This window comes from Scleropages formosus, chromosome 1 (genome assembly GCF_900964775.1).
Source record: "Scleropages formosus chromosome 1, fSclFor1.1, whole genome shotgun sequence".
NCBI classification, from domain to species: Eukaryota; Metazoa; Chordata; class Actinopteri; order Osteoglossiformes; family Osteoglossidae; genus Scleropages; species Scleropages formosus.
In genome coordinates this window covers 37,806,475-37,927,136 of record NC_041806.1, presented here as the reverse complement: position 1 = coordinate 37,927,136, position 120,662 = coordinate 37,806,475, and the positions used below count along the sequence as shown (strand labels likewise).

The window sequence follows — 120,662 nt, the reverse complement described above, 5'->3', positions numbered from 1 at the left end:
CTTTCCCCACAGTGGGAATCTGAGATGGTGCAGCTTAGTGGAGTCCCAGGGGACCTCATAAGTCACTGACACAACAGTAACTGAGATTTACAACCCCACCATCACCAGCCCTCACCCCATGCCCTGCCTCCCAACCAAGACCTAAACAGTTAAGATTTATGACCTCTCCCATCCAACAAAACACCCTTATCCCCTGCCTTTGACGTCCTAGAAAGTGATAATGAAAGTGACTCCCTCTGAATTTAGCACGGACACACATTTGATGGTGAGGACAATCTGTTTTTGCAATGTTTCCACTGAACAAAACGCACAGAATAAATAACCTCCGGTGTGGGTGTTACTCAGGGTAGTCATGTAAACCATCTTGCAAGATTGAAAAAAAGAAAAAGGAAAAACAACATGGGAAATCAAAAATGATTCCACAGACTGTGTTCTAGCCCCTAACCGATGATAAAACTTTGCTATGAAATGTTAACGGCTTGAATTTTTTTATTTTCCCAGTTTTATTCAGTCGAACTGGTTGTTTTGTCTGGATCTGTTCACTCCGGAGTTCCCCATGTGGAGGTGCTGGCCTGCATAACGCTCAGGTTAAATCAACAGGCCTGCAAAGCTCTGTTACTGTTCGATCTGAGGCCCCAACACGCTCCCAAAAAACCCCGTTGAGCGAAGGACAAAGAAACAAACTCAAAGACAGTTCAAATGAATTTTCCTTCTCCCGCCACAGGAACATAGCCTGATTGTGAAAGAAGCAGCATGTGAAGCAATTTCATCACGATGGAGTTTGATTTCAAAGATGCAGGGCAAGAGCAAGTGGCTGGACCCCAGGGAGAACCTGTCATTGCCTGATGAAATGTGAGAGGAATGCATAGATGGGACAGAAAGGGGGTTTTGCTCTAGGACTGCTGTCCGCTAGGCCCCAGGGGGACTAGAGAGACCAACAGATGAGTGCAGGAGGCGGCAGAGAGGAAAAGAGGAAGGGGGTGAGAACTCGTGGCCTTGCCCTCCTGGAGACGGTCACATTTCACATCTCATAAACCTCCTGCATCTCTCTTCATTTGCCACATGAAACGAGCCACTGGAATGATAGAGGCAAAAGGAATGGTTCATGATGATGGGAACTGTATGTTTTTAAGTGTTAACAGGTTCCTTTGTTTTTCCTTCTGTAAAGGTGCCTTAAAGAAGGCAAAGTTGTTTTTCAAGGTCAAATGCAAGATGGTCTTGGGGAGCTAATATTACTGCTCACCCTTCTTGACTCATTTGCTCCGCACATCCTGTTGATCTGCTCACTTATCACTTCTGTCCATGTGTCGCTCTGTGTCTGTCCTTCGGCTCATGAGCACCTTGGTTTGCCTGTCCTGATAGTATCAGCAAGAAACAGTATTCGCCTTCATGGCCGTCCAGTATCGTTTCTATTTTGTTTTGGATTTTTCCTTGGCTTATGTATTTGTCTAAGACATTTTACACTGCTAGATAATCAATGGTTTCAAGTAATCAAGATCACAATGAGGCAGGGTGCTCTTACTGTAGAAATTCAGGGGAAGCACCTTGACCATGAGCACGGTAACAGGAGAAGGGATCTTAATTGGAGATTTCAGACTGCAAGGTGATTGCTTTACTTTACTGTATTCTTTCCTACTGCCAAACTGTCACGAAACACCTTCATTTCTGTTACTGGGTGAATCTGCCAGTGTGCTCTTCTTGATTGGAGAGATGCAACTTAATATACAGTTGTGTGGTAAGTGATGCACCTCATATACTGAAATAAACATGAAAGACTGGAGTGAGCAGAAGAAAGTGAAAATGTGAGAATTTATATTTATATGACCTTTCAGTGTTAACAGAAACAAATATGTGAGTGGTAATATATCTAATTTCTGTTTACCATTTATACAGATTTTTTAAGTGTTACCATTGATTTATGAGTATTGCTTTGGAAAGACAGCTTTCCTCTGTCATACAGTGTGGTCAGGCAATTGAAAGTGTGTATAAACTGTATGTGTTTGTAATACTTTTTGGTAGTACTTTTTTCTGTTGACTACAATCTCACCAATTTATAGACTTAATCATAATCATAATAACTTATCATTATAAAGTTCCAAAGGAATGCTAGCAGTGATGGTTAATTCCTATCCCTTGTAAAATCATGCCAAAAGGATCTGTTTATATTGTGTTTGTTGATACATTTTAGCTCTTTCCAACATCCTTCCTCCTTTCACTATCTTTTTTTTGAAAAATGGTTCATCTCTTTGTTTTGTAAACTATATCAACTCAGAGCCTTGCTTTGTCAAGTGAAAAACTATAGCTTACTTTTCCTTAATCGCAAATATTGGGGATGTGTTTAGTATTCCCACTCAATCCTGAAAATGCTCCTCACGCGTTCCCATAGTGCCCTTGTCGCCACATGCTGGAATCCCTGCTAAATGCATTACAGCCGTGTGTTATTTTTGTATTAGAGGCGCAGTGAACCCCGACCGCCGTTCCACCCAGCGAGAGAACAGAGGCAGAATAGGTTGCATTGTACTCAGATGCCAGTTACTGTGTCTTTGTTACTTTGTGTATGAAACTGCTTCTCCCTCTCTAAAATTAAGTTAATAATTTAGTGTTTCCACACATCCATGCATCCATGTGTATTTAAGATAATGTAATAAAATTATCTTAAAAATGTTTAAGTATCCTTTGTCTGCTGCACTTCTGATTATGTAATTTTTCAACGTATTAGCAGAAAGACTGGGGTTAATATACAGCTGAGAATGAAACCGCTCTCATCTTCCTCCCATTCTCAGCGAAACTGGGAGACAGTCCAAACTTCTTTCTGGCATTCTGTCCAACTTCATGCTGTCTTCAGAACTCTTTCTTCACATCTTTGTGTGTTCACCTTTGCTCCCTCTAGATCCCAGTACCTCCAGCAGTATGCTATAAAGATCAGTGGCGATCACATCCCTGTATTTACTGTGTTCACGAAAACCTAGAGCTCTCTCAGAAAAGAGCCAAAATTGCTGACACTAAGACAACATTTCTACTGAAGATGGTAACGCCACTGAGACCAGGTCTTGTGCCCGTACAGCACTAAGAGCAAGACCTTTTCTGTATTTCAAAGAGTTTTGTCAGCATCTCTACTGAAACCAAGGCTTCTTCACCCATTCCAGAGACTAAGACCAAAATGACACAATGACCTCCTTCTCCATCCTCTTCATTCTCAGTCTATGGTGGGATTGTAGGGGTACCCCTTCTGCCACATTAAGACAAGGGACTGCATCTCCATTGTTGTCTAGAGCCTGCATCAAGGCTCTTTGCTGTGTTATCCCAGTTGTGTAGATCCAGTCCAGATCCCTCGGGATGTATGTGGAGTGCACAGTAGCAGTGAGATGGCCCGGAGCCAGCGGCCTATTCGAGATCCAGAGTTCTGAACAGAGTAGTAACGCCGGGCCTAAAAGGCTCTTTTATCAGAGTGGAGCCATGGACGCTGACTGGAGCACAGCAAAAGTTCCCCTGGGGCCTGCCGGTGAGCTCATAGAGTGAAAAATCAGTCCACTCAGAGCTCCCTCTTTCTGCAGTCAGACTTTCCAATATGATAAAACCAGAGGCAGGAATTAACAGAGGCAGGGTTTGTCATCCATGCCTTAATGTCTCTCATTTTTCTTTCAATTTCATACACAAAAGTCAGAGCAGACATCTGCTGGCTCTTAGTGTATGAGGATAGATTGTCTCTGTGTTGCCCAAGCCAGATATCCACACGCGCACAAATGCTTGTGTGTGGTGGGTGCTTGTGTGAACGTGATCATGAGAGAAGAGCGTGGAGGGGGTTATCGGCACAGGCGTCGCTAGCGGGGCGAAAGCTGGTTATGATTCTAGGGCCTGCTCTTGGAGAGAGACCACAAAAATTCCAGCATTAATTAACTTATTTTATTTAAAGAGGGTGGCTATCAATTCTCTTCCCAGGGACTTAAAATTCCTAGCTGTGCCCCTTTTTATCAATGGGGGGGTTAACCAGCATTAACATGTTGCGGGTTTCATTTAATGTACAAATGTGGGCTGAGGACCTGTCGATAGAACACTGAAGTCAGCAAGTCATCTGAGCAGTCACTCAGGCGTGAAGTCATACAGCAAGTATTTCAGTGATCCCGTCTGAGTCACACAGGAACCGCTCGCATGGCCAGAACCTGCGTATTAGTCTTTTCCACAACAGTACTCCAAGCCTAGATGGCCTTCAGGAAGTACTGTTCCTATTTGGAATGTATAAGATCCTAAAACCTCAACTTGACTTTCCTTCAAAGTTTTTGACATACTTACACTTGAACACTTATGGTTACCTACACTTTCAGTTTATTACTCCCTATATAGTTCACACGCACATTGTCCGAAGCCGATTGACCCGAGCAAGGTCACAGCCAGCCGGAGCCTAACCCAGCAGCACAGGGCACAAGGACGGAGGGGACACACCCAGGGACAGGACGCCAGTCCATCGCAAGGCACCCCAACCGGGACTTGAACCACAGACCCACGCAAGAGCAGGCCCTGGCCAAACCTGCTGCACCACTGCACCCCCGTCCAAGAGTTCAATTCAATTCAATTTATTTTTGTAAAGCATTCTTCTCACACAGTGACACAGAGCACTGAACAATGGCATAAGACAAATAAACAGATAAGACAATTAATTATATAATTGAGTATTTCTTTCAGCATAGGCAGTGTGAACTGCAAGTTACATATGTTGGAGTGTGGAAGACTCAGTCTCAGGTCATGATGTTGATCAAGTTCACATATTCTGCCAAAACTCAGATTAAGATGTGCAGCAAAAGCCTTTCTACTTTAAAAAGAAGTGGTATTGCTCTTCTGGCAGTCTTCGGAAGTTTAATATGTACACTTAACCTGTTATTAAAGCATTTAATATCTTTTTAATACATAAAATAATGTATTTTATTTCTGCTTGCTTAACTTAATTCCTGTATTTATTTAAATGGGTCTGTCTATACTAGCAGATAGATAATGGTTTTGTGTGTTCAATCTCACCATCGAGCAGGACTCTGCAGGTCTTAGTCCGCAGCTGGCCTGGACTTTTTTAAGCAAGAAATAGGAAGTACTTTAAGTGTTTCCAGAGCCGGACACTCACACCGATGACCTGGAAGGGTAATTATCCTCACTGACTCATTATTTTTCTTCCAAATGTGGATTCCTGTGAGAATTAGTACTTGATGAATTAGTAAATGATTTATTGAGAACACTAAAGCTTCATCGATGCGTTCGACTGCAGCGCTCCGACATCTCACGCAACTTTGAGCATTCACACAAAGCTTGTGATGCTAGAGGTCTTGACTTGGGTATAAAAAAAAATTATGAATTTGCTGTGGTCGGTATTATTCGTGTTGTTTTTTCGCTTAATAAAGAGGACAGTTTAGGTTGTCAATGTTGCATGTAAGCCTGGGTGTTTTTTTAGTCCATATAAAGACAGAGACACATTATACCTGCTCCCTCCTCCCGTGGGTTCTCTGACATAAAAATAACAAACTAAGCAAATCAAGCCAAAATTACAAGCTAAACAAAGGGCCCCGACATTAGCAGAAACACAACTGCCCTTTCACAATGGTGCCCTGTGGGAACAGACGGAGGCTTGTTACGGAGGCCATGCCGTGTCACCTGAGCCTCACTGGGGCGAGACCTCCTCCCTGCAGCTGCCCCTTACGTGCGGCTCCAACACCCCCGCAGTCCACCCAAGCTATCTGGATATTTCGTTCGACGTCTTGGGCAAAGAGCGGTTTTGCACGCAAGCAGCAACCTTTGCAGTTTTGCAGGGTCTTATTACCTCCGTCGCAGTATTGACACTGCGTTCACACACTACCCTGCCATAAAACTCCAGCGTGGGCAAACAGTAAGCTCTGGGAAATGTTGCGACCTGGTCTGCGTGAAGGATCCTCGGCCTGCCAAGGCTCGGAAAACATTGCGATCCTGGTCTGTTACACGGGGCAAAACGCAAAGGAATGTGCGGGTCAAACGGCGGGCAGTCAACATCAGCAAGCAACATCTGCCACCCTCCGGCATGCTTTCACAGCCTCTATCCCTCATCGTGCTCTCAGAAAGGGAATGCAAGTGCACCTAAGTGCACATTGTGGCACCCAGCAGAGCACGAGTCACGACCACATCACATATCTGTTTGGGAGCTGCGGTCAAAGTGCTGCTGCGATCAGAGAACAGGACTACCTTCAGATGCCTACTTTTTATTACCCCACAACTATATGACCACTCGGCGCCAGCTTGTCAGCCACTTTCTCCATATACTAAAAAATATTAAATTAAACATTCTTCTTTCAAACATATCAGCTTACTCACAGGCAACAAAGTAAAACATGCTCATTAAAAAAGTAATTATACCATTTCAGTGAGCTTACCTCTGAACCCTATAAGACCCATAACTTCTGCGTCCTGATAGATCATTAAAGAAATAACAGCCAAGTTCGCTAACAGTGTTAGAATTTAGAATGATCTAATTTAGCTAGCTGTATTGCCACCAACTGGCCCCCATCACTAAGAACAGCTGCAGGCGCCATAACAAACCACTCGGAGTTGACAACTCGGATTGCGAAAGCTCCTCTGACGTTGCAAATCATATTTTATGATCAAAATGAAACTGACCCCAAGTACAAATGGCTCAGCATGTGGTCCTCCGGTCCTTACGGTAACATTTCTGTTCTGACGAGAGCGGCTGATGAGGAACACCTGCTTCACCCCTGACTTCCACAGTGTGTTTCGTGTGGTACCCACTATGAAGCAGCTGAACTCTGACAGAATAAGACCCAAAACATAAGATTGTTTATAAAATGTAGACCCTAAAGTCTGTCAATCACCCTCATAAAACAAGCACTGTCTACAAAGTACCTTGCGGAGGACAAAGACAACTTGCTGGCGGTTACTGGGGTACGACTGTCATTTTGGACATTTGTTACTTTTAACCAGCTGCCTGGCTAGTCTTCAGCTAAGTTCACAACGTTCTGGTAAACATGAATGAAACAGCATTACACACACACACACACACACACACATTTTCAGAACCGCTTGTCCCATACGGGGTCACGGGGAACCGGAGCCTACCCGGGAACACAGGGGCGTAAGGCCAGAGGGGGAGGGAACACACCCAGGACGGGACGCCAGTCCGTCGCAAGGCACCCCAAGCGGGACTAGAACCCCAGACCCACCAGACAGCAGGACTGTGGTCCAACCCACTGCGCCACCGCACCCCCCTGTGAAACAGCATTAATTTGTTTTAAACTTGGGAAGTTACTTAAAGTGACTGGCTCTGGAAAAGTTTATATGCATTAATTCTGATAAATGAACTGATGCTTTCCTCCAAAGCAACTTACAATATTAAGATACCTACCATTATGTACCCATTTAAACAGGTGGACAAGCAATGGAGCAATACAGGATGAATACCTTTTCAAGAATACTATAGCTAGAGGCTGGATTTGAACCTACAACTTCTGGGTCCAAAAAGAAGCAGGAGCACTAAGCACTATCCTACCTGCTACTATAGAAGTAGTGGGCTTGGAGGTGGAAGAACTGATCCTTCAGTTAACCTTAAGGCTGGGCTCTTGGACACCTTTTTATGCTTAGAATCCAGTTTCCCTAATATTAAGTGCATTTAAAATTGGCTTTATCTGTTACTGTGATTTAGGTCTTAGTATTTAGAGAAGCTAGAAGTGCGACAAATTTTAATTTTCTGTGCAGCACAGTTAAGCTTACACCAATCAGCCAAAACATTAAAACCACTGACAGGTGAAGTAACACTGATCATTCCTTCAAGTTCAAATTCAAGTTGTTTTTATTGTCATACCTCTATACAGCTTGAGTACAGTGGTACCCACTAGACAATCATCTCGGTACAATGGCACCTGTCAAAGGGTGGGATGTATTTGGTAGCAAGTGAACAGTCAGTTCTTGAATTTGGTGTGTTGCAAGCAGGAAAAATGGGTAAGCGTAAGGATCTGAGCAACTTTGACAAGGGCTAAACGGCTGGGTCCGAGCATCTACAAAAATGGCTGGTCTTGTGGGGTGTTCCCGGTATGCGGTGGTTAGTACGTACTAAAAGTCGTCCAAGGAAGGACAACCAGTGAGCTGGCAACAGGGTCATGGGTGCCCAAGGCTCGTTGATGCGTGTGGGGAGCAAAGGCTACCCTGTCTGATCTGATCCCACAGAAGAGCTACTGTAGCACAAATTACTGAAAACCTTAATGCTGGCCGATGCTGGGGCTGCGTAGCTGCAGACTGATCAGAGTTCCCATGCTGACCCCTGTCCACTGCTGAAAGCGCTTACAATGGGCATGCAAGCCTCAGAACTGGACCATCAAGCACTGCAAGAAGGTGTCCTGGTCTGATGAATCATGTTTTTAGCAGATCCTTTATGTCCTATAAGTTGCAAGGTGAGGCCTCCATAGATTAGACTTTTTTTCCAGCACATCCCACAGATGCTTGATCAGATTGAGATCTGGGGAATTTATAGGCCAAGTAAACACCTTGAACTCTCTGTCATGTTCTTCAAACCATTCCTGAGGAATTTTTGCAGTGTGGTAGGGCCACTGCCATAAGGGAATACCGTTGCCACGAAGGGGTGTACATGGTCTGCAACAATCTTTAGGTTGGTTGTATGTGTCAAAGTAACACCCACATGAATACTAGGACCCAAGGTTTTCCAGCAGAACATTGCCCAGAGCATCACGCTGGCTCTGCCAGTTTGCCTTCTTCCCACAGTGCATCCTTCTACCATGTCTTCCCCAGGTGAACAATGTCCACATGATCTAAAAGAAAACACGATTCCTCATACCAGGCCACCTTGTTCCATTGCTCCATGGTCCAGTTCTGATGCTCATGTGCCCATTGTAAGCTCTTTCGGCAGTGGACAGGAGTCAGCATGGGCACTCTGACTGGTCTCTGGTCACGCAGCAAGCTGCGATGCACTGTGTCTTTTGACACCTTTCTATCATGGCCAGCATTAAGGTTTTCAGTAATTTGTGCTACAGTAGTTCTTCCGTGGGATCAGACCAGACGGGCTAGCTTTCGCTCCCCACATGCATCAACGAGCTTTGGGTGCCCATGACCCTGTCCTTCCTTGAATCACTTTTGGTACGTACTAACCACTGCATACCAGGAACACCGCACAAAACCTGTCATTTTGGAGGTGTTCTGACCCAATCGTGTAGCCATCACAATTTGGCTCTTGTTAAAGTTGCTCAGATCCTTACACTTGCCCATTTTTCCTGCTTCAAACACATCAAATTCAAGAACTGACTGTTCACTTGTTGCCTAATATATCCCACCCCTTGACAGGTGTCATTGTAATGAGATAATCAGTGTTATTCACTTCACCTGTCAGTGGTTTTAATGTTTTGGCTGATCGGTGTATATATAAAGTATCTGATGTCTAGCATATCTCGTGTCTAATGCGTACCTTTCCGTGGAACATGTACCTTTCCGCAGAATGCAGATAAAAACTATGTTTGCATTCTCGTTCCTTAAGAACGGTAGATGGCAAGTAAGCGAACAGTGCCACGAAGGAAACAGGAGGAAAATGGTCTACGGCGAGGCAGAAAGAAAAATAAAAAAAATTTCAAGCTCTTTTGTGTGAAAAGCTTAGCAGAGGACAGAAAAGCCCCAGAACTCGGGTCCAGGGAAACTGATTCAGAAAACACATGTTCCTTTGAGACTGCTGAAATATTATCTTCCTAAATCATAACATTTTGTCATTAACTATAAATACTCATTGAAGTCACTCGGCGTAGCCCTCACCCCGAGACTGCTTCGGGGCCAGCTGACAGACAAGCAGCAGAATTTTCCATGAAAAAGGGTCTGGGAAGGCTAGTGTGGCCTACACCTACAAACACATACACAGGGAATGAGGGCGAGGGGCGGGGGTGTCAGACTCACAGGCCAACGCGCCAGCGCCGGGAGGGGGGGTAAATTCAGGAGCAAATCCTACTAAAACGTTTTATGGCTTCGAGCGTGGGCAGGCATGTGAAGTCATATTGTTCCTGGAAATACCCTCTGATTATTTTTCTTCAATTAGAGAGTGAAACAGGGGAACTTCTCTCGCAGTGAAATATACTGTAGGACTGCTACGTAGCAGCTCCCTTGTACCACGCCTGAGAGCGGGTGGTGTGATTGCAGGCGAACTTTTAATCCAGGCGCGGGCGTGCGGCTTTCTCTGTTTGGGCCTGGGGTGGGGGTGTAGGCAAAGCAGGCTGCTCCTTGGCCCGTGATGCTCATAATGTTTATTTTCTTTCTAATTTTAAGCAAAATTAGCACTTCTTCATTTTTGTAAGTGCAGGCATGGGCCCAGCGGTGGGGGATTTTTCTGGGGGTGGAGATTTCTCTGGGGAGGAGTCCACTCCTTTTTGCCAGAAGACACACATATACATACATACACTCACGCGCGCACAAACACACCTGCGGAGGGGTGGAGAGGACAGCACCGCCTGTGTCATTATCCTCCCGGCAGCCACAGCCTCCAACTTTTGGATTTTTTTAGGCGGAGCAGCAGGAGAATAGACAGCTCATGTGCGCCTCTGTCTCTCCCTTCCAGGCTCCTCCTTGTTTTCTGTCCAGTCCGGGTTCCCGCTCTCACCTTTTTCACTTTAATGGTTTCAGCATGAGGGGGGCGCGGGGGCGCGGTGGCGCGGTGGTGCAGTGGGTTGGACCGCAGTCCTGCTCTCTAGTGGGTCTGGGGTTTGAGTCCTGCTTGGGGTGCCTTGCAATGGACTGGCGTCCCGTCCTGGGTGTGTCCCCTCCCCTTCTGGCCCTATGCCCTGTGTTACCGGGTAGGCTCTGGTTCCCCGCAACCCCGTATGGGACAAGCAGTTCTGGAAATGTGTGTGTGTGTGTGTGTGTGTGTGTGGTTTCAGCATTCGGTTGTTTTTTTTTTTCTGCTCTATAGAACAGGTGACTCTGTTGATGGGGATATCATTTTCCATTGCTTCTGTTTTCTGGGCCTTGTGGCTGCTCTGCTCTGCTTTCAGTGCAGGCATCGAGGTGAGGCTTGCACTTTGTTGACCTGGGGGGGGACAAGGCAGGATGACCAGGTAGGAATAAGCATTGCCTATAACACCTACATTGGCATATTTACAAATTTACCAAAAAACCCATACACACCCACACCACGGAACAGTTCCGACATGATGGCTCTTGGTTCTTCGACTGAGCTTCTCCCTAAACAATAGATGCTATAACAGCTTTGTCATGGGTTGTTTACACTCTGTTTACATGGAAAACTGTCCTTCGGTCCAAAGATAGGGAGTAAAATATATAGTACAGTACTATTCTCACTGTGTGGAGCTGTATTTTGTGTGTGTGGATTTGTGTGTGAGCGTTTAGTGGTACGGGCTGGTGGTCTGGGAGCGAGCAGCTGTACACCAAACATTTGAAATCATAAAGCTGCAAAGTTTTTTGTAGCGTGACTAGTTACATGTTAATTCTTTGTCTGAGGTCAGAGAATGTCAGAATCTCCGAAAACCGTATTTATTATTTTATTTTTACAATCATAACAAACCGAAAAAAAAATTATTTGGTCTAATGTCTAAAGTTAAGGTTGCCTTCAGACTGAGTTATGGGCTACTATGAATGACTTCTTGTGGTGAGAATCATGTCGCCATGTAGGCGGGAGCATGGGAGTTTGTCACTGGGGGGTCCAACCTAAACCGCAGACATCTAACATACAGGGACTTTGGCGCCTGTGGAGGGAATACACAAAGAGCCCTCGAGAGGGAGAGACTTACATTCACACCCCTCTCTACTCATACTTTACGTTTGCACAGCGATCAAGAGCACAACCGGTGCACACCTGTCCTCAGGTAAGCGTGCCAGGTAAGAAGTAGTGCCAGGCCGCCAGAGGGCAGCAAACCCCCCTTGGCAAACCAAGGCTTGACTGAGTCAGCCCTCACATTTGTTTGGTTTTCTCTAAATTCCTGTCTGCTACTGTACAGTCAGTTCCTGAATTACACACACCGAGTCTGGAAGAGGTCCAACTGGGCACCAGACAGGGCTAATCAGCAGAGCTGGAGCTTAAGCAGAAGATGATGATTATAAATAGGGGTTAGTCATTAAGCAGTTTCTCTCTTCAGTCTGGGCTGCCTACTGTAAATACTAGCTGGCTACATTAAACCTCCTCAGCAATTTATTCTAATCCATATTTCTAATGTGTCAGTGCAGCAGAAGTTGACAGTTAAGGGTATCTCATTAATCCTGTCAACTGGTCATAAATCAGTCAGGAAAACAAGATGTTGTACATGACAGCTACATTTCTCTTGCGGCAAACAATGTGTATGTGTGGAATGTGATGGGGGAAAAAAAGGTTCGCTCGAGATACACTTCCTGTAATCCCTGAGGCGTGAGAACGAAGGGCTACGTCAATTCACCCGCCGAATATGAGCGCTAAGGGTTTATCTGATACATGAAAAGAGAGCAATCACAACGGCTGGCGGCCATGAATTTGCTATCTGTAACCGCTGGATTGCAAAAAAACCAAAGCAACAACCTGTGCAAGTAATTACATCATTTCTCTGTCACACCCGTAGACCTGCAGGACTATCGTGACATTCCTCTGCTCGTATCGTCAGGCTCGGGCATCTCAAGGCTCCTTCCCCTTTACTAAATCTACGGCTACACTTGTTACCCATTGCTCTTCTCCTCCACGCAACATCGGCGTGGGGCCCCATCTCGCTATTACGCCGCTTCTACATTTTGTACCGCCTGCCTTTCCCATCCCTTCACCCTGTAATGTTAAGGTACCCCCCTTTTTACCCAGATAATGATCTGCTTTACAGTGCAGGTCTCAGATGGAAGGAATGTTTAACTGGAAGAGCATTAGAGCTGGTTCAAGCTGGGTTTGGCTGCCAGTTTCCACTGCTCGCTAGTTTCCGTGCGGAATTCCTGCAGATCGTCTGGACAGGAGGGCTTGTGAAGAAACTTGACTTTTAAAAGATGTTGAGAAATTCCAGGAGCTTTTTGCACAAGCGTTTCTGAACTGCGCACAAAAGGGACACGTCCAGCTCTTGTTTTCGTTTGATAACGTTACGTGTTTGTCTCGCATCTTTTTTTATTTATTTTTTTTCCCTTTTTGATATTCCAAAAACCAGCAGCGCTTGAGCAAAGCACGTCTGCACAGTGACGTGACGTACAGTCCATCGTGGAACAAGTTAGCGTTTCCCTCTCGAAAACTTAGCTCTGATCCACTCTGCCAACCTCATTTTTGATCCAAGCACAGTGAAGTACACTAACAAGTGCACAAAAAAGGCAAATGTTTATTCTATTATCCCGGGACAAATGCGACTACTTCTAAATATTTCTCGAATATGAAGCGGTAATAAAAATGTAATTTGTCAAAGGACAAATTAAATGAGCTTTAAAAATAGTTTTTTTCACTTGTGTGTGTTTGTGGAGTGTTAAGGACAGCAGGCTTTAACTGAAACTGTGTGTGTGTGTGTGTGTGTGTGTGTGTGTGTTAGCATGTGCATGTTTGTGTGTATGTCCATGAAGGAGTGAGAGGGTCTATGTGAGGGAGTAGAAGAGGGGGAATAAGACATCCTCCCATTGCTGGTGATTCGCTTCCCTGTGACTGGAAAAGCAGCTGCTGGGACCGGCCAGCGGAAGGGGGCTTTGTTGACTCAGCCCCCCCCTCCGCCCCCCTGGGGACCCCCTTGTTTTCCTTTGGAGCTTCAGCGTTGGACAGCTGAAGTGTTCGGGGTGACCCAGGCCCACTCGGCCCTCCCCCCACCCCCCGGGCCCGCACTCCCACTTGTGCTGCTTGCTGGCATCCCCGCTGTAGGAAATGATTCTGTGCTGCAAGTGCTGTCAGGCAGAAGTGTAAGCACTCTCCACTCCAAGCACAACATCATGGCTCTTTGGGAAAAGAAAAATGAATCGTGTAAAAAAATTCAAAATCTAGTAGGCCTCATTTGTCGAAAGTTTGTAAATATTTGCATGTATTTATACAGAAAAAAAATTGATGCCGGAGTCACGAAAGTAGCATGTATATAAATTTGACAGGACCTCCGGGTGTTGATCGATTCAGATAAATTTTGTTTCTGAGGAACACCCACATATTAAACATCTACTTGACATAAACATTCAACACTGCATCCCAAATATGTTGGTAAACACCTTGTTGCAAAAATTCTCTTTCAGTTTCATTGTATAAATAGATTTTTTTTGCCTGTTTTTTTATTCCCTTTATCCATTGGCAGTGTGGCAACATGGGCAACTGAACAATAAATGTCTCATTGTTGTGACTTCAGAGGGCAACACCTGTCTCCATGTGTGGGAAGGATTAGTCTGAAAGGAAATGCAACAAAATAGTCCTCAGAAATAATAAATAAAGCACAGTGCGATAAGAGAATTGATAAGTGTAAATTTCTTTTTTATTTTACCGTATAGCAAGTATCAGGAGAGTCCTTTTCATTAAGGAATCTGGTTTGAAACAATTAGTGTGGTAAATTGGTGGGAGGGTATCGGGATCTGTCTATCCTGCGTTTTATGCACCTACTCGAAGGATGAATCTCGGTGCAGCAAGTGGTGGGGAACAAACTAGGTTTACTTGACTTTCACGTCTGCAGCTATGCCTCCTTCTCTAACGTAACGCATAAATTGTGCTTTTGCTGAGATTTACGTCGCTTTGGACAAAAGCGTCTGCTAAATGAATAAACGTAAATGCGAACGTGAATGTAAATGTAAACCGATGGATGTCGTGGAGTCAGTTCAGTTCTGTTATCCAGCCTCTGTCATTTGATGTTCTACATCTTTGGATGGTTGAAACCTTTCTCAAAGGGAGCCTCTATGCTCTGGCTTGCTGACCAAGGGCACTTCAGACCACAGCTCACTCACAATGGATCGATTATTGTTCTGTCGTAGTACGCCATCTCTCCTATTGTGCACTGTCAACAAAAGTGATGAGGGCAAACAGCAGGCCAAAGTGGAAATTGAGTAAGCTTGTGAAGCCATGGGCTTATGTTCACCAGCCTGTCAGACGGACCATCGCTACGGTACCCGGTGCTGACAGACGTATCGTGTCAGATGCAGCGTAATCTAATGGGGGTTAATGGGGTTGTCTGTGCTAAATTCCATGGCGCTAGATATCGATCAGACAAACGTCTACTCACACCTGTGCAGCCCTGTAGTCTACTGCCCTCTTGTTTAATTTGTGACGGTTACAGCAAAAACCTAAGCAACCAATTAAAAAAATCAATGTGAGTAGTGTTTACTAAGATTTAAACAAAAATTATGAACGGAAGGTTCACACAATGTAATGTAGTTGCGCATTTTACGAAGCATAAAAAAAAATCCTTCTTGCTCTTATTTTCTCATGTCAGTTCTCCCTTTTATCTCAGTTATATTATTGTTTTCTGTTGAGTCTCTCACACAGCAGAAACAGCAATATTTCATATAAGCAAAGTATTACCGGTCCAGAACACTCACAACAAAAGATGTCTGTAACAATGTTCGCATTCAGGATTCTACAACTACAATGAAAATGGGAGAGTGCTAAAAATGTATTAACATTGTCTGGAAGTATACACAGCATTTGATGGACTCTAACCTAGTTAGTACAGTTCTAAGATGGTAAATACATTGAGCCTGAAAGACATTTAAATTTTATTTATTGATCTGGCTATTGTTTAATGGGCATTTACTGTATGGTCATGTATTTTTACATATTTCTACGTTTTCCTCCCATTTTGTCCATGATATAATTCATAATTAGAGCAGAAAGCTCAGATTATGGAATCTGCCATGAGATGATGCAGCTGGGGAATTACAGAATTACTGACTGACGGCAGACGGTGCCCAGACCTCTGCAGTAAGACATTTTGGCTATGTCTAGTTCACAAACAGGTGAGCATCCAAGTAAAACATTTCACAAATGTCACTTCCTGTCGCTTTCCATGCGCCGTTCCCCTGCCTCCTATCCCAGACACAGCTTTCGCCCGCGCGCCACCGCTGCCCGGCCAGAGGTGATACACTATAATCTGCGCTGGGCTGAGTCACCCACTGTTTGAAAAGGGGGTCACGGCGGTCCAGCACCAGACATACCGCCACATTGTTCCACTCATGCGAGGAACCGGCTGGTGTGGCCGGAGCCCCACCCGTGGGGGCAGACGGCTTCTGTGCCCTCCTGTGTGACGCAGCTGGACCGACAGCTGGCTGCAGGCTGCCGCTGTGGCGTTCCATTTATACCTTTTGTCTCATACCATGGTGTCGGTAGCTCTCGGAAGCCACGCCACTGTTTTCTTTCTGATGTTTGTGTCCGAGTTATTTTCGTTAAGCCAAATATTGCCTGGGCGTGCGTTCCCTCTGACGCTGGCTGTTGTGTACTTTTATACTGTAACATTCACATATGATGCGGTCCGTGGTGACATTAAAGGCTTGTAATTCTGCCCTATTCCAGAAAGGAGGCCGAAAGAAATTGCGGGGTTTCTGCCACAAGTGCACCCCCCCACCCCCACATCAGTGCCACCAGAGCACGAGGAGTTGTGGGATGCGGCTGGACGGTCAGACAACCAGAGAGGGACAGTCGGACTGAAGTCTCATTTGAGGCTGACCAGAAAGCCATTTCTCAGAGCAACATTGCTTGCTGTGGTCCGGGAGCTTATGTTATGGGAACAATATTGCGAGCAAAACAAATTTGACGAGGTTTAGCCTCCGCCCGTTTTGAGCTCTTCTGCGTCAGTCTCTATGAAAGCTTCTGTCTTTATGTGAACAGCTACGACTGGGTGCCATCTTTGGCCTCCTCTGACTGTTGCGTCACACGTCAGGCCGACAGGCTTACAGCAACACGCAGTAAGAAATAAAGTATATAACAATCTAAATAAATGTTTAGGCCTTCTTGCGATATTTATAAGCACATGAAAAACAACTAACTGAAAAAAATCAATCCAGTTCAAGTTATGTTTACGAAGTTCAAAACAAGTTATTGTAAATGATGTAATATTACAGTTATAACAGTAGTTAACTGTAGAGCAAGTCTACCGGCAGCTGAGGCGAGGAAAATAAAACAACTCTTGAATTGCAAAGAACCAGAGAAAAATACCTGGGGGTCCAGGTACCACTCTACTGTGGTGGCAGGGGACCAATAGAGAAAAGATCTGTACAAATGTGAAGAGTCTGCTATAGTCAATGAAAGTTAAATTTGTTGTCAAGGTGTAAAGATGCTGATCCCTTTGGTCATGATACAAAGTAATCGGCTCCCAGCAGCAAAATACCCCTTTCCCCACAGCTCTCCATGTAAAAGTATTCTAAACAACATTTTTCTTTCTGTGGTTGCCTCTGAGTTTAGTATTAAAAGACCTTTCTGTAAACAAGATCAGGTCGAAAACCCAGAATTAAAGTCAGGTTACCTGGCTGATGAACCCTGTCGTCTTTCCTTGCTAGTTTTGCTTTTAATTATGAATATGTCTACAACAGGTTCTAGGTAAATATGAAAGACAGGGGTATTTTGAGCTATCTCGGTTGCATTTCAGATACACTTTAGTTTGTTTTCAGGAAGCTTTGTAGCTGACTGATCCAGAAAGTTACTCTTGCTCATTCGGAGACAAAAACAAATGTTTGTCCGACGGAACGCCCACACCCTCTTCTTCTTTAGTCATGGAAGGTCAGCCACTTAACCAGTATTGTTTATTGCATTTATTTTGTTTGCGCCATTTATATTTTCACCCATTTTGGTTTGCTTAACTCAGGAGAAACCATACCATTGATGTGGTTTCCTGCTGTCTGCTGGCTTTCATTAACGTTCATCAACACCCAAGGAGCCTCTTTATAGCAGGAGCTCACTAGCAGTTATCCACACACTCGAGCAATGTGAAAAAGGTCTGCTGCGGCTGCCTGCAGGGAAGCGAGGGCCTGCAGTGGTAAGCGGAAGGATGACTACAAAGGACAGGCACAAGTCAATGGTAGTTAGCAATTAAACATGTTTGTGTGCACAGCAGGTAGGAATTAAGGTTAAGGCTTTAATGGTGAGACAAGGGTTTCGGTTTGAATCTGGGTTGGCAGAGGAAACAACCTGGGTTGAGGTTAGCAAAAAACAGCATGGCTTGGGTCAGTAAAAAGCTGAGGTTTGCTGAGGTGCATCATACACACACACTGACTGACTGACCGACCGAAACTGCTTGTCCCAAGTAGGGTCGCGGGGAACCGGAGCCTAACCCGGCAACACGGGGCGTAAGGCTGGAGGGAGCGGGGACACACCCAGGACGGAACGCCGGTCCGTTGCAGGGCACCCCAAGGGGAACTCGAACCCCAGACCCACCAGAGAGCAGGCACGTGCTAAACCCACCGCGACTCCACACCCCCCTTGGCGCATCATAGGGAAATGCTTTTTGCTTCTCCTAAGACGGCATGTATACCAGGCTTGCTGATCAACAAACAAGGTTTGCTAATCTTGCTATGTGACACCCCACTGATTAGCCCACAGAGTATCCCTTCTTCATGCTGCCATGTGCCATAACCATCTCAGAGTGGTGTAGTTGAGACCATTCATTAAAGCCATTAAAGGAAGCAAAGTCACTTTACTACAGAGGAATACGAAATACCATTCGTACAATGCAATACATTTTGTGCCTTGTTTTTTCAACGCTAACGGTCAGTGCTGCATAAAGCACATTCTTCCTGTAGCTCTTGGTTTTACTGGGTTGATAGTTTTTAAAGGAATGCGTCATTAAACGGTGGACCTCTGGTCACACCGTCAGGGGAAACGATTGAGGAAAGTGTTCCATGTTATGACTGTACGTTTTTCTTGGTCAAAGTCTGCGAGGCCTGCTTCCCTCCACGCGTTTGGGTGTATGTGTGCATGTGTGAGTGCGTGCAGCTCCTCTGACGTCAGCGCTAGGGGCCACGCAGACGGCTGTGGTCTGCGGAACGGGATCGTCCCCGGAGCAGCCAGCCAGCTCACGCTGACTCAGCCCGCGGGGCCTGCTTGCGGCATCACCCGCTCCCGCTCACCAGCAGCCCCATCGCCAGGGGCTCGAGAGCTGGGGGGGCTCGAGTCCCAGGCGTCCTCCAAAACAGAACCCGGTCAGTTCCTTTTCCCATTTTCAGCACTTTGTTTTGAATTATTGTCGTGGAATCCTCTGCACTGCTCTAGTTCCTTGTGTGTGCATGACAGGCTGCAGAAGAGAAGACAAGGACTCAGTTGTTCCAGTGAGTCTGATACCTTGTAAACAGCCTCATTCTGCTCCGGTCACTCTCCACTGATCCCTGACCTGTGTCTCTCCAGTCAATTTCCTTTGGGCTATATTCTGTGTCACCCCAGTCACTCCACTCTGAGCTATAGTCTGTGTCACTTTAGTCACTCTCCATTGATTCACAACCTATGGCTCCCTAGTCAATTTCCTCTGTGCCAATGAGGAGCTGAAGGACAGAAATTCATTTAACATAACACATCCTGTATGTAACTCTTCTTCCTGTGTACCCACACACACACACACACACACACACACACACACACACACACACACACACACACAGTCTGAAACCACTTGTCCCATACAGGGTCACGGGGAGCCAGAGCCTAACCCAGTAACCCAGCAACACAGGGCAAAGGGCTGGTGGGGGAGGGGAAACACCCAGGACAGGACACCAGTCCATCACAAGGCACCCCAGCGGGACTCAAACCCCAGACCCACCACAGAGCAGGACCCAGTCCAACCCACTGCGCCACCGCACCCCCACTACTACCAAATATGTGGCATTTAATTCAGTTACTGGGAGGAGGGTATCCATTTACATTTATTCATTTAGCTGATGCTTTTCTCCAAAGCAACTTACAATGTTAAGCTATTTACAATTATTTACTCATTTATACGTCTGGGCAATTCTTTACTGGAGCAATGTTATGGTAAGTACTTTGCTCAAGGGTACTACAGCTGAAGGTGAGTCTTGAACCTGTAACCTTTGGGTTCAGATGAAACTCTACATTTAGCATGTTGGCAGGTAGGTGTCTTGATAGTTGGAGTTATTTCTGTGTGGTCCACTAAGTAGCCCTCTTCAGTGACTGCAAGTGTTATAACATGATATAACAACTTCCTGTTACAAATGCTACAGCCAAATTTAAAAGTACACACATCATTCATTTAGAGAGTGGTTCTCTGTAATCCTTCTTGGGAGTTGGTGTCATAAAAATTACTTTATACCTTACGTCAATGACCAAAATATTAAGTCTGGAGCATCTATCTGATAATGGTGTTTCGTATTACACACACACACACACACACACACACACACACACACACACTTTTGGAACCGCTTGTCCCATATGGGGTCGCGGGGAACCGGAGCCTACCCGGCAACACAGGGCGTAAGGCCGGAGGGGACACACCCAGGACGGGATGCCAGTCCACCGCAAGGCACCCCAAGCGGGACTCGAACCCCAGACCCACCGGAGAGCAGGACCCGGTCCAACCCACTGCGCCACTGCGCTCCCCCGTGTTTTGTATTACACACACACACACACACATCTTCAGAGCCGCTTGTCCCATATGGGGTCACGGGGAACCGGAGCCTACCCGGCAACACAGGGCGTAAGGCCGGAGGGGGAGGGGACACACCCAGGACGGGACGCCAGTCCGTCGCAAGGTACCCCAAGCGGGACTCGAACCCCAGACCCACCGGACAGCAAGACTGTGGTCCAACCCACTGCGCCACTGCGCTCCCCCGTGTTTTGTATTAGTTCTAATTAATTTACGTAGCAGGTTTACAGTAGTTCTCTCTGTGTGTGTGAGCAGTCAGAGGATATCCGAGAGCAAGCAGAGAACTTGATACTAACCAGCATGATTCAGGCAAGAAGACAACAAACTCATACAAAGACCAAAAACATCTAATGCCATTGAAATTACTTGAAATTAAATTTAACTCTTGAATGGATTACTAAAGTGCCTGATTTAAACAAATACAGGCACCCTGATCCATACACATCACAAAATTGTTTTTAAGGTTTTCTGTACCTTACCCGTACTCTATAGTTTAAGAATCAGAATTCAAACACACACTATGTCTACAACTTCTTATCCTGAGCAGGTCACAGTGAACCAGAGCCTAACCAGGCAACACAGGGAGCAAGGCTTTGGGGGTAGAGGACACACCCAGGACGGGACACCAGTCCGCTGCAAGGCACCCTAAGCAGGACTCGAACCCCAGACCTACCACAGAGTAAGCCCGGGCCAAACCTGCTGCACCACCACAATACGTTTTGTTGTTATTTTTATACAAAATTAAAATACAAAAATAAGCTCCTAAAGTTGAACTTGTAGCTATCTAAAAGTGAGCCATGAGATGGTAAATGAGAGTTACCCTACAGTTTGCTCTAGAGTGAGCTCATTTTCTTTGCTGTAAAAGCTGAAGGTGGAAATTAAAGAGCATGATTTACGTGGTCAGCAGGTGTTGTTTATAACATATGCACCAAAATGCAAACGACAAGGAGAAATGAAGATGCAGAAGGAAGAACGATGTCCACTGTTTGAAAATGTAGAAATTTAAAATTAAAAATTTAAAACCTAGTCAATGACAGTGAACCACATATTAACACTAGAGAAACATGGAAAAACATTACATACATTAAATACATGTTCCAATGTGCTTCGAAGCCAGAGTAAATATAGTCCAAGATGACAGAATGATCAGGGTCCATAGGGTGAGAACGAAGTGATCAGTAGCACAAGCGAAGAGGATCAAGTTGTAAGAATTACTTCGGGATAGTCCGACACCCATTTCTACAGCTTAGCCATAAGATTTTTACATGAATGTGACTCACCGGCTCTTAAAAAAAATTACAGTGTACTTTTCCCGGAAATAATGTATGTCATTGTTCTTCCCTCTCTGTCTTAAAATATGTTTCACAATACCACAAGTAATGGTATGCAAAATTTTTACAACATAAAACTGGAAGCCATACATATTGCCAGGCTCAATATATACGTGTGCTGTAGTTCTTTTATCCCATTGTCTTTATGGATCCAGGCACACTGGTAGACTGTATAAACATTGCATCACCAAATTCCAGTCTTATTGACAGCAATATGATTTAAAGGCATCGGAAATGAAACAGGACAGGAAAAAGTTAGCGGAATCACTGGGGAAAGCTCATGAGTAAGGATGTGTAGACGGGGAGGATGCTGTTCTACTCTGTAGCGGAGAATATAGTTAAAGTGACACAGGTGGTACAGCTCTCTCACAAAACCTGGGCTGTTCAGGTGTTGATTCAAGTCCGGCTCAGTCTGTGTGGGTTTCCTTTGTGGGCTCAGGTGTCTTCCCGCAGTTCAGGTAGATTGGTGATGCTAGGTTGTCTGTAGAGTGTGTGTGTGTGTGTGTGTGTGTGTGTGTGTGTGTGGCTGCCCTGCAATGGACTGGTGTCCCGTACATGGTGTACCCTCACGACTCTGTGCCCAGTGACTTGGGGACAGGCCCTGGACCGCTGCAACCCAGATGAGAACAAGTGGTTGGCGGGAGTGAGAGTAACACGCAGTAGGTGTGTGTCTGAGACGCAGCAACGCAGGATTGCTAGGCCTGCAGTACCACCTGTTGGACAGAGGTGATACAAATGTTCATTGTTTTGATTTTTGAGGATGGAACCAAGACATAGGTGCCATGCTGCCTAATGAGCACACCTTAGAAGGACTCTAAGAAAAATTTACTCTGGAAATTTCTCTCATTGATTTAAGTTTTGACATTTGTCACGCCCACAACCTCACGCCTGATGCTTGCACCTGCCACTAAACAGAGAGGCAGGGTATAAAGAGGCCGTGCCTGCGTACCTGGTCACGGAACCTCTTAGAGCGAAACCGCACCTCCTGCGAGTCAGTGACAAATCGTGTTCATCTACTTGTCCTCCCTGATTCCCTTCGATCCTTTCCCTTGTTCATGCTTCCTTGTCCTGACTTCTGACCCTTGGCTCTTCTCTTTTGACTATGCCTCCCGTCTGATCCTAAAAATGTCTGCTCCTCGGTCGACCCACGCCTGTCCCCAGCAACGTCTCTTGCCTGTTCCTTATTAGTACTTCCAATAAATGAACCCGCAGTTGGGTCCTCACCAATTCCTCAGCCTCACGTCTTCAACAACGAAAACATTAATATGGGCATGCAAAAGAGTAGGATTCTAAACAATTTTTCCTGTGGCTGGTGATGACTGCCATGACGGTTGTGATGATTGCAGCACGCGTTAGTACGTTCTCCTACGGCAGTGTGGTGGTCCAGCAGGTAAAGTCATTGCCTCGCAGGGTCCGAGTTGCTTTTTTGGGTGTAGATCTGAATGTAGTGCGGTACGTGCACATTCTCCAACTGTTTGCAAACCCAAAGACACACGTGGAGGGCTATGGTGAACCGCTTCCAAGTGGGGTTCCACATATCAGCATTCGCCATGTTCCAGTAACGTCGTTCTTTATGTGGTGTGCGCTGACCGCCCGTAATATCATCTCCCGTATGAGTGACAAACTGATATGAATTTGTCATAGTCTCCGTTATGCTCAATCTTAATCTAAGCGGAGAGCGCTAGGCTTTCGTGCTTCTAACTGACCCACTGATCTGGCTGCAGCTCTCGAAACCTGTCGGATCAAGTTGCTCTCCCACGCGTTATGTTCTTGCAACACCTTGACCAAAAAGGTGCTGTCACCTAGCCCAGGTCTGAACTTATAATAATGGCACGGTGAGAAAACCGAGCACATTCTATATTCTGCAATGCATAAACAGAAGAATTATTATTGTCATCGTTGTTGTTACCATTCTAGCCTGTATGTGTCGCATCGCAGTGGCTGGAAGAGGCACTTTGTGCACATTGTGTGCTCAGTGTACGCAGACTGCTCTGCCTTCCCATCATGCAGGTGTTGTGACTGAAGCTTTCATTTTGGCCAGCAAAATGTCCTAAGAACAGTCCAACACTCCGGAAATAAGGTCCTTCTGTGCCGCTTGGTTGCCTGTGTTCCAGAGTGGACGGGATTGAATACGTTCCTCTCCCTCCTCGAAGCGAGTCCCCCCGTCATTTAAATTAAGATTTATTCAAGCGGGGCTTTTTCTGTGTTTACGTGTGCTGCAGTTATAACCGCAAACATTCAGTTACACACGCAGGTTAGAATTTTGCACCCTGTTTTTTTTTTTTTTTTTTCCCACAGGCCCTCTCTTAGCCCCTGGGCCCTGCATTCCCACCCACACAGGAAATGGTAACATTCTACGAGCGATCGTGCCAATGTTCCACTCAGGTCTGGTTACGTTCTCCCTTTCAGTCTTATTTCATTTCAAACTCGTTTTCCAGAGCGCTATAGGATTACATTGCAGCGTACACACCTTTGGCAAGAGGGAACTTTCTCAAGAAAAATAACCCCGCCTGCCTACAACAGCAACGCAGCAGAGGGGCGTTTTATTCTCCCAGCACGACCACGTTCCCTGGTGCCGCTGACAGTAACACGGCTCTGTGCTGAGCGCTGAAACAAGACCGAAGGCCCTCAGGACAATTCGGGAAGCTCGTAGTCGCACGTACGTTCACTTAACATTTGTGCAGTGCCAGTGGTTTTGCCAGTATGCTCATTCAGGGAGGAGGTCAATGGGGGGGGGCAGCTCCCGCAGCAATCGGTCACGGCTGTAGGCCTGTGAGGGGAACCGCTGGGTTTTACCAGCGCCTGCAGGTCCCTGACGTGAGCAAAGCATTACGTGCTGATGAGAGGCTGCATCCTTACATGTACCGTATGTATTACAGAGAGGTTCATTCAATTTTGTGAGTAATACAGAAACTCAAATTCAAATTTTATTTGTCACATACACAACCATACTTAGTACGACGTGCGGTGAGATGCTTTTCCGACTGTCCGCAATACATGCTAATAGTAGAGATGATAAAAATAAGGCAATACAAATAACTCTAGTGGCTGTTGTGTGCAGCTCAATAATAAACCATTGTGTGCGGTTTTTTTTCTGGAATCTCAAATTTGTCATTTTGGAAACCGCCAAGAAAAAAGGGAACGCACCTTTGGGGAGATTTTCATGCCATGAGTTCAAATCACCATCAAACCAACAATCCATTATTGTTAACAAAACATAAATGAACAAAAACTACAAATCAAGCAAGATAAAGTATAGTTAAAGCACAAGTTTGGCCGACCCTGGAAATAATCAGACTTTTGCTTTTTAATCATGCATAGCTTCATGAAATTATCAGAAACTCATTCACAGCATATGTTCAATAAAATAACTCTTTGTGTATATTTAAATAAAAATAAAAAATTTAAAAAAATCTTTATGTACATTTAAAATAAACAAAACTACATTTTAACATAAGTAATAAAAAAATATCCTTCGTAGCAGCTGCGAAGCAAATAACTGAAAATACAAAGTTAAAGTGTTCAAACGTACAAATTTTTTACAAATACTTGCAGTTTCAAGTTTTAAACAGTAAGGTTTATGATAGATAGATAGATAGATAGATAGATAGATAGATAGATTTGGTACTCTATGAGTTGCGTTTTTTATTTCTTGCATAATTCAATCTCTGGAACAGGTGTCTATCATGAAAGGCAGGGCCAACAATAATGTGTGTTCCATTGACAGCAAACTTAGTGATAAAATCGACAAACACTTCTCATGTATTTTTCTGATATGCCAGAAAAATAACTTTTTCACCGACACTGACTGTTCAAACAGTTCAGTACTTGACTGTTGGCGGGCGAACCTTCCTTCTTCTGTGAATGTTACCTCCACCAGCTCGTTTCTCGACAGAAATGTGTGTATGTCGCCCCCTAGTGGACACGGTGGAACTTTCGCGAACACGCAGTACCCTCTGTGCGTATGACAGCTGTCTCCCGCATGAAAGCATGACAAACGGCTTGAATATTTCCACGGGAGCTGGAGCTTTGCTATTTTCTTGACTGTGAGACTGTCCGTGCCTTACAAAGTTTGACCAGACGTGCGGCTGCCCTGCTGATCGCTCTCGGGAGGGCAGACGCTCCACGCGCACCATGCGTGTCGAAGGCCGCCGGGCCCGTTCAAGTTTGCGTCAAGAGACCTTTGCCTCTTGCTAAACTTGCCTATCTTTTTTTGTTCCAAACCAAAACTATTTCAAAAGCCACATTTCTAAGCATTACGTTTGAACCCCCGCTTCGTTCCCCACAGAACGATGTGTTCGTAGCGTCACATTATTCACCTTTGTGCTGATCTCTCCCTGCATTCCAGTGACACGTCAGTAAGAAGAAGGGGCTCTGAAGAAGAAACTCTGGAGTGTCTGAATCCTACAACCATCACACTGGTGTGTGTGTGTGTATACAGTATAATATATATATATATCATATATACACACACACACATACATGTCACATGCACGTGGTGAAGCACCTACTGTTTAATGTCTTGATATGCAGCCAGCAGTAAGGCAGTGTAGCAAGCGAACGCCATTTGCCAGAAGTTCACTTGTTTAAGGTGTAGACGGGTGTCCTGTATGTCTAAGCAAGGTACAACCGTACTCCGTTATTACACGGACACTTGCATTGTGTGGGGATTTTCACTTCCTGTACCTGTACCACTAGCCCAGTAAAAAGGGTTCCACACCCAGGCTCTTGGCTCCTTTAAGTGGGCTAAATCCTGGGTGCAACATCTCTCATATATACATGACAAGGAATTCATGTATTCATTGACCTGATGCTTTTCTTAAAAAGACTGACAATTACTTGCCAGTTAACACAGCAAGGTAATTGTATTGGAGCCGTTTAATGAAGAGAGTTATGGAACTGCTGTGTTTTCTGCTTTACGGAGACGCGGCTCACCGCCAGCACGCCGGACCACACGGTCCAGCCCGAGGGCTTCTCAATTTACTGCGCAGATCGGACTGGTTCATCGGGGAAAAAGATAGGAGGGGGCGTATGCTTTCTTATTAACGACGCTTGGTGTACGAATGTGGAAGTGATTGCACAGAACTGCACTCCGGACCTTGAATACCTTCCGATCAAATGCCGACCGTTCTACCTGCCCAGGGAGATCTCGGCTGTGCTCATGCCCGCAGTTTACATCCCACCCCAAGGGAACACACACAGCGCGCTGAACAAACTGTACCACGTCGTCACTAAGTATAAGAACAAGCACCTAGATGGACTGTTCATTATCTCTAGGGACTTTAACCAAGCCGATTTCAGGAATGTGTACCCAAAGCACCATCGGCACATCTCCTGCCCCACCAGAGGCTCAAACACCCTCGACCACTGTTACACTTCACACAAAGGTGCGCACCGCTCCCTGCTGCATCCACACCTCGGGCAGTCAGCTCACACGTCGATTCTGCTGCTCCCGGTCTACAAGCAGAAACTGAAGCAAGAGGAGCCTGTGACATGTACTGTGCAGCGCTGGACACCAGAAGCAGAGGAAAGGCTCCAGGACTGCTTCGACCCCGTGGACTGGGACATGTTCAGAAACTCATCCTCCAGTCTGGATGAGTATGCCGCAGTGGTCGCAGACTTCATCGGGTACTGTATAAATGTCTGCGTACCACATAAAACAGTCCGCTCATTCCCCAACCAAAAACCGTGGATAACTGCCGAAATCCGAAATAAGATTCGCGCGAACTTGCACGTTTCAGTCCGGAGACACGGACCCGTACAAAAAGAGCAAGTACAAGCTTTGCAAAGTCATCGCCAGCGTGAAACGGGAATACAGCAGGAAGGTGGAATCAGAGTTCAACTGCACTCAAGATGCACGTAGGCTGTGGCAGGGAATCCAAAATTAACAGATTATAAACCACAGACGCAGACATTGACAGGTGCCGCTCCGTCTCTCCCTGACAAACTGAACGTGTTTCATGGCCGCTTCGAGTTTGAGAACAGAGACCCCCTGGTGCGAATCCCCACAGCGCTGCATTATAACACCAGTCTCACCATCTCTGTAGCACAAGTGAGAAAAACCTTTAGCCGTGTCAACATCCACAAAGCTGCTGGTCCGGACGGAATTTCAGGGCGAGTTTTAAAAACATGCAGTGAGCAACTGGCTGCTGTCTTCATGGACATATTTAACACCTCCTTAAAAAGCTCAACTGTACCCACCTGTTTCAAAAACACCACCATTATCCTCGTTCCTAAGAGAAACAAATGCCTTAATGACTATCACCCAGTGGCACTGACCCCCATTGCAATGAAATGCTTTGAGTGTCACGGTGAAACGGGACGGAATGACCCAAGTGCAGGGTCGTTCGTCTAGATTCAGAGGATCAGGCAAGTTGTTCTCGGTATCGGGGACAGGCGGAGGGTCGGTCGAACGGCAGTCGGGGTCAGAGCAGGAATCCATGGGCGAGGTCAGGAGACGAAGCGAAGAGTCGGTCGAACGGCGATCGGAGTTGAAACGAAGATCCGTGGACGTGGTCGAGAAACAAAGCGAAGGGTCAACAACCGGAGAATGTGAACTGAGAAGTGGAGATGAGCGAGGAGTCACAAGGAAGGGCAGTTGCCTCTGATGAGATTCCACAAAGGTACGGGATCTGAGGAGGGTCTTTTAAAGGGTGAGTGGTTAATCTGGTGCTGGAGCAGAGTCAGGTGTTGTCGTTTGAGATGTGGGCGTGGACGTGACATTGAGAGGGTGGTGCTGGGACACATTAAGGACACTATCCCAGACACTTTGGACCCACTACAGTTTGTCTACCACCACAACAGATCCACTGAAGACGCAATATCACACACCCTTCACACCACTCTGGCTCACCTGGACAATAAAAACTGCTATGCAAGGCTATTATTTGTGGACTATAGCTTGGCATTTAACACTGTCATCCCGACCAAGCTGATCCACAAGCTACTAGGGCTGGGACTGAGTGCCACATTGTCCAGCTGGATCCTAGATTTCCTCACCAACAGACCCCAGCGTGTGCGGATTAACAGTAATACCTCCTTCCCACTGATCCTCAACACTGGCACTCCACAGGGAAGTGTCCTGAGCCCAGTGCTGTACTCCTTGTTCACATATGACTGTGTGGCCAGTCACAGCTCCAACACCATCACAAAGTTTGCTGACAATATCACCAGTGTGGGTCTGATCACCAACAATGATAAGACGGCCTACAGAGAGGAGGTGAGGCTCCTGGGAGAGTGGTGCCAGGACAACAACCTGTATCTCAATGTGAGTAAAACTAAGGAGTTGGTGATTGACTTTAGGAAACAGGATACGGTTCATGCACCCATCTACATAGGAGGAGACGTTGTAGAGAGGGTCAACAGCTTCAGATTCCTAGGGGGTCACCCTCACTGCCAAACTCACATGGTCTAAGCACACAGCATCAACCATCCCAAAGGCCCATCAGCATCTCCACTTCCTGACACCTGAGTCTGAAAAAAGTCTGGATGTCCACTACAGTCCTCACCACTTTCTACAGGTGTGCTGTGGAGTCCGTCCTCACAGGGTGTATTACATCCTGGGGTGGCAGCTGTTCCATGCAGGACAAGAAAGCCCTACAGAGGGTGGTCAAAACAGCTGAGGAAATCATCGGCATACAACTACCAGCAGTCCAGGACACCTACACCACGTGCTGCCTCAGAAAGACGATGTGCATCATGAAAGATCATAGTCACCCCACACGGGTGCAAAGCGGCTCAGGTCTATTCGAACCCGCACTGCTAAGTACAGGAACAACTTTTACCCCCCCTGCTGTAAGAGTATACAACACTAACCAATGTGCCATCTTTAGTAACTAGAGTTGGACTGCTCCTCCCAAACACATTGGTAAATTACACTGCCACTTTAAGCATTCTTATTCTCCCGTTCTGAGTTCACTGACTGTCAACTGGTATTATTGTTATTACTGTTACCATTATTTATTGCTATTGCTGTTGCACTACTCGCTGTCATTGTCACTGTTTTGTTTGTGTAGTATTTCTATTGTCTCTGTCTTTGTCCATAGTCTGTGGAGAAGCATTCAGGAAGAATTCCATGATACTTGTACCTATGACAAAAAAACTTGAACTTGAACTAATGCAAACACCTTGCTCATGGGTACTACAGGTGAGAAGTGATCCTGCAATCTTTGGATTCAAAGACACGAGCTGTAACCGCTACAGCATCAGAAAGCCTTTCAGAAACCAGAAAGATGCCTACAGGGAGTTTACAGGGAGAGCATGCAAACTGCACACACAGGCCGAGGAGGAATGGAACTCATGACGTATCGCAAAGCCCAGGTGCCATGAGAAACCATGTAACCTTGTTTTGTGGTGTGAATTTCCATTGTTTTCAATTATTTCTTCTGTCTTCATTGTTTTTTTTTTTTTTTTTTTGCATGAAAAGCTTAGTTAATAAATAAACATGAAGCATGTGTCTGTGTGTTTTTTGTTTGTTAACAGTCTACAATAGCTACAAAAGGACTGAACGGGTGCAGGCAGACAACCATAAATTATTGGAGTAATTAATTAAGGAAAAATGCCTTAAGTTGGGGGTGTGGTGGCGCAGTGGGTTGGACCACAGTCCTGCTCTCTGGTGGGTCTGGGGTTCGAGTCCTGCTTGGGGTGCCTTGTGGCGGACTGGTGTCCTGTCCTGGGTGTGTCCCCTCCGGCCTTACGCCCTGTGTTACCGGGTTGGCTCTGTGACCCTGTATGGGACAAGTGTGTGTGTGTGTGTGTGTGTGTGTGTGTGTGCCTTAAGTTTTTTTCATAACTAATTATTGTAATTATATAGGGGGCATGGTGGCACAGTGGGTTTGACCAGGTCCTGCTCTCCGGTGGGTCTGGGGTTCAAGTCCCGCTTGGGGTGCCTTGTGACAGACTGGTGTCCTGTCCTGGGTGTGTTCCCCCCCCTTCCAGCCTTACGCTTTGCATTGCCGGGTTAGGCTCTGGCTCCCCGTAACCCAGCATGGGACAAGCGGTTTCAGAAAATGTGTGTATGTATTGTAATTATTGTGTCTATTTTAATGGGATTCGGTGGGGTGTCAATTTGGGGCTCAAGAGACCATCTCACGTTTTGCCATTGAAATTGATGGTAATATGTTCCAGTTATAAAAATTCACCTTATGAAGAGTTTTTCAGGGACTTGTTGCCTTTGTTAGATGGAAGACTGTATATTTGTTAGTTCCACAAAAATGATGAGGAGAATAAATCAGTACATCATGATTATTAGCAGTGATTGTGTTGGTCAGGTTTTCACTCACTTTACCGGTAAGTAAACTAATTAACATACTGTATGCACACAAATAAAAACAATTCTAGCATCTGTCAGGAACAAGTACAGGAGACCGAGGTGTAGGTGAGGACTCAGTTGCAGGTTCATTTATGTTGGGAGGATTGGACAAGGGAACAGGCAAGAATTGTAGTTGGGGACAGGCAAAGGTCGTTCGAGGCGTAGACGTTGTTCTTCGGGCAAGGCAGGAATCGAGGTTGATCAGACGAAGCAGGAGATCAGGAACCGAGAAGACAGGGACCAGGAAACGAAGGGCTAAGGACAGGGAGGGACTGTAAGGCCGAGGAGGTAAGTGGGTTTTGCTGGTTGTCACAGGAGAAGCGATGGCCCAATGAGATTCCACAACTTTGTTTGTGCATTGGCATGGCTTCCTTTATCCCTGGTCACTCTGGTGCACAGCAAGGGCAGTCGTTTGGCTTGATGGTGTGGGTGTGACAGCATTTATGTTGTCCTTATTATCCTCTCATTGTCCATATCTCTTTGTTAATATGAAAAAGCCCTAAAAAAATTTCTGAAAATATTGCATGACATGAAACCAAACGGAATTAATCGTAGGCAGATGCATGAAAAAACCCCTACAGTGTTCAGAGCATAGGTTCTCAACCTTTTCCAGGTCACCGAGCTCTTTAATGATCTTACGAAAGCTAAAAACCCCTGAGAAAAATATCCAAAAATAAAGAGAAAATATTGCACTCAATGTACCGTACTGAAAAGTACCTTCACATAAGATCATGCCATGGATAGTTCTAAAAAGTAATTTTATCTAATATAAAAAATTGTAAAAGTTGATAAACTGATATTTTAAAAGTAATAAAAAGAAGAGTTAATGTTGATTACAAAAGAAGCCTGCTCCTCACCGAGCCCATGAACTTCCCATCCAAGGGATTCCAGGAGGGCCCATGGACCCATAGGTAGGAAGCCCTGGTCCGCAGGAACACTTCAGTGCTGAAGGCGTTCTGGTGACGTAATGGCGCTAGAGCGGATGCGCTCAGAGCTGCCAGCAGGGGGCGCGACAGCTTTGTGTTTCACGAAGAGCAGCGTGTTGACGGGAAGCTGCTTCCCAGCTGTAAACACCAACCCTCCCCCCCCCCACCACTTTTTCCAAGCTGTAAACACAGCCCACTGGCTTCTCTTCTAACCAGCGCGACTGAGACCGGAAGTTCGTGACTCGTTCTGCTCGTAACTTCTCCGTCTCCGTGTTCTGTACTGTTCGGAAGTGCGAACGGCCACAGTACATACAATATACAACTTTGCCTCACCATTCGGTAACAACTTGAATTAAACTGAACGGATTGCAGTGTGAAAGTGCTCAGTTTCCAGGGGACACTAATGAGTCAAAGAATCATAAATCCCCTTGAAATGTATCAATCCTGACATGTTTTGTTTTTTTTTTTTAAGTTATGTTTTTAATTGTCGTTCTGCGTGTACTTGCATAGATACACATAATTTATTAGTAAGCTATGTAACACATTGCATATTGTAACGATCTGGCTAATGAGTTAGCCCAGATCCTCACGTGGATTCCAAAGAAAGGTGCATAAACCCAGACGGACACGGGAAAAAATGGAAGCTCTTCATTTAATATCTTGTAGGCAACCATGGATGACTTATATTTCACACAGCTGTCTTCACGATAAAATAAACAACATTAAAGTAAACTCCAAAACGTGCGAGGCACAAAATGTGTACACGGCCAAGTATATCAGCCTGCGCGCGCGCGGGAGCACCATAATACGTCATCATTACAATACGTAACTATACACTGAGAACTTATTCACCCAACTTGTCATGAAAAAGCAGATGTATTTACTGTGCTTTGGTCATCTGACACCAATACTGTACCGTGTACGTCCCTTACGACGAGACACCACGTTTCTCGGCGCTCTACTCGCTAATAGACACGTGTGTCACAAATACAAGTGTGTGCGGTCATTTGTAGTTGATGCGCAAGTCGAAAAGAAAGGTCACTTTTTTCCAGTATTGATTTCAAACTCAGTGCAGCGTTTCTGTCAATATGGTCATTCGGTGGATGAGTCCCATCATACAGCTGTGTCACAGCCATTGTCAACCCTCTGCTTGTAGAATTCACTGGAAACAGTGAATTTAGTATAAACTTTTGAAAAATGCGCTGTAGACAAGCATGTATGCGCACGCACGCACGCACACACACACACACACACACACATACACACACACACTTCTACTGTTTTTCCAGTGTGCAAGACGCTCGGTGAGATTATAATAATCATTATTGCGACGTAGCTCTTGTTGCCACAAATTATGACTCTTCTCACATCACATTGTTTCATTATGTACACATTGTTAGCAAGTGTACAGAGTGTTTTGGATCTGAAAACATCAGTGCCATTTCTTAACGCCTGCGATTTTTCTGCAAGATTTTATATCCATTAAATCCACAAGCAAGCTATCAATATACCGTGAAATCCACTTGAAGTACAAAATACTCTGGTAGGCCTCACGGACATGTCATATTTTTATTCTCATATGCCCAGTGACTCCAGTTTCATTTTCTTCTTTCCGTTTTCAATTCACACAATTGGCAGGAATTCCAAAAACAGTTTAAAAAAAAAAAAAAAAAAAACATAGGCGCGTACTGTACTCTGTATTGCTTCCAGTAGTGTCCATTTTCGGATTGAAATGGAGAAAAATAAGCACATAAATGTTTTTGCTCAGAGTCGGTGTTAAAAGTATTTGCATACGCTGTGCCCACGGCAATATCTGTTTGTATTAAGATCTGTTTGTTCACGGAAACCCGTGTTTCAGTAACACTTTCAGTAACGCACTGGTGCCCCTGTCGCCTCGGGCAAAAATGAAAGGCTCGGGAGGGACAGACAGACAGACGAGGAGGGAGAGAAAGAGACAGCGAGGGGGAGGGAGACAGAGAGAGAGCGAGATCAGTGATTTCTGCGGCTAGAGCAGAGCAGCGGTTCGAAGCCCTCGGAGAGACGCCGGAACACACCCTCTCTTGTGTTTGTACTGGAGATATTTAAAGCACAGCGCGCATCTGGCCACGTCTCACAAATACGACGATAAACCATGAGCTCCAGCAGCTGTGTGTGAGTGGACCGAGCGGCACCGCAGACCCGGAGCGCCTTATTCCTCCGTGCGGCGGTAGCCGAAGCCCAAGCGGACTCGCGTTTTCCCGATTCCATTCCGCCCTGCGTGCCTCCCCCCCCCCGCCGAGGAGCGGGGGTCCTTTCCGGGGGGGTCCGGCAACGAGCCACAGCCCGAGCGGAATCACAGCCGTGAGTCGGGCCGCATCCGCGACTCACCCGTGAGCTCCTCATGACTCGGGAGCGCGCCGCTCCAAGACGCGCACGGACGGAGAACGCGGAGCGCTTCTTCTGTCGGTGACCACGTCCATGGATGGAAGTGCAGCACGGCTGGTAAAACCAACGTGACAGCCGTGTCCACCAGTCCAGAGAGAGAGGACCGCTCAACAACTGAACTGGGCTCCGGCGCGGGAGCGTAGACCGAATTCCAGCCATGATTGTGAAAATGATCGCATACATTTTAAAACTACGAGGCAGTTCTCACTGTTGTCAGCCCGTTTAGTCCTTTTTTCATGGCGAAATAACGCAACATGTTCTCCGATGGCCTCAGCATGATATTACGTGGGGAGAACAGCGTGCAGCCTTTTCAACACCTGAACTCTTTTCATCCCACGAGGGAAACTATCGTGCCGAAGACGAACGATAACAGTATCGGGTGTTTCGCTCAGCTGCATTAATATCTTCTTCGTGTTCATTTCGCGAGACTTTCAAAGCACAGTCAGTGTATCCCCATACCACAAATACACAGGGTTAGGATCGCGTGTAACTGGGCCAGCTTCCGCCACTGCGGATGTGACTCTCTTTATTTGTCTTAAATACAGACGGGCGAGGAACAATTATTAATTATTATGGCACCGCTTCCTGCGCTGCGCGTGCCGCGGCCACCGCCGCCGCGGCGAGCGCGAGCCTTCGCCATGGAAACAGGGAAGCGGAGCTCGTGGCAGATCTGGTGAGTGAGTTGACTTCCGCGGGTGTCTCCCGCGCGGGCACGGAGTTGTGTCAATAAATGACTACGGGGGTCGTCGGGAGGTTTTGAATGTAAGGTTAACGTTATAACCTTGGTTGTGCAATAATGGACTTTTCTAGACGATGACGACTGCGAAGTCATGATTTGTGCTGCTGTCCAATTTCACCTTTCAAGGAACACCGTGTTTCCGTACCTGTTAGGAATTTCCTTATAGAGGGGCTTGCTTGACACGGGATCCAGGTGTTCTGCCTTGATTTGGAAGCACCTTCTTTACTGCTCATTTACATATCTTTCTCTCTTTTTCCTGTCCCTCTTCTTGTTGCTATTTTTGGGAAATTGTGTGGTGGGTTAGATGAGCCATCAGCTCGGAGTCATCGGCAAACGCGGACACGCAGCGCCATTTGAATCCGTTTCACGTAGACGGGTTGACAGTCGGGACATTGCTGGAAATTTCCGAGGAGAAATGTGAAGTTGCTCGCCGGAGAATGATGGAGGGCGCGAGGCAGGGCTGTGCCGGCCGTGCGGACGGCAAAGGCGCAATGCTCGTCTAGGAAACCCAGTTTTGCCTGTTAGGACTTCCGTCTGCAAATCTGATAACTTCACCGGAGCCTTGAACGGTTTCACTCTCCGCAAAAAGCAAAAACAGCTGGATCCAAAATGCCTCGGAACCGGGCCTTCTCGGAGCCCGAATGCTCAGCGGAGTATTCGGCGGACTGCTCGGTGACTCTGCCGTCTGACCCTGGCCAGGCCGTGGGTCGTACCCAGGAGGTGACGGTTCGCAGCGCTGGCTGCTGCATGTGCCTGCCGCGGTTCATGCGGCTCACCTTCACCCCTGAGTCGCTGGAGACGCTGTACCAGACCTACTTCCGGCGGCAGCGACGTGACACCCTCCTGGTTCTGGTGGTGTTCGCGGTGCTGTTTGACTGCTACGTCATCGTCATGTGTGCGGTGCTCTACACTGGGGACAAGCTGGCCACCGTGGTTGTGGCATCCGTGGGCCTTGCCGCTCACGTCCTGCTGTACCTACTTTGTTTCTTCGGCCTCCTTCCCGACCGTGTGTCCCGTCGGGTGGTGCCCTATGCGCTCTGGGTGCTAATTGCAGCCCAGATCTTCTCCTACCTGGGTCTCAACTACTCCCGCTTCCACCAGGCCAGTGACACCGTGGGCTGGCAGGCCTTCTTCACCTTCTCCTTCTTCCTGACACTACCACTGCGCCTCACGCCCATCGTCCTCATCTCCACCGTGTCCTGCGGCATCCACACCCTGGTGCTGGGGGTGACCATTGCACAGCAGCAGCAGGAGAACCTCCATGGGGCAGCGCTGGCCAGACAGGTGTGTTCCAGCATCTCCAGGAGCACCGTCATTGTCTTTATTCTTCTTCTTGCCTGAATAACTGACCACATGATGGATGTGTATAGGTTTGTCTTTCCCAATGTGCTACAGTTGGCCTTGTTTGTTTTTTGTATCTGTAAAGACATTACTGCCGGTGGTTTGAATGGCTGGGTTGATAAATGCTGGTCTCCCAGTGGTCCATGGTTAAGCTTTAGGTCTTCTAAGTTATATTCCGTTGGGGTGCTGAGCTAGTGTGATGGGAATCCAGCAGGTTTTTGACATGGAAAGTAGTGGGACAGTGACAGAGGTGGCTCAAGATATCAATGCGCACCTTGGACGCCCACGCACATGCCCCCCCCCCCCCCCCACACCCCCTGCTCCCCTGATGCCACTGGATGCCACTGGATGCCACCGATGCATAGCAGAAAGGACCAGCCCCACACACACGTGCACACACACATTTGAAGTTTTACTTTGTGGTAAGGGATGGTGCACAGCTACTCTGCATGCATCTCTCAGTTGCTGGACAGTAGTTTCTTTTATAAGTGGAGTTTGCTGTAAAGCTCAAATTACAGCAGCAAAGGTCTGACTTAAAGGAAATTCACAGTCCTACGCAATCGTGTATTTTCTTCAGTATCAGCCAGTGTTTAACAAGCTGATTTGCTTTTGAATTTCTCCAAAAATGTCTCAGTATGAGAAATAATTTTCTTTACATTCCAGGATTGCCGTCATCAAATCTCTCGTCTCATTAAGGTGTGCACTGCGCACTATCAACCACTCACGCCCTTTACGTGGCTGCTAACTGTTAAGTTCATGGCTCAGTAAAATTAAAATTTTTATTTTCATCTGGTACACATTGATTTTCAGTGTTTAAACAACTGACATGGCTCAAATTTTTGGCAGTATTTTCTCAAAATGAATGCAGAATTATCATAACATGTATATTAGATTGTCATTAAGTTTAAACATGGTGGAGAAAAGTGATTATACAGCAGGAGTTCATGTAGACGGTGTTGGACAGTGTTTCACAGTGTGTCTGTGGTTTTTTTTTTTTTTTTTTTTTTTTGAAAGGAGTAGAGAGACTGGACTTGTGCCCCAATAACGTAGACCAAAGTAGCACTTTGTGAAACAACAGTTGAGTACAACTTTGTCATTCTGAAATGCCACAGATCAGACCTATTTGTAACAGTGAAGTGGGTATAGAGGTATAGCACGTTATAGGACGAAGACTCACCCACAATCTGTGCCTGTCTGTTTTTCTATGAATTGGACACAAATGTGTTCCAGCTCTTGGCCAACGTAGTGATTTACCTGTGTGCCATCTCGGTGGGCATCATGTCATACTACATGGCTGACCGAAAACACCGCAAGGCCTTCCTGGAGGCAAGGCAGTCCCTGGAAGTGAAGCTCAACCTGGAAGAACAGAGTCAGCAGCAGGTGGGCACCCCAACATTCAAATGCCATATTTTTGTTTATGCTTAGCCAATGCTTTTTGTCTAAAGTGATGTACAATTTTTACTGCTGTGTGCTTTAATGGAGCTATTCCGGTCACGTATCTTCTCCAAGGTTACAACAGAATCCTATTGGTAACCGTACTAGTACTACAACCCTCCTGACTAGTAGTTGAACCAGCATCCTTAAAGATATAAGTTCATGTCCTTAAAGCACAATGCTGCCTGAGCGCACCGAAAACCACAGACCTATTTTCGGCACCTTAATAAAAACAAGGCAGTTTTATGGGTGCAGTGCTAATGACGTTCATGATCAGTTGGTTGAATTTGCTTAATAGCTATAGAGCAGTAATTAAACCAATGTTCTGAAAAATGAGGCCTGGGTGTGAAAATTGAGATTGCACAGTGCTCTTTCCACAGGGACATGGTGCAAGGCAGGGTCATAGCCTAGAACCACAATTAATCAATGTGTGATCAGTGAGTTTGTCAATATTTAATAGAGTGAGCACTGATGGCTTCTTTCAGCACCACATACTAGTCCTTCGGGTGCTCCCGTAAAGCAAAGGGTAAAAGCTAGAACTAATCTCCATTAGTACTTTCAAACTGTCATTGTGAACAACACTGAACTAGCATCAGCTGATGTTCAGAAAAATGGGATCAGATGTTAGCAGAAAAGATACAGCTTTTACGCCACAAAGCTATAAACTGTTATAACTTTAAATAAACTGTTGAGCCTGGTAACAGCAAATTGCAACATACAAGAAAAGGGCAGCATCAGTGTGGTTGTTAAATTGTAAGTTTCTGGCATGGCGCAAAAAGGAAACTGCTCTCTGGTCTATTTCGTCCTGGAGACAGTGTTGTATTTCAAAAGGTGCAATGAATCTGGCTGACCTGAAACCCTGATCCAGACAGAAGCCTGGACTTTCCAAAGGACACTATGGTCATGCTGTCCATCCACAAAACAATTACCTTTGAACAGCCTCAGGATAAACACACAAAGTAAAACTGACCTATTAAAGGAACATATAGCCCTGACATGGCAAAAATGTAGGGCAGAAGGAAGATGCAAAGAAACAGACTACAGTCTATAGTCACTGTGAGAGAGCTGATATAGAGGTAGAAGTACTGTATATTCCCTTTTAAATAACGTGTAAAATCATTTTTATTGTGATGGTGAGAACGTTGCAGTGGAAATAATTAAACATTTGTGATACTGGTTTGGGTGTGCTGATCTTTTACGTTTCTTTCTGGTGAAGATTTGATTGGAAGAGGAAGGACAGTGAGAAAGCCTGTTCAGGGGAATTAATTAGGAACAAGTTGCTCATAGCCCAGGCGTCCTATTACCTGTGCTGGAGAAGAGTAGAAACACCCAGCGATGCTGTAATTAGACTTGTTTTGACCTGTCCTGGCTAATGTTGTTGTCATTTGGGTCTTTTATTATAGAAAACATTAAGCTGTCACAGAAACATTACCGTCAAACAATGTTCACGTTTGGATTAAATTGTTAAATAAGGTCAAAAATGGAAAAGAAACTGTGCGGTAATGTAATTTCCAGGAAAACAGGCTCACAGCATTAGAATTTCACACTGGGATTATTTAAACTGTAGTGGAGACCAACCTGGGTCAAGTCCCATTCGTTGCCTCTGGTTAAGGTCATATGTTTGTGCGTGGGGCCTGATTCCTGTGTGTGTGTGTGTGTGTGTGTGTGCGTGTGTGTGGTTCTGTATGTGCTCTGCTTCAGACCCCTGCCTTTGCTTCTGGATCAGATCCCTGCATCCGCTCTGCTTCTGGTTCTGATTCTGGTTTCTGCCTCTAGTTTTCTCAGGGTATCTGACTCTGATTCCTGTGTCAGCATCTGGCCTCCGTCTCCTCCTGGTTTGTCTAGGGTTGCTCTGTAGCGCTGGTTATCCGGTGCCTTCCCAGTTTTTTAATATTTTCTATTCTGACTCTCTCCTGTCTCTCCACTGGACTTTTATTTTAATAGAAAACAAGGCAATGCCCAGTTGTGAGTGCAGACTTGCTAAGGGTGTAGGAAGTGCACTGAAGAGTGGAGGAATGTTCAGATGGTGTGCCTGTCTCCCTCAGCAAATTTTCGTAGGTTCAGTGGCAACGTAGAACGGTCAGAAAACCTCTGCTACCGATTGCCAACGGTAGTAGGTTCCGCTCTTCTTGCATGGTATGGGTCCGCTCATTGAGGTAAACCAAGTAAACCAAGCGATGAAGCTAGGCAAGAAGCCACCTACACGGCCGAGGTGACAAAGCAATAGTTATGGCTCTGGGGTTGGGAGTTTGCAGCTAGCGTGATTCCTGTCAGTCAATAACGATCATCTCGCTTCATCCCCCTCCTCCGTCTCCCTCTGTGATCTGTCAGTGTAAACCATGCTCCTCTCCACCTCTCCAAGATAATCTCCTCGCCTGCCTTTCCCGCGTGCCTCTCGCCGGGGGCCACGAGACATCCCTGATTGGAGCTATTTATGAAACAGTTTCTGCCATGGAGAGACGGAGAAAGTCCCAGAATGCTAATGGAGAAGCAAGGGCCGCTGTTAAGACAGGCACACGCAGCCAATCAAAGTGTTTCCAACCGCTACACATTACCATGGCGACCAGCCTCCTGAGACGATGCTGGCTGTAATCATACTCCAGACTCTCTCTCTCCTTTTGTTTCACTGACTTCTTTTCTGTGATCAGAACTGAGGGGCTGTCTCCGTCGGGTGATCCGTTTCTGTGCTGTGCAATACCGTGAGGGGCCGCAAAAATGCAAACCTGTTCAAAAACAATACGATTATAGCCTAATCATGAGGTACTGCAATACTAGTTATGTTTCACACATTTCCTGCTCTTTAATTTGAATTAGTTGGGCTTCTGGGCATTTTTTTCTTGTCTTTTGCATCTGTTTTTTCGCCTTTTATTTCCTAATTTTTGCTGCTGTCGTATTACTTATGTTAACAGTTCCGAGCAAGGACAGAGCTGCCCTTGAATCAGTGTGTGACTCTGGTTGTCTGACTCTTGGTGAGCTTGAGAAGTTACATGAAGAAACACTTCTTCTGAAAGTGATCTCAGAATCCTTGATTTTGCTTGTGTTGGAAATTATGCTTTTTGCTACATAAATAATGATTATTAGTTTTCCTTTTCAAAATGATTACTGAAGTGCCAGACCCATAATACCATACTCTTGTGGCAGATAGTACCCCTACTTGCCTTTCTCCCATTTTTAAGTTGAGGCATCATATATATCAACTAATGAATGACAAAAATATGAAAATCACAACTCTTAATTCTCCCTTGTTACGTACACACACCAACACATACCCTCCACTATCGCTTTTCACAGGAGGGCCTGTTGCTGTCTATCCTGCCTAAGCACATTGCTGATGAGATGTTGCAAGGCATGAAGAAGCAAGCAAGCCAAAAGGAGATGCAACAGTTCAACACTATGTACATGTACCGCCATGAGAATGTCAGGTAAGTGCGGTGAGGAAATGTGGTAGCGCTGCCAAGCGCCTGAGAGAACTGGGGAATACCACCACACAAAGTCATGTGGGAACCCTGAGGAAGCTGGGTGGCACTACCACAGAAGTATCAGGTAAATGCCTTGAGGAAGTCTGGAACTGAGCTGTGAGAACATGAGGTTAGTGCCTTGAGGAAGCTGAGTGCTGCAATGAGAGCGTCACATAATCGCCTCAAATTGGGGGCGTTGGGGAGTACCAGCATGGAAATATCCAGTAAGTGCCCTGAGGAAGTCAGGGAGCGCACGGGGAGAATTTCTGGTTACTGTCTCAAAGAAGCTGGGTTGTATCACCATGAGTAGACTGTAGAGACGGTGGATGAATGGGTGATCTGACTGTATTATTACAACATGTGTGATCCACAACTTTTAGTACTTCGGTGAAAAGGAACATGCATGCATTTCAACAGTTTTATACATTTTGTTCAACTACCTGCCCAATAATAAGGACACCCACTTTCCCCCTTTCCTTTCTCTACCCACCTGTCTCATGTCTACCCCACTGCATTTTCCCATCCTGTTTGGTCTCCTGCAGCATCCTGTTTGCAGATATTGTGGGTTTTACGCAGCTGTCTTCGTCGTGCAGTGCACAGGAACTGGTCAAACTGCTGAACGAGCTGTTTGCTCGTTTTGACAAGTTAGCCGCCGTGAGTCTCTCTCTCTGATTTCTTCCGTCTAATAGTCACACACAAACACGCACATAGCCTGAAACCGCTTGTTCCAAGCGGGGGTTGTGGCGAACCGGAGCCTAACCCGGCGACGCAGGGCGCAAGGCTGGAGAGGGAGGGGACGCACCCAGGACGGGACGCCAGTCCATCACAAGGCACCCCAAGCAGGTCTCAAACCCCAGACCCACCAGAGAGCAGACCCCAGCCAAACCCCCGAAAAGTCACATGTACACACACATATACATACAGACACTCCCATAAAGATTGATGCAGATAACTTGAATGCACACTTTTCAGAATCTGATCATATACTATATTTGTACTTGCGTTCATATCAGCATCTTACTACGGAACGTCAAGTGTAGAATGTATGGACTCCCTTTTACAGTAAAATTTCGTCTGCAGTGCTTTTATTCACACTTTTCTGGGATCTCTCCCTACAGAAATATCATCAGCTGAGAATTAAGATTCTAGGAGACTGTTATTACTGCATCTGTGGGTTGCCCGATTACCGAGAGGACCATGCTGCCTGCTCTATCATGATGGGCCTGGCCATGGTGGAAGCCATCTCGTAAGTACAGAGCACTTTGGAAGGGGGTGGTTGTAGGAGTTTCGGTGCCTTGTTTGAGGCTACGTGGGGCAGGAAAAACAACGAGTCGAAAGGTGCTGCTCAAATCAGCAGACTGAGTCAAATAAAAAATAACTAGAGTAACTGAATGTAGTTTTGAACAACTGTCGAAAGGGTTTAGTTAAGAGTTGACTGGAAATAGATTGGAGTCGCAGTGCCAACGTGACAAAGGACACACAGAGCCTTTCCAGTGGGTTTGAATTTGGCAAATACACGTGCATATGCTAGATTTGCATCGACAGCCCCTAGGCCTGGCAGCCCCTAGTCGGTCTGACTCATTGATCCACTCACCCTCTGGTCAGGATAGCCTCATCATGAGTTAAGCAGCTGACTGGGACGTCACAGGGATTTTTCTAGGTCTCTGTCAGTCCTGTGTGCTGTTACCTAACTATTTCTGGAACTATATCCACTGTGAATATTCCTAGAACAGGGTTTGGTCTGTATTGTTTGATACAGATGCTACTTTACAACCCACAAAGTGCTCAGATCTCTCAGCAAATCCATTTTATTAGAAACACTCAGACTAACCGAACTGTGGCGTCAGTATATTTTTTGCCAGTTTATCCCATGCTGAAAAGCACTTTAAAAAGAATTATTCTTTCGGTTCACGCAGGCAGTTTTTTTCAGAAGGGTTCCTTTCTTTTCCTGAATTTTGCGTTCACACTGCATCCACAGAAGTTCTTCGTGAAAGTCAGACCTTCAAAATTTGCCCGTTGTTCTTGTTAAGTAGCGTGACAAAACGCACACGTGCATTCGCACTGGTGACTTCATTTGATGTATTTTCCAGAAGCGTTCGGACTGGTTTTATTGGCAGGTGTGAGAGGACGTGCCTTCTGGGTAATCTCCTGTTGCTCAAAATTTTTGAACATGCAATGCAAACATGCAACCGCAATAACTCCTAGTACTTTTCCTTACTGATACGTAACCTTTCCTGCCTTGTCTCTTGGCTCATCAGATTCCACATGGCTGTTCAGTGTTAACGCACAGGTCGAAAAGATCCTTTGCTTTTCATACTCAGCTCTGTAACATGGCAACAGATGTCGATGTAATGCACTCTTTGTATTGTTCTCTCAGTCTCTCTCGAAGAAAAGTGTCTGCTATATAAGGAAATGTAAATTTAAATCTATAATCATTCCTAATCATACAATTATTGGTAATTTATTGCTTAGCTGATGTTTTTATCTAAAGCAAAACGCATGTACAAGTTTCACAGCAGATTATTTTCCACTGGCACAATTCAGGGCGAGTACCTTGCTCAAGGGTACCGCAGCAGTAGTGGGGAGTGGAATTTGAACCAGCAGCCTTCAGGTTATAAACTCATGTCTTCAACTGCTTTCCTACTGCTGTTGTTTGAAAGCCTGAATAGATCATTGTTAAGACTACAAAGATTAGTATTGTCTTGAGTCAGTAAAGCACTATGCTGCATGACACATAAACCGTGTAGTTACAAGAACAGTAAAACACGCTTAAATTTCTCAACGTTTCCACGGATCCGTAACTTGCTGGTAACTACCGACTGGTTGTTTTCGTTATTATTAGGATGTGTGCATTTACATAACAGCTGAAGCGACAAATTATCGAATGTTTCTTAGCGTGTGCGATGTAGGTCGCGGTCCTTCTCTGTCGCTGTGGTGCTGTATCTGCAGTGCCAGAAGGTCATGCATGCGCATGTGTGTTGCTCTGTTATATTTGATTCCTCCAAAACCAGCTGCTCTGCCCCCATTTCCCCGTGGCCCTCCCGTCTGCTTCTCCGTGATACCAGCTCTTTCTTCCCAGGTACGTCCGCGAGAAGACCCAAACAAACGTGGACATGCGAGTGGGGGTGCACACAGGCACAGTGCTGGGGGGCGTGCTGGGACAGAAGCGCTGGCAGTATGACGTCTGGTCCACGGATGTGACCGTGGCCAACAAAATGGAGGCTGGAGGCATCCCTGGGTGAGAGGCAGTGAGAGAAGACAGCTGACTAATGTCGTTCAAAAGTCCAGTCGCTGTCGCTCCAGATCAAAGGCCACAAATTAGCTCACGATGTCATAAAATTTCGAAACGTTTTCATACCAAAATATCGAGCTGCAGCTTTAAATGCATCCACGTTCCCTTGTAGGTCCCCGTGTAAATCGTTTGCTTTCTTACTTACTTACTTACTGTGATCAGTTTCTTCTGTGAACACCCGGAAAATAAATGAGACTTAATTTACATTTGTATTTATTCATTTAGCCGGCACTTTTCTCTAAAGCAACGTACAGCTCAGAGTAAACGATTTGTGTAATAATGTGTAATCAATTTCTGGATTTTTTTTTTTTTTTCCATAGCAATACACTTTTATGCAAACAGCCCCTGCGCTAAGGCAATAAGCTGCATGGTGAGACGATACAGCTGAAGATCTGACTGTGTTTTTTGTGACATATGATCACCAGACATGCTGTGATCTTGAATACTGTATAGCAGTACGAACAGCTAAACATTCAGTATATTTACATTATTTCCCTGGAAGGTGCTGAAACAAGGCAAAGAGTAGAACATCAGCTTTAATATTTAAATATATCAACAGGATTTGGAGCAAGTCAGTGTATTTGACAGGGTAATGGTTTTATTGAAACGGTAGGCCCTGGACATCTGACTATAGGCAACGACAGCACTGCCTTGTGGGGAGATGCTGTTCTGATTCCTGAACTCTGACCCCAGACCTCCCCCACATGCTGCAGGCGCGTTCATATCTCCCAGAGCACCATGGAATGCCTACATGGTGAGTTTGAGGTGGAGCCAGGCAATGGAGGAGAGCGCTGTGAGTACCTGAAAGAGAAGGGCATCGAGACCTACCTGGTTGTGGTACCCAAGGGCCCGACAGCCAAGAATGGCATCAACGGGGTGGTAAGAATCACCTCAATACACATCACCTATCACATTTATGAAGGCAGTTTACTTCTTTCATCCCTTGCGTTCTCGAATATGGCAATCGTCACTCATTGACTGGTTGGTTGGCTGGTCGGTTGGTGTTTGTCCAATCACAATCAGTAAAATCGTTCTAAATTGCTGCTCGTACATCAGGTTGATGGAGATAGTTACACACTCAGACGGCGGCTGTCCGTTGCTCTGTCTGATCTCATTTTCCTTCCTGCTCTTTCTCTAAATTTGGTCTCTCTTTTTCCATTTGGATTCTGTCCTTTCTACTCCGCTCCTTCTCCCTTTCTCTCTGTCTCTTTCACTTCAGAAGCTTTCCGTGACATCATCCAACGGGAACTCTCCGGTGCTGATCAACACTACAGAATGCAATGGGAGCATCCACACAGCGTGTACCACCCCAGAGGAACCGGAGGAGCTGGACACGCGGGTAGGACAGGAGTTCGTGCATGCAAAAATACGAAAGCAAGTCCCTGCCATCTGTCGCGCTGTACCCAGACTGTCATCTCCAGAACATTTGTCTCGAAACAAAAAAGCCTTGTGTGTCTGTAGGCTGATTCTACGCTGTTTCTTTTAAGATGGTTTAAAACAAAAGAGTGTGTAGACTGATGTGCCCCATGTCACCTTTGTATGTCCTCAGGTCGTGAACCCATCTTTTCCGAACCCACGGCGTCGCCTGAGGCTGCGTGACCTGGCTGAGAGAGTGGTTGATGCACAGGAGAATGAGCAGGAGCTGAACAAACTGCTGAATGAAGCGCTGCTGGAAAGAGAGACTGTGCAGGCGTAAGCAGAGTAATAGGTGGAGACCATATGGCTGTCAAAAGAAAGCGAAGCAGAGATCGCTTAGCCGTCAACAGGGAAAGAGAGAGAAACCATACACCATGTCATAGTGTGAGGGTGAGAACCTGCAGCCAGTGCCAGGCTGTGAGCAGACTTTAAACATGGTAAGAGAAAGAGGATTCTGTTTAACAAAAGAATCTTTTTGAGCTTTTATGGATTTTTGAAATGCTATTTTAAACAAAGAGTGCTAGATAATGTACAAAAGCAGCACATACTTTGACACTATGAGAGAGAACGTGTTTGCGGGGTGCAAGGAGAGATGCTCCCTCCTCCCCTGTCTTTCCTTCTCTTATCCGCTGTCCCACGTCTGACCCCTTTGCTCACAGTCTGAAGGGGAAGCACACCAACCGCCTCTCCCTGCGCTTTGTGGACCCGGAGTTGGAGACGCGCTACTCCGTGGAGAAGGAAAAGCAGAGCGGTGCCGCCTTCAGCTGCTCCTGTGTGGTACTGCTGTTCACGGCAGCCATGGAAGCACTCATAGACCCCCAGTGAGTGTAGGCAGCCAAGGGAAATTCAGCGCGCCACACGTCACACTGCCATTTCACACCCACGATGATCATACCGAGGATAACAAGCAGCGTACGATACCCCCTCCCTCGGTTTACCATTTTCCTGTGCTTCCTTCTTGCTGCTCAGGTTGGTGGTGAACTACGTGACTCTAGTGGTGGGAGAAGTCTTGCTATTTATTCTTACACTTTGCTCAGTCGCAGCCATCTTCCCTCGAGTGAGTATCCACGCCACATTTCTCTTCACAGTTAAGCCTCGTAGTCATCTTTCTCAAGGTCGAAAGTGATGTTGGCATGTCAGAGACGTTAACATATCAGTTTACTCATTTAGCTGACGCTTTTCTCCAAAGCGACTTACAATGTTAAACTACCTACAATTATTTGCCCGTTAACACAGCTGGGTAACTTTACAGCATCAGTTTAGGGTAAGAACGTTGCTCAAGGGTGCTACATCAGTAGGCAGCATTCAAACCAGCAATCTTCATGTCCATGTGTCAACAGGAGCTCCGTCTACCTTGCTATTAGTTGCCCCAAACTGCTACTTCAAATCCGCTGACAAAATTGTGATGGAAGGGATACAAACTTGGATGGACAAGGGTTTCATATGTCTTTTTGTGTGTGTGTGAGACAGATGTTTCCCAAGAAGCTGGTGTCTTTCTCAACGTGGATCGACCGCACACGCTGGGCCCGTAACACATGGGCCATGGCAGCCATCTTCATCCTTACCATGGCAGACATTGTTGACATGGTGAGCAACCTCTGGAATCGTCACCTCACCTTCCTCCTCTTTCATCTCCATTTTTCCCCTCTACTTTTCCCAGAATCACTCTTCTACATCTTCCCGTCTCCTTTTTCTTCCACATATTAATGTTTTTGTCATTTTTTATTACTAAATAATCCCTGTATTTAAACTTTTTTCATCAGAAAATTTGAATTTACAGATACAATTGAAAGTTTCTGCTACATTAGCACTGAAACTTTGAAGGGATCAAATTAAAGCAGTATTGGTAAATACCAAGGAACATACACTGGCTCCTCTGCTTATGAACGGTCGGGACCGGAAGTCTGTTTGTAAGTCAATTTGTTTATAAATTCAAAGTCACTTTTACCACTAAGTCACAATCAGTGAAACCTTAATAATACAGGCATACCGTGATTTATTTATGGGTTAGGTTTGGAAAAATTCTGATTTAGATATAATCAATAAAAATATTTTGTAATACTTTTATTCACTTTGAGCTCTAATAAAATGAAAACTAAAATGAGTGAAAGTAAAAATAAGTGGCCTCTACAAACCCTTGGGGGTGCGGTGGCACAGTGGGTTTTACTGGGTCCTGCTCTCCAGTGGGTTTGGGGTGCCCTGTGATGGACCGGTGTCCTGTCCTGCGTGTGTTCCCTAGCCTTACATCCTGTGTTGTTGGGTTAGGCTCTGGCTCCCTACAACCCTCCGTGGGACAAGTGGTTTCAGACAGTATATGTACAAACCCCTGTACAATTTTGTTAATTGTGCCATTGATAACCAACCCTCACAAACACCGGACATGAGCTGGAAACACTGTGCATGTAGTTGAATTAGGTGGATCTACTATTCTGTTTGGGTGCATTTGACTGCCATTTGATAGCTGGATGTATAAATTCAGGATATAATTGCTCCAGAAACAAAAAGAAATTTTAGAAAGCTGATGTGAAGAAAATACTATTTAAAATAAGTAAAAAAAAAAACTATGAAATGCTCTGTCCTCAAAAATGTGTAGCTCGATCACTCAGAATACAAAGAGCGAGTGTGCAAAGAAAAGCAATGAATGCCAATAAAATGGTGGTATTAGAACAAATCCTTTTCGTAGCTACAACCCACATGGGGCATTCATCAGCTGGAAGTGTTGGGCAAAGCTGCTATGGTTTCCCTCCACCTAGAGGAGAAGCCTGGTCAATGAGGGGGAAGACACTCACAGGCATATACCCTTGGGGGGCAATTTGGAAGCTTAGTATCTAAGAATGAGCAGCATCACCACTAATATCGTAAGCAGTCGATTAGAAATGAAATGAAATGAAGTCCAATTTGCAGCTCCACACAGCTGGGTCATGCTTCAGGATTTCTTTATTAGGTCATTAACCCCGAATGTTTCTTAAGTGGTTACTCATCTTTTCAGGTCTTGAATGATTCTAAGGAAAAGAGCAGCAAAACATATGTACATAAAATAACGATCCAAATTAACACTGAGAAACACACGCGTTTGACTCACGCAAATAAACTTGACTCGGGTCGTGTTGTTTGACTGCGTTTAGTTTGCGACGGTGGAATTTTTCAAAGTTGGCTCCGCTCGGGACCGTCGACATTGCCGAACCTTCCTGTTGATGTTGTGACGCTGTGCTGTTGATGCTGTCCAACTCCTCTGAGCTTCTGCGTGTTTCACAATGAGTGCGATGCGTCCTATTCTCTGAGGGGTCTATTAGCACGGCTTTACTGTCTGTTACACTGCCTACCGGCTCATTTGCAGAGCCCCTGAGGAAAGCCTGTTCCGCACATTACTGCTGGGGTGGAAGGTGTCTCCAAGTGTGGAAAAGTTGGCACGTCACACCATGACATTGATGAAGAAAAAGGGTGCAGTGCTGCCGTTTGATTCCTTTTTTTATGGCACGTTTACCTTTTGTACCTGAGCACACGGGTCCTGAACTTACGAGCGTATTTTGATCCGAAAGTTGGATTGCAAGTAAGCCCAACCACTCGTCACAATCAAAAAGGCTTAATAATACAGATGTTCCTTGATTTATTAACAAATTGGGTTTTGTAAAAATAAAAAAAACATACACACACATAATGATATCCAGACAAGGTGTAATGAATTAAAAAATAGCCATAATACTTATATTTACAGTTGCAAAAAAGTTTGTGAACCCTTGGGAATCACCTGCATTTCTCTATTAATTATTAAAAAAAATGTTTACTGGTCTTCAACAAAGTTAAAAGACAAAAAATCTGATTAAACTAGCATACAAACAACCTCCTTGTACATCTCTTTTTACAGCAAATGACAGCAGGCAGAATCACAGGTAAATTCAGCTTTGTAACAATTTTAGCGATGAAGATGCAACTAAAAATAAATAACCTGGAAAAAATTTGCATCCTCAAAAATTCGGGCCTCTAATGCTTGTAAAGCAAAGTACAAGTGCTGAGGACCGCACCCTTGCAGTGTTTTTTTGTGTCAAAAACGAGAATCCATATTTCAAAACTCTATGAAAAATAATTTTTAAAAAATGTTTCATTCATACGGGGGGTGTGGTGGTGCAGTGGGTTGAACCACAGTCCTGCTCTCCGGTGGGTCTGGGGTTCAAGTCCCACTTGGGGTGCCTTGCAACGGACTGGCGTCCCGTCCTGGGTGTGTCCCCTCCCCCTCAGGCCTTACGCCCTGTGTTACCGGGTAGGCTCCGGTTCCCCGCGACCCCGTATGGGACAAGCAGTTCTGAAAATGTGTGTGTGTGTGTGTGTGTGTGTGTGTGTGTGTGTGTTTCATTCATTGAAATGTTGGCGGGAGAGTTTTTATAGTGCGGTGTTGAGGTCATCACTGTAGCTGCAAGCAATGTTTTGGGGTTTTTCAGTGGTGTCTGGTACAAAGTCTGGGACAGTTAAAACTGTAAAAGGAGCAATTGCATTAATTTTCAGGCTTGAAACTGAATGCAGAATTTTGCTCTGATAAATGCTTTTATTCTAATAATGCTGCAATGCACTAATGATGTTGTAACATTGTTTTGATGTTGCAGCTCAGCTGCCTGCAGCCCCCACTGCGACCCTATAATGCCAGCTTTGGACAGGCATTTGATTCCTCTTGGGATGGGGGCTGCGCGGAGAACCCCAAGTACTACAGCTATACTGCTGTTCTGGCCCTTGTGGCAACCACCATGCTGGTCCAGGTCAGTCACATGGTCAAGCTCACGCTCATGCTGCTCATCACCATGGCAACTGGAGTGGTCAACGTCTACAGCTGGAGGGACATCTATGATCAGTATGACCTTGTCCGCTTCAAAGACTACAGGTTACTATCAATCTTTGTTGTTATTATAATCCTTTCCAGCATTAGTAACATTATTTTAAGTGTCATAAAGTTGATTAAGGTGTAGTGCCATTCCTACACCTGAGCTGCTGCAGTGACAGAAAATTGGCATTAACGGTAAACGTCACTATTAGCGGTAGAAGTCCTTCTAGCAATATTGGTGTCATTTACAGCAGTTTTTGATGCTACACTGGCCAGTATGTAATCTGCATTATTAATAACTTGTACTTCCTGTGTTTAGCCTCTCTCAGGTTCCTTCCAAGTACCAGATGACAGTGATGATCTTCATCATGATGCTCAGCTTTTACTACTTCTCCCGCCATGTAGGTGGCTTGTTGTACTGTGTCGTTCCTCTCAGATGCCCCAAGGGTTTGTGAGAAGGAGTCGTACGGAGCCGAATCCAGCCCCTGCGCACTCATGTTGCTGACCAGTGTGTCGTGTGTGTGATAAACAGTACCAGGCTGATGTTAAGTCCTCGGTAGTCCAGCAGAGGGTGGTAAAGGTGTGCAATTTTGACTAAATGGAAAAACTCATGAAGAAGAGTCTTGTCCCACCTTACCAAGGTCACGTATTGCTGAAAAACCCTTCGAAAGGTCAATTGTTATAATGCATAATATGCATCCCGAGCCCCAAAATTGACACCCATTAATGTTAAAATATCTTCAGATGCCATCGAAAAGGACACCATTACTTCAATAGTCAGCAGTGCAGTTTCCGTTCATGCAGCTCTTTTCTAGCTATTACATACCAACGCTCAGAAACAAAACATACGGACATATAACACTCAGTGTTTATTTGACCTTTAATGAACAAAACAGAACAGTAAAGACCAAAGGAAACAATGCAAATGAACTGACGCCCACCGAACAAGCTGATACCTTTGGAGAGTCCGAAAAAGGTGCTCAGATTGTGTGGGTTTTGCATGTTGTCCCCCCCTTTGCATGGGTTTCCTCCAGGTGCCCCAGTTTCCTGCAACAGTCTAAAGACGTGTTTCAGATGAACTGGTGAATAAATGGCCTGTAGTGTGTGTGTGTGTGTGTGTGTGTGTGTGTGTGTGTGTGTGTGTGTGTGTGTGTGTGTGTGTGTGTGTGTGTGTTACGTTGCTCTCGTGTATAGATGGCCAATGGACTGTGCAGTTCAGTGTGGTATATACAGCATTGGAAGTCACCTTGGATAAAGGTGTCAGGGAAATAAATAAATGTAAACATAAATAATGAATAGAAACACAGGGAACAGCTGGTAGAATAGTGGATAGTGCTGCTGTCTTTGGACCTAAAGGTTGTAGGTTCAAGTGTGGCCTCCAGCTGTAATATTCTTGAGCAAGGTACTTTCCCTGAATTCCTCCAGTAAAATTACCCAGTTGCCTAAATGGGTGGGTAGATCATTGTAACCCTAATGTTGTAAGTTGCTTTTGGAGAAAAGTGTGAGCTAAATGAAGAACTGTAAATGTCTCACACCTCTCATCTGTGTGGAGGTAGGTGAAATCCAAACTTTGTCCTTGCAATGCAAAGAAATACCTCATAAGCCAAAATAAGGGTATTCAATGAAACTCATCTTAAAGTAAAATTCTTGTAAGGTGATGGGGTGTTTCTTGGGGGATGATTGTGTGTATCTGATGAAAGCTGGTTTGTCATATTTAAACTGAACAGGAAGCGGAAAGAGATGTGAAAATGACAGCAATGACTGAAGAAATAAAAAGAAAGTGACGTTTGAAATATCGAGCAGTGGATGAACGAAAAAATATGCGAATGCTACTGTAGCTCTACTGCTATTTCCTGTGCTGCCTAGCAACTATTCAGCAGTTATACTGTCATTTGAAACCTCGTTTAAAATCAAGCCTATATTCAATTTTCAGGCCTTCTGTGAAACTAATTTACTAGTGACCTCACACGATCCCCGTCTCACTCTGCTTACCCTCCAGGTGGAGAAACTGGCGCGGACGCTGTTTCTCTGGAAAATCGAAGTCCACAATCAGAAGGAGAAAGTCTATGAGATGCGGCGCTGGAACGAGGCATTGGTCACTAACATGCTGCCTGAGCACGTGGCCAGGCATTTCCTGGGCTCCAAGAAGAGGGATGAGGTGAGAGAGCTGGACGTGAAGGGACAGGAGAAGTGAACTCCTCCGTATCACTGTCTTTCGGATAGAGAAAGTGCATGGTGTTTTAGAACAATGGTCAGAGCTACAAGGCACAATAATGGCCAAGACAGCACTGCAGAGTACCTTGAATGTTCTGTGCTTTGTTATGTTCTAGAATGTTCAGTGGCGATCACATTTGCCACTGTTCTGGGAGACTAAGTGCACATTATGTACAATTTAGCACTAAAGAGACTGACCTAAGGAGATATAACTATAATAATACATACATATATAAATACATGTAATTTTCTTTATATATATAAAAATATATATAAAATTACTAGGAAGGTGATTTGGACTCATGGATACTTGGATAAAGTTTTATGCAACTACTCATGTGATGTACATTGGTTCACATGGAGGAAAGAAACAAACAAACTGCACTTAAGAACCACTCGTCTGCATCTATGTCTGTCTTTCTCCTAATGTAATACACAAGTTGTATTTTCTATGAGATGTACGTCACTTTGGAGAAAACCATGTGCCAGATGAATAAATGTAAATGTAATATATATTATATAATACAATGGTGGTCATGAATATGATGTCGGTTACCCTGCAGGAGCTGTATAGCCAGTCATATGATGAGATTGGGGTCATGTTTGCCTCCATCCCAAACTTTTCTGACTTCTACACAGAAGAGAGCATCAACAATGGAGGAATCGAGTGCCTGAGATTCCTGAATGAAATCATTTCAGACTTTGACAGTGTAAGAGGCTTTCAAACTACCGAACCATATAGTTGTGATCCTTTTTTGCAATTTAGTCAGTAAGTCCTTCAGCTAATATCCTGGCTGGTTAGTGCATGCACAGCCCCTAACAGGTAAGGAAGTATCAAATGTTGAATATATATCACTTTATCAGAAAAAGATTTGAGGAGCCCCGCTCTTGGAACTATAGAGGCTGGCCAAACTGCATGAATATCACTTCTTCGAAGACTTGAATGTACTCTTTTAAAAAGAGATTTGTGCTCCTCCTGGACCTGTTTCTCTTCAAACCCTATAGCTGCTGGATAATCCGCAGTTTCGCTGCATCACCAAGATCAAGACCATTGGCAGTACCTACATGGCAGCGTCTGGTGTTACACCTGATACTAATACCAATGGCTACAACGGCATGAAGGTACTGAAAGGAAGTCTCTGCATATGGATTATACCATTATCAACATTCTTTAGAGGAGCTTCTGTATTTTTCATTGATTAGATCCACATTAACATGGCTGCAGCTGCATTCTGGATAGCATAGTGATTTGAGCTGTTGCCTTTTAATTTGAAAATCCCTGGTTCAGATCCAGCTCGTGTTGAAGAACCCTTGATCAAGGTATTTACCAAGAATGACTCCAGTAAGAATTCTCAGCTGTTAAATAATTTAAAGTTGCTTTGCATAAAGGCATCAGTTAAAAAATCAATAATAATGTTGTTGTGGACCATTATAATCATGAAGGATGCGTGGTCCTACAGAAAACAGAATGGTTAAACGGAAGCATTTTGCTGGTTGCGGCGGTGATTGTGACGATAGATGACGAAGGCTCTGTTGTGACCTGCAGAAGGACGAGCAGTCAGACAGGGAGCGCTGGCAGCACTTAGCTGACTTGGCAGACTTCGCTCTGGCTATGAAGGTCACCCTCATGAACATCAACTACCAGTCCTTCAACAACTTCATGCTCCGCATTGGTCAGTGTCTGTACCCTGTACAGTTTAACACAGATTATCAGCTTTGCACAACGTTCATGTTTGTGAACGTGTACTTGCTCTTGTCTGGGCTTAATGACATGTGTTTTCGTGTATGTATGTTTGTATGCGGTTGTGCTTTGCAGGTCTCAACAAGGGCGGCGTGTTAGCGGGAGTCATCGGGGCACGGAAGCCCCACTACGACATCTGGGGGAACACTGTCAACGTGGCTAGTCGCATGGAGTCCACGGGAGTCATGGGAAACATCCAGGTAAAGCATCTCCGCACTGGGTGGAACATGGGAAAAACACAGCCGTGGTACGGATTTATGTGGTTCCAGTACATCATTTTGTGAGTGTACGTACGGAGCAGATGCCTGCAGGTTTTCAGCTCGTACACTGTGGTATGCGGTATGGTATAGTGTAGTACCATTAAAGCAACTCTGCAGAGCCCAAGAAAGGCACCTTCGTTGTAACGGGATAGATTTGTTGACATTGTTTTCGATAGATAAAAATTGTATGTTTACCAGAGATAACAATAGATTTTGCTCAAATCATTATCTTTTTTTACCCCAATTGTGAGAAATGTGTTGAGGTATCGGTGTCGGTTGCAGAGTCCAACTGTAACTTTGCTGCCCCCAGGTGGTGGAGGACTGCTACGTCGTGCTGAAGGAGTACGGATTTCGGTTTGTGCGGCGAGGGCCTATCTTTGTGAAGGGGAAGGGAGAGCTACTGACCTTCTTCCTGAAAGGGCGGGACAAACAGGGTTCTTTCGTCAATAGCTCTTCTGTCACCCTACCCCACCAAGTGGTGGACAGCTCTTGACCTCCGCCCAAAACAAATGAAACATATATGGCATCTCTCTCGCAGCTGAACACACAAGTACACAGGGACGGAGACAACACACATAAAAACTTTGAAAAAGACACTCGGGAGCGTGTAAAGCACGGCACGCGAAACATTAAAATCAGTACATGTTCGTATACAGCCATTTAAATACTACACACTAACTTTAGAAAAAAATATTTAGATCTATATTTCTTCAAAAACACTTCCATGCAGAAGAATAAAATGTTAGTGTTCAGTGAAAGACTTTCCAGTCGCAGAGCTTGTACGCAGCTGATGAAGACTGGCCAGCTTGCTGTCCTCACACCACTCAGACTTTACCTGTAAGGATTCACCTGTGGACCTGGAGTGGCGACACAGTGTTTGTGCGAGCGAAGGGCGTGTGTGCGTGTGCTAGATCTGTTGGACGATGAAGTGTCCTTCAGCTCAGACTGTACTCTAGTGCTCGGTGTCTTTCCTGCCAGACTGGATGGAAGCGCAATATTTTTTTCCCACCCTTCCACCTCCCCTCTCAGCCCTCTAACTTTTTTAAAGTACAAAAGCACACATATTTTTATACTCTGGTTGCAAAACAAATTGCTAAAGTGGAAAAATTGGAACAACGACAAGAAGGACCAATGTGTCAACTAGATATGTATATACAGCATATAGTTTTACATCAGATTCATTTAGTGGACTTCAGGGATAGATGAAAAACTATGTGTAGTTAAGATAAAAAAAAAAAAAAAACAGAACACAAGTTGCTATGAACTATTATAGGAAGAGAAATTAGGTAGTTGGCACATCTGGCTTTGGTCTCTAAATTAGGGACTGGGATTCTGTAGAGAGGGCTAAGACCTAACATGTATCACCCCAAATAGATGTCATATGTCATATTAAGCCAAATACTTTAAGCACTTTTTTGCATTCATGGATAGTTACCATAGAGAATAGTCTGCTCTCTCATTACAGAATCCTTTTTGAAATTGAGAAGTAAACAAATGAAAAGGATGACCGCAGTCCTTTAATGTTTATTTTCAAACCTTTAAACTCAGGTGTGAGAACTGTGAATGGCTCTTTAAATTATTTGTAATTTAAAAGTACTGATTAAAAATTTTAAATGTAATGTGCGTGACTCCTGTTTGTGTCAATCCCTAGCCAATGCTTCTTGGCTGAAGTGGGGAGAGAACTTTCCAATCAATGGCCTCTGGGTTATAGTCTTCATTCTTGAGTCTACATGTTTCTTGAGTTCCATGGCTGGGGTTAAAGATTTTAAAACTTTGTTGTTCCCTGTCAGAGAAATTCATGTATCATGCTGTAGAAAACTGTGATAAGATTCAGTATTTTGCCCAAATATTCAGTTCCCAACTACAGTTCTGTACAACTTGTTAAATGTTATCAAACTGTGCTGTAAGGAAATGGAAATACGTATTTCTTATAACGGTATCTTGTAGGAGTATATGCACCCTAGCTACCATCACAATTAAAAATAATCTCCCTGCTCAAACTTGCAATGAATTATTGTTCTCCAGTATATAATTCAGAGAAAACTAACTCTTCTTTCCAGAGCTTTTCAAAGACCAAGGTGGTAAAAAGATAATTGATCAGAATAACTTAGTCACTTGGCATGCATAACAGTAACCCAGTATTTGTTTATAAACAACCTAAGGTGTGTATACTAGTTCCTAAGGTTAAAAATGGTTGAGTTAATTTATCTCATTTTTGAAGAGACAATTTTTTGTGCATATTATGTGAATAGTTTCTTTATGTTTCCATTGTTTGACATTTCAGTTTGTAGTGGTGCGAATGGGACCCCCATTTATGTGCCCAGCCAACAGATGTCATTAAAACGCACCCGAACAGAATAGCAGTATGGAACCATGTTAATTCATCCTCCTCTTTATGTTTGGCATTTTTGAGCGTTGATTCCGATAGCACCATTGAGAGAAGACATGCTGTTACCATGGAGACCAAAATGGAATGCTGTTACCATGGAGACCAAAGGGGAGATAATAAACAACGCTGAATTTGGCAAGAAGATCATCAGTGTTGCGCATGCTCAGGGGGTGAATTCGTCAAGATAGCTGATTCAATAGGAGTTTTCAGAGACTATAAGTTGCAGGGGGACATGGTGGCACAGCGGGTTTGGCTGGGTCCTGCTCCTTGGTGGGTCTGGGGCTTGACTCCTGCTTGGGGTGCCTTGTGATGGACTGGTATCTTATCCTGGGTGTGTCTCCTGCATCCTGTGCTGCCAGGTTAGGTGCTGGTTCACCATGACCACACTTGGGACAAGCGGTTTCAGAGTGTGTGAGTGTGAATTTAAAGTTTTAAAAAAAAAAAAAAAAAAAAAAAAAAAAAAAGTTTTTGAAAGTTAAGCTACGTTGAGGAGCCAGTGTACATTGCATCAATGCAAGAGTGCCCCACTGAAGACACTTTCATTTACATTTATTCATTTAGCTGATGCTTTTCTCCAAAGCAACTTACAATGTTAAGGTTACAATTATTTACCCATTTATACAAGTGGGTAATTTTACAGGAGTAATTTAGGGTAAGTACCTTGCTCAAGGGTACTACAACCAGTGGTGAGGCTCAAACCTGCAACCTTTGGGTCCAAAAGCAGTAGTTCTAACCACTACACTACCACCTCTCCCGGAAGTGTTATACTTTCAAGACACATTCGTGAGGTAGAACATAGAATGAGGTGGAAAACCATCTTGAGTAGTTGTAACAGGGGGCATGGTGGTGCAGTGGGTTGGACTGGGTCCTGCTCTCGGGTGGGTCTAGGGTTCGAGTCCCGCTTGGGGTGCCTTGTGGCGGACTGGCGTCCCGTCCTGGGTGTGTCCCCTCCCCTTCTGGCCTTACGCCCTGTGTTGCCGGGTAGGCTCCGGTTCTCCGTGACCCCGTATGGGACAAGCGGTTCCGCAAGTGTGTGTGTGTAGTTGTAACAGTCACTGGCAAGGACATATTTTTCTGTTATTTACCATTACACTACTTATGGCAAAAGATACCATACTGACAAAAAAAAAGTGTACAACTTGATGATTTCCAGTATAAATCCCACTATGAGTCCTGCCAATTTGCTGCTGTACTAAAATCTCCACCTTGAATGGGTACAACTGCAAATTGTTTTGGAGAAAACCATGAGAAACAATAAAATTATTTGTTCGGAGAAACATTAACAGCTGATTGCTCTTGGGTTGTGTTGCAGTCAAGGAAAGGTAACCATGATCTTAAATGACAGATGTTTCTGTGTTTTGTTTGTCTTAAAACTTTAACGACTTAACCGGATTACTGAGTTATTACACTAGATTAATGTAATTGGATATTTGTTTAGTGTTTTATTGGTCAGTGTGACCAGAAATATGCACACATGTAGTCCTAAAAGATATCCTTATATTCTCTTGGAAAGCACTGTGCATTATTTATCTATTTATTTGTGTACTTTTTTATTATTTTTCCCTTGTCGCTCACATCCTTGTGTGTTTGCCCTTATTGTGAAATACGAAATGGCCCTTGATTGAAAGAACTGTTATGATGTAAAACAAATTGTAAAAAAATCTGACAATAAAGTTCAATCATCGTATGATATCATTTACTACCACAGCTGTTATGTCCAAGAAGGGGGCTGTAGGACTTATTTATGACGGAACCACATGGAGACTGGATGCTACTCCCATACTGCATCTCTTTTTTCCTTATGTGACTTCAACCAATTTATGAATTCTCAGCAAAATAAATACATTGAAATATTAGTCTGTGCAGTCTACTGGATTACTGGGTTATTACAGGAGCAACGACAAGGAAGAGCTGGTAGCACAGTGGTTAGCGCTACTGCCTTTAGCTCCAAGATCGCAGGTTCGATCCTCTCCTCCTATAGTAACCAGTAAGGTACGTATCCTAAATTGCTCCAGTAAAAATTACCCGAGGCTGATGGGTAAATAACGACTTGGGGGGGGAAAAAAAGCCAAGTGTCAGCTAAATAAATTAACGAACGACATTCGTATTAATAACGTTGACTGAAGTGTAACAGCTGTACAAATGATATTGCTAATCTTAGAAGAAGTCAACATTGTCTAGTAGTCAAGACTTTTACTTGACTGTAAGATCAGCATCGAAAAACGAGGTTCCGTGCGCCACCTATTGATTATATAATTAGCCCGGAAGTGAGGTGATGTAGGAATTTCCTGTTACGTCAGCGCGTCTGGTCTCCATTAGTGGGTTGCAGCTGTTGGAAAAGAAACAACAACAAAAACGGAGAGACAGCGCGTTTCCAGCCGGGCTAAGCGCTCCGAATCCCGGGAACTGACACCTCCTTTCCAACCCTTGGGCACCAACGGCTTCTAACCACGGCAGCCCTTGGTGAGGAAACTCTGGCCTCCGCTTCCTCCTCCTCCGACTCGGACACCGGCGGAGCGTCGCCGCCCCCGCGGAAGAAACACCGAGCCTCGGCGGCGGAGGGAGCAGGAGAGCCCGGGGCTTCGACAGGGACAGCGGGCCTCTCTCCGGTTCTTCTAGGACTTGCGACCTCTCCGCTTCCTTCGGCGGCCGCTGCCATCCTCAGCCGAAACATCGTCAATAACGCCAGTGGTAGTATAATGCAGGCGAACGGGGCAGGACAGGGACAGGACTCGGAGCTCTCCTGCCTGAACAGCGCACAGAACGGCGAGTCCTCGTCCTCCTCCTCGTCGGCGGCCGTGGGAGCGCACTCGAACGGGCTCATCTCCAGCACAAATAACGGGAACAGCGTTAGTACCAACAACGGCGCTCTGGCCGGAGCGGCCTCGGGGACTTCATCCGCTTCGAGCGCCTCGGCGTCGAGCTCGGAGGTGGGCTACACCATGAAGAAGAAGAAACGGCTCTCGCAGTCGGAGGAAGATGTCATCAGACTCATAGGGCAGCATCTGCACGGCTTAGGGCTGAAGTAAGTGCCCGGAGCCGCTGCGAAACAGACACGGAACAAAGCGACGCGCGGCGCCTCGTTACTACTGTGTGGCCGAGAACGAAGTGTTATATCTACGCGGTGAAAAAGCATTGGAAATGTCGGTCTGCGTGACAGACAGACATGGGGGAGGGGGGTGAAGTGGCTCCAAGGAGAAGGGGGTCCATCTTGCACAATACGGCGCGGTGTCACGGCGCAAAATGCGCCGAAATCAGCCCGGCAGAGGGCACCTGCAGCCCGGTTCCCGGTCGTCGTTTGTACTGCTCGGCTGGCGTTCGATCGTCGTCTTCTCACAGCCGCAGCTACAAAGAAACCGAACCGAAGGGAATTACAGCGCGAATTCGTGACACATTTCCTCCTCCTCCTGTCTTGCGAAACTACCGATCGTTATTTGCTTTCTTTGCAAGCCGAACTCGAGGATCATCGGTGCTTTTTTTTATTTTTATTTTTATTTTTATTTTTTTTAAATAAAACAGCGAGTCGGCTGTCGGTGCCGGAGCCTGGCTGTTTGTTTTCCGTTCCCCTTCCTCCATTAAACTGGCCTCTTTGTGTTCCGTCCCTTCGCATTTCAGGAGATCCGTTTAAAAAAAGCATTTTCGAACCCCTTCTATTAATGCGGATGATGATGATGATGATGATTTTTGAAAAGGCACTGGCCTTGCTTGCGACTTCCATGACACAAACACGAGCTTTGCAGTTTGTCACAGCCCGGTAGCGCTGTAAATACTGGATAAAAATACCCAGCCGGCATTATTTCGTGTTTTTTGTGGGGCTGGGAATTGCCTCTGCTATAACTAACCCTTATTTGAAGGATATAAACAGTGGTCAGACCACAGATGTATGACCAGCATGTAAAACGAGAGAATCTCTAGACTCCGGCATTTATTTGCACTTCTGGCGGTTGGGACTATTGTACAAGTATATATGGTTTTGCGGAGGTGCAGGAATGTGCCTCTAACCAGCTGTTTTAGATCAGAAATCCTGCTGAATCTAATTATAGACGGCAGTGGAGCTGCATGGGCAGCATTTAAAAAAAAAAAAAAAGTGCCTTGCAGAATCCTTTTTGACAGTGGGAGGACTAGTGGCATTAGAATTGTGAAGGTCACCTCTACTCGTGCTGCGTACTAAAATGGTGTTGCATTTCACTTAAATGCACAAACGTGTTCCTGTTGTATCTGTTTTTCGTGGGAGGATGTGCGATGAACAGGTCACAGTGAAAAGGCCACTGCGTCACTTCGGTCCCTTTGGATGATGTCATTGTGCTGGGTGCCCCCCTCCTCCTGCACCTAGGTTATGGACTGTCCGTGTAAACTGGAATGCACAGCAACAGAGAGGCTGCCCGCTTTAAGGCAGATTGAACGTTTTGGGTGGGGAGGGGGTGGAAGCATGTTTGTGTTTTTAATCTTTGCTTTTCCTCACAGTCAGACTGTGGACCTGTTGATGCAGGAGTCTGGCTGCAGGCTGGAGCACCCTGCGGCCACCAAGTTCCGCAACCACGTCATGGATGGAGAGTGGGACAAGGTGGGGGAACAATGCCTGGGTCAGTGTTATGACCCAAAGCTGTGGAAAGCCTTGTTCCTAGATCCAGGTTTTCTCATCTGAGCCTCTGTCAGTCATACCTCTTTGGTTTCTGTGTTGCATGCATCTCGTAAGACCAGACTTTGTGTCCGATATCCCCCATCTTAGAATCAGCCACTCGGCTCTTACCGCGTTGTAACGGCTGGCACAGTTTAAGACACTTGTGTTTTGAGATTCTTGTAGTACATTACATATAGTTGAGGTGCATTTGTTAGGCTGGTTAGGTTGTCTTATGTGCATGTAGTTATTGCTGAAGATCTTTTATGTTAGAAGTATGATCTTGACAACACATGTTAAATTGCGTTAGCCAACTTTGAATTGTCATATAGCTTGAAAACTTCACCATGTTTAATACAGTAAAAAGGACAGTAGCTGATATGAGAAACTTCAAAATGGGTCCATCTTGACATAGATAATGTAATGAATAAAAATCTCCACAAGTAAATCTTAAAGATGAAGTGGAATCCTATTGCAGTTTGCTTACATGCATGAGCCTGAAACGTGTATAAGTAATTTACTCACATATAGTGCTTGTGTCCCCAGTGATATATTTACTTATGTTATTTGTTTATGCTGTCAGGAAAAGGACAGTAGTTTCTAGTAAAGTGGGACAAGCGGCTGAAAGTGTGTGTGTGTGTGTGTGTGTGTGTGTGTGTGTGTGTGTTTACACCGAATTAAATTACCTTTGTTTTATATTATGTTCTGGTATGTCTTTTGGTAGAAAACTAATTTCAAGAATCAAGAGTGTTCCAGTGTGAAGTTTTTCATGCAATGGTAACCTGTACTTTAGGTTAAACTTATATTAGCTTAATGGATCATATGCATATGTCTTTTTATAGAAATCATTAGTATTGGTGGCAGAAGTCTCTGTTTTTCAATAAGTCAAATGTTGACCTGCTGCTCTCTGCCAATAATGCTTTGTTTTGCAGTGTAAACACGTTTGGGGGGGGGGGGGGGCACGATGTTGTGCTAACCTGTTGCAAAATGTAGACACTAAAATAACAGTGAAATGGGGGCAAATACTAATACTGCTCTTTCATTTCCCTGTTTGTTTGAATGTTTTGGTTAAAGGTCAAAGTTGGTGGGGATCCTCTTCTCTATTCACAACACACCTGATGAACAAAATGACCTTTGAAAATATTTATGGATTATTCACAATGTTAAGTTCTGTATGATGGGTGCTTCTGTCTTATTTACAATAGTAATATATTTTCCAAGAACAAGAAATACATTCCCTTTCTTTCATGTAACAGTACAGAACAGTAACTTTTGACACAATCATAACTAGCTTTATACCTTGGAATATATAAGTTTTGTATGCATCTCTTTTAAAAAAGCCTGAAAAGACAGACTGAATTAACACATGTAGCTATATGAGTGGTTTGAGTGTGTTAAATTTACAATCTCATGATCACCTTTTCAGTTATATTTGTTAGCTAGTTATCAGCATGATAAATGGTTATTAATGGTTATTAATCGTCATCCTCTAATAATGGAATATCTTAATCATATTCAGTGGAATACATTAATCCCTTTTAGATGGATGCCAAAATTATGGCAATGTTACAAGGTGTTTATGCTGTAGTTTTTTAAATATGTTATTGTACAAGGCAGTTTTTTTGGATATAACCCTTCAGAGTTCCTGGATCATCAAAATATGTTTAAACATTTTAATCACCTTTTATAGTCATATTAGCCAGCTAGCAGTCTTTTAGACTTGGTTCTTTCCTGATTTCACAGGAATACTGTGGTTATACAGTACCATTTAGTACTTTTCTGTAAAAACTACAAAGATTCTTTCATCAAGTACAATATAAAGTCTTCACATAGCATTAAATATCCATTCACCATATTTATGTGTTTTTGTGTGTGTGTGCTAACAAGTGTAAACAAATGATAAATTCATCCCTTTCAAAATAAGGGCTGCATCATCTGAATAATTAGGGAGTATTAGTTTAATTTCTGTTAAGTATGCCTTACAGAAAATTTTTAATTTTTATAGTGATATTAATTACTGCAAAAGCTGTTCATATGTGCATTTTACTACAGAACATATTCATTTTTTTACTAACTCTTCAGAAGTTGTACTTTCTCCAGAAGTCTTAAATGTTACTTTTTATTGCATTCTTGTTTTAAATCACAGGTACATGTTTGCTGAGTTATTTCTTGTATTACGTGGCCCAGAAATTTACCTGAGTTGACTTGAGCAACAAGGCTTTGCAAATGCCTTAGACACAGGGGGGTTGTTTCACAAAGTGCTTTTTCATCCAACTTTTCTAAAGCTGTGGAGAGATCTCAGGGTTATTCCTATTTTATAATTAATGTCAACATGTGAAGTTTCTGAAATGGATTTTCCTATACGGTAAAACACTAATCAGTACAAGAGCCTATGAAATGTTATATACTTACTATCTTGGTGGTTGCTGGTAGTGCTTACTTTTTTTTTTTAAAAAAAAATGTGTGTTTTAGTTAGCTTGTGTTATTTACTTGGAACATTTTAGTGACTTTCCTGCTGTATATTTGTATTGGATTAAATGTATATATTTAATTTGCATTTGTGCTTTTGACCTTCTACCTGCTTTCACATTTGTAGTTGACAATGGTCAAACTCTTCAGGGGTTAATTGCCTTGATTTGACAATTTGTTCAATGAAAAATGCTGAACCAACTTTTTTACTTTTGTTTTCGCACAGGCTGAAAATGACCTCAATGAGCTGAAAGCACTGATGCTTTCCCCCAATGCTATTGTGGTAAGTGTAAACTAATATGAATGGCATTCAGTGGAAAGACCCAACAGGTTCTCATGGTTCTTTTGGAAGAGACGAAAGGTTCTAGAGTGCTTTCTTAGTTGAAAGATCAGATCGTATGAACGTATGTATTGTATGCTCCGTAAGGCTAATACATTTGTGGCTTGTGTGACCTTCACTAGATGAGGCTGATTGCTAAGATGTTTGTCATGTGTCTGGTCTGAATTTGGATAGTCATCCACCCTTTATGTGAGCTGCAGAAAGGAGATAAGAGGGAAATTATTCATGGATGCACTAATCTGTAAAAGCCATGGCCAGCTTGTTCAAGTGATAATGATACATGTCATGTGAAGGTTTATGTGATATGCAAGGAACTTATGAATAAAATGTATAACAGAGTTGACAGGTGTAAAACATCACAAAGATCTGCTTGACAGGCCCCTTCAACTGCAAGTTATTTCTGAACTGGATTTGTCACTTCTGTTTTTGTTATTTGCAAGATGGTGATATTTGACAAGTGTGTATATGACTTACATTTTCACTTTTGGTCCTGGAGGGCTTTATGTCTCGGTGTTCTTTGAACAGTTGATAACCTCAGCATAGAGACAGAGCTGAAGAAGCCATAGTAGCAAAAATAATTACTGCAAGCAAGTACTTGCATGCTCTGGAAAACCTGCTGACACCTCTGTTCTCTAGAACCAGGAGTGAAGACCTAGGCTGTAAGTTAACAAATATGCCTCACTGCACTTTTCAGGAAGTTCATTGGCAAAACATGTTGCCACAAGTGAACAGATAATGTTCTCAAGTGGTGACCTTGTTTTACATTTAACTCAGAATAATTGTCCTCTGAGTACTGCTTTCAAAAACCATCTTGCAGTAGAGACTGGATGATAAAGTCTAAAATGGTAATTAAAATGTGCCATGCCTTGCCCTGCAGCAGTTGACTAAAGAAAAATGCTGGGTTAGTCATGAACAGCACTGCTTGAGTGTGCTCCTTCAGGGTCGTACTGGGAAGCCAGTTTACATCTAGTTTTCGAGCTTTAACCAGCTGTAGTATGGTATAGCATTGATTTGCCTTTCTGCAGTGGGAAGTTATTTTCTCTCACCTGTGATGGAACACATGTCCTCTCTCTCTTTCTCTCTCCTTCTCTCCCCCCTCCCCCCCTTTGGTGGAACACCATTATATTTTTCCTCATCACCTGTGATGGAACGCGTAACATCTCTCTCACCTGTGGTGGAACGCATACAGTCTCTCACCTGTGGAGGAACACCTTTGCTCTCTGTTTCTCGCAGCGGATGAAGTTCCTGCTGCTGCAGCAGAAGTACCTGGAGTATCTGGAGGATGGCAAGGTGCTGGATGCTCTGCAGGTGCTGAGGGGAGAGCTAACACCACTCAAGTACAACACCGACCGCATCCACGTCCTAAGCGGGTATGCTAGTGGTGGGGGCTGGATCAAAGGGCATCAAGTTTTCTGGGGCTGCGTTGTGATTAGCTGGTGCTGAGATGGAATATGCATCCCCCAGGTACCTGATGTGCAGCCACGCAGAAGATCTGCGTGCCAAGGCGGAGTGGGAGGGCAAGGGCACCACCTCACGCTGCAAACTCCTGGACAAACTGCAGAGTGAGTGAGGCCAGATTAACTGTTCATATATACAGGGGGTGGATAAAATAATGAAAATGGTACAGATATTCAGGTAATTAAATCACAAAAACAGCTACACAGGCGAGTGATAAATAGTGGAACACTAGAGCAGCAGCGTGAAACTAAGTGCTTGAAAGAGACCAAGTACCTGCTACCCAAATATAAACATAACAAATTATAAAAAATATTTGTGCCAACTTGTTTGTATGTGCGATACAAAGGAAGAACCACACTAAAAAAAAAAAAAAAGGAACGGTGAGCACAAATTAAGTTACACTCAGGAAAAGACAAAAATCATGAAAGTTGTGCTGAAACTTACAGTAGAAGTGAATCAACACCTTGGTGACTCTGTCTTGACTTCACGTTGAGATTCACAAAGCTGGTAATTGTTGTAGGATTGAAGTGAACACGAGCAATGGGGAGGTTTATGTTTTTAGAAGTTAAAAGATGCTTGATTCATACCACATTGTATGTTGTCGCATGATAAATGGTGTGGATTTATCATGGGCAGCTATGTTGTGGGAGTCAGTTCCAGTGCTTGCTCAGCGTGATCATATAACGGCCATGGGATATAAAGCCGTTTGAGGCAACAAAGTGCACCCTGTAAACTTTGAAACAATAATACCCCTTTTACATACTGCAAAACATACTTCACCGTGGTTTCATGGTTACGAAGATGATCACGTGCCTTCCATGGTTTCCCTAAACATATGCTCTAAACATCATTAAAGTTCCATGACAGGGTCTGAAAGGCCTATTTCTGAGAAGATTCCCATCTCCTCCATGTTTTCAGGAAGTATATTTCATTTATTCCCCCTACACGTTTCAGGACCTCTGATGACATTTGACGAAAGACTGAATCTATTTTGAAGCCAAAGTCTAGCTGTTACTAGTTTTTGGGTAGAACTGAATTTTGTCTTTTCTTTATTTTTCCCCACTCCTTGTACATATATGTGCAGTAATTTTTATTTTTTTTTTGCATAATCTGAAATCTATGAGGCAAATATTATAGATGTACAAGTAGCAGTACCGTCTTGTAAATGCAGTTTGACATATACAGTTGAGAAAGAGACATTTATGTTCCATTACTTATTGCATTCTTCGTACTGCAAAAATGGTCAAGAAATGCTTGACCAATCAATCTTTTTTTTGGGTACGTACATTACAGGTTACACTCCTGTATTTTGGCAGTAACTGTTATTTTAAGACCAACTCAGTTTACAGTATTAGATTTGTGCTGTAAGCCATGGACAGCTAATATTTAATAATTTATACCGCTGAATAACTTTGTATATATAATGAACCATATACTGCTGCTCACTGATTCATATAGACACTATCATTTACCTCATTTGAGGTTCTAACCCATAGCTAGTGTTCACATCTTAGACAACCATACCATCAGATGTGTATGTATAGAACATAGAGCTGAAGTCATACAGCATTTGAATTCTGATGGTCTCTTGCTCCCTTCTGTGTTTTGTCTGTGTGTTGTCCACTGCAGCCTACCTGCCCCCCACTGTGATGCTACCCCCAAGGCGTCTGCAGACCCTGCTACGGCAAGCCGTGGAGCTGCAGAGAGACCGCTGCCTGTACCATAACACAAAGCTGGACAGCAGCCTGGACTCGGTGTCCCTGCTCCTGGACCATGTCTGCAGCCGGTAAGCTATCTGTGTGCTGTTCATTCTCAATACACCTGCTACGCCCCCTTGCTTTTTTGCTGTTTTATCTCGGGAGGTCTTGGAGAGAAGATAAACATGTTACAGGGGTATAATAATACAAATTAAAGAGAGAATTCTCAACAAACTCTGCCTTATGTCCACTGGACAAGTACTATTTTTTTTTTTCCCCCACTTTCCTCCCAACAGGAAGCAGTTTCCATGTTCCACCCAGCAGATTCTGACAGAACACTGCAATGAAGTGTGGTTCTGCAAGTTCTCCAATGATGGCACCAAACTGGCCACAGGATCCAAAGATACCACTGTTATTATATGGCAGGTGGATCCGGTGAGTGCAGTTGTCCAGTCCTACCTGGAATGTTCATATTGTAAATCAGCATGAATACTTAAGGTTGTGTTGTAATTGTATGAGCCTAGGATCTGTCATCCTCACTTCACACTCTAACAGGTTTAGCAAGTTTCAGTATCTCCAGGTTTTGGAAAACAATGTTTCTGTATAGAATTCACTTTCCAAATGTGATTGCATTAAGTATATAAAGACATGACATTATTCTGTCATAACATCGCAACCAGGTCTCTTAACTAGTCATTGTAGAGCTTGCCTTCGCAACAGCTTTACTAAGGTTTCAGTGTCTTCATCATGTAAGTACATACAAATGTATGTACTGCTGGAACCAGGCAGTGTAGTGGTTAGAGCTGATGTCATTGGAACAAAAGCTTGCAGGTTCACATCACATCTCCAGCTGAAGTACCCTTGAGCCAAGGTACTTGCCTTAAATTGTTCCAGTAAAATTTCTCAGCTGTAAATAATAAGTAGCTTAACATTGTATGTTGCTGTGGAGAAAAACGTCAGTTGAATGAATAAATGTATAATATGTATGGGTAAAAGTGCTTGTGAGAACCTGAATTGGAGTAGGAGACATTGTTTTTATGATCAATGTCAGTAAACTAGGACTGAGGACATGTGTTGATCTCTTTGTGTGAACAGGACACTCATCAGCTGAAGCTGCTAAAGACGCTGGAGGGGCATGCGTACGGAGTCTCCTACCTAGCCTGGAGTCCTGACGATACATATCTAATCGCCTGTGGGCCTGATGACTGCTCGGAGCTGTGGCTGTGGAATGTGCAGGTGCTACACACACGTATGCACTTAGACTTATACACTTAGCCCACATTCTTATCTGGACACACCCCATTGTCATACATAACACGCTTACAGGAAAAATAAGCTTCTGCCTGCTGAGCTGCACACACAGAAATGTGCACATTTAGAGGTTCCTACCTGCTCAAAAATCAACACGCATATTAATGTAAACTGAAAGGTTGTACTGAATGAAAGAGCCTTATATATATATCTCTCTCTCACTTGTTCAGACGGGTGAGTTGCGAACAAAGATGAGCCAGTCTCACGAAGACAGCCTAACCAGCGTGGCCTGGAACCCTGATGGCAAGCGCTTCGTCACTGGGGGTCAGAGGGGCCAATTCTACCAGTGTGTAAGTGTGACGAGCCGTGCAGCGTGTTGAGTGGCAAACACGGCGAGAAGAGAGCCCAGCCTTTACCCCAGCATCCACTCTACAGGACCTAGATGGGAATCTGCTGGACTCCTGGGAGGGTGTGCGAGTTCAGTGCCTCTGGTGTCTGAGCGACGGCAGAACAGTGCTGGCATCCGACACACACCAACGCATTCGTGGCTACAACTTTGAGGACCTGACAGACAGGAATATGTGAGTGTTAACATCCCATTTCCACCTCAGGCTGTATTAATGACTTCAGGACTGAATATATCAAGCCTGAGAGAACCTTTGCTGGTCTTTAACTGAAGTAAGAAGAAAGCTACCCATTAAGCTTTTTTTTTTTTTTTTTTTTTTTGTCCACAGAGTACAGGAGGATCATCCTATAATGTCCTTCACTGTTTCAAAGAATGGACGATTAGCTTTGTTAAATGTAGCAACTCAGGTAAGAATTACGGTGGGTTTTGTTGATGCATTTAAATCATTTGTTGATTGTGTAAGTGTGTTTTTGATGTGAATTCTACATTCTTAGGAGTGATTTGCGTTTACCACCTATGAACAGGTTCTCCAGGTGTGATCGGTGTATTAGAGTGTGATTTCCAGCTGTGAACAAGATCCTCAGGTGTGGTGGTGTGGGATTTGGTCTCTTCAGCTATGAAATGGGTCATGAGGTGTCATTTGAATTCTCCATGTATGAAGAGTCCTTGAGTGATTTGGGTTCTTCACCTACAGCTAAGGTCCTCAAGCGTTCTTGGGTGCCTACATCTATGAATAGGGTCTTCAGTGGAGATGCAGGCTCTTCACCTATGAATGGGACCCTCAGCAGTAATTTTAGCTCCCTCGGGGTTCCTCCTTTTCTTCTATGCAGGGAGTGCATCTGTGGGACCTACAGGACCGAGTGCTGGTGAGGAAGTACCAGGGTGTGACGCAAGGTTTCTACACCATCCACTCATGTTTTGGAGGCCATAATGAGGACTTCATTGCTAGTGGAAGTGAAGGCAAGTCCACTATTGTTTAGCTATAGTGATTTAGCTCTGCAGGTTCATATTCCAGTAAACCAGTGCTGTTGCCTACATCAGTTTTATTTGCATCCCCTACCCACACCACTTTTCCTCCAGACCATAAAGTATACATCTGGCACAAGCGCAGCGAGCTGCCCATTGCAGAGCTGAGTGGACACACACGCACAGTCAACTGCGTGAGCTGGAACCCCGTGCTGCCTGGCCTTATGGCCAGCGCTTCAGATGACGGCACCGTGAGAGTGTGGGGCCCCGCCCCCTTCCTTGATACACAAGGCCTGGAAGCATTCAACGGTAAATTGCTTGCTGTACCCCTCATTCTTAGAGGGGCAGAACTTCTCTGAGAATAGCCTCCTTAGGAAGAGCATGAGCATCCTAGTAATCTCAGTAACCAACCAGTACAAGTGTGAGGAAAATAGATGTTGGGATACTGCTGCTGTCAGCAAATTACTAGCTAATCTTATTTGATGATGCATGGAATAAGGGTATGCCAAAAAACCCATCCCAGCTCTAGAAGATAGACATTGTTTTGAATGGAAACATGTTTGGATTTTTGTGTTTCTGGAAAAATGTACCGGTACTGTCAAAGGTCTGGTAGGGTGAATCAGTTGTGCAAACCATAGAGCAGTAAAGAAAGAAGTAGATACGGAGAAAGAGGAAAGAAGAAAATGGTCTCAAAAGAAGTTAGAATAACTGTTGTCCCCTGCTATTGTCTCTTCACAGAGAATTGCAGTAACATGGATAGTTGATGGTGACTTGGATTGGAAGACTGCTGTAAAATGAAACGTAAAACAAAACACAAAAAATACAAAAAGAGAAAAAGAATCAACAAAAAATTAGTTGCATTTCTAACCTGGCTTCGGAGGTTGGATGAATCACTGGACTCATCTTCAAATGAAGCAAAAGGAACAAGAGACCCATACCTGATCCATCGGACCCCGGCTGGGCCCTTGGTTGGCCTCACTGCCGCGCCCCCTGGCCCGTCACTGCGCTCTCACTGCTCAGCAGTTGAGCATTGCCTCCTGTGTCTCTCATAGTGTTGAGGAGGGGGGTCTTTATTAGGGCAAGATGTATTTTGTTTGGTTTGTTTTTTTTTTTTTTTTTTTGTTTTTTTTTGGAACTGGGGAGGTTGGGGTTAGTCGGAAACATTTTTTGCTTCTAACTAAGCATTTGAGTTCAATAATAGCAGATTCCACACAAATAACAAGCGAAACATATTTGTATTTTATAATTATAGCATTATTATTTAACAGCATCCAAATACAGAACATAAGTATTGGCACTGGAGTGCTTTAGTTAATAGACTATTCACTCCAAGGAAAGCTCCCCCCCTCCATTATTGGATATACAACACTCACATGCTCAGACTCCCATTACCCCCCTGTACCTTCACATGTCCCTCCTTCATTCCTTGTGTTCTCCCTATGTACTCACTAAAGCCTTGCTCCCCTTATTGGTCTGCAACATAGTTCATGGTCCATCAGCTTTGGGGGACAAAGATAAACTGGTTTTCAGCTGGACTTTCTCAGATGAAGGGGTGATGCTGTTGTATTAGTTTATTTAAAGTTTATTCTCTTTTCTGGTTTCCTTTAAAAAAAAAAAAAAAAAAAATGCATTTTGCAGATAAGGTTTGCAGGCCTCAGTGTGGTGCTGTGTTAATCAAACAGTACTTTCCGTTAAGTCTTGTGCATTAAGCACTATTTTCACCGGAGATCATTTGTTCACCTCAGCTGAAGACTATTTTAAAAAGCAGAAATTTTAACTGAATTGGTTATTTGAAACCCCACAGTTTGGTGTACTGTTTTTTTTTTTTTTTTTTTAAAGCTGGTTTCCTCCCATTTCATTTCATCCACCGTGCAGAGTATTGTTTTTGTTGCAGAAGCCAAATAAATGAGCTGGGTTGTGGGTGGATCTCCACATGGATCAAGTGCAGCCACAGGATCTCCTGGAGTGCCGCTGTGCTGCTCCTTGCAGATTCCCCCAGCACAGTGGCAATATTTTCTGCACATACAAGTTATGCTGTAGTAGATGCCATTCAGGCCACATGACCATCAGCAGAAAGGACATTCCATGTCCTTAATGACAGAATATTGACAAGAGTTTATGGCCATGCTTGTCAGTGGTGTCGGACTGTGCTGGAGGAAGGTACCAAGGGCTGTGGGTTTACATCTATGAACCAGGCTACAGTCCTGTCTCCTGTCTGTCTGCCTTTTTCCCCATCCCTCTGACTCCCAGCCAGTGCTCTACAGCTGTGGTGGGAGTACCATATTGAGCTTTCTTTCCATTTTTTCAGTATGTAATGACTTTGCTATGGACTGATATTAAATGTTTAAAAAAAAAAAAAACTGCTATTTTGTCTTTTTATGGATTTTTTTGTTAATCATTTTTAGTTCACACCTTTTTTTTCTTGTTTCTTTTTCATTTATCATTAAACTATAACCTCCCATTGGGTCTCCTGTTATTTTAGTACGTTTGCTTTATTGCATCAGTCCTTCAGTATACGCGGGTGAGTCAAAAAAAGTTGTCGTTATTGCAGGGACTCTTTGACAACACTTGTATGTCACCTTACTCAGCTTGTAGGCAGAAGAGTTTAATAAAAAGGACTGAAATGACAACACTGGTTTGAAACAGGCAGATATGCATTGGGCCCTTGATGATGAAATCTTCTGTTAAATTTCTTTATTTTACAGTTGCCATTATAGAATTTAGTTATTCAAGATATACACTCAGAACACATCTTACCTGGTGGGAGTGAATGTGCCAAGAAATATACTGTCAAACATTTTCTCCTTTTTTAAGTGTACAGTTGCAGGAGGCCCCCCCATCACCCTTGCTTGTTGTATTTGTCTCCTAGTGGAATTCCATCACCTGCTAGAAGGTGGTCACCTGGAGAGCAGCTTTTGCACCTCTGTTCTTTATTTCCATGCTTTTTTGAAAGTTTGTACACTAGTGCTTTTTCTGCTGAAAAGTCAAATGTGAGAGGTGCTGCCAAGCTGGGCAGATGATGGGGTGGGGCCATTTGCCAGCGAATGCTAGCAGCCAGGGTTCCGGGATCTATTTGCATCAGTGTGTTATTAAAAAGTGATTGTACTGTTTTGTAATGTTGTGTAGGAGAAGTGTTAATGTATGCATATTTTCAATAAAGCATTCAGGGTTTTAAAAAAAAATGAAGGTGTGGCCAGATATGGCATCTCAGCCAGGATAAGTGGACTGTGAGGGCAGACAATCCACATATTTCGAAAGCACTGAGTGGTACGGCGAATATTTACAGCTGAGGTTATCATGTCTGTGTAAGTGTGAAATATTTTGGAAAAAAGCCTGACTATGTTTGCCAAAAATGGTTTTAGCGGGAGAGACTATGTAACAAGGATCATGTAGCACAAAATTATCTATTGTTGTAGGATCCACATTCATAAATCTGGTCCCTAAATTCACTAAACTTCACAAATAATTTGTGCATTTTGGTGCCTGTTTTTATAATCTGCAATTACTTCCATTTTTGTGTAGCAATAGCCTTATTATAGTAAAGTTGACAAAAGACCTGTCAAATATTAAACACGTTTTTAATAAAATGTTAACATTTTCATATAAATTAGATTCATAAAGCATGAAATATGACTTGCCAGATTTTCTGTAATTTTCCATAACATGAAACTAAAACCAGAGATACTCAGTAAATATCTTTTAATTACATGTAACAGTAGTTATGACATTGTATTTGTGGACAGTGTGAATCATCGTGACCTTTGTCCATTCACTAGAGGGAAAACCACATAAAGACCAGTCTTGTGGAGGGGAAACTTTGCCTTTTCTGCCCTCTGGTACCAGTAGTGAACAACACTAATTGTATTTTGACACATTTGCTACTTGTCTGTATGTAACAAGGCCGCTGTTAGAACTACACATTTCCAGTTTAGTGTGATAACACGGATGCAAAAAAAGATTAATCATCCTGATCGTTAGTTTGGCTGCAAATGTCCAGAAACATGACACTTTCTGGGGACAAGGAAGATGCTTCACTTTCTGCGAGGAACAAATCGCGACTGGAAAACCAGAAATACCGAGGGTGTGTGAGGTTACAGCAGGGCCAGAGGTCAGAGGTCAGGGGTCGGGGGTTAAAGCGAAGTCTCTCGGAGAAGCCGTATTTCCCAGTCTGGACGCTAGGGGGCGCGCTCAGGTTGATGTAGCCCGCGGACAGCGCTCTCCGCTGCATTCTTCCCCAGTTCGCAAGCGGTGCCGGATGGTCCAAAGGTTGCGGGTTCGAGGGGATCTCGCTGTTCTGCGGCAGTCATGGCGGCGCCGTTGGCGCAGTTCGACGAGGACTGGCAGGACTTCAACGAGTTCCAGCCGTTCTCGGAGGGACAGGGCCGCCTGGACGAGGTGAACTCGAACAATGTCGGGGACGCGGCGGGCCTGCTGGACGATTTCTCCGAGCTCGACAACAGCTTCTCGGGCGACGGCAGCAGCTTCAGGTCCGTGGAGGACCTGGTGAAGGACTTCGAGGAGAAGCTCGCTGTTTGCTTCCGCAGCTGCGGCGGCGCCAGGACGGAGAACGTGGCCCCGGTGGTGCCGATCACAGAAGAGAGCATGTTGAAGGACGACGAGTGAGTTAACGCGGGGATGTGATCATGTTTGTCAGTTCTGCGGAGGCCCTGCGGGCGCCCCGGGAGGGGGGGGAAGCAGCGCGCTCGTGTACACACACACACACACACACACACACACACACACACTCAGTGGTCCTAAGGGCACGATCGACGCGCGCAATACTGTTGAGCCAGGTCACAGCCCCCCTCGGATTTGGGAACTACTTTTTCCCTCGTGTTGCGGTCGGAGAAACACTGTGTTCTGTGGCTGCTGTGTGTCCGCGCGCGCGGCCGGTCACTCAAGCCTGTAGTCGCGTCCGGATTCGATTCCGCTTCAGCTGAGTCAGTGCGTGTGCGGCTGGCAGCGAGGCTCTGACACTGACAGTGATTTTTGTAGGACTTCATGTAATTATGTATTTCTTGAAAGATCGTCGCTCGAGGTATTTTTTGTAGCGGGACTGACGCGGGGCGCATTGCACTCGTGTCAGAAGTGCGGGGTGGGTTGTGGTGACAAAGATGGGCTGTGTTGGAATGGCCGGACTGGCGGCCGGGTCTTCCTCTATCCTCGTGGTCGTCGCGACCGACCGGGTGCTTGCCGGAAGGAAGGAAGGAAGGACGGAAGGAAGGACGGGCAGGCAGGCGGGTGGAAGGAAGGAAGGAAGGACGGACGGACGGACAGATGGGAGGGAGGAAGGAAGGACGGAAATGCTGCGTCAATTCCGCTTCACAGTGACAGGAAGAGCCGACACTGAAGGATCAAAAATCGACGTCGCTATGGACTCTTCGCTGCCACAAGCCAGTTATCCCTGTCGTAACTTTGCCGACACCTCTTGCTTGAAACCCAAAAAGCCAGAAGGATCGTCATACAGAACATCAGAATGCACTCGTGGCCTTGCTGGCCACCTTCCATACACTTCTACACGCACGACGCTGTATAACTCACTGTTGCCTACCCCCACCCCTTGCACTTCTTCTCATGCAGGATCTGGAATGCTCTGACAGATAACTATGGCAACGTGATGCCGGTGGACTGGAAGACATCTCACACCCGGTCACTACACCTCCCCACCTTGAATCTAATGGAGAAAGGGGTAGGTGGACTGTACAGTAATATTTAGCCTGCATTTCCCACTACTTCTGTTTACCACCATTCACATTTCCTGCATGTGTAAACACTGCAGACTTAAATGCCCCAAGGCGTTCTGTGACACGTACAACTGTGGGAGGTCCCCGCATCGCCGATGCCTTGCTACATTAATATGCTACACGTGAAGAGTAGTAGTACTGATATTGCAGCACTGCATTATGTGCAACTAATCTGAACTCTGCGTAGCTTATTGAACCACTCAAATTCACGTCTTCAGGATTTCCACATTTTCTTCACGCTCTGTGTATTTTGTCAGAAGCCGGAGAACGCGAACTTGGACCTTTCGGATGATGAGGAGCTGAGGGAGCAGCTGGACATGCACTCGATCATCGTGTCCTGCATCAACGATGAGCCTCTCTTCACTGCCGAACAGGTATGGAATACATGTGTGAGCCACGCAAGGGTAAAGGTAGACCAGACTTGTGCAGGAATGCATCTTGTACATAAATGTGTAGTGTGCTGTGTGTTCATGCATGTTACAGCTCACTGTGGTGGAGTGTAGTAACACTTAGTAACAGCTGCTGTGTGTGCTTTCCTCAGGTGATTGAGGAGATTGAGGAGATGATGCAGGAGTCGCCAGACCCCGAGGAGTTGGAGGTCCCATCTCAGTCCGACCTCTCTCTCCTGTCCCAGGAGATGCACACGCTTCAGAGGTCCTGTACAAGTAGCAGCTATGAGGAGAGTGAGTACACCTCCCTAGCTGGTGTTTTTATTTCGAAACTGGCATGGTGGTTAGAGCTCTCAAATTGAAGGCCATAACTTCAAATCCCTTTTACCGCTATAGTACCTGTGAGCAAAATATCAAGCTGTGTGTCTGGGTAAATAATTGCGAATGGCATAGGGCACAAACCTAACATTGTAAATTGCTTGTGAGAACAGTGTCAGCTAAATTAATTTAGATATAATTATCTAAAAAAAATACCAAATTGTCTATCAAGATGGAGTCTAATCTGTTGTTACAGGGGCTTGGAACTGTAAAAGCCGAGAAAAGCATTAGTTGCTTACAATGAATGTTTTATTAACTGTGCTGCCCACAGTCTTAATTGCAGCCAGAAGCAAGATTTAACATTTTTTTTAGCTGCTTTAAAATAACAGAAGTGTGTAATTGAGGAACCAACCGCACCGGTCATTTTTAAATGAGTTTGACATGGTTTTCTGTTGCGCTATGGTTATGTGGCAGTTGAACTGTAAACTATTACAGAAGACGTGAAAAGATAAGTAACGGCAAATGAATAGTTTTTCTGGATCATTTCCATGTTTTGGCGAATTGAGAACCCTATCCGAGTTCACGCAGGGTAACATAAAGTTGACTGAACCGTAGGGTTGAAGCACCTGTCCGTGGCAGAGCTGAACGAGCTCTTGGAGGAGGTGGAGGCAGACATCCGGCAGCACTCGGAGGAGCTGATCCAGCAATTGGCACTGAGAGATGAGCTGGACTTTGAGAAAGAGGTGAAGAACAGCTTCATCAGCGTTCTCATCGACGTGCAGAACAAGCAGAAGGAGCACCGTGAGCTCCTGAAGAAGAGGAAGAAGCTCCGTAGCGGAGGAGCCCAGCAGGGCCGCCCAGAGAGAACACATGCACCAGGAACAGTGAGTCTCGCTCAACTAGACACGTGTGCCAGGAGCTGTGACTCTCTCTCTCTCTCTCTCTCTCTCTCTCTCTCTCTCTCTCTCACACACACACACTGGGAGCAGTAATTTTTCTCTCATGACCATATATAAAAAGAACTGGGAACCCACCCACTGCTGTCTGGAACATGATGTTGGGACTGCTGATTGACTTGATGGAAGAGCTTCAAAACCTTGTGTCTTTCAATGTGAAGAGTTCTGGGCTGGTGGCGGAGAGTCCCTACAATTCCCTGTGTTTCCCTGCCCTCTTTGTCTCATGTGTCCTCTCTAAAACTGCCCACTGGGTGTCTGTTTCTCACATCTGATGCTCTTATTCTTTGCATGTGTGCCTTCCTCTGCTCTCATTGGTGTCCTGTGGCGGGTACCACTTCACTGCTGTTCGGTGTGTCTCTTATTCTCCTCGTGTGTCTGGGCTGTAAAAGGTCACGTCTTTTTTACAGACACTTTGGTTTATTTTAATGCCTTTATTTTGAGAGGGCCTGTCCTGTCTCTTGCCATCACAAGAGTGCACTGATTCCATGCTGCCGATGTGTGCAGCACTGTGCTCCGCTGGGCCTCTTATTTCTCATAAGGGGACCTCTCTATTTCCCCTCCTTGGCTTTTCTCTAGGTTTCTGCCCGTTTGGCTTCATGGGCTTCAGGAAGTTTCACATGCGCTGTCTCTCTGTGTTTCTCCTTCCTGTTGGCACCCCTTTCTTTCTGCTCCTCTCTCGCTTTTCTAGCGCTTCAGCATGGAGAGCTTCTCCACCGCCATTCAGAATGGCTTCCGCAACACGTTCGGCAGTTCTGGCGGGGACAAACAGGTGCCCCTCTCTCTGTCTCTCCCCCCATAACTCCCCCAACCCCCTCACTGCCGCCGGCTAGTGCTGTAAATGCATTTTGAGTGGTCATGTCTCTTCTTTCTGTATCTCAGTATCTAACTACCGTCATCCCCTACGAGAAGAAAGGAGGACCCCCATCGGTGGAAGACCTCCAGATTCTAACCAAGAGTGAGTGTTACTTTTCCACAGTTCATGTGTGTAGAGAAAGTGCATCTCAAAGTGCTTCGTGTATGTGTTTGACGTGTGTATTCCTCCTCCTCAGTTCTGCAGGCCATGAGAGAGGACAGCGATAAGGTGCCAAGCCTTCTAACAGACTACATTCTCAAAGGTAATTTTTTCTCTCAGCTTTTGGGAATCCTCTTGTGAAGAAGCGCAATCCAAAGGTTTTTTTTTTTTTTTTTGTTTTGTTTTGTTTTGTTTTGTTTTGTTTTAAGATGCATCACACCGCCCTCTTGTGTTTGAATATATTAAGGAATATTAGCTCAATAAGAGCACCATTCATATAAATGAAGACATTCTCATTTTCTGTGTTTGGAATTACAAGTTTTTCCCCATTGAAAGACTGACCTCCATATTTTTATCCTGATCCCTGACATTTACTTTCTTGCTGTTCTTTACTCTTGTTTTTGCTGCATTGTTCATGCTAGCTCTGGTGTGAGAGCTGTGGAAACGGAGGTTTGTGTCACAGCATTGTGTATCTAGTTCCAAAACAACACCCCCATCGCCTAACCCCACTCTGCATCCGGCTGTGCTTCACCCGTTGTCGTGCTTGTGCAAATATCACTGCTTTTGTGCCTTGCCAACATCACCTTCAGCTGTGAGCACTAGATAGATGCTGGTCACCTTTATGAAGGATCACTCTCTCAGCCTTTCTCTTCTTCACGTCAGTCCTGTTCTCTTTCAAGACACCTTGTCGACATGACATGAAGTGACATTGGTCAAGTAGGTGATCTGGAGAAACCTGAACAACAGTAATAAAAATACAGTAAATGGTGTAGTAGTTTGAGCTGCTGCCTTTGGACCCAGAGGTTGCAGGTTTGAATTTTACCTCTGGCTGTAGTACCCTTGAGCAAGGTACTTACCCTAAGGTGCTCCAGTAAAATGACCCAGTTGTCCAAATGGGTAAATTATTGTAAGTCGCTTTGGAGAAAGGTATCAGCTAAATAAATAAATGTAAATGGCATAATAACTTGTATGAGTTTTCAGGTTCACAAAACTAAGATGTTTTATGGAATTTGAGGATAGGGGACCCCTCTTCTTCATTTAAGAAGGTTGTCACACACTGCACCGTTTCTAGATGGCAAAAGACAACGTTACAGGACTGTTTTTTTTTCTCCTCTTCCCCGGAGTTCCTCCGATTTGCCGAGAGGATCTGCTTAGAGAGATTCCGGCAGCAGTGATTAAGATTTGTGACACATTTTCCCAATATCATTGCAGTTCTGTGTCCTACGTAGACCACCGATGAAGGGGAGGTGTGTCCCGGACAACAAAGGATTTCATCTCCCAATATTGTTTGAAATGCTGGCGTTCAATACATTGAAAGGTCAGGAATAGTGCAATTGCGAATTCTGCCTGGTGACAAAGTTCATGGAATTTCATTGTAAACTATCCTTTTTTTTCCCTAGTGTTTTTTTCAATTTATGTTTTAAATGGTCTCCATTCCTTTTTTTTTTTTTTTTTTAAGAAAAAAAAAACCTTTTGATCAACTGTATGTCAGATAACAGGACATTTGGCAGTGTTGATTTTATAATTTGCCTGAGAAGGATGTTGCCAGACTGTAAATTTTATCTTTCCTTAAACTTTAGATGGTTTCTTCTTTAAGAGCAAAATAGGGGTGGGTGTAATGTTTTTACGGTGATCAGGGCCATTAAGGTGTTCTGTCATTACCTTACGTATAGAGAGCAGACACAAGCCTTGGTGTTGACTATACAAAATTTCCACTAGAATTCACTCGACAAACAAAAGCAGCGTGTAAATGATGCGCCGGGACAGGTAAGAATTTTGTCTTGGGGGGGGTGTTTGTTCAAGGTTGTGCGGGGAAGGAGACAAAGGGGGGAATGGCGGGGACAGGGAACGGGTAGACCGTGAGGAGGCTTCGAGCGTGGGGTTGCGGTCGGTGTCGTGATCGGGGTCATTCTGTCTCGGCGGCTCCTCCATCTCTCTCTCTCTTGTTCACTGGTGGGTCCGGGGAGAAGAAATAGAGGTTGCGATCAGTCCCAGCTGCTTCTGGACCATCCCCGACTCCGCCCCTTCTTCCGACCGCCCCGGCGTGCTACACAGCGTAACAGTTGACTGGTTCTTGTTTACACAGGTAGTAATAGAAGGATGTTCCAGTGCTCTTTAGGGAATCTTAACACTAACACTGGCTCCTGACCATAAACAGTTGGTGTGTTAACTTGATTTGTTCATAAATCCCTTGCCGCAGTTTACATTTTCAGTTTGAATAGGAGTTTATTTTAGTTTTAACTCAGTCTCATATATGCAGTATGTTTATCATTTTATTAACCAATACTCAGGAACGCAGTGCTCTCTGGCAATGGGTTGAAATAGTGTGCTCCAGCACTTTTGCTTGGGTGTATTTGCCTGACCCCATAAATACAGGTTGCTTTCGCTCTGCAATAAATTTTAGATGTAAAGATCCTCACGCATTTGTAACTTCATAGTAACAGAAGGAGCCATTTTAATTCAATATTAGAATTACTCTTCAGTATTTCTACTTTGTAAGGTGCTTATTTTAATTAACGTGCACACTGAGTTATTGTTTTTGCTGTGATTTATACCACATCTGCCCCCTGAATATTCAGGTCCTGAAAAAATGGCTCTGATGGCAACTTATGATTTCTGCTTGACTGAAGAATGCTTAAGACAGGGATTGCTGGTTTATATGGAACCCTAGAAGAACAAATGAATGTTGACCAGTTGTCTGTGTTGCCTCTGGCAAGTGTTATTCCAGTAGCAGCTGCCCTAAACAACTGTAGATCAGTACAATTCTTGGCCCGAGTGCAAATGGAATCATTCTGGGTTACTGTTGCAGATCTCTGTGGGATTGCTCTTGTCAAAGAGACTGTTGTGTATGTAAAGTACTGTATATTTTACCACATCTGTAGTGTCATCAAGATTGCCGTAGTGTGCACAATACACAGCACTGCAAGCCAGAGGCCATAGCAGGATTCTGCCATGAACTTGTACAGCTCTGCGCTGTAGATACTACAGTCATGCACAACAGAATTAGTAGAAAACACTTCTGTTGTACAGTGATCATATGGCTTTACTTATTTTCTCTGCTCTGATATCCACACATATCAACTGAGTGAAATAGTAATAAGTTGATTCTGTATCTAAAGATGTATATTAATATACACAAAAGGCTGCCTTTGCTAATGCCTGTCATTTTTACATAAGTTATTCATCTGAAATAAAGCATTCTTTTTCTAATATATGGTACTATTAATTTATTCCCTGGTTGTTTTGTAACCTGTCTATAGTAACATATTTTGTATCTGATGTACAATAATCGAAAATAAACGCAGTAAAATACTTGTCTTGTAACTGTGAATTTCGATTGGCGGTGTCATGTAAATAGCTCTCCTGTACTGTTACTCTATGCTTTTTTTTTTTATTCCAAGAGCCTTGTTTCACCCATGTCTGTATTGTACATTATGTATTTGTATACACTGGGTCCTCAACTTAAACTCAGATTTACAAACAGTTTAACCACTAAGTTGCAACCAATAGATGCTTAACAATATACTGCTTAGTTCTGTAAAAACACTTCTGATACTGACTTAAAAACAGACTTAGTTATGTGTCTTGTTCAGTTACGTTTTGGAGTTTACACACCTGCAAGGAACAAAAAGTACATATTTCTGTAGACTTCAGTATACAATTACTATATATTTGCATATAGCTCATACAAGTGTGACATCTTGTGTTTACTGTCTCCATGAAATGGCACAGTGTCCCACAAAAGTGAAATCATTTTTTGTTCCAAGATTTGTCCCAGATAAACTCCCTGTGCTGTAGAGAGTGATGTCCCACTTACAGGAACACAGAAAGCTACCAAGTGAAGTTTCCGCACAGCAAAATACTGATGAAGAAATATCAACAGACTAATAAGAGCAGTCCAGCTTCGCTCGCATGGAACTCCAAAGTCACTGTTACCACCACGTGACACCCGATAAAAGCTATATGCAGTACAGCTGTCCCTTCATTTATTCACAGGTTAAGTGGTGTGTAAGCCTTTGGTAAATGTGTAGTAAAAGAAAAGTCCTCATCAAGACTTCCATCACGGTATTTATTATCGATGGGCATGGTGCTTTGGCACCTGTCCCAGAATCAACCATGGGGGGAGGGGGTGTTCACCTTTGACAGAATGTAGTACAGCACATTTATTCTTACTCACCTCAAAGTGAATTAAAACTAAAATGCACTGAAAATGACAAAAATTAGATATGCATTATCACAATTTTCAGTTGCTGACTATAAGCAGCAGTGTTCCTCAAATAACAGGATACCTAAATATAAACATCCAGCAAAAGTAATATTAAAAAGTAGTGCACAAAAAAGACATTACTTATGTGAAAATCTGTACACAAATGCTAACAGAACTCATACATCAGAGATTTGATATAAATATAAAATTATATAATATATACATACAGTATATAAAAAAACAGGATGTGAGAGCATAGCTGGGTTTATAAAAAAATGCTGTTATAGTTTTGTTTTAAAGATGAAAAATAAACTATGTTTAAAAACCATTTTTTGCTCAAAATGAAAAATATTTAAAATATGCCTCATTTATAGTTTCTTGCCATCTAATTTTGTGTTGTGGTATTCTTGAAAGGGAGGCGGGGTGGCTTGCGATGGACTGGTGTCCCATCCTGGCTGTCCCCCCTCCCCCTCTAGCCTTTCGCCCCGTGTTGCCAGGTTAGACTCCGGCTCACTGCGACCCTCCTGGGGACAAGTGGTTCGAGGCAAAGTGTATGTGTGTGTGTGTCGGTATTCTTGAACAACCTGCATGCAAACTAACCGAAACCGCACATAATCCATCAGTGGCTTCATCGGATGCCGCCTTTGTCCCGAGTTACCGTGGATCAGTAGGTCCTCTTACGCTAGTGCGTTGCGCACAGAATCTTCGGCTACTCATCGTAGAACTCCGCCCGGCCCCCTGTTGTACTACATCGCCTGGGATCTCTGAATATGCTGCTCTGTTTCTATCATTTGCACAAATGCTCCAGAGTGGACATTTTTTTCCTGAAGAAAAGACCGCCCCTGAAGCTCACTATTGCATCCAGGTTAGGCTATTTACACATTTACATTTATTTATTTAGCAGATGCTTTTCTCCAAAGCAATTTCCAATGAACTCTATGTAGTGTTGCCAGCCCACACACCTTGTTCACCGTGGTGACTTACACTCTTGGATACACTACTTACACTGGGTCACTCATCCATTCATCAGTGGAACACACTCTCTCCGTCACTCACACACTATGGGGGAACCTGAACAGCATGTCTTTGGACTGTGGGAGGAAACCGGAGCACCCGGAGGAAACCCACGCGGACACGGGAGGAACATGGAAACTCCACACAGACTGAGCAGGGATTGAACCCACGTTCTCTCGCACCACCCAAGTGCTGTGAGACAACAGCGCTACTCGCTGTAGAAGTATCGCGCACTTCAGCCTGGGCATTGATTCGTCATTCTATCCGGTAGTATCGTGAGATTTTGATTTCTACACTTTCTATGATTGAACGAAGAGAGAAAATTAAAAATACAAGTGCTCTTTTTTTGTGTGCGCGCGCTCAGAAACCATAAGCCGTCTTTCTCATTTTTCTGCTAGTTTATAATTTCTCGTTTTCAAAACAAAAAACGAATGAAGACATCATCATCATCATTCGCATTGATTTTGTTTTTTTTTGGCGGGGGGAACGAGTGAACGCAACGTGCACGGACCGATGTGGATCATCATGGTTCCTCTGGATCTCTTTCCAGAGGAGTGTGCATTCAACGCCCTTGGAAGACTTGTACTTGCACTTGTTCTTTAGTGAAACGTTAACACACACTAAGAACCCACCAGGCTCCTCACCTGCTGCTGCCGTCTCCTCGGAGGCGTCCGTGTTGCTCGTCATCGTCACGTGACCAGCGAAGCGACTAGTCGACCGACGTCAAGCTTAAATGGTGACGCAGAGCGATGAGTAAAGTCGACAACTTGTCGACTAACTTCTATTGCACAGTCAATACCAAATACAAAATGTTAGATGCAACTTAAAAACATGCACCGAGTGTAAAACCACTTGGTGTGGTTTAAAGCGAGACTACAACTTTGTGCAAGTCCAAGGAATAGATCATGTACCATGATGATTTCATGATGTAAAAGTGCCATCTTAGGGGGGAGTCGGAGGAAATACCACCAGGGCATCATCAGGGTGTATGAGCTGCAGTCAATGGAGACCAAGAAGCGAAGGAAGTCGGCGTGGTACGTACCACAACGAAGATCCACAGGGTTCTTCTCGAGTTGCACGCCTGTTTTCCCAATGGGACACAAGCTGGTAACAAGACAGTACTACATTGGCAGAAAATGGGGAAATTTCCACTACATGTGACATTTTATAGACAATCCACACCACTTGTTTGGACAGGCCAACGCTGAGTGAAAAGCGCCGCGCGAAAAACAGCTCTAAAATATTGAAGCATACGTATTTTACAGGAACCTCCGAGAAGCTTCTGCGTCATAGGATAGCAGTAACATCTGGGGTCATGGCAAACGCAGACAAATTATTCAAATACACCACCTTCTACGGGTTGTGTGTACAACAAAGTATTACACATGGAAAACAGAAGATATTTCAAAGTTCCCCACAAGATAAAACCATCCATTTGTCACTGAAAAAGCAAGATAGTTTGTGGGTCAAACATAGAATGTAGACAGAACCCCGATATATACGATATATGTATCTATATAGTAACATTTTATTCCATTACTGTATCAATGTGATACTTAAAACATTTAATCAGTCTTTTTATACCTCTCGCATGGATTCTGAGCAGGAAGCCTGTATTATACAATAATTGTTGTCGAAGTACCAATTAATGTTGCACAGATACATGGACTAAAACTCTTGGTTCATAGAAATTATTTGTCCAAATCAAAGAAAAAAAAAAAAAAGCTGTATGACAAAAAGCAGAGATGCCCAATTTGACTTTGATGAAGAAAGATCTCGCATATGGAAAAGGGTCACGAACTTTCCCCGAAGTCCACAGCCATCCAAGCAGCAGATGTGTCCAGTGGTCCAGACATGCAGCTACGGAGGGCGCTGTCCCACCTCTAGCTCTGAAACACAAAAATCAGCTCCGGCTTTTCTCTCAGACCACTTCAGAGGAGTTGAAGTGAGATGTGCAGTGATTTTCAGGAACATGAAAAGCTACCTCAAGTCTCCAGAAACCTTTGTTTTAATAAAAAGCCATGATACACTTAAAAAGATCAAATATGTTAACTTCAGCAACTGGTCACATACAACTCGCTAATGATGCCCAGTACATTGTTTTCAGTATTTATTTCACATCCTTTATATATTTTTTCCTCCATGCAACAGGGACAACAAAGGAAAGACAGTGCAGTACGAATAAATACCTTGAGGTAGAAAACCTGTATCTGGTAGAGCATAAATGATAGGTCTGCAATCGTCTGAGACTGACGAATTGCAAAATTGGATAAACAAAAGCAGGTAAAGTACGAAAGGTGGTGGCAGGGGCTAAATACATACCAGCTATTTAGGTGTGGAAATGAAAATGCGAACAGTTTGGAGTTTCTCTAAAGCAAAGAAGGCAGTAATAGCTAAAGCACATTCAAGTTCATACTGGAGAAATACATCACTCACTCACTCACTGAAACACACATCCAAGCATATTTAAAATCCATTCCCCCCAAACAAAGATTTGCAACTGGATTCATTCAACACTGTGACAAAAGGCTCTGTGCAGAAACAGAAGACAGTGGAAAGTGCAACTTTTAACACTATTACTAACAGCGAAGTGGACTTTCCAAAGGCAAATTCTGCTATTCGATACGTCTGTGCAGCCACCACAAGCTAAACATTTAACGTAAGATGATAATTTCTACAAAAATGGCAATCGGATCAAATTTGCAAATGCCAGTGAACTGGGGCAAACAAGAACCACAGAAGTGAAGCTCCACTATGCTTTTCAGAAAATTACACAGGAACAAACTGTGTCACTGCACGGCACACGGGAAAGTTCAGTAAATGCAGCGAAACAAAAGCCGCACAATGAACAAGATCCAAGACACCACTAACTTTCCACTGTTTTTTTGTTTCTAGTTCCATGTAATTTACACATTGGCCAATCCTGTATTCGTCTGCGCTGAGTTTTATTCATTATTCCTATTACCCAGCATGAATATTTACACGTCATTGCTCTCCAAAGCTAGTACACTTTCAGAGTACAGAGGTCAGGGATGAGACACATTTATACACTACTTTTCATCAATGTTAAACAGCTGATGTGAAATATCGACATGTAGTATTTTGTGTTTACAACTTACACTTGTAAAACAAAATGTGAGAACCGCCCAGCTGACCCTCGACACTGCAGTCCTGTGAGCTTGTGAAGAGGATGCACCCGTTGTCTGAAACAGGTGCCACGACCACTCTGCCAACATCTCCGCACAGACTGGCGGCGAAAACACAGTACAGATTTCTGCACATCTCAGTCATCTAGTTTCACAGTTCTGGTGCGGTCCTGGCGCGCACTGCTCTTCTTGAGTGCTTACAAGCTTCTAGCTATGTTGGTTCAAACAGTTTCCAAAAATATTGCAATTAAAAAAGAAATAAAATAAACATTTTGCCTTATTTTCCTAAAAAAAAAAAAAAAAAAACTATACATTTACACAGATGTTGACAATTCAATTTCCAGGGTTGAAGTACTCTATGGCAAAGCATCACTCATTACTATCTTACCATCATACCATACCCAACATGTCAACAGTTTCACAATAATGAAAATAAAACCATACTTTATTACAAGAAGAATCCTAAAGTTTTCTTATGAAATAAAAAGCTTGTTCCTTCAGAGTATAACTGGTCCAAAATAGGGTTTGAGTTATACTCTTCATTCAAGCTCAAACTAAATTTGAAGAAGTCATACAGTAAGTTAAAAAAACAAAAATAATAATAAAAAAACAAGAAAACAATATCGGCATGCAGACACATCATCACCGGTAATTTTGGACTTCTGACTGAAAACATTGTGAGTTACATAAGTCACAGAATCTCACATCCCTTGCTCCTCCCCAAGTACTACTGAGTAGAAAGAAGCAAGCTGGCTTTGAACTTGGCCTTCAGATTTAAAGACAATTTACCTGGTATTGATAATAGTTTATAGTAGCCAAAACGACATTGCATACTATCGGACTTCAAGTTCAACATGTGATGGAATTTAAGGATTCTTCCAAGAGCACGACCTGTTCTGTACATGTAAAATATGTTTGCCGAGAAAAGACTGAAGAGAAGCAGGTGCTATACAGTATAAGGTCCAGGTACTATATTAACTTGGTGAGCTGCGAAGTGAACAATATGTCTGAGCGTACTCTGATCACCTGAGAAAAGCCCAACAGTAAGTGTATGAGCTACAGTTGGGAAGGTTCCTGTGAGAGCTGTAGGCCAATTCAAAAAAAAAAAAAAAAAAAAAACTAAAATGTGATATTCCTTCAAGGCAACATGCAGTACATTCGTAAGACAGCAGTATACATATACAAAATGTGCCTTTTTTCCTTGACTTTTGAAGTAGTGTGATTAAATAGGCTGGCCTGTGCATCCTTACTTAGCAGAAGCACATTTCCTTAGGAAACAAGCAAACTTCATTGCTTTAGTGAAAAAAAAACAATGAAATGAGCTGAAAGTCCCAACCTGATGTGTCCCAGGTTCAGAGGGTGGGGTGGGGTGGGGTGGGGTAAGGTTGGCCCCGGGGGGGAGCTGCCCATTGTGGACTGGAGCAGGGACAGCACCCAGTGAGCGTGATGCGCGCTGCGCGACGTGCCAGTGGACCACGGGCGGCCTACACCTCCGCCGCCTGCAGACCGACTTTCTCCTCCTCTAGTCAGTCTGAACTGGGCCTCTTCAGTGAGAAGGCAAAGATGCTGAAGTGAGCGCTCAATTGCTGCACCTGTCAGCCACAGGGTGAGGGGACAGTGGTTAGGGCATCACGAATTTTCAGCTTCCATAAGTAAACCACAAATTTTGACAGAGCAGTCAGTACACGGTTCTGGGTGCTACATGTTGGTACAGGAGAAGGGCTGCAAAATTACAAATGTACATTTATTCATTTAGCAGATACCGTTCTCCAAAGCAATTTACGACGTTAAACTACTTAGTCATTTACCCATTTATACAGCTGGGTAATTTCACTGGAGCAATTCAGGTTAAGTACCTTGCTCAAGGGTACTACAGCTGGAGGTAAGACTCAAACCTGCAACCTTTGGGTCCAAAGGCAGCAGCTCTAACCACTACAGTACCAGCTGTCACAATTCCAAATTTGGTTTTGGAAATTTTCCTCCCCCAGAAAAAACTAAAATTATTCCTTGAGTGTTTATTCCACGTTTACCTTGTTGCTGTTGTGTTGAATGAATGCACTGAACCTATAACCAGGGACAGGAGTTGTGTTGTGGGGAATCACCTACGCAAAGCTGAGTGCCCATGTGTGGTTATACTCCCAAATGAAATGGGGAGTTTGTCAGGATCAGGCAAAGTACCTTTGTGGAAGTAAAATAACCACATAATGGCTAAAAATACTACCGTAATTAAATAATTCTCCCTTTGCAGGATAAAGGGCATATTTTTCATATCTCATAGCAATGTTTCATTGTACAGAACCTCTATATGCTGGACAAATGTACATGGTATTTCCACAGTTTTAAAACAAAGCGCTGGTTAATGCATTTGTAATAAAAACCAATTTAATGGCCACTTCTAAACTGCTATATTAGCATGCCCTCTGAATTCACGTGATCATAATGAGTCTCATGTGCAGGAGCGGAACTCACCACAGAGACCCCGTAGTGGACATGAGCCAGCAGCACCACTGCGGTCCAGGTGTAGAGCACCGCTGTCTCACTGTGCTGCACCAGACCTGAGTTCACCAGCAGCACCAGCAGAGCCATGGGCAGAAGCAGCCAGCTGAAGGGTTGACAGCGTGTGTTGCTCATCTGGCACACGATCAGCTTGCACTGTGAGGGCCAAGGGGGTGTAAGCAAGAAGCCACATGATGAAGCTTTATTCCAGCATCACTATCCATTCTATTCAACATGAATAAACAAGAGCCAGTTCCGTCATTAACAGTTGAAAAAGATTCCTGGGTTCAGCGCTATGAACCTCTTCCTCAGTGATATTACCACTGGACGCTACAATGCGAGCCTCGCATAGTCTTGCGTAAAAACACAGGAGGCTCAATATTTATTCTGCGATGTCAATTCTGCATTAGTCCATCAAACTGACCTTCAGACACATTGAAGGCTCACTGTAATGCCTTAGATTCCCCGTCCCCCTGTGAATTCTGCTTTGCTGAAATAAGCCTACCGCATCACACTCTGGCATGCTACATGGACAAGTTAGCCATTAGCGTTATGAACATTGTAAAAAATAAAAGGTTCAAATTTAAATAAACTCTAATAATGATAATCTTATTATGGAGTGTTAGATGAATGTCGAATGGGGAAACTTACAGTGACATTGGCAAAGGCTGTGCCCACCATGAGGTAGAAGATGCGCGGCTGCTTCTGCAGAATATCACTGGGGGAGAGGTGAACCCACAGCGAGGAAAGGATGAAGAGCAGCACTGGGGACAGGAAGGGCAGGAAGGCCTCGTACAGGGAGCCGTGTTTCAGGGAGCCTCTGCGGTACGCCCTGTCAACAGACCACACCACTGATGCCAAAGCAAGTTCCTCAAAAGTTTACATGTGGCTACAAGGTGGCGTAGCATTCAAAGGCATGGCCTTGTAACTTGAAGGATGCTTCACGTCTCCCCACCTGCTGCTGCGGTATGCTTCGATAATCATCTGAATCTCAAAAGAATTATGGCTTGCAAGTAAAATATCTGCATAACAGATGACTTGAGGATAATGTACTGTTTTGTTAAAGCAGTTCATGTAATTGATACCTTATACATTAAAATAATAATTTAATATTATAAAACAGTTGAAGACCCTGATCTAAACCCTGTTCTTTTTATATACAGAGTTGCATCACACTGAAAAATATGAACAGCCAAATTAAAAAAAAAAAAAAAAGTGTCAGTTAATCAACTAATTAAAAAATAAAAACAACAAAGTCATATTTAAGCAGCTTCAGCAAATATTTCACAGTATTGCTTATAATGCACGTACTTCAAGACATTGTAGAGACTCATGGGAAGGGTCACTGTGAACGCACAGCCTGAAAAATAAAAAGATGAATTTTGGAATACGTCACAGTGGAAAATCTCATGACCTTAATTGCAAACCCTGCGAAGAGCATTCAATGATGATCAGAAGTAGTACATGCACAATGTCATTAATTTCTTATAAGGAATTCTAGGAGAACTTAATACAAATTCAGCAGCCAGTATTTTATTATATTTCTTTAGGTAGTCACTGGCTAAAACGGCAGTGCATAAAAATGAATTGCTCAAACCATGAACCATGTCATTTTTCCAGAATGGTACATTACAGACAAGAGAACATTAAATCTGTAACAGTTACAGCTTAACTACACCAGTCACCAAATACGTATTCAACATGAGTGGAGTGAGTGAGCGGAACAAAATTCTTCTGGCTCTCAAGATTTTGAACAACAGAATCCCCAGAAATGCAGACTGCAAGGAGTTGTGTCTCACCCAGAATCATCACAGTGAACAGGTCCCTGTAATGGAAGTTCCACAGTATGGGTTTATACCACGCTTCCACACCCACGACAGCCGTTATAATGTAAACAACAGAGATGGTCTACAGGAGAAACAAAAAAGTCCCAAGTTAACGACACAGGCAGATTGTGTGTGTGTGTGTGTGTGTGTGTGTATATCGTCTTACCCCACCTTACAAAAATTAAGCATTCCTGAAAAACTTTGTAAGGTGTATTCTCAAACTGAAGCCATAACTGCCATTAGTGTCAATGGTAAACATTATTATGCATTCCTGAGCTCCAACATTCATACTAATTTCTGCGAAAATGTCACCAAATCCCATTAAAATGGATACAGAAAGAGGTTAACAACTCAACACAGCATGAATGAAACTAACTCCAAGACAACTGCATGATTTTGCTGGTTCTGCTCTGGAGGGGGATGGTGGCAAAGCAGGTAGTGCTGTTGTCTCGCTGGACATGTGTTTTGCCCCCATTCAGCCTGTGTGGTGTTTACCTGTTCTCCTCATACGTACATGGGTTTCCTACAGGTGCTTCACTTTCCTCCCAGAGGCCAAAGACATGTGTTTCAAGTGAACTGTTGCCAATAAATTGATTGAGGTGTGTGACACTGATCTGAGGTACACATGTTTCTAGGGACTTTACTGTAGTGTGTCTAGCACCGCAAGTCACTTTGGACAAGATGACGGATCATTCATAATCATTTTACATCACTTTGCAGAAAACAGTGTACTAAAACAAATCAGTCTACAAAAATGCAAAGAAATCCCCATAAGCCCAAGAAGGGTATTATAAATGAAACTCTTTATAAAGTTGGATTCTAAGAACTCAAATGAGTCTCTCTCAAGCTAAGACTTCTATTTAGAAACATACAGTAATGTGCGACATCTGCGTTAAGGACATTTGTTCGGCTAATTAAGATCTTTAAAGATCCTCGTGACTTAAATGATGGAGGATGAAAGGTGTTCTAAAAGAAACAAAAGGGGAAAAAAAAAGGCGTTTATAAAGAACCGACCGGATTGGCTCACCACTTGGCTGATGTCGTAGCCCCACGGCAGGAAAAGCACACCGGTGTTGTACTTCTCCCAGTGGGAGAGGATGAAGGAGAAGAGCACGGACCACAGGATGTAGTAGAGCGTGGACACATCGACGCCGGTCTCTCCGCGGCCGAAGATGGAGTACACGGTGACAACAAAGAAAATGCAGGCCCAGCTGTCCAGGCCATGGTCAAACAGCTCCCCTAGTGGCGTGCTGGAGTTGGTGCGGCGAGCCTGTTTCCCGTCAACACCGTCTACAAGATTCGAGAGTTTATTGTTATGCGTACAGTAAACTGTTCGTTACACCATACAATGAAATTCTTACTCTGTGAATCCTCTCAGCAGCCTATGACATAAATTGTAAGGACATAAGGAAAGAAAAACACAAGGCGTAAATCACAAATTACAAAAATTACTATTAGTGCAAAAAATCCAAGAAACAAAGTTATATAAAGTGTGCAGTGCGCAAGGAGCCACACACAACATGTATGATACTTTCAAAGGCCATTCGGACACAAGGGATTCACAGCAGACAGACATTCACACAGGGGCCTTAATGTAATATGTCCAAGACGAAACGAGCGTATCAGCAGAGCACTCACTATGCACCTATATTGCTTTCTGTAACCTGTGTTTTACAGCACAAAATTCTATAACTGCTATAATACTATTGTTACTACCTTCAATCTGCTAGATTACACTTTAACTTCAATTTATTAAACTTCCATTTACATTTCAAGGTTATTTTCATTCCGCTTTGCACTGAACACATTAGTTTGCCTGTTCCAGAACACCTGCCATCCAAGTAATCAAGGTATTTAACATATTTTAAGCATCATCAAACCAAAACAAAACTACGGTAAATAAGTGTTTGTAGCACAGCAAAATTATTTGGCAGCTTTATCATCTCACATGTCTAAGTAGTTAAAAAAAAAAAAAAAAAAAAAAAAATAATGCATAATATAGTTCTATATTATCTGCAAAGCAGGTACATGACCATTTTTGACTTATAAACTGTATTGTACCAATTTCACTAGTATTGGAACAGGAATGAATATCAGGACATAAAATGACTATTGCTGAAAATCATTATTTTTGCATTGAAAACATTTACAAGCTTCATATTGCAACAATCGCATATAAACCCATGTAGTTTCAGAGCACATACACACATTTTCAGAACCGCTTGTCCCATACGGGGTCACGGGGAACCGGAGCCTACCCGGTAACACAGGGCGTAAGGCCGGAGGGGGAGGGGACACACCCAGGACGGGACGCCAGTCCGTCGCAAGGCACCCCGAGTGGGACTCGAACCCCAGACCCACCCGAGAGCAGGACTGTGGTCCAACCCACTGCGCAGAGCATTTACAGTAATTTTTTAAATTATCTTTTGATTAAAATCTTCCACATTTTAAACATGAGAACTGAAATAAATTGATTCATTTTGCTTTTTTTTTTTTCTAAAGCAACTTAAACTTCTAAGATCCTTGAAATTATTTACCTATTTATACAGCTGAGCCAAATTCTCAAAATTATCTCTCTGGCATAGTGCCATGTACCTTGTCTCACCTCTACACATGCAGGGTAGGCTGAGGACCACCAGTGGTTGCTGATAATGAATAAATCAAGCGAAACTAAAGTTTGAAACAATTATTTGTTACGAATATTATAAAACATATTGTCATGTACAAAAATACTTTTCAAACTGTATTTTAGGTGACTTTTTGTCCAGGAACCAGTGCAATTAAAAATCAAGTTTACAACTGTATTCTCTACATTTTTCTTGTTGAAGAGCATACAAGTAAATATTGGAACGTACTTGCGTGGGACTAAACCCACAATTGGTGGAGTTACAACAGACTTGTCACTACCCTTCTTATGTCTACTGTATTACTTTACACAGGTATTGGGTGATTGGGTTCTCTGCATGGTCAAGGCAACACTCTCATCTCTGATCTAGAGCACTGTAGGAAAATGGGTTAATACAAAAAAGTTTGACCAAAGTTTGTGAAGTAATGGTCTGTTAAAAATACATGAAACCAGTGGCTTCTCTAAAAATTTCAGTACATCACAGGTAGACTGCAGTAACAGTCCTGTTACATTTGTTTTAAAATTTTTCCAAAGAAACAAAATATTACATTTCACCAAAAAAGAAGCACACCACGCATACTTTGGGATGAATCTTGCTGACCAAGACAATTTTGGGCTCCCCATAAAGTCCACAAAACTTGCATTGAACAACTCAGACAGCAGCTTAAATTTACATTTATTTATTTAGCAGACGCTTTTCTCCAAAGCGACTTCCAATGAGCTCTATGTAGTGTTACCAGCTCACACCTTATTCACCAAGGTGACTTACACTGCTTGTTACACTACTTACACTGGGTCACTCCTCCCAGTGGAACACACACTATCACTCACACACTACATACTATTAAATGAGAGAACTTCTTCAGCTTTTGGCATATTGATGGCATGGCACAATGACCATAACCAGAGAAGTCAGTGCTTCTTGTGCTTATGTAATGTGAAAGGCTACAATTCAAGGAACAGAGAGGATATTGCGTGTCCATTTCTTCAGTCATCAGATAGTACACGAGTTCCTCAGGGACCAAGTACCTTCACGTACAGAAACTGTTGAATTTTTATGCGATTCTGACAATACTGAAAGTGCGAAGCGCGATGACTCATCTTGTAATAAATCTTAACCTCTCTGAAAATTCCTTGAGAAATGTAGGCCTTCTAAGAGGCTCTGTCCGAACATCCCAGGGTTCTAGAAAATGGTTTTAGGGTAAAACTATAGTTGGAGGAGGGAGAAAGGAAAAAAAAAAAAAAAAAAAAACTAAAAAAAAAAAAAAACAAACAACTTCTTAGCCCAGGGATATTACATATTACTGGTACAGAAAATGGGGGCGCGGTGGCGCAGTGGGTTGGACCGGGTCCTGCTCTCCAGTGGGTCTGGGGTTCGAGTCCTGCTCGGGGTGCCTTGCGACGGACTGGCGTCCCATCCTGGGTGTGCCCCCTCCCCCTCCGGCCTTACGCCCTGTGTTGCCTGGTAGGCTCCGGTTCCCCGTGACCCCGTATGGGACAAGCGGTTCTGAAAGTGTGTGTGGTACAGAAAATATGAGGGGGAATTTTTCCATATTTTTGACAAAACCATTTATTGGCTTACTTTCACAATATTTCCGAGGTGCTACAACACATGCGCTGTAAATAAACACAGCATATTGTTCAGAGATGCCTGCAAGACAAGTGTGAAGAATGTCCTCCTTTAAAAAGGAAATAATAATGTTTCAAAAAACAGGAAAACCTTAACTTTAATCAACACGAAATGAAATATGCGGAATACAACTGGCAATTGTGTGGAGACTTGAAAGATTTTATCTGTGTCAGTAACTTGACAGTCTTGGCAGACAAAGTTCACTTGTTTCATTTATGAATGGAACTGCAAAGAACGATCTCGGCATATGACAAAGAACGAATGGCCTTGTCAAGATCATTTCCACACAGGATCTAAAACACTACATATCCAAGTCTTGTCAATGCATGAGAGTTATTTCCTCCCCTCTTCATACTAAACTAGAACGGATTAAACAAAGATTGAAAGATTTGATCATGGAGGGCTAAAGTTTCAAATATACCTGTGATACATTCCCAGTGGATACTGAAGCACAACTGAAAGAGTGCATTACAATTTTAACTGTTAAACCTGAGAAGCAGAAAAACAGATGGTCAAATTAAACAGGCTACTGACCGCAAAAAAGGCATTGCAATAAAGTACTGAATCTAAGTTACTGCACAAAATAAAAAGCTCTGCATTAATAACTTGCATCAAGAGCATACTGATTTTTTTCTGCTCTAAATTAGAAATGACCAAAAAAAATTATACAAGAATTTAGACAATATTTACTATTCTTTTTTCACTATTCCAGCAATCCTCACGATAGGAAAAATTTAAATTTTGCAGTTAGCACACTTAAATTGTAAAATATCACTTTCCAGTAATCAAAAAATATCTTTACAATTTCCACTTTGCAAGCCTATGAATTATTTTTTCCTACAGAAACCCATTCATAAGGGGAATTCACATGACAGTGATTTCACTGAACAAATTACCCTTATTATTGGAGAAATGGGTGTACTAGTTAAATACTGTGCGCCCAGTTACAATTACATTACCTGCATACATTGAAATAAAGAGAAATTAATAAAGCAGTTAAATTTGTCCAGTCACACATACCCAGTGTATACGCCGTGAAGTTGAAGACGCCAGCTGCAACCCACACCCAGCCTGGCACGTGTGTTTTACCTTGTACTGAAAGAAAGAAAACAACACTTATTTAGGACACTGAAGACAGGTCTTGTGTTTTAGAAAATCCATCTGCCTGGAATGTATAATAGCTACTGGCACAGGAAACAATCTACAATAACAATCTACTTTGAATATGTTTGCATGCTGGAAATGCCAATTTGTGATACATCATATAATTAAACTCTAACAGAAATTTCTCTTATGAAACAATAGCATTGTGCCCAGAAGGGTGTGGTTACTGTAGTGTATTAATGTACTATATTCATAATAATCATGACTCATTATGTATACATGTGCAACTGGAACTCAGTGCTGCTGAAGGCAACGGCTATAATTCCGTTCATCTTTCGAAACCAACAACTGTGCGATGCAATAACTGAGCTGTCATGAAGTCGTGGTCACACACACACACACACACACACACACACACACACACACACACACACACACACACACACACACACACAGCAGTACCCTTTTGTCATGCTGCAAACGCTTTTATGGCAGAACTACGCTGTGGGCTGCTGGTTTGGCACAAGGGATCAGGTCTCAACAGCTCATCTCCAAGCTCACTCACCTGAGGCATAGAAGTCGAAATCGAAGAGAGCCAACATTACAAAGTTCAGGACGAGGAACATGAAGCCAGTGAACGTGATGAGATTGGGAGCGAGCCATGTGGGTAAAATCTGACGGGGAAAAGAGTTTACATCATAAAGATTTCAGGACTGTCTATTTTAAAACACTTTATTTTCATTTTCTATCTTTTTTGTTAACTACACAGCCTACACCAAAGAACTGTGGAGCTACTGAAAAAAAATTGGTAATGTGGTATGACCATATATGACAAAGTTCTTGGGGTGACCTCGTATATCAACTAATGGATACATGTGTATAACAATTGTCTGCCTAAACATTTTTCAAAAGCTTTGCTATGTTTATACCTTACAAACTACTTGCTATATTATTTTATATTTAAAAAAAAAAAAGTGTCAGTGTGCTTAGGGCTTTATTAATACTTGATGGCAAGTGAGAATTTGCGTTTCAAAGTTTACCTTCACAACAGTGTTCCAAAACGGGTGCATGACATATACGGACAGCGGATTGGTGTCAACGGCACTGTACTGTAAGGAAAAGAGGAAAGTGTCAGTCATTTCTCATAACAGTCATGAACAAGCCTCGTCACTGGAACAAAACTGGGATTAATTGAGGGACAATCTGGACAATTTACTCTTGTACACAAAGCGAAACCAAAAGTGAGAAGTCTAACTGGAAAATGACAAGAAAGTGTTCTGAAAAGTAGACTTTGGACAAGCTGTACGAGTTACACACCTTGCTGCCGTACTGTACACTCAAACATTTTGAAAGAAACCTTAGCAAACTCCTTAGAAAGAGAGTTTCAAGGTTTCCCACAATCACATTTAAAGGTGTGACATTACAACGCAATGACTAAGTAGCGTTCTCAGAATGTCAGACAAACAACAGCTAGATACATTATTCATATTTACTGGTAAGGGGGTGAAACTGCATATGCGGCCAAAAGAAACCTTGGATAATTATAAGTTCAGCAAAGTGGAGTTTGAAAAAAAATGTTCTGCACGGCACATTAGAAGTATGACTTACACAGCAATTCCTCCCAACTCCAACATGGCCTGATTCAAACTAAATCTGTACAGCCACAGCTCATCTTGTCCTCAAATGCCAGTTCTCACAGCACCACCACGACCACACACTTCAGATATTTTTATGAAGCCAAGTGCCCCTTTTACAGGGACCAAGATCTAAAGGTCTCTTTCCTGTATATAAAAGTAGACCCAGGAAAAACTGGAAACATGTCATCCTGTTCCGTTTATTATAAACATTTATAATGTTTCCCTTACTATACACATTTTAACTCACCTTTCACACTTGATAAATGACTTGAACGACAAAGACTTTCAACAGTCAACAATAAACTAGTTTGTTTAGCTGGCAACAGGTCAGATAGACTAATTCTGTTTAATGTAGAAATTAAAAAGTGCCAGACTGAATTCACTTCAAAATTATATTTAATATTTAGCATGACAACAGCAACAGCCTGGACCAGGAAATGGCGTCAAACACGGCACTAAACGCAACATGAACACCTGATGTTCTCTGAACAGCACGTGCACCGAACACGTGACGATACCCGGAGCCGTGTGACATCAGCCTTGCCAGATACGTTTTAAAAGACAAATTTAAAGGCTGATAGAGAGCTGAGAACCTCGTTCACAACCTTTTCATAAGACTCCTCCATAGAAGCTGCACAGCTGCTCAATGGGTAGCACCAGTGCCCCACGTGTCCTCCCCATGTTTGTGTGCCTTTCTTCACATGTCCACTGTGCAACTTCTGCATCCACATGGAAGACATTGAGAAATTCCTCCCCCACCCTCCCACAGAGCTCATAACACTGACAGCAGAATGAGCGATCAAACGATCGCTCCCTTGTCAGCGAACCACGAGGAGTCTCCAAGTCATCCGGTGTACCGCTGCACATACTCTCCCTTGCAAGAAAGCCTGAGAAGAGCCTGCTCAACTGGGAGGAGATGGCCAGCCACATGGAGAAGTGGAAGAGTGTGTTCAGGAGTTGAGGAGAGGAGAGCTTGAGCCCGACAGCATGCAGCGCGTATAATTTGGGGCCGATCTCCCATTGACTTTATCTTTCATCAGCCACTAATCATTTCAAGTACCAAAGTGCATTCCGTCACTCACCACTGCCATCGTGCTGTTCTCCAGCACGGCACTGTCGGCAGCCATGCCCCCCCTTCCACCCCACTCCCTGAATGTACATTATAACCGCACTTATCCTTTCTGACACACGTCAGGTATTGCGAAACCCTTGGGCCCAATCTTTCTGCTATTCTCTCCATCGCAGCCCACCGACACCATCATTCACACCACTGGAGGAGTTCGGAGGTCGCAAAGGGCACAATGCCTTCCTCAGAGACAATACTCTTCTGTTGTCCATATGCCATGAAACACGCCTACATAACAGCCAGCTCCAGAACACAGTGTCTTTACAGACTGAAACACAACTCTGAAACTGAATGGAACCCACAACAATTTAAAGATAAATTAAGACCGCTTTTCTAAAACACTTCATTGCTACATTTTAACAAAATTTCAATAATATACCAGGGAGTCTGTCTTTTACAATACAGAAAAAATTGACACAACAGCCTCTCCAAAAAGTACACAGAGGCATAAGACAGGCAAATTGCAATTACATTCTTATTGAAAAAAAGTGTTGCCTAATATGCATCTATTTGAAATGTATTTTACCCATATGCTAGAACCCTAACTCTCTGTCACCACTTAAACATTTGGTAGCTACGAGATTCTTTCGCTCAAGTGTCAACATGCAACAATGAAAACTGTGGTTATAACATGTCAGATGTTGCTTCATTTCATATTATGTACAAACTTCTACGCGACACAAATGTTAGCAGCCATTTTACCAGCCGAACTAACATAATTAGACATATTAAGGTTAAACTGTCCACACTGCATGATGGCTGAGTACTGTATATTGTACTGAATCACTTGTTCTCGTATGGCACACGGACAGATGCAAAGCAATACAAAAAATACAAACAGCTTTAATGGTGAGTTATAAATGTAATCCAAGCAAGGTTACAGGTTTGAATCCCACCTCTTGCTGTAGTACTCTTGCACAGCGTACTGAACATGAATAAATGAGCTGTATAAATAAATTATTAAAAGGTAGCTTAATACTATAAGTCACTTTGGGGAAAAGCATGAACAAAATACACACGCACGACTGAAAGTGCTTGTCCCAAGTGGGGTGGCGGCGGCAAGCCGGAGCCTAACCCGGCAACACAGGGCACAAGGCCGGAGGGGGAGGGGACACACCCGGGACGGGACGCCAGTCCATCGCAAGGCACCCCAAGCGGGACTCGAACCCTAGACCTAGAGCAGGACCTGGCCGAGCCCGCTGCGTCACCGAATCCCCCTTGAGCTAAATAGATACATGATGACAATAACCCACTAGCAGTGAAGTGAAGGAGTGACTCAGATGCATTGATATATTACATGTAACAAATGACTGAAATATGACACCACCTACATCCTTCCCACGACTAAAACTTTGTAGCACACAGGGAAAGCAATACAAAACAAACTGTTCCCTTGTACTTCTTTTATACAAAGTGGTGTAGGAGAGCCTAGGGTAAATCACTGTACAGCTGATAATCACCCAACACTGTGATCCAGTGGACAAGGGCACCTGAGGCAGAGAACACATCTGTCATCACTTCAAACGACCGGACTATGCAAGACAAGAATCATTATTATATTATAATAATGATTATCCAGACGCAGATCAGGATGCCTGAGCAATAAAGTGGAAAAGTCGGTTGAAAGAAGCCCACAGAGAGACTTGAAGGCGTCATACAGAAGGAGCTTGAACAAGTCAAGTGACCCGAGACACACACACATCTGACACACCACCCAATTATTTAATATTTTGTATCATTACTCTTTATTTAGCGGAAGCCTTTGTTCGTCCAAAACGAAAGCAGTGTATCGTGATCAACTTCACAATTTATTCACCTGTTCAACCGAGCAGCAGAGTATGATTCATCGCTCAGGTAGCAGCAACGGCCCTCGTGTCACTCTGACTGTGCTCGAGCTCCAGCACGAGGGGGGGGGGGATTCTGAACGATGGTTCGTACCTCGCTGGTCGGATTCATTCACGCGGTTCTATCCAGAATAATTCACCGCGGCGCTGCACGATATGACTGTTAAAACCGGGCTTAGGCCGCCCCCCGACAGTAAAATGAGCAGAAAGGTGCCCTTTAGCTGCGGTGATGGAAAAGGGCGCGCTGTCACTCCTCCTCACATTTCAACACCCGATAGCCCAGGCTGCAGCTTAGTTAGCTACCGAACACCGCGCCGGGGCTGCCGGAATAACATGATATAGCGACTCACCTTGTACTTATCAAAACCAGACAGCTGCTCTTGGGTGACATATTCATAAAGGAGCATGGTGACAGCAGTGGTTCAATATAAAATATGAAAATAAGACGAGCCCGTCACGACTCGGTTTGCCCGGCGTGCGTTTCTTCGACCGTTTTGTCACGCCGAAGCCGCTCAATCCATGCAGCCGACGCGTAGTGCTCGGGCCACGCCCCTAAAAACTACTTCCGGGGCATCATGCTTAAAGCGGCAGGGCGAAGAACAGCGGCTTTGTGGGTTTTGGAGGAATTATGGTGGCAATTAACAGTGCAAGATTACTTTTTAGTAGATATTAATATTTCAGCTTAGACATATAACAAAAATACCGATGAAATAACAATTAAAGACGCATTGCGTTTGTTACTGCATATCACATGAGTTTGTAATAGCACAGAAATGACGTATGCGGAAACATATGGTGACGTGTGGTTAGTTCCGCTCACGAGGTTAACGTGACGTGGCCGAGGAAGGTGGAAACGCCAGTAGCGAACTGTGGGCCCGGCTGAAATCGGTCTAAAGTAGCTTTTTGTCCGGCAGTAATCTCTGGAGAACTAACAACGTGAGTTAGTCACAGAAAAGTTTAACCGCTTATTTGAATATATGACTTGTCTCTTTAAAACTGTGCTGTCCAGCTAAAAGAAAATCACGTATAAGTGAAGTGAAGCAACTAGCGCGGCCGAGTCAATCGAATCGTTAAGACCGGCGACGTTGACAATCAGTGTCCTTCTCTGCTTTTTGTCCGTGTCTCAGGATGGTGACAGACGTACAGCTCGCTGTGTTTGCCAATATGCTTGGCGTGTCGCTCTTCTTGCTGGTCGTCCTTTACCATTACGTGGCTGTTAACAACCCGAAGAAACTGGAATGAATGACTTTCGGCGAGGGGTAGGTAGGCAGGCCTGCGCGTCGTGCGCTGTAGCAGAGACATAGTCAGTCACACACGTTCTTCATCATGGATTTTGTTTCCCCTGAGAGGAGTGTTGCTTTCTCCCATTGCTTATTCCTTTATTCTGTTTTTTTTTATTGCTCAGGATGAAGACCGGGACCATGACATGACACCTTCTGCACCAGCGATGGAACATTTGATTGTTTAACTCACACTGACTGTTAAAGTCTTGTTTCTTTGTTTTATTAGATTTATGTTATGAATAAAGTCTTTCTTTTGTGGCTTGCATACTGTTCATTTTGTCCTAAATATGTTAGTCCCCCATTTACCATACTGCTGGTGTGCAAGCCGTCCTTTGGTGTACCATGTTGGACCAGATTGCATGTTCCACTGAATCTAAATGAATAGCAGTTAATGTACAGTTATCAATCTGTCATGTTATCTATTGGAAAAATAAAGCAGTAAACATGGCAGAAGCAACATTTGGAGCACCCTGTCAGTCAGGATTATGCTGAGGAACACCATGGCTTTAATGTCTTCTGTATAGCAGTCTTATATAGTGTAGTAATTCCCTCTTCCTTACAGAACTATCTGAACAGTATTCTTGCTTGTGTCACATGTCTGAGAACTCTACACAGAGCTTCTATAATGTTGATGTTGGGGGACATTGAATTAAACAGGACATTTTCACACAATTTATTCATTCCATGATATTGAACTGTGGAAGGTATCTTGTCAAAAGGACTGCTTTACAATGTCAACATATTTGCATATTTATTGCTGTTACAGCACAATTTGTCAAAGAAAATGCATAACTTGTAATGTACAAGATTTTGACAATACTTTGTAAAGTATTGCTTACATAAAACTCAAGGTGCACCATTTCCTACTCCTAATTAAATCTGCATATATATATAATTTAAGTTTTTAACATCCAAAATTCCACATCACAACATACTGTTTTAGAAAGTTCTTGCATAGCAGCAGTTAATACAGTAATACATATTCATTTAACAAGAACACAAATAACAAAAAAACACTGGTACCTCAATTTACAAATGCAAGTGGAACCAGAAGTCTGTCTGTAAATCATCTTAATCCCCCCAATTATGCATGGACTAAATTCTGTTAAAACAATCACATAAAGCTAAAATGAACTGAACACTTGTTTTAAGACTATTTTCATCAACAGCTCATGCAGTGCAGTCTCTGTCACTCTGTACAATACTACGAACATCAGGTGTAAGACAGGATACACTGTGGAAAGCAGCCCAGTTTATTTCACTACCTTTTATTAACATGAATGAACATTAATTGGAAATGAATGAGAAAATCTCAGAAGCCTCATATTCAGTACAGCATTCTGCATTAGACATGCAACATGGTGCCTCGTTCCTTCATCGGGTACCACGGCATACAGAAAGGACAGTAAGATAGTGTGATGGAGGATTTCATGAGGGGAATATAAAGTCTTACCTTAAATACCATGTGCCTCATGGTAAACTTTAATAAAACTGGCCAGGAGGAAGAGACTGAATGATCACAAACATGTTTGTCAGCCTCTTAATTTATGAAGTTTGCAGTCAAAATAGTGTCGCAGTAGAAACATACCTCTGTTTATTCACCGGGAAGTTTCTATATATAGCAAGAATAAGTTAGAAAAGAGGCTGATGAATTGGTTATAGGAGATGCCAGTTCCCTGTGGCCCCTGCTCCACAGCTTCAGTTTGTACTCTGAGTGCGTCGTACTGCCCCCTAACGGCGGCAGGCAGAACTGCAGGTCATTTTGAGTTCTGCAACAAAGAAACTTCAGCAGCTATACCAGTGGCAGAAATATAATGGACAATAAATACATAAACCTGGAAATGTTTCTAAATTTAAAAACTCATAAGTGGGATTTTTCCAACTTTAAAAACTCGTGAGACGTTCATAACATGAGGCACAAGTGTAAATGGAATGCCATTATAACTAGATTGGTGAAAATCCAAAACATTTCCACTTTCGATATTTCACCGCGCGAAGACCTTAAACTTTACTAAGGCCACATAATTCTTGAATATCCAAGTGTCATTAAAGTCTGAGGAATGTTTGAAGTCAAGCCTCAGTGCAGAGAGGAACTTTCCTGAAGGCAGAATCTGGCTCAGATCGACTAACTGCAGCGGGAGACTCCTTAAAAGAACATTCAGAAGGAAAATAAGCACATGTACCACATTCTGGGGGAAAAAAACCACAGGTAGACACACAAAACTGGATCCAAACAGCCGGGAATCTAAGTTCATTGAGCCGGTTGCAGAAACCCAATGAGTTGTCACTGTTTACCTGCTTTGATGTTACTGTGCCTTCGTGGCTTGACTCGGCGGTGGAGAGGGAACCTTGGTCCGCCTTCTTCAGCATGGTCCTTGAGGTGATATTCATTGTGGACGTCTCCTTTCCTGTCCCACCAACAATCACCAGAAAAGCCCAAATTTTTATTCACATATAATCAAAACAATCCAACCCAATACATAATACGGGAATTTATACATTTTTACTTGATACAGCCATGCAGTTATCCTCGGACGTGTCCTTGTGGTGTTCACACAACCAGATATTTGCTTTACATGACCCCCTGCAGGGCTTCGGATCTGCTGTGAGAAAGAGGTGTCACCTGTGAGTGACAGATGTTTTTTGATGTGTGGCTTCGTAAGCTTCCACCCCCTCGCAGACATGGGCTCCTCAGCACTAAGAGCGCGGGTGAGGCCGTGGCCCGTAAAGGACCCCGCGCGGCGCACCGGGATACGGCTGGGTCTCGGCTGCAGCTCACACCTGCCGAGGAACAAAGCAAAGGTCAGACCCAAGGACTCGATCACCACTCTTGTCCCTCTATCAATCTGGCAACATGGGGTGGGTGTAAGCAAGGAAAACTGCTCTGGCAAGTTAAATACTTCAGTATAAACACATTCTATAAACATAGTCCACTTAAAAGTTGTTTAAATTATGGCCACAAGGATAGCCTCAAACTACCCATCTCTATGGCTTCTGTCCTCTCTAGCATGAACGAGACATTAATCTTGAGGTTAAATGAAGCCATACTACACACACACAGGGAAAGACATCACTGCTCATTTCTCAAAATAGGTACCTTGAGGATTCCATGAACGACAACAAATTTATAGTGACGCCTTTGACCAAATTCTGAAAAATAAGGGACATAATTAAATCTCGTTGCACACGGGCTAAAACATTTAGTTTTTCATCGCAGCTGTCAAGGCAGCGCTTAAGGTTTGTTAACTGTTTACACTTTTATGTTCCCTGCGCTCTCCTGCAGAAGTCACTTTGCTCCTCTGCGTTTCTGGTGGATGCTGACCGGCCAACTTCCCGCTCCTCACCGGAAATTCTCTGCTTTGCAAAGCAGTTGAGAGTGTCGGACAGATGCAGCCTGTATGACGAAGAGATAACGCACACCAGAAAATGAGGTGTTGTGGTACAGCAAGAAAAAAAAACAACAGCCAAAGCTCAATACCTACAAAAAAAAACCTGGCAAGATCAGTTTAATGACTGCTAATGTATTACAAATAGCAGGAGTGAAGGATACGACTGGTGCACCATCTCATATTTTATTCAGTATGTACAAAGAATAATAATAATAATAATAATGGTTGCCCACCTACACCACATAATGGTTTAGATGGAAAAAGAGCCGAGAAATGCATATTAACAAGGCCTCATAGACCCGGGTCAAATATGTACTGCTTCCTGCATTCCAGTACTTCAATGACCATGTTCTGCTGCATGCATCACATTGAGTATACATCCAACTACAGATACAGGGCAGCTGTCAAATTAATGTCTTTTTTTTTTTTTCCCCTCTTTCTTTCTACATTTGTTATATGCTGTGCTGCAACAACTTAGGATGTATGTCCAGGTGCTTAATTTCTTTTGGCATTTTTCCCCCTTTATGTAAATTCCTTGAGTTTTTGTTTCATTTCCATGAGAAGTTTTGTGCAAGATGTATTTGAAATATCCACCCCTCAGTTATCAATAACTGCTTGTCCAATGCAGGGTTGCCATGGTACGGAGCCTGTCCCAAGAAGCACAGGACGGGATGTCAGGATATCAGAGTATTCACACATGAACAGATACACGCACAGACACTACAGGCAAGTTAGAGTCATCAGTTAACCTGAAAGACATCTTTGGACCATAGGCGGAAATTGCAGCAGCTGGAAGAAACCACTGTATGCACGTGGAACGTACAAATTTCCACGCAGACAGAGCTGGATTCGTACCCACAGTCCAGGAGCTGTAAGGTACTAGTGTTACCTGCTGCAATACATCCAATTATGAAAAAGATCAGAGAGAGGGCCCAAGTTCATTTTTCCCCAATTAGAAAGAGAACATTTATTACATAGAAGGCAGAAATCTGAAACAGATCACACTGCACATGTAACAGAAGTAAAGGTTAAAGAATGCTATAGCAACCTCACAGAAATTAGAGCTGGAAACCTCATTGCAGTGTATTGAAAAGCGGGAGTGCTGAAATGACGCAAATATCAAATCTGTCAGTCAGTCCCTTGCAATGAGTGAATAGAATTACATTTTGAACACGTGCCCCAGCTTTCCCAGTTCTCAGGGATTGCTTTAGGTGCATATTAGGTCCATTTCAATACACTATTTGCGCCAACAAACCGGCATTGTTCACTTTCATTTCACCAGGAAAAGGTTACCCTGAATCCAGTGTGGAAATGGGACCAATAACACTCAAAGTGTCGTGTGCTCTACTCCTTTGAAAAATGATTTTCAAGGAGACAGGATTCTACACAAGAATTGGAAATTAGTGACACGCTCAAGTTTTATATAATGGACCATACAGAACTAAGTTCACATGATACACAGTAGACTGAACACATGTAAATAGATTAATGTATTTTCGTTTCAGTAACATAGCTGAGAAAAGACTAGACTTGTTACCCACGATGGCACAATGTTGCTGCCTGTAGCTGAGTTTTCAGAAAACATAACTTACACATGTACCTTATATTTAAAGTAAAGTAACCAGGGGATATGAAACAACAGCTACTCTCTTAAAGCAAATGCTGTGAACATATCCTGACACTAAATTGTCGGTTCATCCATCTCCATTACTAACTACACACGCAACAATATGGACCACCAGATATATATTACATCATATTGGAAAAAAGTTTTCCAATACATTTTCTTACTGTTAATGCACATTTGTGACACATTAACTATCCCAACAAATAATTTTCACTCCTTAAAGATAATACTCATTACAATATATCACTTTCACAGCTTATGATAACATGAAAACCTGCCTGCACAGATATAAAATCCTCAAAGACCATTTTCAGGTGCAAGTTTTTACCTAACTTTATAGTATGCGAGTATATTTTTAAGTATATTTTTCCACATGAACATAACTATAATTAGGTGTAATAGTACATTTACATATTTTGCCATATATCATATTAAGTTTTGATGCTCAGAATTACTGCCCTTGAAATATATCAACCAATATGTTTCAGTATATACAGGTTAACTGATAATATTGTGCATAGTGGTACTGCATTTTACTGTGAAAGAACCAATTACTTCTAGAAATATAACATTTATCAAAATTCAGTACACTGTGCATAAGACATAAGAAATCAGCTGTTTCCACAATTCCATAGCTTTCCCCCTTTAAGTTACAGAGAAAGGTGCAAAGGTTACTGTCAAAAATGATAACTTTCAATAATCTGAAATGATGTGGCACTGGCGAGGCTTCATATTAGAAGAATTTTCCAGCACATGTGATCATTAAAAATACTGTAAAAAGTGCACAGATTGTAGAAAATACCAGCCGTGTATATTCTATTAAAATGCTCCTGACAAACCAACTAAACACTGTCAAAGCTGCTACATTGTCACAGAATACAGAAAAATTGATTAATTTTGTGCAGCGATTACCTTGACAATACAGAAATCTCAAGGGAAAACGTCACACAATGAATTTTTATATTTACACAAATAAATATTTTAAAAGTGCAATGCAGCAAAACAAAAGTTCAACCATTTTTGGTGGAGTTCTTCTTAAAAAAAGAAAAAAAAAAAAATCCAAAACAGTCAGTCAGTGATGTTTTAAAGAATGGAAATCACCTTTTTGATCCATTACACCACAGAGTAAAATTTCCCACATAACACTATATTATAAAAAGTAGGCAAAAAAAACGTCGCCTTTACTTTGTCTAATAATTGCATTCAGAAATAAACCTGAAGACTCGCTCCACTTTAAGTAGACCTATATCCACTGACATTTGCTTTGTGAAAATAGACAACATGGAAACCGGCAAGAAACACAATTTTCTCTGGATCGCAACGTGAACATAAGGCTATTTGATATTTGCCCCAAAAGGCTGCACAGCATTCACCTGGAAGTCCAAAGAGGGAAGCCAGACCGCAGCAGAGATTTTAATGTTCAGTTCATGGCAGTGTATTACTGAGCTGGCAGCAGCAGATACTAGCGGCAGGAAACTCACAGTATCGGGCTCTCAACTCTCAACATTGGCTCACAAACCAACAACAAAGGCTCTGTCTGGATCAACAAGTGTCTCTGTTACAATGCATTACACATCTGCCGCATATGAAACAGCAGAAATGTTGCACGCTCGAAGTATCACATTATGTAGTGGACAAAACAGCTCCGATTCATTTTCGTATCTGGACCAGAAATTTAAAAAATATAATTTTAAGCAGCATCTTTTACAGTCTAGCTGACCGCTACACAGTATTTTCCCCACATTACATCCTTCATTCTTTAGTAGCACTTCCTATCTGACCACCTGAGCTGCCCCCTGTCCCCAAAGAGCTGGACATGTCATTGAGAAAAGCAAGGGGAGGCAGGCCCTGATGGAGCAGAGGGCTCAGCGTCTTGCTGAAAGCCTTGTTTAGGAGATTCGTCTTGGGCATGGCTTGGAGAGAAGGGAGGAGCTTGGAGAAGCTTGGAGGCTGGAGAGAGTACAGACCTGCCATGCTGAAGGATGCAGGGATGGTGCAGGGGCCCAGGCTGGCATGGGACTGGGGGCAAGAGGTGGCTTTCTGGAATCCTGTGCTCCCAGAGGAAGAAGGTGAGAAGGAAGGAAGTGAGAGAGGGGGGCAGGCAGGGGAAGGCTGGTGGCTGCTGGGGTTGCTGGATGCATTTCGCAACATTGGGCGGTGGTGTGGACGCCTCTTCTCCTGAGCTTTTGACTCTACACAGGGACATAGACACACTTTCTGCATTAGAAAGGGGGACATAGCAGGGCAGGGAAGGAGGGAGGAGCCAACAAATCAACATACTGCCAACCAAAACAGTAATGACTGTGTGTCTGGATGGATGACAATGACATCATTCCCACCATCTCAGATGTGTACATCCCATGTATAAATATTTAAAACAAGTCAATTTCAGGAAAGAATACAACAATTCATGAATGTGCCCTGTAGAAGATGCAGAAAATTCACTTAATATTTCCTAATGATTAAAACCAACATGGACACAGTGTACACTAACAAAGACATTTTGATATGGAGTAGTAACTATGACTACAATTTACACCTGGTTTGACTGCATCTTTGTACTGCAAGGTGTTCCTAACCAAGGGTTTTTTTGCATGAATCTGCGATACACTGTAAAATCAAATATTATGCTATGAGCATCTGTAATTCTTGCTAAAGGTAATCAATTTTCAGTGCAATGAACTGAGTAACTTTTCATCCCAATTCATTTATGGACATATTTTCTCAGAGGCAGTCTTGGCTCTCATCATGATCTTGAAGTGGCCCATGGCCTATTCAACAAGTAAATATGGATAAGTCAACTGGAAAATCTGTACAAATGCACACAAAGGCTCATATTTTATGAAGTGGTGTTACTGCAGACTGTAAGAACACAACATGGCACCACCACCAATCCCTAATGTGTGTTATGAAAGGGTACGCTCGATAGAGTGTACTAGCAAGCCCACAATTTCTCCCGTTGCCCATAGCACAGAAACCTGGCCAGCTTACCTCGTGCTGGTCCCAGGGCCCGGTGGCTACCCCTAGGGGGGCAGGAAGTCGTGACCACAGGGCCCGACGCTCGCAGGGCCTGGCTGCAGCCAAAGGTGAAGCTGGGGGAACTCTTGAGCTGTGGAGAGGTCTGCTGGCTGCTGCTGCTACCACTTGTGGTCCCATTGCTATTGCTCCGAGAACGATTCAGTGCCGTCTCCGAGGCAGAGCTGGTCATACCCCTGGAACACAAAGCATTATGGTCACACCCACATTCACATCTAGAGTAGGTAACATCAGCCCTGGAAGGTGGCTGTCTGGAAGTTTAAGAAAATACATTTTGATTAGACCTAATGTAGTCCTTCATTATATTATGCAAATACTTGAATAAAGCAATTAAAATTAAAATAAAAATTAAGAGTAAAAGTGAAACCCAGCATATACTAAAGTTGAGGACCAGTGCTGACCATTCTTGTTATAAGATGCATGATCTTAGGTGCAGCAAGAGGCCTGACCATTTTTATCTGCTTATTTTTACTCTGCCCCAGTATCACTTGCACAACACATGCCCACTAGGATCAAAATGCTGGAAGTATAAACAAAAAAAAATGAATGCTTAAGATTATGGCGACTTGAGGGAACCAGACAGTGGAGCTTTTTGCAAAGCTGAAAGAAGTAGGTACATGGAGAATCCTTTAGCAGGAGGCTTTGTGCTGTTCTTCTTCATATTGGAATTCATTCCTTTGCTGTTTCTCACGTGCTTCAGCATCCAGGCTCGCAGATTGGAAAGACAGCTGTGTTCCGACAGGATAAGGCGAGTCCAGGGGTTACACTCCGCCATGTCCAGAGCTGCCACGGCAACAGCCCTGCCCACCTGAAACACAGTAACCTGTTACATGTCCAAATTCACAGACGTTTCTTCCGCTTTTTTGCAAGCAACACTGCTGTGCATCTGACAGAAAAGTACCTTACCTGTTCAAAGATTTCTGGTGTGTATTTTGGAGGGAAGGCGGGGGGTGGTGGAGGGGTTGCTCGGCCATTATCGTGGCAAGCTGGAGGAATAGTGTTCACAGAGCGTCCAGTATTATAGTTACACTCAAGCGTATAGCTAAAAGAAAAGACAAAATACACATTTCAGGATACAGACTTCTCATTAATGATGACGACATCATAGTTCCTCTTGAGAAGAGAAACTTAAAAGCAGGACTTCAGAGGGTAATAGATCAAGATAGAAAATTGGTATTTTTGCCAAGCGCTGCTCCGTATAGCGGATAATATTCCGTACCTATGAATAAGCCCAATGGCTTTGTGGATTGCCACACGACCACTTCCTTCTTTAGACTGGCCATCCCGCTTATCTTTGGCATACATGTTCTTCTCAGAGAAATTGCAACCCAGGAAGTCAAAATGTGCTGAGTTCACAGATATCAGCTTTGGATACAGCAAGTTCTCAACCTTAATTTGATTCCAAAACAAATAAACATTACAGAATAGGAATCAGTTATGACAAATAGGACCCCCTTGCAAAACCCCCAAAATGAGTAGAGACCTTTTCTCATAGTTGATTAGACTGCTAGTGAAGAACAAATTACAAGATCTGTCTTATAACAGTAAAAACAATATAAGCAAAGAATACATTGGTAAAAAAGGTGGTGTCTTCATTTAAGGCACACACATTAGAAGAGATATCATACTTGCTCATTTTCCTCAGACAGACAATTGCCATACATGAAGCAGCCCCTCTTGGAGGCGTGCCCATGAAGGTCCACGTAGTAGGCAATTCCACTCTCCTGCGGGGGAATGCACTCTGCAGGCGCCATGAACTCGGAAGGAGGAGATGTTTTTAGCCCCTCGTTTTCTTCGCAGTGGCCATCAACACCCCAGCTGTCCTCACAGTCGAGGTCTGCCCTCTCCGAGTCCTCTGCGCTCCACAGCTTGACGTCCTCCTCAGTCAGCATGGGAATCTCCAAATGACTGGAGCTCTCAATAGGAGGAAAGAGCTCCCCGTCGCACCCCTCCTCATTTCTCAGGTTGTTACTCCTCTCAATCTCCGACATAGAGACCTCAGGTGGATGCAGGCAGTTGGTGTTGGAATGGTTAGAAGATTTTGTGCTCAGTAAGTTGGAGGAAAGAGGAGAGGCAAAAGTCCTCCAATCTGGACAGCCTTGCCCAACACGATTTTGCAGGTGATGATACAGTAGAACAGCTTTGGCACCATATATTGACGGGTGTAGTTCAAAACTAGGATTGAGGTATTGGCGGTTAAGGTTCACTCCCCTGGAATCGGTTCTGATAAGAATGAAACACAACGAACTACCATTAGCTCAATGTGAACAGCAGGAATTGATAGAAATTAAGGAGTGCTACAAACTCTGTAAACAAGTCTTAGATGTCTTTAGTTACATCATGGCAACTTAAAATATTAGACATTACTTCACAGATCTTCCAAAAACGTAGCATGGACACATTACCTATAGTGTCCACGCACAACTCCATCAGGATTAAGCATTGGGATCAGCTTGAAGACAAACATCTTCCTTAACATTTGTGCACGAGGATCATCCTGCTTCAGGATGAAATTGAGGAAACCATTGAACACAAAGCTGGATGGTGTTTCCCCTGGGTGAACCCGACTGCTGAGGAAAAATACCTTTGGGAAAAAAAAAGAAGTCCATCATGAATACAGGCATTGGGGAGGGGGGTATTCAGCTGACTAATGCAATAATAATAATAATAATAATAATAATAATACTATTATTATTAACAACAACAACAACAACACTAATAGATGCTATCACATAATTTAACCACTTATCCTAAGGCAGGGTTGCAGTGTTCTAGAGTCTGTCTCAGAAGCACACAGCTAGGCAGGGTACACCCTGGATGAGATGCCAACCCATCACAAGGCTACTGTACATAATCACACACAAAATATGGACAATTGAGAGTCACCAATTAACTTGAAAGACACCTCTGGACAATGGAAGAAAACCAGAGTTGCTGAACGAAACGTGTAAACATGCAAAATCCACACAGGCCGAGTAAGGATCAAAGATATGTGAAATCGCACAGAGCTGGAACCAGTGCTACCTGCTGCACCACCATGCCTCCCTATGCCATACAGTCCCAACCCTTATGTTAATAAAGGTGGGGGCAGTACATACTCTTTTGCCCATGAACTTGTGAGAGCGAGGTGTGCAGTTGTCAGGGAATAGCTTGTCTAGCCTGGGCTCTCTCTCTTCCATCATTCCATGGCACGAACTGACGGTGATGAGATCTACTCTGTGGCCATCAAGAGAGTAGCAGAGCAGCTCACGGTGGTAATACACAGAATCCACAGGACTATGGGGAGAGAATCCACATTTCATTCAAGGGTCTACTACAACCCCAATTCAAAAAAAGTTGGGACACTATGAAAAATGCTAATAAAACAAAAAGGGAGTAATTTGTAAATTTACTTTGACTTGTATTCACACAAAAATAGCATAAAGACAAGGTATATTGTGTTTTACCTAATCAACTATATTGTTTTTTGAGGATATACATTTATTCTGAAATTGAATCCCGCAACACGTTCCAAAAAAGTTGGGACAGGGGTAGTTTAGGACTAATAATGTGTTGAAATAAGGTGATGCAAAACAGGTGATGCAATCGTGTTACAGTAGATAAGGAGCCTCCAAAAAAGGCCTAGTCCTTCAAGAAGAAGGGTGGGTTGTGTCACTGAATAATCCAGCACTTTGACAGCAATGCTCCCCAAAGACAAATCGGTAGGATTTTGGACATTTCACGCTCTACCGTGTTAAAAATATAATGAAAAGATTCAAGGTATCTGGTTAAAATTTGGTGTGCAAATGCGTGTGATCGCCAATCGTTCAGGCGTCACTGTGTTAAAAACAGTCATGCGTCTGTAACGGATATCATGACATGGGCTCAGGAATACTGCGGTAAACCTTTGTCAACACCATTCACCGCTGCATCCACAGACGCAAGTTAAGGCTTTACTATGCAAAGCAAAAGCCATACATCAGCACTGTCTGGAAGCGCCGCTGACCTCTCTGGGCTTGGTCTCATCTGAGATTGACAGTAGCACAGTTGAATTGTGTTCTGTGGTCCGATAAATCAACATTTCAAACTGTTTGTGGAACAAACAGCTGTCATGTTTTCCAGGTCAAATAGGAAAAGGATCATCCAAGCTGTTATCAGCATCAGGTCCAAAATCCAATGTCTGTCATGGTATGGGGGATGCGTCAGTGCCCATGGCATGGGTAACTTGCACGTCTGTGAGGGCATCATTAATGCAGAATGATATGTACAAATTTTGGACCAACATATATGCTCCACCCAGACGCCATCTTTTCCAGGGACGTCCCTGCACTTTACAGCAGGACGAAGCTTTGCAACCACATTCTGCCTGAATTACAAGTACACGGCTGCATAAGCAGAGTGTGCAGGTACTAGACTGGCTGCCCATAATGGATGAACAGGAAGAAAATTCCACTTGCTAAACTTAGTGTCTTCAGTGTTCAAATGCTTAATAAGCATTATTAAAAGACATGGTGATGTTACACAATGCTAAGCTCCCAACTGTCTTACCTTTTTGGGAACATGTTGCAGACATCAATATCAGAAAAAAATGTGCATCTTCAAAAAACACTGTAGTTCATTAGGTAAAACCAGAAATACATTGTCTTTACTGTTTAGGTTTGAATACAAGTCAAAGTAAATTTACTAATCACTTTTTGTTTTTATTAGCATTTTCCATACGGTCATAACTTTTCTGGAACTGGGGTTGTAGTTTTATACCAGAACAGCATTTTATTTCATTTTACACAAATGAATTTAAATCCTACCTATTTGGGCCAATGTGCATGGAGTTGACAAACTTCTGATCTAACTGTAGTAACATATCTTGGCATTCAGCATAGGAAAAAGGGTAGCAGAAAGCAAAATATGTTGTAGTACTACGAACTTCCAAGAAGCGATGGCAGAAAGAAAGAATGAACTGGTTGTCCACCATCTGTTTTTAAAAAAAAATAAATAAATAAATAAAAATGAATCAGCTTGGTAAGTAATTTTCTGTAACATCACATCATCATATATAGTTTACCTTTTACATTCTTCTTACAATAATCAAACAATTGATTTCACTAGTGCCTCCAGAATGTTGTATACTTCTATCACTTGCATCCTTAGGCTGGAGAGGGATGCATGCACAGTCATTTATATCAGTTGATTGACAATTAGTCAATACCCTTATTTATAGAATTATTCATGAAACAACACAGCACATACTTTCAATGTTTAGACTGCTGAAGGAGCAACTGTCTTCACAAGCAAAATGTGGCGTTCACAAACTCACCTCAAACGTTGGCCGATCACGTACCCTCTCCCACCGTGTCTTGACAGGCAAAGTTTTTACCAAAGGGGCCATTCCCTGGGAATACAGCTTGCTCTGCTTGTTCATATTCATGACATTGATTTTAATCAGTTTTCCAGGAGTTGCTCCTCGGACACTGAAGTAGAACCAGGACCTTTAAATAAAAAAAAATACAAAGTTAACCGTAATAAATTCCTACATGTTAAACAGATTAAAATAAAATACTGTATATTTTTGTAAGAGGCGCAATACTTTTCTAAATGCTACCTTGCATTGCCTATTTTATGCACATCCAACACTATGAAGCTTACCAAAGTGCAGGTAAAGTACACAATTTGCAAAGAATAAGAACTTTGTACTTGCACCAGCCATGATCAAACTGTATTTGGACAACTCTGAAAGTAATCAAGGGGTGCAGGGATGCAGCGGGTTTGGCCCGTGCCTGCTCTCTGGTGGGTTTGGGGTTCGAGTCCCGCCTGGGGTGCCTCGTAGCGGACTGGCGTCCCGTCCCGGGTGCGTCCCCTTCCCCTCCGGCCTCGCGCCCCGTGTTGTCGGGTTAGGCTCCGGCTCGCCGCGACCCCACTTGGGACAAGCGCTTTCAGTCAACGTGTGTGTGTGAAAGTAGCCATTAGGTGAATTTTCAGCCACCCCAAAAACTAAAACGACGCTACCTTTATTCAGTATACGCACAGAAATACACGGAAAGTGCGACACTGTAACATAAAGGGTGAGACAACTAGAAAATGTGCCTAAATAAAGAACATGGAGAAAATTTCTCTTTCATTTAATGTGTTCATTTAAAGATTACATTCTCATCAGTTTACCTGTTCCCATTTTCAAATTCAGTCTCCGCACAATCAGGTTTCGTCCAGACATTGAACTCATAATCTGGGGAGGAGAGCGGCCCCGCCGGTGGCCCCACCGGTGGCCCTGCCGATCCCCCCGCCGATCCCCCCGTTACAGCCGTGCCACTTCCGGCCGATTCCGCATCTGGCTCATTGCATTCCACCCTCACAACGTGGCCCAAGTTGCCAGAGTCAAATTTGGAGCTGAAAATCAAGCTCCCAAACCGGAACTCCATGTTTTCACACTGCGCAGGTTGTTTCTCGAAATATTCATTTCCTGTCCCTTAGGAAGGAGCTCACGCCAACCTCGCCGGTGGCTGTAAAGGTAAAGAAAAGACAAGACTCTAATTAGCAAAACCTTGACAGGCTATACTATAGTATTATTCAATCATGTCAGGACAACGCAGCGAGTCAACGTGAAGCAACTGGTAGCTTCTGTTTTGATTGATTCTGTCTTTTTTTTTTTTTTTTCGCACTTACCAGTTCCACGGTGACTCCTTTCGTCGGTGCTGATTTTTTGCAAAGGAATCTTTCGCATTGTAACCTGTTACAAAAACAGAACAACTAAGTACCCTGAACACATGATTCTCAAGGAAAATACATGATTCACAGGCTAACAGTAGGTGACTTCTTCTTGTGTTCGGGAAACGCAGCATGGTGGAACGAGTATCGAGTCGACGCAAAAAATGCTCTAGTAGAAAAACAGTAAATGTACTAAGACTTAAGAGGGAAGGTTTAAACGTCGACGAGTGTAAACAAAGAGGCCAGTTTAATAATGTGTGTGGGAAAAGCAGTTAACTGTCTAGATGTCAATGGATGCCATGCCAAATTCCATCAGACTTACCCGTTAGAAACGTAGCACGCAAAGTACTAGAAAAGACATGGAACAATAAGCAATTACTTGGAGGAAGGCGGTTGCCGGGGAACTACAACACCCGCCGGCCGACGTCGCTTCTTGATGCTTCAACCACCTGCCAAGGAAGGAGACACTCTGACTGACTGACTGACTGGGAAGCGTTAGCTGACACAGCTAGATCAACGGAATCATCATCATGGATATAACGTTGATACCCTCTACCCCGTAGACCAGTATTAATATTACCAGTCCAGTATGTTTCGCCAACAAAAAAGCGGAAATACGAGGAGGTGTGAACTCGGGGTTGCTAGTAGTAGTAGTATTAAATTTCAGACGCACGAGCTAAAAAACCACACATCAAACCAGACACTAGCAAAATTCAATGACTCTCATGTAGCTAACAGAATAATACAGCAATGAAACCCTAGAGATTACGCATAAGCGATCAGAAAATTAAAGAAAGCGTTTTAATATTTCTGCCAATCTTTCCTGCTTTCTTTCTTCGTTGTTATCACCAAGCGGCTCTTTAAAACCCAAACAAATCCACTAGGTTGGTCGTCTCCGCGGAGCGACAACAAGCAGCCTCCTCATTGGCCCATTTGTGGCCACTGCACGACTGAAATTCAAACGAGGATTTCATTGGCTGTTTTTGTTTTGCTACGGCGCACTTTTAGGATAAACCGTGCGTCTTTTTACAGCTTGTAAATCGAACGCACTTTCTGAACAAAACGTCATTCGAACCGTTTGATGCTTATTCGAAAGAAGTGTGGATCGCGACGTTTAATTAAGTCTTTATTTTCTGTTTTTACAACACAGTTCTTAAACGTGCAAAATATTATACTATAGTCTAGTACTTAGAAGCATTATTTATTACAGATACATTATATTAGATATATTACAGATACATTAAAGTTGGTTGCTTTAGAGAAAATAGTTCGGCCTTCCATTTAACGTTTTCTGAAGGTTTTACGCGTTGGCAATTGCATTGGTGTCCAGTGCGTGAGATTAATTAGGGTCAGGGTTCGGATGAATTAGAGACTAGCAGATGTGTTATTCAGTGACTGCAGACGCTGGACCTGAAAATGCCTAGGCCAGGGCAGTTATTAACAGATAGGATTTCCTTTAGTTTTGTGACAAGAGGATTCACAGAATTATAAGTAAAATATTGAGTAGAATAGCGTTTCTCCTGCTGGGACACAAGTTTCACTGTGAACTGTAGGCAACTGACGTAATGTCGCCAGTGTAACAAGCCAGGCGAAAAATAACTGGTCTGCGTATTTCTTGTGTGCAGGTGTATAATTTTCTAATTCAACAATTTAAAGAAGAGGAAAACGTTATTCATGGAGGATGCGGGCATCGATCCCGCTACCTCTCGCATGCTAAGCGAGCGCTCTACCATTTGAGCTAATCCCCCTCTTGTGGTTCTTTTTTTAGAAAAATACATCAATACTTGCTACTATACAATTACTGTTATAATTTTTATCACAGATTTACACTTTCTTATTATTATCATTATTATTGTTATTATTATTCAATGATAATGTGGACTTTCGATGATGGGTGTTAAAAAGATTCTTAAAATTTTAAGAATAAACAATAATTTCGGTGTAATTAAATATATTTACATCACGTGTCTTGGGCATTCAGAAAAACATAAATGAAAAAAGTTTATTAAAACAACACGAGTAAGTGCAAAAGGAAGTCCTTCGAGCCGGATTCGAACCAGCGACCTAAGGATCACTTCGCAGTACCTCTACAGTCCTCCGCTCTACCAACTGAGCTATCGAAGGCTTCGGTGGGGTGTTTGCTTTTTATCCCATTTAACTCTTACGAATATCACGTGATTGTTTTAAAGCATTTTGTACAATGTTTGCTCGTCTCCAGGAGCAGTGACTTACACAATAAAAACATGCCGAAGTAAAAGTCCTAGGAATAGCATTGCACAGAAATCAAAATTTACATAACTGCAGGTTTTATTTCATTATATTAGAAAGACTCGGTAGTGATCGGTTTTTACAAAATCTAAGAACTCGAACGACGTCTGTACAGGCTTTTTCCATTACATTTGTATTCCATGTGGTGGCGCAGTGGGTTGGACCACGGTCCTGCTCTCTGGTGGGTCTGGGGTTCGAGTCCAGCTTGGGGTGCCTTGCGATGGACTGGCGTCCCGTCCTGGGTGTGTCCCCTTCCTCTCTAGCCTTACGCCCTGTGTTGCCGGGTAGGCTCCGTGACCCCATATGGGACAAGCATTTCTGAAAATGTGTGTATTTACGAACAGATTTCCATTGCCGGGCGTTCAGAGCCCAGTGTAAAACGGGTTACTTTCATGGAGAGGAGGCTTCACTGTCCAGCCTTTTCCCTTGACACAACATGCATTCTTCTCAGTACTTTCAGGACAGAAGCTCACCCCATGATATCACAATCCATCTAACCATCCATTTTCAATAACTACTTG

At 43.7% G+C, this 120,662-nt stretch overlaps 7 protein-coding genes and 2 non-coding genes across 16 annotated transcripts; 4 read left to right on the top strand and 5 right to left on the bottom strand.

The window, feature by feature from the left end:
• The first annotated feature begins 34,381 nt into the window (after nucleotides 1-34,381).
• adcy3a (adenylate cyclase 3a) lies at nucleotides 34,382-56,434 on the top strand. 3 transcript variants are annotated; one of them, XM_018743430.2, is made up of 21 exons: nucleotides 34,382-35,159; nucleotides 35,530-36,509; nucleotides 37,797-37,946; nucleotides 41,292-41,422; nucleotides 42,001-42,112; nucleotides 42,577-42,704; nucleotides 44,538-44,696; nucleotides 45,464-45,629; nucleotides 45,970-46,089; nucleotides 46,300-46,442; nucleotides 46,826-46,987; nucleotides 47,136-47,223; nucleotides 47,637-47,753; nucleotides 50,765-51,036; nucleotides 51,296-51,377; nucleotides 52,976-53,134; nucleotides 53,754-53,900; nucleotides 54,196-54,312; nucleotides 54,737-54,863; nucleotides 55,007-55,131; nucleotides 55,502-56,434. In XM_018743430.2, the coding sequence occupies exons 2-21, from the start codon at nucleotides 35,835-35,837 to the stop codon at nucleotides 55,682-55,684; spliced, it is 3,363 nt and encodes a 1,120-aa protein (XP_018598946.1). In that variant the 5' UTR covers nucleotides 34,382-35,159; nucleotides 35,530-35,834; the 3' UTR covers nucleotides 55,685-56,434. The 3 variants fall into 3 exon arrangements, with proteins under 3 accessions (XP_018598946.1, XP_018598947.1, XP_018598945.1); XM_018743431.2 differs by lacking the exon at nucleotides 34,382-35,159 and having other exon boundaries at nucleotides 35,230-36,509; nucleotides 45,973-46,089; XM_018743429.2 differs by lacking the exon at nucleotides 34,382-35,159 and having other exon boundaries at nucleotides 35,230-36,509.
• A 3,371-nt stretch (nucleotides 56,435-59,805) lies between these two features.
• Nucleotides 59,806-73,948, top strand: LOC108929391 (WD repeat-containing protein 26). The gene is made up of 14 exons (XM_018743892.2): nucleotides 59,806-60,605; nucleotides 62,045-62,144; nucleotides 64,894-64,950; nucleotides 66,241-66,377; nucleotides 66,472-66,569; nucleotides 68,095-68,251; nucleotides 68,459-68,597; nucleotides 69,258-69,398; nucleotides 69,644-69,763; nucleotides 69,849-69,994; nucleotides 70,148-70,226; nucleotides 70,650-70,779; nucleotides 70,900-71,094; nucleotides 71,524-73,948. Exons 1-14 carry the CDS (start codon nucleotides 60,280-60,282, stop codon nucleotides 71,547-71,549), a joined length of 1,851 nt encoding a protein of 616 aa, XP_018599408.2. The 5' UTR covers nucleotides 59,806-60,279; the 3' UTR covers nucleotides 71,550-73,948.
• Nucleotides 73,949-74,572: 624 nt separating this feature from the next.
• fez2a (fasciculation and elongation protein zeta 2a) lies at nucleotides 74,573-82,414 on the top strand. Of its 6 annotated transcripts, XR_003798087.1 has the most exons (10): nucleotides 74,575-75,404; nucleotides 76,366-76,474; nucleotides 76,787-76,903; nucleotides 77,071-77,212; nucleotides 77,852-78,120; nucleotides 78,881-78,961; nucleotides 79,072-79,147; nucleotides 79,242-79,307; nucleotides 80,417-80,522; nucleotides 81,175-82,414. XR_003798087.1 is itself a non-coding variant. In XM_018743778.2 (9 exons), exons 1-9 carry the CDS (start codon nucleotides 75,091-75,093, stop codon nucleotides 79,635-79,637), a joined length of 1,185 nt encoding a protein of 394 aa, XP_018599294.1. In that variant the 5' UTR covers nucleotides 74,575-75,090; the 3' UTR covers nucleotides 79,638-80,000. The 6 variants fall into 6 exon arrangements, 4 of the variants coding, with proteins under 4 accessions (XP_018599292.1, XP_018599294.1, XP_018599290.1 ...); XM_018743778.2 differs by lacking the exons at nucleotides 80,417-80,522; nucleotides 81,175-82,414 and adding an exon at nucleotides 79,627-80,000; XR_003798089.1 differs by lacking the exon at nucleotides 78,881-78,961 and having other exon boundaries at nucleotides 74,578-75,404.
• Nucleotides 82,415-88,177: 5,763 nt separating this feature from the next.
• On the bottom strand, nucleotides 88,178-102,400 carry selenoi (selenoprotein I). Its single transcript, XM_018743781.2, has 10 exons — nucleotides 102,211-102,400; nucleotides 98,294-98,362; nucleotides 97,819-97,927; nucleotides 97,170-97,244; nucleotides 92,921-93,183; nucleotides 91,867-91,975; nucleotides 91,379-91,427; nucleotides 90,719-90,899; nucleotides 90,041-90,223; nucleotides 88,178-89,163 (listed from the first exon to the last, which is right to left on the bottom strand). Exons 1-10 carry the CDS (start codon nucleotides 102,265-102,267, stop codon nucleotides 89,056-89,058), a joined length of 1,203 nt encoding a protein of 400 aa, XP_018599297.1. The 5' UTR covers nucleotides 102,268-102,400; the 3' UTR covers nucleotides 88,178-89,055.
• Nucleotides 102,401-102,678: 278 nt separating this feature from the next.
• Nucleotides 102,679-103,402, top strand: ost4 (oligosaccharyltransferase complex subunit 4 (non-catalytic)). The gene is made up of 3 exons (XM_018743658.2): nucleotides 102,679-102,796; nucleotides 102,988-103,119; nucleotides 103,266-103,402. The coding sequence occupies exon 2, from the start codon at nucleotides 102,989-102,991 to the stop codon at nucleotides 103,100-103,102; it is 114 nt and encodes a 37-aa protein (XP_018599174.1). The 5' UTR covers nucleotides 102,679-102,796; nucleotide 102,988; the 3' UTR covers nucleotides 103,103-103,119; nucleotides 103,266-103,402.
• An 82-nt stretch (nucleotides 103,403-103,484) lies between these two features.
• LOC108929343 (cytosolic carboxypeptidase-like protein 5) lies at nucleotides 103,485-106,738 on the bottom strand. The gene is made up of 5 exons (XM_018743792.2): nucleotides 106,398-106,738; nucleotides 106,241-106,293; nucleotides 105,767-105,924; nucleotides 105,439-105,551; nucleotides 103,485-105,288 (listed from the first exon to the last, which is right to left on the bottom strand). The coding sequence occupies exons 2-5, from the start codon at nucleotides 106,252-106,254 to the stop codon at nucleotides 105,214-105,216; spliced, it is 360 nt and encodes a 119-aa protein (XP_018599308.2). The 5' UTR covers nucleotides 106,255-106,293; nucleotides 106,398-106,738; the 3' UTR covers nucleotides 103,485-105,213.
• Nucleotides 106,739-108,182: 1,444 nt separating this feature from the next.
• agbl5 (AGBL carboxypeptidase 5) lies at nucleotides 108,183-118,754 on the bottom strand. The gene is made up of 13 exons (XM_018743793.2): nucleotides 118,196-118,754; nucleotides 117,832-117,895; nucleotides 117,331-117,668; nucleotides 116,489-116,660; nucleotides 115,980-116,146; nucleotides 114,294-114,471; nucleotides 113,601-113,779; nucleotides 112,824-113,418; nucleotides 112,415-112,584; nucleotides 112,102-112,237; nucleotides 111,813-112,003; nucleotides 111,151-111,371; nucleotides 108,183-110,351 (listed from the first exon to the last, which is right to left on the bottom strand). The coding sequence occupies exons 3-13, from the start codon at nucleotides 117,585-117,587 to the stop codon at nucleotides 109,912-109,914; spliced, it is 2,706 nt and encodes a 901-aa protein (XP_018599309.1). The 5' UTR covers nucleotides 117,588-117,668; nucleotides 117,832-117,895; nucleotides 118,196-118,754; the 3' UTR covers nucleotides 108,183-109,911.
• Nucleotides 118,755-119,548: 794 nt separating this feature from the next.
• Nucleotides 119,549-119,621, bottom strand: trnaa-agc (transfer RNA alanine (anticodon AGC)). Its single transcript has one exon. It is a non-coding gene; the product is annotated as a tRNA-Ala (tRNA).
• A 288-nt stretch (nucleotides 119,622-119,909) lies between these two features.
• On the bottom strand, nucleotides 119,910-119,997 carry trnay-gua (transfer RNA tyrosine (anticodon GUA)). The gene is given in 2 exon segments: nucleotides 119,910-119,945; nucleotides 119,961-119,997. It is a non-coding gene; the product is annotated as a tRNA-Tyr (tRNA).
• Between the last annotated feature and the right edge of the window lie 665 nt (nucleotides 119,998-120,662).

What these genes read in the sequence shown, in the direction of transcription:
- adcy3a (XM_018743430.2), top strand. Translation starts at nt 35,835, where the DNA reads ATGCCTCGGAACCGGGCCTTCTCGGAGCCCGAATGCTCAGCGGAGTAT. An exon ending in GGGCAGCGCTGGCCAGACAG is followed by an intron (nt 36,510 to 37,796) that starts GTGTGTTCCAGC and finishes AATGTGTTCCAG; the next exon opens with CTCTTGGCCAACGTAGTGAT. An exon ending in CAACTTCATGCTCCGCATTG is followed by an intron (nt 54,864 to 55,006) that starts GTCAGTGTCTGT and finishes TGTGCTTTGCAG; the next exon opens with GTCTCAACAAGGGCGGCGTG.
- LOC108929391 (XM_018743892.2), top strand. Translation starts at nt 60,280, where the DNA reads ATGCAGGCGAACGGGGCAGGACAGGGACAGGACTCGGAGCTCTCCTGC. An exon ending in CTGCACGGCTTAGGGCTGAA is followed by an intron (nt 60,606 to 62,044) that starts GTAAGTGCCCGG and finishes TTTTCCTCACAG; the next exon opens with TCAGACTGTGGACCTGTTGA. An exon ending in TTATATGGCAGGTGGATCCG is followed by an intron (nt 68,598 to 69,257) that starts GTGAGTGCAGTT and finishes TTGTGTGAACAG; the next exon opens with GACACTCATCAGCTGAAGCT.
- fez2a (XM_018743774.2), top strand. Translation starts at nt 75,091, where the DNA reads ATGGCGGCGCCGTTGGCGCAGTTCGACGAGGACTGGCAGGACTTCAAC. An exon ending in AGCATGTTGAAGGACGACGA is followed by an intron (nt 75,405 to 76,365) that starts GTGAGTTAACGC and finishes CTTCTCATGCAG; the next exon opens with GATCTGGAATGCTCTGACAG. An exon ending in CTCTCTTCACTGCCGAACAG is followed by an intron (nt 76,904 to 77,070) that starts GTATGGAATACA and finishes TGCTTTCCTCAG; the next exon opens with GTGATTGAGGAGATTGAGGA.
- ost4 (XM_018743658.2), top strand. Translation starts at nt 102,989, where the DNA reads ATGGTGACAGACGTACAGCTCGCTGTGTTTGCCAATATGCTTGGCGTG.
- LOC108929343 (XM_018743792.2), bottom strand. An exon ending in AAAACATCTGTCACTCACAG is followed by an intron (nt 105,552 to 105,766) that starts GTGACACCTCTT and finishes TTGGTGGGACAG; the next exon opens with GAAAGGAGACGTCCACAATG. An exon ending in GCACAGTAACATCAAAGCAG is followed by an intron (nt 105,289 to 105,438) that starts GTAAACAGTGAC and finishes TGTTCTTTTAAG; the next exon opens with GAGTCTCCCGCTGCAGTTAG.
- agbl5 (XM_018743793.2), bottom strand. Translation starts at nt 117,587, where the DNA reads ATGGAGTTCCGGTTTGGGAGCTTGATTTTCAGCTCCAAATTTGACTCT. An exon ending in GTGATCGGCCAACGTTTGAG is followed by an intron (nt 116,147 to 116,488) that starts GTGAGTTTGTGA and finishes TTTTAAAAACAG; the next exon opens with ATGGTGGACAACCAGTTCAT. An exon ending in GGCCCTGGGACCAGCACGAG is followed by an intron (nt 110,352 to 111,150) that starts GTAAGCTGGCCA and finishes GTCCCTGTGTAG; the next exon opens with AGTCAAAAGCTCAGGAGAAG.